A 144179-nucleotide genomic window follows, 5' to 3' on the forward strand; every position below is an offset into this window, starting at 1 on the left:
TTCGGTTCGTTTTGCTTGGTCCTTCCCAAATGAGTCCTTTGGTTGGCTGGCTGGGGAGTAGCGTGGTTCACGGATATATGAAAAAGACAAAAGTGTTCAATTTCGTTTGCATCAACCGGAATTTTGAAGTACTATGACCCAAAAAGCTAGCCTGAAAATTTTAGCTTATTTGGTTATGGTTTAGTTGCTCCAGTTTTGATATGAAGTTATAATGGAATTTCAATAAATTTAATTGATTTATTTTTCACTTTTTAACTCTTCTTCTAGAAAGTTTTCCTCAACCCGATAAATCTTTATCATGTAAGAGTTTTCTTATAGGTTTTGATTCGGGGAACAACTTTGTAGAACATCGCAAAGCGCTAGGAAATGATCCCGAAAAGATACAGATTAATTTTTTTAGCATATTTTGAAATGTTGCCGAAAAAAGTAAACTCTAAAAAACATCCTGTATCTTTCCAGGATCAATTCTTAGCACTTTGCGATGTTCTACAAAGTTGTTCCCCGGATCAAAACCTATAAGAAACCTATGAATAGGAAAATTTGATAAGGTTTTGGGAAATTTTCTATAAGAACATGTAAAAAGTTACAATTCTCCATATTAAATTGAATCAAGTTCCATACTAACTTCAGATCAAAACTGGAGAACTAAACCTTAACCAAATGAGCTCAAATTTTCAGGCTAGCTTCTGGGGTCATAGAACTTTGAAATTCCGGTTGATGCAAACGAATTAGAACACTTTTGTCTTTTTCATATATCCATGAACCACCCTACTGGGGAGTTTGCAAAAATGGGACTTTTTGCTGCTCTGGAAAGGCACACATACACACTGCAAATACAAGCTGTTTGAAATGCACAAATAAAATAACGACCAAATACACACACACACGCCATGCCAACCAGGGTTGTGAACGTGAATGAGTTTGCCGGTGTGTGGGTGATGTTTGTTTTGCGATAATTTCTCTGTTTGACTTTTACAGCCAGTTATAGCCCGGATTTGTTTGAGATTCATTTTTTTTGTTCTTTTTTTTTGTTGATACGATTTTTTTGTACTTTGCTTGCATTCGGTTAAATGTCATAATCGTAGGACTGGGAATTGAAATTGATCCGAATGTTGGAGGAAAAGTTAAAACAGGCTCGGAACTAAATTGATACTCATTCTCAATATTTGATTAATTTATTTTCTTATTTGGTATTAAAATAGTTTTAAAGTATTATTTTTAAGTCATTGAAAAATACACCAGAAACACTTGATACCAAACTCGTTTACATCCCTCAGCTTTCAACCACTTCCCCCTAACTCACCCTGTTACCATTGACGCTTCCGTTCGAGGTTAAGGTGACGACAGTTCCAGGAGGCTGTGAAGGCAAACGACACGACGCGACCCCACGGCAGTTGTAAAACAAGGTAACGCAGAGCTTGAGTGATTTTTTGTTGCCCCGTCGTAATCGGGACCATCCAGGACTCACACTCTCTTCCCGGTCCCGGCCGCCATTATCGTAAATAAAAGATTACGCTGTAAAATGGGTGTCACCTTGCCAGGGCGGAACGTCCCGGGGTTGTTTTCCCCGGAATTGCCCCGGATGATCCCGTCAAGATTGTCGCTCGAAGTCGTTTCGTTTGTGGTTGGTGGAATATAAAAATAAAACACAACATAAAGTGGCGAGCAAGTTCGGAATTGGTGTGCGTTTCCTGGATGCGTTGGATGCAGCGGGAAAAAAGTCTTAAGGTCAGACTAAAACAAGATATGGAAGGCCTTTTCGACGTCATGGGATCTAAAACCTGTTTGAATGTTGCTGATTATTAATCTAAATAAGGTAAAATTGTTTAAAACCAGAAATTATACAAAAAATATAATTAAAACTCAAACTTTTGGACTCGACCTTCACCGATTTGTTACAAACTTGGAGGGAATGTCATATATCGTTTGTGAACAGTAGAGCGTCCAATTTCCCGGGATCACAAAATTCCCGGGAAACGGGAAATTTTCAACCAATTTCCCGGGATATCCCGGGAATTCCCGGGAAATTTAATTTTTTTTTAAATTGTTCTAATCTTGGTTCTGAATAATATTTTGCACCAAAATTGTCCTATTCGCTTTAATGGTTAAAATAAGTGAAAAGATCAACTGATAGCTTGACTCCAGAGCAACTCTCATTTTTATTTTTTGTATTTTTTTATTTGACTTAAACTTTGTGGGGGCCTTCCCTATGACCAAATAAGCTATTTTGCGTCATTGGTTCATCCATACAAGTCTCCATACAATTTTGGCTGCTGTCCATACAAAAATGGTATGTAAATATTCAAACAGCTGTAACATTTGAATGAATTTTCTGATCAATTTGGTGTCTTCGGCAAAGTTGTAGGTATTGTTAAGGACCTTTGAGAAAAAAATATAACTAAATTTCCCAAAATAAATGGGCGTAATATTCAATATTTGGCCCTTTTAAAATGTTAGTCTTGATTCAAAAAATTTCAAAATATTTTTTTCGAAAAGATCGGAAAATTTTACGAATGTTTCATTTATTAACATTGATAATCGGACCATTATTTGCTGAGATATCGTCATTAGAAAATAGTGGGTTATTCTGGTAAGATTAAGAAAACTTCAATTTTCGTGTTTCTTTTTCATAAAGCGGCTCTATATCAGCAACCCGAGGTCCAATCTTCAATGTCTCTTAGACAATTTTATAGCAAATTTCCTGAAATTTTCAAAAAAAAATATTTTTAGAAATGGTCACTTATGATCACAATTTTTAAAAATTGGAAAACTGCAAATATTTCGCTAAAATCAAGCTTTCGGTGGCTATATCTTGAAAACGAAGCCCTTTATAAAAAAATCTGTACAGTGCTTTTCGATAGCAAATTCAATTTCGCAAAACATATCAAAAAAATGGGAAATTGAGTTTTAGTGAAAATAAAGTTGATAAAAAAATCTGCAAATTTTTTTTCCGTGTCCTCATTTTTTTCTCAAAAGTCCTCAAACTTTGCCGAAGACACCAGAAAATCATAAAATTCACTCAAAAGTTACAGCTGTTTGAATATTTACATACCATTTTTGTATGGACAGCAGCCAAAATTGTATGGAGACTTGTATGGATGAACCAATAACACAAAATAGTTTATTTGGTCATAGGAAAGGCCCCCACAAAGTTTGAGCCAAATAAAAAAATACAAATAAAATCCATTTCCGGTTTTGGTAGAGAATTGTTCTCCATGGAAAAATTCATTCAAATACAAGAAAATGTATATTTGGTCTAATTTTATAAGCTCAAATCGTACAATAAATCAAAAAATGATCTCTGGTATTTTTTGTTGAAAAGTATTTTTTCATCAAAGTGTTTGGACAGTAAGCAAAATGAGTCCATTCTCAACATTCTTTAAAAAAAAAAAAATAAAACTTGCCTCTGTGACCAGTTTGAGAGAGTATGGTTTGACACATTGAGTAAAAACGAATAAAATCATTCAGAAATTATTTTTTTCATGGCAAATAACTTTTCTAAACCCGATTATACTGGTTTCAGCTCTTGAACAAAATTGTTAAACTTTTTAGTTTTTCCTTTAAAATCTAACTTCTTGCGTTTGTTTTACTTCAAACAACTCAATGTATTGACATATAATTTTTTTTTTCGTAAAAGTGTATTAACATATTTGGAGCAAGTTTTTAAACTTTGATTGCACCTCTTAACCTCAAGACTAACATTTCAAATGGGCGTAATATTGAATGTTTTTCAGCTGCCAAATTTGTATGGAAAATTATATGGACAAACTAATGATGCAAATTGGCTTCTTTGGGCATACCGAAGGCACCAAAAAAGTTTCAGCCGGATTAAAAACTACAAAAAAAATCGAATGACCGAAAACTCAGAGAATTGCTCTTCAGAAATTAATATTATATGAAATTAATCTTGATATTAAATTGACATTTATAAAAAAATGGATCCAAAAAATTAAGAAAATTTATACTTTCGCTTGAATTTCGGGAATTCCCGGGAAATTTACAAATTTCCCGGGAAACGGAAAATATTTTTTTACGGGAAATCCCGGGAATTCCCGGGAATTTTTTTTCCCGGGACGGGAAATAAGACGCTCTAGTGAACAGCTATCCGTAGTTTGGTGTAGTATGGATCATCCACCAGTTGGTTTGGTTTCTAAAAATCTGTTTTACGCAAAAAAAAATCGCAAATATTAGAGAAAAAAAAACTTTTGTCTGGTTGTATTTCAATTGAAATTGTCCCTTAAATTTGTAAAAAAAATATTAACCAGCGAATTTTTTCAGATATTATTTTTCAGTGGAGGATAAGCAAATTTATATGGAAGCTGGAAAACACGAACAAGACTAACCTTTTTTTCGAAAGATCTCATCAAGACAAGAAATAAAAGATCTTCTGATTCAATTCCCTTAACCCCGGGGTTCAAAAGTTACATACAGACAGATGAAGTTTGAGAATTTTGGGTAAAAAATCATCACAGAATCATATTTTTGATATTTCTTATATTTATAATAAAATCATTATTTTGTCCGGCCCTCGCCTGCTTTTCAAATTTTTCAATGACTAAGTTGAATCGCTTAGTTTTCAAAATATAATTTTAATACCAAACTGACACATTATTGAACAAATATTGATTCATATCATTCAAATTGTATGTGATGGTTTAGCTAGCAAAGTTTCAAACCTTTGGGCTAAACATTCCATACTACGCCCTTTCAAAATGTTAATCTTGGTTTAAAAATTTTGAAAATATTGTTTCATATTTTAACATTGTAACCGTTAGTAGCTGAGCTATCGACATTAGAAAACGGTGGGTTGTTTGGGTGAGACTTAGAAAACATCAATTTTCTGGTTTTTAAACATTTGCATGGCAATATCTCAGCAACTGAGGGTCGTATTAAGGTGAAGCCGTTGATCATTTTCGAAGAAAATTGATCATCACTATAAAATATTCTGTATTAAATTCAATTTAACGAATTTCAGCACCAAAAGGAATCAGCATGTGCCCATTGTTGCCTTCTTGAAGCCACTGAAAGAATTTTTGATCTAAATCGATTGTGCTTCAAAATTTATATGATTTTGTGGCACAGTCATTGACGTCCTAGTTGGCAATCATTGATTAATGACAATTTCCATAACTTTACAAGTAATGGGATATTCGTTACCAAAAGGAATCAGCATGTGTAGGGCACTATTCTAAATAACTTGTTGACGGAATTTAGTCAAAATATTGAAAGCGACGCAAAATTTATATCTTTGAACAAAAAATCATGACAATGATGGAAGTCTTCACGTTAACAAAGTTCAAAAAAGCAAAATATGGAGAATTTTCTCAGCTTTTCAAAAATATTTTTTTCAATGGTGGGTAAACACGTGCACTAATTTTACAAATTGAAAAACATCGACTATTTTCAAAAAAGTTACTAGAAAATGGCTTTAGCTTGGTGCACTTTATCAAAATTTCACTAAAGTACTTTTTGATTGCAAATTCGATTTTACATCGAAAAATGAAGTTTAAAATTTTCTGCGATCAAAATTTCGATTTTTTGAAAAAATCAGTATTGATTAAAAATTTCATAACTCCGTCAATGATTTTTTGCACAACCTTGAAATTTCTGAAAAGTTGGCATTTGATATCCTCTAAAACATATCAAAAAATGAAAAAAAAAATAAAAATAGTGTTTTTTTTTTTCAAGTTTTAGTGACAAAAAAATAAATAAAAAATCTCCATTTTTTTTTACCTTGTATCTTTTTTTTTAGTGTAGTCCATATCCATACCTACAATTTGGCCGAAGACACTAAATCGATCAAAAAATTTCTAAAAAAATACATATTTTTGAATTTTCATACATCATTTTTGTATGGACAGCTGCCAAATTTGTATGAAAAATTATATGGTCAAACTAATGGAGCAAAATGGCTTCTTTGGGCATACCAAAGGCTCCAGAAAAGTTTCAGCTGGGTTACAAAATACAAAACAAAATCGAATGACCGAAATCTGAGAGAACTGCTCAGCTACCAATGCTCCACGGTAAAGTGGAAAAAATTGCTCGACAATCCAAACAACAGGGAATTGAACTCGGTTGTGAGCTTCATGTTTTTAAATTTATTTCAAAATTCAATGAGTCCAGAATTTTCTCATTGGGAGCAGATGGGAATCGAAACCAGGACCATTCGCTTTCAAAGCAAACATCGTAATTAGGCCACGAATGCTCCTTAAAAATCGCTCACCGGGATCTATTGGAATAAACCCCTGGCCAATTGGCATAAGAGGCGAGTTATAACACGTTTTATAGAAAAAAAATTTAAGCAGCTGTCAATTAGTACATTTTGACAGTTTTTCAGTTAGGTTTTTCCGTAAAACACATTTTAACTCATCGAGGTATAAGGTCTGTTTAATAAAAACAATTAAATAATTTATTCAAATTGTGAATATCTGCAAACCGAAAAAAATAGTTTCAAGTACCAAAAATACGGTAATTTTTCCTAACTCAAATGAAACAACTTCCAGAACACATTTCAAAAGCTTTTCCAGTTAATTGAATAGCAATGGCTCAACTTCCAAAGCAGTTTAAATACCACTTTCACTTTCTCAAAACATCGATTCCATCAAGAATCGAAATCCATCCTGTCGCCTCCTCAAAACCCAAAGTTCCCAACTCGCTGCGAAACTTTCCCACTATTTACAGTTAATACCGTTCAAGATTGAGCAACTTTCGGAGTTCATTGATATTGGAACCTACCCTGCCATCTTCAACGAACGTGTATTTCAACATATGTCAGCCATTTCTGAGGAAGCGCTGGGAAATCGTCGTCGTCATCGAACGAAATTAGAGTCCACCACATTTAGGGTAGGTAGCACTGCTGCTCTCGTATCCCATTAGGCAAACTGTCTCCCTCACTCTACTGCGAGCCAAAGCCAGCAATCATCCCTTATAATCACGTCCCGCAGAACCATTTCGATCCCACTCACATGGTGAGGTTTGTTTGTGAGACCAATGTGGAGGAGGTTTTGGAAGAGGCTAAAATTTTAAAATTTGATCTTATTTGAAAATAAACTTAAATCCGTTTTGAACAACAAATTATAAGTCTTTATTTAATTTTGAATTCAGAAAGTAAAATCTAAATTTTCAAAACGTTCTTCAAAATCACCTCTTTCAAAACTTCCTCCGAGATATATGCTGCGGACCGGGGACTCGCACACTTAATGTACGGGCAATTCCGTACTGCGACAGAAAACCCTCAATTTTCCGGCGAAAAACATCCCCGGGAAGCCTCCGTGCCGTGTCGGCGTCCTTGTCCGTCGCATTTTGCCATTGAAACGGAAATAAAATCTAAATTTAATCCATTAAAGAAAACCATACCATTATGCCGAAGTGAGCTCCCAGTTCCTCAACCCTGCTTCTCGACTTTTCAGTCGCGTTTCGCGTGTGGGTCGGAAAAGTGAGTGGCACTTAGTCTGTCCAACCCCCACCACCACCCACACACGTGCGGCTCTGGAAAATGTCGCGGTTTTTCCTGCCAAATTGCGACACGATGCGGATTCGCACTTTGTGGGAGTCGGGGACAACAAAAAAAACGAGCGAAAAAACATTACAGACTAGGCTTTACATCAAGTGTTAGATTACATGTGGTTTTACAAGTGTTGTGAAGTGGGGCAAGACTCGTTTTCCAGCGAATTGTGGTGCTGAAAGCTTCGGATTTACACACTTCTGCGTTTGGTTCGTGGGGAGTGAGAGGATTTCTTTGAGCAGGGGATAGAATGTCAACATTATCTTGATTCAATATTGCAAATTAAATCGAACAAATAAAAGAAAAAAATATATCAGCTTGTTTGTTTTAGAAATTTATCCAAACAAAACGGTGTTACAATCTTTGGTGTCAAACTTTCAATTTTCTTTAATCGCATACATCGATGCCTCTGAGCTCTCTTGTACTAAGCGTGCTGGTTTTCCTATCTAATTAGCAAAAGAGGGCACAGAGGCATCAATATAGGTAGGTAAGATGTTCACTTGAAGTTTTCCACTAAAAACGTAGAATAACTGCCTATATTGTGAGTTTTAAGCTGTGGTTGACATAAAAAAATGATTCAATGACACCCTCTAACTCGTTCCTCAGTCAAGATTGAGCATCTGTTTTAATTTTGACCCAAATCTGTTAAGGTTTTAGAGATGCTGTAGCACGGCCAAGTTGATGAAAAAAAAAATCATGCAAAAACGTCTCTTTTAATAGCTTATAACATTTCAAGATCAACTCGGATCACTTTGCACTCTCTGACAAAATTGTAGAGCGTTTAATTTCACAGCGTCAAACCACCTTCCGGGGAAAAAATCTTGAATTTTACCTTTCTCCATTTTTTTAAAACCATTTGGCGCAAAATTGGCACATATGCTTTATTGTATTTTCTTCTAATTTGCCAGAAATAATTTCAAAATTAAATCAAGATATTAATTAATGTTGCGTAAATAATCCCGAAAAACCATTAATAAAATAGTTCAGCTTCGAGCTCTTTGGACCCGAGACCTTCTAATCAACAAATAATATTTTCATTTGATTTATAAGTGGGTTATTCTCCGCAAACTCACACAAAACCGGAAAATGTTGCCCCGACCCCCTTTCGATTTGCGTGAAATTGTGTCCTTAATGATAGCTTTTGTCCATGATCCCAGATTCATTTTTCTATATCTCATGACGGTGGTTCTGCACGACCCCTACCATTGTTGAACATTCGAAAAAAAGACGTGTGTTTCAACAATTTGCAGCCTGAAACAGTGATAAGGTGGAAATGTGGTGTCAAAGGAACTTTTATGTAAAATTGGACGCCCGATTTGATGGCGAACTCGACTTGCAAAAAAAAAAACAACGCATTTTTCATTAAAAAATTCAACCATTTTTCGTCAAATAGACTGTGAAATTTTTCAGGACATGTCATTTTATGTTTTTTTTTGTATTTTTCGAATCTGCATTAATCCAGTAGGGTAATTTTTCGATTGGAACAGTGTTTTTAATTTTGAAATATCGTGTTTTTTGTAACTTTTTTGAGAGTGTAACAATGCTGTATAAAGTTGTAGAACAGTCAACTACACAATTTTCGATATATAAACATAAGGGGTTTGCGTGTAACCATCACAAGTTATCGCGATCTTACGAAAAAAAAACTAACTTAATCCTCCTATGTGGTTGGAGCCTTCCTCACAACAATGGCTGTACACAAGTTTCATCTATTTTTTAGATCCCTCTTTCAAAAAGTACATCTATATCACTTAAGTGGCCATATCTCGAGACAGGGTAGTCAGATCTTCAATGTTTTGGGCTCGTAGGAAAGTTTTTTTGATAACCTAACCAACGATGGGTCGGATGATGGATCCGGACATAGTTTACATACATTTAAGTGAGATCCGGCTTCAAAAAAGTACATCAATATCACTTAAGTGGCCATATCTCGAGACAGGGTTGCCAGATCTTCAATGTTTTAGACTCATTGGAAAGGTCTTTTGATAATCTAACCAACAATGGGTCGGATGATGGACCCGGACATAGTTTACATACATTTAAGTGAGATCCAAATATATGTGAAAACACATTTTTATACATAACTTTTGAACTACTTATCGAAACTTCAATCTGTATAAAACTCGATCTATGGGACCCTAAACCGAATGCAACAAGTTCGGGTCAAATCGGTTCAGCCAGTGCCGAGAAACATGAGCTAGTTTGTTGGTCACATACACACACACATACACACACACATATACACACACATACACACACACATACACACAGACATTTGTTCAGTTTTCGATTCTGAGTCGATATGTATACATGAAGGTGGGTCTACGACGTTTTTATACGAAGTTCATTTTTAGAGCAGGATTATAGCCTTACCTCAGTGAGGAAGGCAAAAAGTATTGAAAAAGTAGTTTTTGCAATTCCGTCGTGAAACAACTTACTTTTCCTGCCATTCTTGAACGACGACTTAGCCTACTTTACTGTACCAAAAATAACAGAATTGACTAGCAACACTTTTCAAAATAAATGCTGAAAAGTTCTACTTTTCAGCACTGAAATGGGTGCTGATAAGTAGAACTTTTCAGCACTTGTTTCGAAAAGCAACACTTTTTAACATTTTTTTTAGATTTAAACGATATATTGACAAAATACTTGAAAATTTTACTTAAAATTTCACTCAATGGGTGTTTTTCGGAATTGCAAAAAATGTTGTATGGAACTCGTTGCAAAACTTGATTTTTTCAGCACTCTTTGTATTTATCCAACTCGGTGAACCTCGTTGGATAAACTACTGTTATGCAACAAGTTGCAAAAAGAAGATTTTTTCAGCACGAGTCGTACGTTTAACCAACGAGGTTTACCTTTTGAATGTATTTTTTGTCAGACATCAAGTGAATTCGCCGTTCAAAACAAAATATATTGAAAATGTTACTTTTTGAAACTAGAGTAGAAAAGTTAACTTTTTATTACTAATTTCAGTGCTGAAAAGTAGAGTTTTTCAGCACTGGTATTGAAAGGTGTTAATTTTCCATTCTGTTACACCCAAAATTCAGAGTCGAGATAATCGTTCTCTCAAAATTTATTGAGGGCTCAGTGCCAAAATCGATAGAATAATGGTACCAACTCACACCATCATAACAAATGAGTTCATTCGTTAGTTGAATCAATAAATCTCCAACAAGTGTCATACATCGACTTCTGACTTCTCCATGGTCACCTAGCTGTGGTGGCCGAGGCAGCTAAGTCATTGGATTGGTTTGTCAAAGGTCTCTGGTTCGATTCCCGTTGTCGACACTTTTGGTTTTTTGTTTGACGGATGAACTTTTTTTGCAAATGAACCTCGAGAGAATAGTTCTATCGCCCATCTCGAGCTGTGTTCTCTGCGTCTGTGAATGGTACCACTATTCTCTCGACTCGAGACCATCATTCTCTCGGACTAGCGCTGCCAGTTTTGGGTGTATTATTGGTAGGGATAAGTCTAAGTTTTTTTTAATTTAACCTTATGTTTTTATATCAAAACTTTTGTAATTGCCTGCTCTACAACTATGTAGAACGTTGTTACACTCTAAAGTTAGTAAAAACACGACATTTTGAAATGACAAAAAAAAGGTTTTAAACGAAAAAAAATATTTAAAAAAATCACATAAAATTACGTTTCCCAAAATTAAAAAAAATGGCAACCCACAACCTTTGGTTTTTGCTTGAAAAATCAGGGGACTAAACAACATTTTTAAGCAAATGTTTCAACTTTGGTGGAGTTGAGGGGCAACTTTTTTTAAATTTTATTTTTATTGCAGGTTGTGCACTCGTTCCTAACTCCATCAAATTGGCTGATTTCCACTATTTAAACAACTTATGCTGTAAAACTTTACATAGAAACTTGCTTGCTAAAAATTATTTTTATGGGCTGTAATTGAACGTCAAAGTGCTGATAAAGCTACATAAGAAGCACGATTGAGTAAGGTGCTTTGCCCCTATTTAGAATTATTTACAATCGATTGCATTTTTTTCAGAGAAAAACATATTTTTAGGAATAACGATTTGACCTCAGGTTTTCTGGGAAACTTTGAAGAGAGGGCTTTTGTGAATTTCAAATATCTTAGTTCTTTAAAGGTATTCTAAAGATCTGGGAATTGCGCCAAGAAAAATCCTTGAATCCACAGAAAACAAACCAATAGCTTTTAAAACTTTGCAATCAAATCGTTTGTACCGAAAACTTTTTCCAACAAGACATTCTTAAGACCTGTAAGAGAGTAATTTTCCACAGGAAAACAAAAATACATTCATCATCATCCGCTGGCCGTGTCTATTGAGCAAACATCGCCCGCTAGTTATGTTACTTACCTTTGGACTTTTCGACAAGAAGAAAGGAAATAGGTGGAACTTTCTTTCAAAGTTTCTTCGCCCATCGCAAACGCACGCACGCTTTTCCACGAAGCATTTTGTCGTAGAAAAATAAAACACACATATTTATGTTGAAAAACTTTTACGCGTGTGTGTGACTTTATTTGCTTTTTTTCCAGTGTGTTTGTGTGTACATTTGTTACTGTGTTGTGTAGGTGTGTTCTTTTTTACCATTTTTATTTTACTTTCGTCTTTTTAACATTTCTTTTATTTTGCTATCTCACTGCCTTGGCTCTGATACGAATCAATATTTACAATCTGTGTTTATTTTGTACATCAAGCTTATTTTCTCTTTTTTTAACTTTAATGAAACTTTTCCTCCTAACTTTGCCTCGCACACACTCGTCCGTCAAAACTTTCTCGCCTGTGAGTTCGTGTCACTTTTCTGCGCCGCCCATCCACAACGCCAGGAAAGTGGGACTTCCTTTTGCTTTTCACTTTGATTCTCTTCTAGGAATTTCCCACGAACAAACTTCATGCCGGCCGAAGGTGGCAAGACGGAACATTCCTTCGAAATCGCAACTTTCTGTGCGCCGCCACCCTCATCTTAAGGATACTCCTCACACACACACACACACATGTTTGCGTGCCAACTTTGCAAACTCATTTGCACGAGTTTTTCCCGGAGAAAAATTTCCACTGGCCAGCCCTCTCCACCTCTCTTAGCTGTGATTATGCAAATAATTAGCCAAAAAGGGGAAAAATCACGTATTTCACGGGAATTCACGTACTTTCTCAAAATTAACACTCATCCTTCTTTTGGCAATATGTTTTGCGTGGCAGGGCCAAACTTTGGCATTGAATTAGTTTCGTTTTGCCGAGAATATGTTGATAATGTTTGAAGATTTTACGAAGGAATGTTCTGTCTAACTGTTCTCTGCATTGCTAATTTTTGAACGTTAAATCACTTGCACATAAGTGGCCCTTTTTAAATCTTTTAACTAGATCGTGCCCAACTGGAAACGTTGATTGTGGCCGCAGTTCAATCGATGGATCAGGAGCTGAAGAGTGATGAAAGCTGAAAAAAAAACAAAGAAAAAAATAGTTTAGTGCATTTTCGATAAAAGATAACTTTTTATACAGTTCAGACTCGACTATCCGAAGTTCGATTATACGATAGTTTATTAAGAACTTCGGATAATTTGATTTTTTAGTATATCACGTTCTGCGACCCCATGAAATAAAAAAATGATTTCTTGATTGTTGTTACAGAAAAAGAGCATTTTTACAAATTTTATCACCACCATTTTAGCCGCAATCTTGATTTTAATTCCAAAGCTAAACGACCCGGAACAAGAAAAAAAAATATTTTTTTTTGTGATTCGTTTATCGGGAGATCATTTTTTCCGAGCACTCCATTATTTGTCTGGAGTCTGGAATTTACTTTATTTCATGATTTTTTAACGTTGTGTGTTTAACATGTTACATACATTAGAACAATCTTAAAATTTCATATGACAGAAAAAAAATCCACTAAAAAGATGATTTCCAATTCTTGAAGTTTAACAAAGATGTTTCATGATTAAAGTGGTAATAAGAAAATTGAAGCTTGCTATATTGTCATAGTGGTTGGATGACAATTAAAAAGAAATTAATTTTCTTGTTTCTTTTTCTTTTTTTTTTGTATTTTAGCAACCAGAGGTGCAGATCTTTAACGTCCTTTAGGCAATTTAATTGGAAATTTTCTAAACTTTTCGAAAAAAATGGTTCAGAAATGGACAATCATGGACACTTAAAAAACGAAAAACGGTTCAGTTAAAATTAAATTGTTGGTGGCTGTATCTTGAAAACAATACACTTTATCAAACATATCTGTATTATTATTTTCGATTGTAGTTCGACGTCGTCGTGCTATCTTGTCGCACCCGCCATTTCGGCGTTCCGAGAAAAACGCGTTTTAATGTTTGACCTTGAATATTCAAAAACGAGAGCACGCAATGTAAACAACAACAAACACGTTTTGTTTGGCTCACCATTCTGTGCATTGTCCCAAAGTTTGGTTGAAGTTGGTTGCTGGAGTCCCGAGTTATAATTACAAATGTTTACGGTAGTCCAGCTTGTACGTGCAACAAACGCATCCTGACTTTCCTGGCCTGAAATCCCTTTGGCCTTTTGTCGCACTTACATCAATTTTCATGGAGTGACAAGATAGCACGACAAGATTGAAACTACTTTCATGTATAAAGTGACAAAAATGCACTGAGTTTTTTCGGTTTTTGTTGAATATCTCAGGATTGAAATCGAATTTTGGGGATCTGTGAAGGTCAAAAGGTGAGGCATTGTGAGATGCACAAAATGGCGTTCTTAACTCAATTTGGCCCAAAATGCACGTACGACAAGTTAGCACGATGGCGACGAGTTGGTGCCTTCCTCACTCCTTACTAAAAGATTCTCATAGATCTTTGCAATTTAAAACCTGTTAGAAAGGTTTTTCGAAAGCAACGATAGGTCGAATGATTGGTACCGACACGAGAGATCCGCCTTCAAAAAAGTACATAAATATCACCTAAGTGATCATATCTTGAGACACGGTTGCCAGATCTTCAATGTTTTGTACTCAATGGAAAGGTCTTTCATTTAACTTTCCAATGATGGGTTGGATGATCGATCCAAAGATAGTTTACTTACAAATAAGTGGGATCCGACTTCCAAAAAGTACCTAAGTATTACTTAAATGGTCATAACTTGAGACAGGGTTTCCAGATCTTGAATATTTTGAACTCATTGGAAAGGTCTTATGATTATCTATCCAACGATACATAACATGGCGATATTTGGTACGATCTCAGGTAATTTATCTAACATTCGGATATATGTAAAAACATATTTTTATACATAAATTTTGAACTACTTATCGAAACTTAAATTTTGTTGAAACTCGATCCACTAAACTAAACTAAACTGAGTCAAATGCGACCAGTCAAGCCAGTGCTGAGGAAACTGAGTGATAATTTTGACAGACAGACATTTGTTCAGTTTAAGATTCTGAGTCGATACACAGCAAATTCTGATGCTCGTTTTTAGTTGATATTTACCAAAAACTGCACTACTGAAATGTTCAGTAAGTTTTTCTCTGAACATCAGTTAAAATTTGTATGGAACTGTCAAAATTTGCTGAAATTTTTCAATTACTGAAAATTTCAGTAGTGCATATTTCAGTAAATTTAACTAAATTCAGTAATGAGAAATTGGTGTGTAGGTATTAGGATGTAACAAAAATGACTTTTTGGCGGGCATTCATAACTGGGCGAAAATAAGTTTTTTCATACTTCTCTATGGCTGAAAAGTTGCGGGTTTCGGTTCCCTGTAACATATTAGAATAATAGAAAAATTGATTACTGGATATAAATTTTGGAGAAAAAAAAGTTGATTTAAAAATCAGTAATATTTTTTTCCGTACATTAAATAATTTTATCTGAATAGCCCTCATCAACTTCAATTTTGCCTACAATTTTTTTTCCCAGATAACGAAAATTGGTCTTTTAAACGAATGTTATAGCCAAAATACGACGCCATTGTAAAACATCCTCGGAGCATCTGAAAATACACATTCTATAATATATTTGCTGATAATATCTTGCAGGTTTTTTTAAATGTTAAACTCATTTTATCTTTATTTGAAAATGTGCATTATAATCGGTTTTTATCCATATCTTTTGATAAAATTGACCAAAATACATTCAAAAATAAATATATTTTTTGTTTTGCCAAGCTCTACAATTGTCAAGAAGAACTCAAAAATGTACAATGTGATCTAATGGCTTTAAAATAAGGAACATTATTTAACTGTATTATTCTAGGAAGTATTAAAAAATCCATAATTCGTACATACAAAACTTTTTAAATTAAGGAAACCGTCCATACAAAAAGGCTTTTAAAATATTAAAAACTGTATCTTACGAACGAATTTCCTGTCTTGGACGAAGTTGTAGGTATTGCTTAAGCCTTTTCAGGAAAAAAAACTCCGTTTTTTATTCGACTTTTCGCACAAAATCAAACAAAACAATGTAATTGGGCCAATGCTAGTACGTTACCATGGATTTTTACATTAAGATTGCGCAGGATATATTAACATTGTTTTGCTTGAATATTGAATTGCGCAACATAACTATTATTGAAAAATCTCATTTTAGGATATTGGTAATTTCACGAATAATTCTGCTCTCCAATTAATCTCCTCAAGAATTTATCGTAGCTGTGCAATGCTCATACGTTGGCTACGGTTATTAAAAATTGTTGATTTAATTGTTTACGTTATTCACTGCGACTGTCATGCGCTCAAATATTTCCAAAAATGCTATGAACTGTGACACATATTGGTTAAAATGCATTTGACAGTGTTGCCATTTTTATTTAAAAATCATTGATTATTAGAAAAAAGCATTTAAAAGGTATTTTAATTGATTATTTAAGATATTAAATCAAAATAGCTTTCAAAAAGTTCTCAAAATTAGGTTTTTGTTAAAAAGCCACGTTTTTTTTACCTATAAAAGTCATGACTGACCTTGACCTGACCATCTCTGAACATATTTTTTCGAACAGAAAATGTCCTACCAGGAGTGTAGCCAGAATTTTGGTTCGGGGGAGGGGGGTGGGGGGGCAGGAAGAAGGAATTTTCTTCTTCTTTTCTTCTTCTTCCCTCTCTCCCATATGTCTTCCAAAAATTTCGAGGGGGTGGGGGGGCTTCAGCCCGAAGCCCACCCCCCTGGCTACGGGCCTGTGTCCTACAAATTTACCAACTGCCTTCTAGAAAAAGATGAGAGCTGTTACGAAGAGCTCTTCGAGCCGATGTAAGACTGCTCTCAGCTTAATGATTTTTACATTTGGGATGTTTCTGCGAACATTGCAAAACAGGCGTAAACTGGGGTACCTTTTATAGCCCGGGGTTACTTTGGTAGGATTTTCAAATGCCCGTCAAATTAATATCTGAACATTTTTGAAAATTTTGAATATAAAAGCATTAAACTTATTATCGAACATATATGCAAAAATGTGACTGTTCCATTGGATGTATCCACTAGAGTGTAACAAAAATGACTTTTTGGCGGGCATTCAAGGGTTTGTTCCGGTGGGCATACTAAGCCCAAATCCAAAATATGAGCTTGATTGGACGTAACAGGAGCTGGCGCTCCGCCCTTCAATTTTAAATGGGATTTAACCCGTAAAAATAGAGTTTTTCAAAAATGTCACATTTTGAGGCATTTCGGCCACTGAAGCGTTTTTTTTTTCAACATCATTGGCGTGTAGGCCAGATCCTTGCGCATCTTTCGGTATATATAACATTGACATTTGGAGCACCCTGCAGCTCGGTACAGGCCTTCAAAGTTTGACATTTTTTCAAAAAATCGGTCCCGGCAAAAAAGATATGCGTCGCGCCTCGCGACGCCCTAGACGCCATTTGATTTTGCCGGGGCCGATTTTTCGAAAAAATGCCAAACTTTGAAGGTCTGTACCGAGCTCCAGGGTGCTCCAAATTTCAATGTTATACATACCAAAAGATGCGCAAGGATCTGGCCTACACGCCAACGATGTTGAAAATAAACGCTTCAGTGGCCAAAATGCCTCAAAATGTGACATTTTTGAAAAAATCTATTTTTACGGGTTAAATCCCATTTAAAATTGAAGGGCGGAGCGCCAGCTCCTGTTACGTCCAATCAAGCTCATATTTTGGATTTGGGCTTAGTATGCCCACCGGAACAAACCCTTGAATGCCCACCAAAAAGTCATTTTTGTTACATCCTAGTATCCAAATTACACAGTGTTTAGAATGGCAAAATTAAGTAGAATAAATTGATAACTCCTTTATTTGACGTCCTAGCCAAATGGTGTCTTCGGAAGAGTTGTTGTACTTAATAAGGGCTATCTTTTGAAGTTATTGACATACAGGGTGACGACCTTCTAGGGTGTCAACCAAAAACTAACTTTCTTGGATGACGTTGTAGGGCTTTGGTGTCTTGGGCAAAGTTGTAGAGGAAAAAAATCATGAAAGTTTGTCCAAGGCACCAAATTTGTAGCTCTCAATCTACTCGAAATATACGCAATTTTTGCAAAAATGGTCCAAAAAAGCACTTTTGTGGTGATAACTCAAAATGTTAGCATTTTAGCGGCCTACTATGTTCTGAAGAGTTGTTTATGACATAAAATTACACATCTTTGCCGAAGACAGCAAAATGTTTTGAGCCTTTATTGAAGAGTTATAACCATTTTTATGTGATTTTGAGCCTATTTTCAAGTTGCTATGTTTTCAAAATGGCGCATTTTGGCGCAAAACCGAACAATGCACCTGAAAGTACACACTTTCAACTACATTTCCTGAAAATATCTCCGTGTCTATCCGTGTCTATTTTTAGATATCTTGATTTGAATTTGACGGTTTTTAATCAATTTATTTATAAATGTTAATCGAAATCATATTGAATACGAGTTGAATATCGGTGAATTGAAGGGTAAATTGATCAATTTTTATGGAAAATACTTTGTCTATAAAAAAAATACGACAACCTTTCTAAACTGACCAAATATAAAAGGAAATATATAATTTTTAATACGAACAATTATTTAAAATTTTAATTTACAATTGTTAAATACCAGGGCAAAAAGTAAGTTTGATCCACGAGAACAAAAATTACGAAATTCCATACATTTTTGGCAGGTTGCTCAAACGAAACCATAACAACGTTTTTACCTAGGTATTTAAAAACGTAGGTTTTATAGAAAACCTGGATGTATGGGTTTCAAAAGATCGGAAATTTTATGCCCTTTCCGATGCCACATAGGTTGACTTGTGAATTGTGGACCAGTTCGGATGCCGGAGGATTTTCCGACGCCGTAATTCCGGGTTGGTACGAAATTCCAACGAAAAATCTATTCTATCGTTACAAATACCCCCAAAACGGTGTTATACCCACTCCAAAATGTTTATTTAGCAATTCTATGATAATATATTGACATTTAGTTAAAATGAAAGTTTGCAAAATTAAGTTTAGATATGTTTTATATAGAATTTCTAGAGTTATAGAAACTAATTAGTAATTAAGTTAACTTTATATTCAATCCAAATTATTTTTTTAATCAGTCAAGGATGCCTATCTGGAGTTGGGAGACTGGATTTATGGTGATTTGTTAACGAATAACTTTATTTATGTTAATTTTTCGAAAGGTGTACAAACTTTTTTTGCACCTTTTTTATTTTTGTAATAGTATTTGTTATATAACTTTTTATAGAAATCATCTTTTCATGAGCTTTTTGTAGCAAAATGTTTGGCATGAGTTTCTGAACAAAACGTAGTACTAGGTTCCTGTCAAACTTTAAATTTTTTACATGTTTCATCACAAAATGTGCATAGTGCCCAAGGGGTGTAAATTCTTTTTTTACATACTGTATATTTTGGCAAGGATACAACCAAATTTCTCATTTTTTTTTTTGTTGAAAGATGAAAATGTGTATTCTAATATCTTATTTATTTATTATTCCTCATCTCATCTTGAAATTAGATTAAAAAAAAAAAAGTTTAAATGTGTCATACCAACCTCCGAAATTTTTTTTTAATTTTTTTGGATGTATCAATTCAGGCGTTACGTTGTAGCAAGTTGGTGTCTTTTAGATATTTGTAGCGCAATATTCTTGCAATTTTCCATGGATTGCATCAACTCTTTCCGATCCCACTGCCTAGCGTGTATTTTTCCTCCGATTTTACGATCCAAAACGGGGAAGGGGGGGAAGAGGAGGTAGAGACTTTTTTTTTTGTTGCTCCCCCACTCTCCCAGCTTCCTTTTTCGTCATTGGGAGCCACCGTCGTTGGCATCAGCTGATCAATTTCCAAACTGATTGATGCCCGAGATGTCGATAATGAAAGACAAAATTTACGAGCTTTTTGATGTTGGATGGGGGGAAGCTTTTCCGCAGCTTTCAGCTTAATGGGAAGGGGAAGAAAGAGGTGGGAGGTTCAGGGTGATTTCCGGGGTAAATCTGACGGATGGAAAGTGAATAAAGGAGGAAAAATCGTCGGAAAGCGGGGAAAGGGGGAGGGGGAGTCGGTTTGAGTTTGATTTATGTTAGTTTGTGATTTGCTTGCCATTTGATGCTGCTGCTGCTCTGTGTGGAAGATAGCCGGGGATAAAATTTGTCGTGCATCACGATGACGTTGGGCGTCGAGCGATAAGATTTGCGATCGAAATCGTTAAATTGGATCGGCTTTTTCCCTCCAGTAGTCAGTGTGGATGGATTAGGTTTTATTGAAGAAATTTTATAGTTCACAAGAAAATTATTTTTTACGAGTGAGAGGATTGTGATTGATTGAAATTTGCGATGGCAAAGCAGTTGAAATTAAAAAGTGATGCTTTGGATTGACAGCTCATTTATAAGCGCAATATTAAAAAAACAAATTTGTGAAAATTTAATATAATGTTTTACATAATTGAAACACATTCAGTTGTTTAGTTCATTTTTGCTCTTCAAATACATTCTATTAAGAAATTTAATGTTTAACCCATTACAAAGTTAAAGTGCCCCTTTTCAAATCCTTAATCGTTCAGTCAGTCTAAAGTAATGTGTTCATTTCGTTCACCCTCGTACCAATAATCATCATGAAGGTAATCCCATTTCATCACACTTAAGCCCAATTGTCCTAACCTCTACCATCCAAAGCATAACCGTAGCATAGAATATCTTAGTATTTCCCCCGTTATTTTTTCCCCTTCCCTGCGTTAACAAACAAGTACAGCAAAAAAAATGTGTCTGCACAAAAAAAAAAAACATTTCTCCCTCTTCGGCGTTAAAAATCACTCTAAAAACATTCAATTTCATTAAATTCCCCTCTCCGGTGCTGGTCGTCGTGAAAGCTTTCTCCTCGTTTCCCCCAGCTTTTCCTTAAAAATATTTCCCCGCGCAATTTTCCAAACAGCACCGCGTTAAAGCAGAAATAATGAACCATCCGCAAGGTCCAAAGATAAAATCATCCTTTTTATAGGACCCAGCGGGGTGACCATTTCGAGGTTAAGGGACGGTGGAGGGAAGCGGAGGGGGGGAATGGATACCGTCATAAGCGGGAGAGCGCATCATTGAGGTTTATTTAAAATTTATAATATCGATGCGGATTTTTTTTTCTCTGCTCTTTTTTCACTCTTCATTTCCAGCGTCTGGTAGTAGAATGTGCGCTGGGTAAAAGGGGGGCTTCTTGGAGTTTGCTTTTGTTATTATGGAAATCGATTTGTTTTGAGAAATTGTAGGAATTTTCTCAAAAACTCATTTCTCACTTTTTAACTCCACTTTTCTGATCGACGAAAATGAGACATGGTGAAACACAATGACGAAATTGCTATCAAACCCTCGAAATATAGATAAAGCTGCTAGTTTTTTTTTTTTTTTTTTTTTTTTGTTGACGGAGTGAAGTACAAACCCTTCAATTTTTGAACATTCGAAAAAAGACGCGTTTTTCAACTAAATTGGTGATGGTTTGGAAATTTGATGTCAAAGAGACTTTTATGGGGGAGGGGGGTGAGTGAGGCAAAAAATAAAAAAGTTAAAAAATTAAAATTAAATTAAAAATTAAAAGTTCAAAATATTTTTAAGCGAGCCCAGCCCAAAACATGCTCAAAATGCCCAAATATGGTCTCAGTTGATTAGATTCCAATTTCCAGACATATTTTTTGCCCCTGATTTTTAGAACCAATTTTGAAGGTAGAGGGGAAGGGGAGGGTGGGGCCGATATAAAATTTGAAAAATATTTGCAACGGCCTTACTCGGCTGTAAAAAAGAGACGCATGGCATTTTTTAGGAAATTTTATGTTCTTTGCGAATCTGCCATAAACCAGAAGGGTATTTTTTTTCATTTAAAACAATATTTTTCTACAATTTCGTGGTTTTTGTGACTTTGCAGGATTATTTTTAGAGTTTAGATCATTTAAGATCACCCTAGTTGCCATCAAAAACGGGTTCAACCATGTTTGCTCATCAACCAAACAAAACTGCACTTGTCGTTCGTGCATTTTGGGCCAAATTGAGACAAGAACGCCATTTTGTGCAGCTCACAACGCCTCACCTTTTCACCTTCGCAGATCCCCAAAATCAGGTTTCAATCCTGAGATAATCAATAAAAAACGAAACAATTCCATGCATTTTTGTCACTTTTCATATGAAAGAAGTTTCAATCTTGTCGTGCTATATTAACACAGCCTGAAAATTGATGTAAGTGCGACATGTAGCCAAAAGGATTTCAGGTCAGAACGCGTTTGACACAAGCTCGACTAGCGTAAACATTTTCAATTATGGCTCGAGAATCCGGCAACCTAATTCAACCAAACTTAGGGGCAATGCACAGAATGGTCAGCCAAACAAACTGTGTTCGTTATTGTTTACATTGCGTCTTCTCGTTTTTGTTTATTCATAGTGAAACATTAAAACGCGTTTTTCTCGGAACGTCAAAAAGCAACGTACAACATGATAGCATGACGGCGTCGATTCGAGCTTATTTGGAGCATTTTTGATTCTCGTTTATGCGACAGTCATGTAAATTTTCTCATCGAGAAAATGGTACAAAATCTCATAAAATGACAATTTTGAAATCAATGTAACTTGGGTTAAATAAAAACCTTTTGAGATGTTTTAGAAATTTTCAGCTTTCAGATGCACCGCGGAGCTTTTTTTTTCTTACCCTGTAACTGAGCAATTCTCTACCAAAACCGGAAATGGATTTTATTTGTATTTTTTTATTTGGCTCAAACTTTGTGGGGGCCTTCCCTATGACCAAATATGCTATTTTGTGTCATTGGTTCACCCATACAAGTCTCCATACAATTTTGACAGCTGTCCATACAAAAATGGTATGTAAATATTCAAACAGCTGTAACTTTTGAGTGAATTTTCTGATCAATTTGGTGTCTTCGGCAAAGTTGTAGGTATTGATGAGGACTATTGAGAAAAAAATTAGTACACGGAAAAAAAATTGAGGATTTTTTTATCAACTTTTTTTTCACTAAAACTCAATTTCCCAAAATACGTATTTTTTGATTTTCGAGATTTTTTGATATGTTTTAGGAGACAAAATTCCGCAACTTTTGAGCCATAGAGAAACATGGTCAAAAAATCTGCCGCCGAGTTATGAATTTTTGAAAAAATAGTGATTTTTGGAAAAAAATGAAGTTTCATGCAAAAACAAGTTTGACATTACTTTTTAATGCAAAATTGAATTTGCAATCGAAAAGTACTTTACAGATTTTTTGATGATGGGCTCCGTTTTCAAGATATAGCCACCGAAAGTTTGATTTTAGCGAAATATTTGCAGTTTTTCAATTTTAAAAAATAGTGACCATGAGTGACCATTTCTTAAAATATTTTTTTTGAAAAGTTCAGAAAATTTGCTATAAAATTGTCTAAGAGACATTGAAGATTGGACCTCTGGTTGCTGAAATACAGCGGCTTAAAGAAAAAGAAACACGAAAATTGAAGTTTTCTAAGTCTCACCCAATCAGCCCACCATTTTCTAATGACGATATCTCAGCAATTAATGGTCCGATTTTCAATGTTAATACAGTTGACTCTCTGGTAGTCAATATCCAAGGGACCGTCGAGGAAGAGAATCATCAGTTTACAGAACGATGCAAAATGAAGACTCGATTGAAAATATTTTTTTCTTGATACCCAGCTATGTGAGAGAATCATGGCAACGTCCATCAAACAAAAACAAACTAATGTCAAACACCCTTCAAAGCTTCGTTTCGCCAAGAAAAATGTCTATGCAAGCCATGAGAAAGCGAAATTATTGACAACCGGAAGAGATTTTCAAAGCAAACAGAATCCAATGGACCGTCGAGGAAGAGATCCTTCAAGCAAGGGAAAATATCGAGGAATGAAGATAATTGAAGTATGCAGATTGAAGGGACTGAAGAATTCATCGATGGATGGAGAATTATTGATATCGAGAAGATCGACAGCCAGAGAGTCGACTGTACATGAAACATTCGTAAAATTTTTCGACCGTTTCGAAATTTTTGGCTTTGGCTCAAAAGTTGCGGAATTTTGTCCCCTAAAACATATCAAAAAATCTCGAAAATCAAAAAATACGTATTTTGGAAAATTGAGTTTTAGTGAAAAAAAAGTTGATAAAAAAAATCCTCAAATTTTTTTTCCGTGTACCTATTTTTTTCTCAATAGTCCTCAACAATACCTACAACTTTGCCAAAGACACCAAATTGATCAGAAAATTCACTCAAAAGTTACAGCTGTTTGAATATTTACATACCATTTTTGTATGGACAGCTGTCAAAATTGTATGGAGACTTGTATGGGTGAACCAAGGACGCAAAATAGCTTATTTGGTCATAGGGAAGGCCCCCCCAAAGTTTGAGCCAAATCAAAAAAGAGCAATTCTCTACGAAATCGGTCTTTTTTCTTCAATTTTAATTTTTGTATTTTTTAATCCGGCTGAAACTTTTTTGGTGCCTTCGGTATGCCCAAAGAAGCCATTTTGCATCATTAGTTTGTCCATATAATTTTCCATACAAATTCGGCAGCTGTCCATACAAAAATGATGTATGAAAATTCAAAAATCTGTATCTTTTGAAGGAATTTTTTGATCGATTTGGTGTCTTCGGCAAAGTTGTAGGTATGGATACGGACTACACTGGAAAAAATAATACACGGTAAAAAAAAATTTGGTGATTTTTTTATTTAACTTTTTATCACTAAAACTTGATTTACAAAAAAAAACTATTTTTAATTTTTTTTATTTTTTGATATGTTTTAGAAGACATAAAATGCCAACTTTTCAGAAATTTCCAGGTTGTGCAAAAAATCACTGACCGAGTTATGAATTTTTTAATCAATACTGATTTTTTCAAAAAATCGAAATTTCGGTCGTAAAAATTTTTCAACTTCATTTTTCGATGTAAAATCAAATTTGCAATCAAAAAGTACTTTACTAAAATTTTGATAAAGTGCACCGTTTTCAAGTTATAGCCATATTTAAGTGACTTTTTTGAAAATAGTCGCAGTTTTTCATTTTTTTTAAATTAGTGCACATGTTTGCCCAGTTTTGAAAAAAATATTTTTGAAAAGCTGAGAAAATTCTCTATATTTTGCTTATTCGGACTATGTTGATACGACCTTTAGTTGCTGAGATATTGCAATGCAAAGGTTTAAAAACAGGAAAATTGATGTTTTCTAAGTTTCACCCAAACAACCCACCATTTTCTATCGTCAATATCTCAGCAACTAATGGTCCGATTTTCAATGTTAATATATGAAACAATTGTAAAATTTTCCGATCTTTTCGAAAAAAATATTTTTGGAATTTTCAAATCAAGACAAACATTTTAAAAGGGCGTAATATTGAATGATTGGCCTTTGTGAAATGTTAGTCTTGATTTGAAAATTCCAAAAATATTTTTTTCGAAGAGATCGGAAAATTTCACAAATGTTTCATATATTAACATTGAAAATCGGACCATTAGTTGCTGAGATATTGACGATAGAAAATGGTGGGTTGTTTGGGTGAAACTTAGAAAACATCAATTTTCCTGTTTTTAAACCTTTGCATTGCAATATCTCAGCAACTAAAGGTCGTATCAACAAAGTCCAAATAAGCAAAATATAGAGAATTTTCTCAGCTTTTCAAAAATATTTTTTTCAAAACTGGGCAAACATGTGCACTAATTAAAAAAAATGAAAAACTGCGACTATTTTCAAAAAAGTCACTTAAATATGGCTATAACTTGAAAACGGTGCACTTTATCAAAATTTCAGTAAAGTACTTTTTGATTGCAAATTTGATTTTACATCGAAAAATGAAGTTGAAAAATTTTTACGACCAAAATTTCGATTTTTTGAAAAAATCAGTATTGATTAAAAAATTCATAACTCGGTCAGTGATTTTTTGCACAACCTGGAAATTTCTGAAAAGTTGGCATTTTATGCCTTCTAAAACATATCAAAAAATAAAAAAAATTAAAAATAGTGTTTTTTTGTAAATCAAGTTTTAGTGATAAAAAGTTAAATAAAAAAATCACCAAATTTTTTTTACCGTGTATTATTTTTTTCCAGTGTAGTCCGTATCCATACCTACAACTTTGCCGAAGACACCAAATCGATCAAAAAATTCCTTCAAAAGATACAGATTTTTGAATTTTCATACATCATTTTTGTATGGACAGCTGCCGAATTTGTATGAAAAATTATATGGACAAACTAATGATGCAAAATGGCTTCTTTGGGCATACCGAAGGCACCAAAAAAGTTTCAGTCGGATTAAAAAATACAAAAAAAATCGAATGACCGAAATCCTAGAGAACTGCTCAAAATACAAAAAATAAAAATGGTCGAAATCGGCCGATTTTGTAGAGAGTTGCTCAACTGTAACTTCGTACCAAAATGATCTAGCGACTTCGTTTGCGATTCAAAAGACGTGTTTTTGATGCTTGAAATATGTCTCAAAGACAAACAAATTTGCCAAAACTGAAAAAATTGCTTGCAAAAAAAAAAACTTTTGGTTAGCATTTAACTGATTAAACTTTTCTTTACAATGACATTTTTTAACACTCTTTTGATGGGCCACCCTAGTGATTTTCATATAAAATCCTGTAGAGTAAACAGATCAAAAGATAGAAATTTGGCGTTTTCCGCAAAGTTGTTTGAAATGCCTAGTACTGCAATACTGCCGAAGAAAGTATACCTCTGTCTGATCTAGGAGCGAAGATAGTTTTTGATAATATTAGAAATTGTTAGAACACCCTACTTTCATATTGTACAAAAGATGTTGAATTTAATTCTTAACAAATGCTTCCTTGATACCGAAGCTCGAAAATGCAAAATGCATTGCTGAATCGGAAATGGGTTATTCTCTACCAACTCACACGAAATCGGGAAAAGTTGCCCCGATCCCTCTTCGATTTGCGTGAAACTTTGTCCTAAGGGGTAACTTTTGTCCCTGATCACGAATCCGAGGTCCATTTTTTGATACCTCGTGACGGAGGGGCGGTACGACCCCTTTCATTTTTAGACATGCGAAAAAAGAGGTGTTTTTAACAAATTTGCAGCCTCAAACGGTGAAAAAATAGAAATTTGGTGTCAAAGGGACTTTTATGTAAAATTAGACGCCCGATTTGATGGCGTACTCTGAATTCCGGAAAAAACGTACATGATGAACGACAACCAACATTTTCAAAAAAAAAAAAATCGTAAAATCGCGATAACTCTTGATGTTTATAAGCAAACCCCTTATGTTTATATATCAAAATTTCTGTTATTGTCTGCTCTACAACTTTGTAGAACATTGTTACACTCTAAAAAATAACCCTGTAAAGTTAGAAAAAAAACACGAAATTTAAATGAAAATTTTTGTTCTAAATGAAAAAATAACCCTTCTGGGTCAATGTAGATTCGAAAAGTGCATTAAATTTCCCATAAAATGACATGTTCCAAATTTTTGTACAGTCGAGTAACGGAAAATGGCATAGTTTTCAAAAGTTTTTTAGTGTTTTTTTCGATAAAAAAAAAAGTTTTTTCGGAATTCTGAGTACGCCATCAAATCGGGCGTCTAATTTTACATAAAAGTCCCTTTGACACCAACTTTCTATCTCACCACAGTTTCAGGCTGCAAATTATTGAAAAACACTTCTTTTTTCGCATGTTCAAAAATGGAAGGGGAGGGGCCGCCCCTCCGTCACGAGATATAAAAAAACGGACCTCAAATTCGTGATCAAGGACCAAAGTTATCCCTTAGGACAAAGTTTCACGCAAATCGAAGAGGGGTCGGGGCAACTGCTGTGTGAGTTGGCGGAGATTTACTTATTCACTTCAAAAACAGTAATGTTGAATTATCATATTTTTAAAATATGTTAGGGTATATAGTTTCCAGTTAAGTCTGCAGTATTTTTTTCCTGATAGGTGCGCTGGAAGTGGGGACGCGAAGTCGTGATTATGCAGGTTATTTTTTTTGTGTGCTTTTGTGTCGCTGTTCGTTAGGGGTGAGTGATTGTGATCGAATAATAGCATGACTTACTGAATTATTTGTGTCTTGAGCGTAATTTTCGTTGAGTAATTGGTGTTTTTTGGTGATTTTTTTTTCTGTGATTTTTTTTTGAGATCTTAATTAATTGTTTTGTGATTTTCAAAGCCCTTCCTATATCATCGATGATCGGAAGGCACGGCGTCGGGTAAATTGTGTATAATTGTTTGAATAAGGTTCAATTTTTTATGGTGAAAAAGCCTTATATATATAATGATCGAAAGACGCACTGACATTTTGGATTAATTAATAGTGGAGTGAAATAATTGTGTGTGAGTGATTTTGAGTGCTAACCAGAAAGACCTCCCCATAGCACCGTTGCTCGGAAGGCTCGCCGACGGGTCTGTTATGAAAGTCCTCCCCATAGCGTCGTAGCTCGGGAGGCATCGAAAAACCAATACCTTATCCTACTAACCCAAAAAAATAATAATCACGTGATGCTTGAAGGAGTTGCTGTGGATTCAACGGTCTCAAGCGGTATCAACAAGTATATAGCGAAAAACTATGTGCTTGATGAGTCTGCAACTTCAACTATCGGACTAACATTCCTCCCTTTTGTTGAACTGCAGGCTTCTTGGGAGGGCGCCGGTATTGACTAATAAAGTCGGGGTCTTCAGGGGTTAAACAGTGAACGGATGGTTGGCTCCCACTGATCATTTTTGATTCATTGTTTAACTTCAGCTGATCTGTCAATAACGGAGTAGCAGCTCATTGGCAGTCAACCATGCTCATGCTCATGCTCATGCTCAAGTCTGCAGTATTTTTTTCATATTATTGTATCAATGTTTATTTTCACCAACTCCTTCACTCACCGATTGCCCACATTAGCTCTCCTCCACATTCTTTCTCTTGCATAAGATGAGATAATGCAGGTCAAACAACAACAATGCCCTCAGCGCAATTCCTCCCCCCCTTTCTGTGAATCCACGCTCTACGGAAATCCATTCCGAATGGGTCAAAGAGCGTGCCCAACTCGGCCCGCCGTTGAACCTTTTTATGTTTATATGATGCTTTATATGTTGTTTCATTTTATCGGCGAATAAATAAACCCAAAATTGAATATGAGTACCGCGCGCCAGTCGGTTCTGGCTATGGGGTCACGTGATCCCCGTCGGATCCGGTGGATTTGGGATCGCAACAGAAATAAATCAGGGCCCTGCGGCAGCGGCGGCGGTTCGGTGCAAATCTGATCCGATGTAACATATTACTTAAAATTTGGATCGAAAAAAGAGGGGTAATCTTCTCAGTATTGATGAGGGATATAAGATTAAAGGAGGGAAATTCTCTGAGAAATATGTCTTTTTTTAATTTTATTTTTTTGATTTTTTTTTTTATCCAGCTGAAACTATTTTGGTGCCTTCGGTATGCCCAAAGAAGCCATTTTGCATCATTAGTATTTCCATATAATTTTCCATACAAATTTGACAGCTGTCCATACAAAATTGATGTATGAAAATTCACAAATCTGTATCATTTGAAGGAATTTTTTGATCGATTTTGTGTCTTCGGCAAAGTTGTAGGTATGGATACGGACTACACTGAAAAAAATTATACACGGTATAATAGTAGTTTATGCAACAAGTTGCAAAAAGAGGATTTTTTCAGCACGAGTCGTACATTTATCCAACGAGGTTCACCGAGTTGGATAAATACGAAGAGTGCTGAAAAAATCAAGTTTTGCAACGAGTTCCATACAACATTTTTTGCAATTCCAAAATACACACACTGAGTGAAATTTTATGTCAAATTTTCATGTATTTTGTCAATAAATCGTTTAAATCAAAAAGATGTTGAAAAGTGTTACTTTTCGAAACAAGTGCTGAAAAGTTCAACTTTTCAGCACCCATTTGAGTGCTGAAAAGTAGAACTTTTCAGCATTTATTTTGAAAAGTGTTGCTATTCGATTCTGTTATTTTTGGTACAGAAAAGTAGGCTATTTCGTCGTTCATGAATGACAGGAAAAGTAAGTAGTTTCACGACGAAATTGCAAAAATGATTTTAGTGAATTTTTATTATTTTTTTGCCACTTAAACTTGATTTGCAAAAAACACAATTTTTTATTTTTTTTATATGTTTTAGAGGATGCCAACTTTTCAGAACTTCATTTCTCGATGTAAAATCGAATTTGCAATCAAAAAGTACTTTATTGAAATTTTGATAAAGTGTATCGTATTCAAGTTAAATCAATTTTTAGGTGACTTTTTTGAAAATAGTCGCAGATTTAATTTGTTTAAATTAGTGCACATGTTTGCCCACCTTTGAAAAAAATATTTTTGAAGAGCTGAGAAAATTCTCTATACTTTGCTTTTTTGAACTTTGTTGATACGACCCTAAGTTGTTGAGATATTTCCATGCAAAGGTTAAAAAACAGGAAAATTGATATTTTCTAAGTCTCACCCAAACAACCCACCATTTTCTAATGTCGATATCTCAGCAACTAATGGACCGATTTTCAATGTTAAAATATGAAACATTCGTGAAATATTCCGATTTTTACAAAAACAATGTTTTCATTTCTGTTAAATCAAGACTTATATTTCGAAAGGGCGTAATATTGAATGTTTTGCCCTTTCGAAATGTGAAATACTTGATTGATCTTTTAAAAATACAACTATTTGAAAAAAGACAAACTTTAATCAAACAGTTAAAAAATAAAAATTAATCAAACCGCAGGCTTCAGAATCCCTGCTCCAGAAAACGTTCAGCAAGATCATTCAAAGTGGGATGTATAATAATAAAAGCGAGAAAATCTTCGCTTAAAACTGGTCGGATTAGATACCAGCGGAGGCAAAGCCTGGAATCGACCGAAAGACCAAAGTCAAAGGTGCTGACCATGAGGGTAAGACAGGCAGGTCTTACAGATTGACGGTGGGGGAGGGAAGCTTTGCGGGAGAGGCTTCCAAATATACTGGCGAAATAAAATTAGACGTGAGGAGCTTTTCCAGTCGTTTTGGCAGCAAAGAGGACCGCTTTTGCTGATGATTTTCGTTTTTTTTTTTTCTTTCGCTCTCTTTCACTTTTATGACTAAATTTTATCGCTCGAGAGCAGTCAACGAGGGAGCGAAAAAAAAGAAGCTGCCTGCTCGTCACAGATATTTTTTTGCTGTTGTGAGGGAAATGTGTGACTCAGGGGTCAGAGTGAAGAAAAAATGGGGAAGGGGAGGAAAATATGGCAAAATGAAATTTGATACCAGCAGTAAATCAAATCATTGCAGCCTTTATTTATTATTGATACGACGCGATCTTTCTGCTTGGGATGCAGATGTTGTTGTTGTTGTTGTTTTTTCAGTCAAAGCTTAATGCCTGCAACAATAATAATATGCTTTATTGTTTTTATGCTTCCCGCGGGAGGATTGAGAGAGCTGAGCATGCGAACATAAAAAGATATAAACAATAAATAAACAGTGAAAGTAAAAAGCACGGCATTTGTTGCCAGCAAGACACTGAAACTGACTCAGAAATGGCCGGGAACCAGCTGCTGCTCAGATTTCGAGAATCTGTGCTAAACAAATTTGCTTTATGGTGCAAAAAAAATGAGAATAAAACTTGGTTTGAAATGATTTCTTTAAGTTTTAATTTGAATTCCGCACTCTAGAGTTGTTTCAAACAGGCTCAATTATTCTTACTTATTCCGCACGAGTTTTGCCACCACGCAGTGTTGTTGTCATCTCGATGAAAATGTTCAGAAGTTCTTGTGGTGAAAACAGGTCACTACTGCCTCCATCCGTTGATGCTGGTTGGTTTACCCTTGGTTGCTGACTGAAGGCAGGAGGTGCAATGGCTGCAGATTTGGAATCACTCGAACAGATCCCGCTCCTGGCGACGCCAAAGCAGGAAAATCCACGTCCGTGAAAGTTGGTGGTGTTTTGCGACGATTTAATTGGTGCCTCGTCGTCGCTTGCTGCCGATTTTTTACAAACTCAGCTCGTTTTGGGCAGCTACGATTCTTGGCCGAATGGTCGCCACCGCAATTGAAGCATTTGGCTTCGATGTTCTCGTTGATTGTGTTGCAAGCTTGAGTTTTGCGCTCACCTCCACAGGTTGCACAACGACTCTTGATGAAACTCTTCCTTCCACCATGTCCAAACTGCAAACAGTTCGAACACTGTGTCACGTCACGGTGCACTGGACGATAACGTTCCCAAGTCACGATGATGTTGAAAATTGCCCGAACTGCCTTCAGCTCAGACGGCGTTGTCGATCCTTTCTCGAGATGAACCAGATACAGTTGATCACGATACTTGATGTCCTTGTTGTGTCTCGTCATCTTGAAGACTTCGATCACGTTCCACTTAAGAGTTTTGAGTAGTTTTCAATAGTGTGTTCAATCTTTGTGTTGTTCAAGAAATCCTGAACGTAGGTAGTTGTAATCCTTTCTGGTAGAGGATATTCAGGATAAATATATATTTCAAACATAGGGTAAATCATGTATTACCGCGTTCACAAAAAAGGATAAAATGCGTTGTAGGAATTCATCCCAGAACACCAATTTAGTGTGGTTTTTGGTGCAAAATGCTGCACACATACACACACACAAGAAGACGTGTCACGTTCTATGTGTGAGCTCTGAGCAGCACTACAGTATACCACACTATCATACCGCAGCCCAGAAACAAGAAGAAAGAAGTGTCGCATAAAATTGTGCAAAATATTGCATGGCACAAATTGCAGAACCAACAATAGCAACAACAGTACAATGTAGAAGTGTTGTTTAGCAGCGATTTTATTTCTCTCTTTCTCATGAGAAAATGAGACAAAAGTGCGGCAAAACAACAAGTTAACCTAGTTCGAGAGCAAATTACGGCAATTGCTGATTACGGAACTAAACTATGATTATGTTTGTAGTTATTGAAGTGGAATAGTTTTAACTCACCCAAAAGCCGCCAACTGGTTCCCCCGGCGCTGCTGCTGACCCCACCACTCCGGCTGATGATCCACAGCCAGTGCGGGCTCTGGACGGTCACGATGGCGGTACTTTCGCGACCCGCCGACCGCAGCCCGTCGATCGTGGCGATACACTTGATGTGCAGCGTCGCGTGGTCCACCTCCTTCGGGAAGAGTCGCTGCAGGGGCAGATGCATCTCGAGCGTGCGCGACTTGAGCGTGTACCCGTCCAGCTCCAGCGAGGTTTCCTGCAGCTGCTGCAGGTACTCCACGGGGACCTGGCAGAAGTTGAAGATGAACTTTACACATTCAAGAAGACTCTGCCCAACCCCACTCACCGCCTTCTCGTTGATGAAGAAGTACAGCCGCGGCGACAGGCTGGCCACGTCCGAGGTGCAGTTCGCCTCCAGCACGTCCCCCGGGCTGTAGGTGACCATGTGGCCACTGATGATGGGGTCGTGCTGCGGGAGCGCCTCCACGGTCATGTTTTTGCTCCCGTTGGCCAGCGCAAACTGGGGCGCATCGCCCGAAACCTCACACCGGTACTGGCCACTCGAGTGCCGGCTCAGGTTCGTCAGCCAGATCTGGCACAGGAACTGATTGCAGAGACTTTCGGGCGTCACCACCTGGACGCCCTCCACCGGGAAGTCCTTGAAGCGGGGGTTCAGCATCGGGGCGAACCTTGGGAGGGAGTAAAATTTGGCAATTTCTAAACTAAACAACACGAACGTCAAATTCTAACCGGTAAAACTCCTCGTTTCCCTTGTACCACTTGACCGAGTTGAGCTGGTTCTCGCCCAGGTCGTACGAGCAGGACATTGTCACCGGATGGCGGTAGTCGACGATATCCGGTACGTTGATTTCCGTCAGCTGCAGTGCTACCACCTGGTGGCATTCTGAAATGGAAAGCGGAGACGAAAAACACGAAATTATTAGGCAAGTTTGATAAGTAAAATGTAGATTTAACTTCACTTCTTTAAGAGAAGTTTTATTTTATATATATTTTTTAAATATCATTGACACATTCTCCGGCAATGTGCACCAGAAATTTTGTAAAGCATGTATGAACTATTTGAATATTTATCCTCGATTCTTAACAACTTGAAGCTTCAAAAATCATCGTTTTCATTAATTGATCATTGTTTCAAGTTTGTTAAGTTATGTGTCAATTCGTGAAAAAATCAGCATTTTAAAACATTTTTCTTAAAACTCCTGGTTTTCCGAGAAATATAATCCAATAATTAGTCTTTTGATTGCATTTTGTAGGTTTTAGGTTTTTATCTTATGTTATGTATTTTTTCGAACTAGTACAATTTGAAAAATGTAGGTATTTTTATGATTTTTTTTTACAAATAAAATTGCTTTAATTGACTGCTTATTTTTCGGGGCCATCCATAAACCTAGAAACCCTTTGTTTCACTTTGTCAAACAAACTTTTGTCACTTTATTGTTGGACGAACCCTTAGGGACCATCCATAAACCACGTGGACACTTTAGAGGGGGGGGGGGTATGGCGATTGTCCACGATCCATACAAAAAAGTTTTTTTTTGTATGGACAATTGTCTACGAGGGGGGGGGGGGGGGAAATTTCCAAAAAAGTGTCCACGTGGTTTGTGGATGGTCCCTTACCTAAATAAGTTATATGCAGCGTTCGTTATTAAAAATTTTAGGTTACGCAGCTTTAATATTCTCTAAAATTTAATTTAAGCAGCACAAAAGTCAGCAAAAAAGTTAAACCAAAATAACCCATCTACAAACGATATGAGCACTTTATTTTTCTCTCCTGAAAATATGAAACTGCTCACCTCCCTTCTAAAACGTCCACGTGTTTTGTAACTTGCCTCGAAAACCTTTGAAATATTAAAGAAGCGTTCTTTCATTACGTAACAAAACATTTATATTTCAGACTCCCTCTATCCCTTTGTAATACACAACCGATATTTTTTTTTTGTGTAAATCCTCAAACAGTATTTTACCCTCTGCCCCTCCCCCTTTTTTACGTACGTAATACATGAACGCCCCATTACATGGATAGAAGGAGGATTGGGGGGGGAGGGGGGGGGGTGTGCTAAATTAATGAAATTTTTAAAATTTGCCTGATTTGTATCAAACAATCGAAATTTGTTTTACATCAATTGAGTTTTTTTTGAAAATAATTAAATTTTCTCAAAATACCGTATTTTTTGAAGAACTAAAATTTTCATAAATTGCAATATGGGCATCAAACAAAGCGATTTTCACTTTATTAGATTTTTTTTAATACTAAAATTTTCACCAAATTCTGTATATTTCCGAAAATACTCAAATTTCCAAAGTAAGCAATATGCCCAAGTAACCGCGGGACACTAAAACCTAACATTAAATCCACTCTATATCAAAATATAAAGTAAGCTATTTACAGTCACATTACTCTATATCCCCTTGTAAAGTGAAATTAAAGCCAAAAGTGGCGACTGCAACGGTGCATTGGAAAGTACCTTAAAAAAATGACAAAAATAAACAAAAGTTTCTTAACGCCATCTGTCGGCTATTTTGGTGGTGAATATTTTCTAACATAGATGGCGCTGAATTAAGCTTGCTGAAATGTATTTTTTTTTTGGTTTTTTGCTCGAAGCTCCTGGTACTGCTGCCTGCGACGAATGATGTTTATGTGAAATTTTCGATTGTGATGCCGTGCGCGTGCTGACTACTCTGTGGATGAAGTTGCTTTTTGGAGAGGATTATTGTCGATGTTGTCTTTGTGATTTTTGTCTTTTCACAGATATTGAATTTCAAATAAACATTTTCTGCGACAATTTTTTATTTTCCATTTTTTAATCACTTCACTACACTACACTAAACATTTTATGTATTTATGATGATCATCAGCTTTTCTCCTTCTCCATCACAAGAAAAGATTCGAAGCGAATATTGCAGAAAGGAATCTTCGTTGAGCAAATTCCATTTATTGCTGAAGGTACGGTAGTATTCTGCAAATGGCAATAAATTTATAGCAATATATATTTCAAAGCAACATATTTTGATCTTACCAGGTTTTTTCATGATTTCCAACAAAAAAAATCACTCAAAGTATTTCCACTCCTTTTTGTTTACGCATTTTGCGAAGCACTAATAATAGTAGATTTAAAGTTACTTTAGAGTAACGTGAAATGTCAAAGCTTCAAAATGTTTGCGGCAGCTTATTTAGAGTTAGAACATTAAAGAAGCATTTCAAATGGTAATTTAGAGGCTCAAAACATGGAAAGGTTTATTTAGTGTTGATTTACAGTTCCAAGTTAGTGCTTGTGGTTACTTGGGTGTGTATCAAACAAGCGAAATTTGTTACATATTTTTGAATTATTAGAGCTTTTTTTAAATATTTTTTTCAAAACACCGTTTTTTTCGAAAGTATTAAAATTTTCATGATATTGCATGACCCATATTGTAAGGGTATCAAACGAAACGAAATTTGATGAGCATTTTAAGTTTATTAGAGTTTTTTTATGAAACAATAAAATTTTCACAAAATACCCTGTTTTAGGAACATACTGAAATTTTAAAAATTTGCAAAAAAACGCGGACTTTTTAATGCATTATCACTTTATTTTTTTTAAATCATTAAAATATTAACAAAATATTGTATGTTTTTAAAATACTCGAATTTCTATAATTTGCAATATGAACGGGTAAAATTTCATATGAAGCATAATTTTTTATGATTGTTTGAAGCAGGCCCGTAGCCAGGGGGGGGGCTACCGGGCTGCAGCCCCCCCCCGAAATTTTTCCCATATTTTTTTTATTATGGACTATCGAAAAAAAAATCTCAAATCGATGATTGTGAGTTCTCTTTCATTCTCCCAGAAGTAGATTGTTAGATAGAGAATCTAGAATACATTGATCAAACTATGTAATTTTTGCGTCCATTGTCGGACAAACACTTTGTGGAATATAGATCCAATATTTAACAATTGAGCTGCATATTTGAACATCGTTTTATTCAGTGACATTTTATTCGCCTCGTTTACGTTTGCAATTTATTTTGGAGTTAAATTTATCCTGCACTGAGACGTTTGGCTATCTTTCAAAGAAGAAAGAAGGAAAAGTGTCTAAAAGAGCGCCACCCTCGATTGCCCACAGACCTTGCAAAAATTCGACTTCGAATATAATCGAATCACGAACAAAAGTGTGTTATTTTTGATTTTCGAGCATCAGTACGGCATCAGACAGAAAAAAATGCATCTAAACTTTTCTAAAGTGATTTTAAGAAAGCGGTCATAATGGCGGTGATGAAATATTGAATTTGACTGAAATGAGGTTGCAGAAGCCGAATTTGATTTTAACATCAAGTAATTTTTTTTCATGATGCGATTATCTAATACCGATAATCGAAATATTAGATTATCGAGACTTCTTTTGGGGACCTTCAGTATATTTCCAAAAGCTTAGATTTCTACATTTTTCAAAATATACCTTATTTTGCAAAAATATTCAGATTTTGTAATGAAAATCTTAAGCATTTTTTGATATGAAGAACTTTTTGGTAAATTTGGACTATAATCAGAAATACCATCCCATTTTTCTTTTTTTAAGTTTTTTTTTTTTAAATTTTGGTGAGTAATATATCTGAGGCCTTGGAGAAAAATTCTCGAGAGATGCCTGTGTATTTTTTTCTTGATAAAGTTTTTCTGCAACAACTCGTCCAAAAAGCGTTCTTTTGGTCACATTTTTTAGTTTCCACCGTGCCACCATCCAATTTTTATTCAAAATTTCTAAAATACTTCTACTAAGTGAAGCCTTCAAAGGCAGAAATCCTGTAATTCTTAATTGACTAAAAATTCCCAAAATATTTTATCTAGCATTTTTGAATATTTATTGTTTTTTTTTTAATTCTTGAATTTATTCTAAATCTTAATTATTCGCTCTACTTGCCTTGGCGTTCTCAAATGCGAGATTCCTACTAGACACTAGTTGTCCGAAGATTTGATTGTTGAGGCAATTGCAAACCTCTATTTACACCTTAGCTTCCATCCACCCCGAAATTCGAACCTTTGGATTGTTAGTCCAACTGCCTACCAGCGACTCCACCGAGACAGGATCCAAGGAGACGACTCCTACACCTAGACTGAGCTATCGACCTAACCTCTAGGTTAGACCGGGGCCAACATTTACTTCCCTGTCCGACGGAAGGCGTGATCAGACAAATCTCGTCTCAAAATTTGCCACCGGGATCTTCTGGGATCAAACCCAGGCCGACTGGGTGAGAGGCAATCACGCTTACCCCTACACCACGGTCCCGGCTTAAGTTGTTTGGTTCGATTAATGTCTCCCGGTAGAACCTTCTCCAGGGCACTGGCTACTCCGGGTGTGGCCAATCCGGTCGAAATGGCCATTTTCATTACCAACCACGCTTACCCCTACACCACGGGTCCCGGGAATTTATTATGGAGTTTATATTTGGAGCGTGTTTTAAGTGATTTTTGAATTTTCAAATTATTTAATTTCTGATTAATATTTTATTTTTATACTTTTCTGTTTTCAAACTATTGATTTTTTGAATTTTTGAATTTCTGGCATCTTTAGATTTAGAATTTCAGAGTCTTAATTTTAAAATAATAAAAAAATCTAAATATACATTTTTAAAAATTTCATATTTCTGCTTCCCCTGCAACTCGTCCGAAAAATCGAAGGACAAATCAAATATTTGTTTCAAATAACTTCACACCATTATGTAGAAAACAAATTGAAGTGCATTTTCTTGCGTCAATAATACGGCATGTTTTGCCTCGTTTGAAAATAGGGTAGAGAACCCAAAAACCGCCCACTTTATAATGGAAATCTTAGCAATTTGACAAGAATTTAAAGACAATTTATGGGTTTCGGTTCTATTTGTTGTAGAACGTTGATACACTATTTGATTTTAAGTTTCCAAAAGGTTTTTATCATTTACAAGTTCATTTTTGTTGAAATTTTGCGTTTTAATAAAGTGCTCTGCAGTGCCTATTTTCGCCTCCCTAAATCCAATTATCGCCCACCCTTGGAACCAGTTTTCGCCCACGACAAAAATCAAGAAATCCATTGAAATTATGGCACAAAGCTAAGCAAATATGGTCTCCTATTGATACACAACATGTTCCAGAAGCTCAATTTCATTGATGTGCACAATTTTGTCGTATTATAAATTGAGCTTCAAAAAACCCTAGGAGTTTTTTTTTTACAGATATCCTACTTATTTTGAGCTTTTCTGTCTTTTCTAACTAAAACCAAAACATTTTCTCACTCGTTAAAAAAGTATGACTAAATCAAAATTCCCTATAGAACTTATGTGTCCCTATTCACTCAAGACAAGGGCACACAGTTACAGTTAGATCCATGTTGTTGTTGATTTTATTAGGGGAACTTTAACCCTATGGGTCATTCGCTCCCGAATTGACTCAATAGAAAACTTCGAGTACCTCTTAAATGAAAATATTAAAGCACATGTGGTATTTTGAAGGATATTGTGCAAAAACTTTTTCCTCCTTTGCTCAAATTGTTCTCCTATGTACCAGTAAACTCTTACCACGTTTGAACTAGGTGTCCCATATCTGAGTTTAGGTTAATTTTTGAACTGATGTTTTTACCAAAACACCCTAATTAATGAAATAAAATAAAATGATTAATTAACCTTTAAAAATAATCTGGAATGATCCAAATATATTTTCTAGCATATATCGCTGCGAATAGATAATATAAGCTTTTATGGTAAACGAAAACTGGTTCTAGATAAAATCTGAAAACACAATACTAGATTTCGCCCTGGGCGAAAATTGGATCTCATGTTTTTTTTCATGACCCCAGAAATCGCCCACTTTATTTTATAGAAATAACCTTTGCTATACTTTTAAAAAAGGTAAATCACTATATTTTCATGAAATTCAGACTCGCAGTGAAGCAATGAATTATTCAGATACATTATTTTCGGACAAAATGAGTTGTTTTCCCTCATTAACATTATTACCCGCTGTAGTCGAAATTTACAAAAATATGGCGGCTGCAATAAGGCTTTTTTTGAAATGCTTATAAAAACTTAATAAACAATAGAAATTCACTAGAAATGTTTCAATTAGAGCTAGAAATGAATGAATATGTAAACCTGAATAATAAATTAAACCAAACAATGGTAAAAGTTAGCTAAATACAGATTAAATCCAGTAGGTGGGCGAAAACTGAAGCAGGGCGAAAACTGGGTCCTCACCCTACTTTTATTTTTTCTAAAATTGCGATGTACAGTACAAAAAAAAGTATTCGTCACTAGCCGGATATTTTGAAAACTGAGGATGCAAAACAACTGGTACAAAATGCATTTTAATACACAATATATTTTTTATTTGCTTTTTCCGCCCCCTCGACCTTGGTCGAGGCAACAACGTCCTAATATAAAATTTAAAAATTTCATAATTTTAATAATTTATATTTCATTTTCTTTATTTCAAAGTGTTTTTACTTTGTATTTTGGAATATTTGAATTTAAAAATTCTTAAATTACTGAATTTTGAAATGCTCAATTTTTTGGTTTTTTGAATCCTTTAAATTTTCAAATTTTTATTTTTTTAAATTTTGAGTTTTTTTATTGCTTTTGGTTTTAGAATTGCCCAATTTTCGAAATTTTAAAATCCTAAATATTTGAAATGGACTTATATTTTTATTGTTGAATTCTAAAAATAATAATTGGTTGAGTCTTTAAACAAAAAATTAATGATTATTGTAATGGCTTTCCCTAATTCCTTTCCCTTTTAACTTCACTCTCAGCAAAAAACAAACTCTATCCTTTAAATGTTCGACTCTGCGTTTTTATGCAATTATAGATTTTTAATTTTTTTTATCAAATACAAAATTTTTCAAACGTTTCTAATTTACAGTCGCATTCCAATAAACAAACTCAAATTATTTGATTTTTTTTCATCAAAAAATATTGCAAAAAAGTAGCGCGCAAAGAAACGAACCACTTTTTGATTCTGTTCCCTTTCAGCTGCTTACCGCATGACAAAAATATTTTCGTGTCCCTTCCGTTGCTTGAGCGTTTTTTATATGGAATGTTACGTTCCTTCCGAGCTCCGTACTAGCATGATAGGGCAAAACTGTTTTTTAAATTTTCTTTTGAATGTTTAATATGGTTCTAGTAGCAAAATGCCAGACGTAGATTAGATTTACAGGAAAAATCTCATTGTTTTATACATTCTTATGTAAAGTTTCCTTGACTGTTCATTGAACCAGATTTCGCAAAAAAAAATTCTGAATCTTAAAATTTGTAAAATTTCGTTTCCTGAGTCACGATATTGCTTAAATATACAAACCAATATAATTTTACATCATTTTTATTAGTTTAATCACAGAAATGAAAATATAGATTTTTTTATTTTGCTAAAAAAAATAAGAGAGCATTAGCCGTTCCTAGAACCAACACAGCCAAATTTACCAACAGTTTAGTAAAACATTCATATTTTTTTTACTATTTTCAAGTATAATCATATCTTCTATCAAAGCTCATTTCAGATTAAAATACAGTTCGGATAGCAATAAAAGTAATAAGCAAATTGAAGATTTCAATGTGTGAAAAATTTATATTTTTCCCCGCACAATTTTAAATTTCAACATGCTGTGTCTCTGGAACGAATAGATAAATCTTTAACGGTTGTTCGTGGTTAAAAACAAATTTTCATTTGAGAAACTTGATAAATTGTTTGTAAACTATTTTCAATACATTGGATAGTGTTTATTCTAGCGTTTTTAATGAAATAGTGTTCTATAAAGATTAGTGTAAATTTAGAATGTTTGGTCTTAAAATCGGAAAAGACGTATTTTTTTGAAAATTAAAGGTTTTTTATGCATTCATATATTATTACATATTTTGACTCTAGAATACCTATAATAATGTTTAGAAGCATTTTGTAATACTCTTTGCTGAATTTTTTCAATTTGAAATTGAACTGTTTGGTCATATTAAAGGAAAAATTGAAGTATAATTATTCGAAGATACAATTTTGATAGCACTCAACAATATATTATTGGGATTGAAATGCTATAAAAAAGTACTAAATAAGGATCTGATTTATATTTTTTAACAATTTGCAAAATTTTGTTAATGATCAAAATTCTGGACCAATTTCTCAAAGTCATGAGTTTGAAAATGGTGTTTTACCGGAAACTCAAACGTTAAACGTTAATCGTTTTTTATGTTTGATTTAATCGGGAAAAATCTAACTTTAATTTTAGCTTGCCTAAATAAATACATTTTAAATATTTTTTCAGTAAATATAGTGGCGTTTATATTTTTTAACATTTCTTAATATCTCTTTACACATTAAAATTCAATAAAAAAAAACCTAATTCAATACAAATAGTAATTAATCGTCTGTTTTAGTTGGGAGAGGTTGCATAAGCATTAAAAAAAATAAGCAATAGCCTCAATAGCCTTAAAACAATTTAAATAAAATAGTATTAATGGGTTTTAAAGATAATTCCAAGCAAAGTTATGGTATGAGTTTTAATTTGTTTAAAAATCGTGTTACATTTTTTTCAATTCATAGTTTTAATTTATAAAACTATAGTAGAAATTAGCCATTAAAAGATACACACAGCTAAACATAAAAATCTAGACGGTTTTGAATTATATAGGAAAAATTTACCAATTTGTTCATCAGTTTTTCATCCAGAAAAACGAAATTACATAAGCTTGATAAACTAACATTTTCATCGGGCATTTTTTGTTATAAAAAAATTGATTCAGGGAATATTTTAAATGAACGTCATTTTGCTAGCGGACAGTTTTTCATGAAATTCGATTACATTTCAACAATCCAAGCAAACGTAAGAAAATCATTTTCTTTTCAAGTCCTTTTATATTAAGAGCGAGTTTTTCACCGATGTGAAACAGGTCGTATCGAGGTGCTCCGATTTGGATGAAACTTTCAGGGTTTGTTTGTCTATACATGAGATGAACTCATGCCAAATATGAGCCCACTACGACAAAGGGAAGTGGGGTAAAACGGGCATTGAAGTTTGAGGTCTAAAAAACATGAAAAATCTTAAAATTGCTCGCATTTCCGTAAAACTTCATCAATTCCAACTCCGGTAGATGCATTCGAAAGGTCTTTTGAAGCCCTTCAAAATGTGCTATAGACATCCAGGATTGGTTTGACTTTTTCTCATAGCTTTTGCAAATTACTGTTAAAAATTAATTTTTTTAAAACCCTAATTTCTCTTTCCAACAGCCTCCAACACCCATACTCCCATAGGTCAAAAGATAGGCAATTTCATGGACTATAAGCCTACGGTATTAACTTTTTGGCCAATCGCAGTTTTTCTCATAGTTTTACGATTTTTCTAGAACAAACATTTTACAACGTTAGCTTTTGCCCTGTAGGCTTCCGTAGCGGCACTTTTTGATCTCAATTTTGTCATATTCGGAATCCTCAGAAAATTTTACATTAGATTGAGGTGTTGGTATTTTGAATTTGATTGGAAAAAATGCCATTTCGAATTCATTAAAATATTATTTAGAATTTTGTCGGATTAGGGGTAAAACAAGTTTTCGCCTACTTGATACAGCATTTGACGTGTTGATCATAGGGTAAATAAGATCTATTTCTTTTTTCAAGAATGTTTTATTTAATTATTTTTTAAATCAAAATAACAACTCCAATACTTCTAACTTACGTGAAATTGTCCGAGGATTCCGAATATGACAAAATTGAGACCAAAAAAGTGCCGCTATGGAAGCCTACAGGGAAAAAACTAACATTGTAAAATGTTTGTTCTAGAAAAATCGAAAAACTATGAGAAAAACTGCGATTGGCCAAAAAGTTAATACCGTAGGCTCATAGTGCATTAAATTACCTATCTTTTGACCTATGGGAGTATGGGTGTTGGAGGCTGTTGCCAAAAGTTATTAAGGTTTTAAAAAAATCAATTTTTAACAGTAATTTGCAAAAGCTATGAGAAAAAGTCAAACCAATCCTGGATGTCTATAGCACATTTTGAAGGGCTTCAAAAGAACTTTCGAATGCATCTACCGGAGTTGGAATTGATGAAGTTTTACGGAAATGCAAGCAATTTTAAGATTTTTCATGTTTTTTAGACCTCAAACTTCAATGCCCGTTTTACCCCACTTCCCTTTGTCGTAGAGGGCTCATATTTGGCATGAGTTCATCTCATGTATAGACAAACAAACCCTGAAAGTTTCATCCAAATCGGAGCACCTCGATACGACCTCTAGAACAAACCGAGCAGAATCTACAAATACTGCCTCTTAACATGCTTTAGGAAAAAAATGGATTTTGGATGAGGCAGTTTTTTCAGTTTAATATTTTTTATCATAAGATGGAACTCTTTAAAATCTTTTTTGCATACATTCTTTTACAGTTTTATAATTCGTCTCAATAATTATACCGTTAACCAGGTGAATTTAAACGAGTGGTATTTCTGATTTGCTGATTTCCATATCTTTTGAATTTTTGAACCCAAGCCCCCCCCGAACAAAAATCCTGGCTACGGCCCTGGTTTGAAGCATGAAAACGTCCGTTTCTTTAAATACCCATATTGCATATTTTAACATTTTTAATATCTTCGAAAAACTACGATATTTTGTTAAAATTGTAGCATTATTAATTTTTTTTTGATAGGGTGAAAAAGCATTCAAAAATATACTTCGTTTAGTACTTATTTTGCAAATTTTTAAAATTTTGGTATTTTTGAAAAAATACGATTTTTGTGGGGCGAATAGGAACTACAGTCTGAATAGGGAGAGCAGTTTTTAGAGTAATTAAAAGCTTTAAATTTGAAATCGAAGTAGGAATAAGTGATTGAAAGCAACAATGTAACATCATGGATGATGTAACATTCGAAATTTATTTTTTTCTGTGTACTTGAGAATAGTTTAATCAGTTTTAGTTATTTTCGATGCAAATTGTTTAGAAAACAAATATTTACAGATTTGGGTTTAATTCTATCACAGAATGATAATTTATCAAATCAAATCTAAGAAACACTTTGCATTTGACATTTATAACCGTAGCATTTACTGATTTTAATCTCTCTTGCTCTCCTGTCATAACAATTAATTGCATTCATTTCCGCTCTAAAAGCTCACTTATTCTCCATCCAACTCGCACACACACACACATGTCACACATCCCACACAGAAGAAAATTGCTTTTAATGTAACCAGATAAGTGCATCAAATAATTAAACCTGTCCCGGTTGCACCTGCCACTCCAGATTCGCAACAAGGTACAAAAAAAAAAATAAAAAAAAATAAATCCACGCATCTTTTCAATGAGAAAAACCATCATATCGCTTCCTCACACAAACACACCCACACACACACACTCACACATTTTTAATGAAACTGATTGCTTACCCATAATGGACCTTATCCTGCCACATCCAACGATATCTCTTTTGTGTAACGCATGCGTGTGTCTGTGTGTGAGTGCATTTTTTTTCGCGAGCAGCCTTTCAACTCGATCAGATCAAATACACACACACAGACAGACCAGGGGGAAAAAGTTCACTTAAATTTACTGACAAGTGCACGCGAGATAGAGTGAAAAGGGAAGAAAAAACGAACGAGATGAAAAGGGTTCGTGCGACGCCATTTTTGTTTTATTTTTTGCATCGTCCAATTTCTCGTTCCACACAAATACGACAGATACGAAACGGCCCACATTGTAGGGTGGATGAAAAAAAAAATAGTTCAAAACTGTTAAAACGCTTGCTCGATTGATGCGCCAAGAGGAGAAAATGATTTTTTTCCCCTGGATGATTTATCTTTCCACTTTGATAGTCGTGATATTAGGCTGATTCAAAATTATAAACTTATTAAAAAAATATAAGAAAATTTAACAATATTCACGATAGTTTCAGTGTGTGAGCAGCGAATGCAACACAAAAGAGAGAAGCAAAATCGCGTTATCGCAAGAAATTCTTTCTTTGAGCTTTCGAAGATGCATGCTCACGATAATGTTCACTCTTCTCGCGAGCGATTGCTCGCCGTGAACATTGTTGCGATGATCGCGTTGAGTCACACTAAAGGGCGCAACCGTTTCCCCACGACTCGTTCGGTTCGATTGAACTCTTTGCTGGCTTCACTTCATTGGACGCCACTGTTATTGATGAAGATGAATCCTTTATGATACGCAATCAGCATCATGTGAGTAGGCAATCGGGTGCGCCACTCCATCCGCCACGACTACAACGACCATCATCAGACGAGCACAGACGAGCAAACAAACAAAAGGCTAATGTCGGGGTCCATTCAATTCGAGAGGGAGATAGCTGACAAAAAAAAATCCATCCGAATTGGGTTCGCGCCGTTCGCGCTCATCTGTGATGTCTGCTGCGTCTGATTGTGTGAGTGTGTGTGTGTGTGTGTGTGTGTTTTTCAACAAAATTAAACTTCGTGAATAAGGTAACAGCTGCTTGCCGAATGTTGGTTGGGTTTCAAAAACCAAAAAGGAGATAAACATGGAATCGATACACAGTTTATTTCAGAGGTAGAATAAAAAATACTTTTCAATGTTATAAATATAATATCAGTGTGCGGGCGGAGAAGAACATCAAATTTTAAATTTTTGGAAGAAGAAGTTGAATGAACACGTGACGCAAATGTATTATTTGGCATTGCAGTGAAATTTACCAAAACAAAAACAACTATTTCAGTTGCAACAATGTTCAAAGCAAACAAATGGGATCATTTTAAAACATTCCGTCAACAGTGGCGATATTGGGTCTGGGGAGTGATATTGGACCATTCAAATTAAAAAAAAGTATGACTCAATCTCACATCCTAGACTGCAGTCCATATCGATAAATTTAGTGGATACTTGATCTTTAGAAAATTTTAAAAGTTTTGGAGTTTTGGCATCGAGCAAAATCCAGCTCAAATCATGATTTGTTGATACTTTTGTACCCGACCCTCTCCGATTTCAACGAAACTTTTTAGACATTTTGTCCTAGGCCTATATAAGCCATTTTTGTGTATATGGGGCCAGTTGCACTCGATAATGACATTTGAGAAGGGCGTAATTGCTTTAAATATTTTTGTATTTCGTAATTTAAATATTGCTGTATCTCGAAGCCGTTGCATCGTATCAAAAAGTGATCAAAGACAAACTTGTAGGAAATTGGACGAGCTTTCTGATAAAAATACACTGAAAGAAAAATACACGCCACTTCTAGAAGTTTTTCAAATTTTAAGTTTAAAAGTTAAGTTTTAAGATGAGTCACAATGTTAAAAAAAAGTCTCACAAACAATGCAGGATGGTATGTCTCTCCCAAAAAATACAAAAATCATTCACTGAAACTGTTTTTTTGAAAAGTGGTCTAAACGTCAAAATTTTCAAAAACCGATAGAGGGGATCGATTCTCCAGACAAATTTACAAGAAAGTCTTCATATTGACCACTGTCCTGTGTCTTGTAAAGATACAGCGGTTTTAAAAAAATGTTGGAAAAATAGTTTTTTTGTGGTTTTTGGAAATAAGACAGACTTCATTTTTCAGTCTCTATTAGCATTTCTATTAGATGCATGGGCAAACAGATGTAAGCCTAATTACATTGGGCATAATTGAATAAGCTTACGTAAAAGGCAAACCTAGAGAAATTGGACGAGCTTTCCAGTAAACATATTTTCGAGACTGAAAATTCAAAGCTGTCATATAGAAATTGGAAAAACCACCAAAAAACCCTATTTTTTAACATTTTTATTTTTAAAACCTCTGGATCTTCAAAAGGATTCGGCATAGGACAGTGGTCAATATGAAGACTTTTATGTAAAATTGTCCGGGGAATCGATGCCCACTATCAGTTTATGAAAATGTTGACGTTGAGACCACTTTAAAAAAAAGTCTTAGTTATGATTTTTGTATTTTATTTTTTTTAACATCTTAGGCCAGGGGTGACCAACGTATGGCCCGCGGGACAAACGTGGCCCGCGAGGTGACTTTTTGTGGCCCGCGGACCCATTTTGAATCATTTTGAAAAATTGCCCTTTGACCATTTGTTCAGTGATTTTATTTTTTTAAACTTTTTATATTTTCTAATCCCAATTATATGACACAACTATTTTGCTCAAAATTTTTTGTAATTGAAACAATATCACCAGTTTCAATGTGCGTGAAAATTGTAAATTTCGTCAAATTGAAATGCTTAAGCTCTGGGTTGTAGTTGCAATTTTCATGTATTTTTTGCCCTCCCAAAAAAAAATCAAACCATCCACATTAACGACCCCCGGGTCTTTTGTGGTCTCTATTGCAAGTATCTGCTCGAACCTTGGAGTCCGAAGGCTTGAATGGGGAGGGCACCCAAACCTCTTTTTACTCCAAGGAACCTTCCACCCCAGTGTTTGAACTGACGACCTTACACGGAGAGACTGTGCCCAGAAATTTTAACAATTAAAATTGTTGATTTTACTTTCGTAAATTTCACAAAAACGTACTTGTTACGGCCAATTTTCAGTTGAATCAACCAAAATTCAGTAATAATTTAATAACCTGTTTGTTGAAAATGCTAAAGGCAAAAAGCTAACAGATTTCCCGAACTCGAATGAACGTGCTCGACTGTTAGCTTTGGTTTTAGAAAAATCAAGATTTTTTTTTGGTTAAATGTAAATATCAATTGGTTGATTATTTAAAAGATGAACTTGGGTTTGTTTACGTTTGTCATTTGAAGTCAGGATTCGAACAAGAGCGGTCGATTTGTTGAGTTTGTGTTGTTGATTGTGAAGTGAGAGAATGTGAAAGGTGAAAATCACACTATTTGGCTAATGTTGAAGTGCAAATCGAAGTGAACACTGTTGCAACTGTGGAGGTGCAATTGGTGAGTAAGTTTGTTGATGATTTCTTTGCAGGTGATAAACTATGAAGAACAAGACGAGGACATTCGCAATGAGGACCTCTGATGCGAGGGGACTTCATGACAATGTTTTAAGGAAAGGGAAGGGCAGTGAAAGGAAGAGGCGGGCGAACTCTTGCACGACAATACTTGCACGGGCAAATTTAACAAAAGGTTGGTTAATCTAAGTAAGTATGGATTTATTTTTACATAACAATTTATCTGTTGTGATTTTAATTAGAAAACTGAATAATCAAAAACCTTCGTGCTTACGATGGATACAATTTTAATGAACCATTTTTTTCAGAATCATCAACCATAAAATATATGGAAATGAGTACACATAATATCAAAATAAAAATGAGATGATGGGAAATGTCTAAAAAATAAAATTTATAAAAGATATACAAAAGAAGATAGAAATATTTTAAAAATGCTGTTAATAGAAGACTGCTAAATAAACTGGTAAGTAAAACTCAAAATATTGTTTTCAGGAAACGGAGCATTATTGATATTTCTTCTTTCCTCATTATAATTACATTTATTTACGATCCTTTTTTCAGTTTATAGACAAAATTAAGGATTTTGTATCAAATTACTAATAAATTTTATATGTCTATTTGCAGCAAATGGTTCGTTTTGGTGTAAATTCTGTGTGAAAAATAACTAAACCTGAGACCGTTGTAGATGATGATGACTTATCGGATGATTGCACAGTGATGGTAAGTGAATGCAACACTTAATTTTATACAACATAATAACAATAGCTAATTATTGCCTACATGCACGAATGTTTTTCTGTATTTAAGTAAGACATTAGTTAAAATTATAGCTAGAAATTCAGCCCGGCCTGTATCGTTAGATAATTAAAGAAAATATATATCGACACTTAAATAAATTATGTTTAATTAAGAAATGTTTTGTTATAATTCACTAATAATTTGCAGCATGCAAAAATATTTCAGTTAATAAAACGAAAAAAATTGTTGAAAAATAGTTGAAAAGTATGGCCCAGCCTGTTTTTTACAGAATATTCCACAATATTTCAGCTTAAAACAAAAAAAAAAATTAGTTAATTTTCTGAAAAAAATATTCTAGCAGTCGACTGCTAGAATTTTTTTCGGCCATTTAACCAACGAAAATGGCAATTCCAACTATTTTTTTAGTTAATTTTAGTTACTGGTGGTCAGCAATTTTGGGTTAACAAAATCAACAATCGATTGTTGAAAAAAAGCTGTGTAAAAAATTAACCCATACTTTTAGTTAAATTAACCAAGATTTTCTTAGATTTGCCCTGGCCGGTCTCTCCGTGTAGGATTGCGAGTCCAACCGCCGCCAGCGATTCCACCGGAGTAGGCTTGGTTTGGTGTGTTGTTTGTACTTATGGCATGGAGACAACTCCTACACCTGGAATGACTTAACGGCCTAACAACCAAGGCCGGGACCGACATTTTTACTTCCTCATCCGATGGAAGGTTGCAGCAGATGGGAATCGAACCCAGAATCATCCGCTTACAAAGCGGACAGCGTAACCATTCGGCCACGCACTGCCCTCCCCTCGCAGTTAAATAATTTTTATCAAATTTCATGTCAGTTTTTTTCAAAATATTAAACAACACAAAAAACATTCAACCAAAACCATTCTTTCCAAATACCTAAAAATATAAAATCAACAGAAATATTGAGAACTTTCATTATCCGATTTCTATCATTTTAAATGACGAATACTTTCAAAAGAAATTTCATAAAAAATTCACGAATGTTTCATGCAGGGCTTGCGAAATTTCGACTTTGCTTGTGATAGCTGACAGAGCCAGGCCTGCAAAAAGTTTCTAACCCAGCGTAAACATAAAGCAAACCAAAATGTCAGTTCACTGCTAGCATGTGACTGTAAACCAAATGTGTCTGTTCAACCACTGCCGCCTGACTCGTGCCGGTCGGCTGCTGGAGGATGAGAGACGTGAAAAAGTGAGCTACACTCACTCAATTCGTGTCATTAGACTGACTCGTAAAATCCTCTTTAAACACTATTTTGACTATTTTTAAACAACTGAATGGTTCTAGGCTGTGCAAAACACTTAAAACAACCATAACTTATATTCAAAAGTTCATTTCCACGGATAAATACAAAATTTTTGTGTAAAAACTTGTTTCTTTATGTGTGTGCGTGCAACGTCGAATGAGCGTTGGTCGACTACTGCCTCGCATAGAGGAGAAAAGCAACTCGCGACAAAATTTTGAGGCTAGGAATTTTGACAGGTATGATTTTCATAAAGTATTCGCCTCCTTTTCTCTCCCACTGAAAACTGCGGACAATGTAGCTGTCAAACTAGGCCAAACTGTTAAAGTCACTCATGAAATGAACTTTGAGTGATTTGTGTTCATTTCTGACGTCACGATTTTCTCCTCTATAGTCTTCACCACGACAACCTGATTTTTACATTCTGCTTTCGTTCGTTTCACACACAAAGGAATGAGTGCTACGCAAAGTCACTCACACAATCATTGACTTCCCTCCAGGAGAAAAATCGCTAAGAGAGCAGTCGTTTGACATTCTACCGAGATTCCGATCATCTCTCCAATGATAGCAATCATATGATTTCTGTCACCACGCAGCATACACTAGGAAGAGAGAGACAAAAACTACAGAAAGAGATAGAGCACGTTGCCTCTAGAGAACCTTCAAAGAGAAATGACATGGCACTCAAACACAACAAAAATAACTCTCTCGTCTCTTTCCCGCTCATGTGCATCTGAACGAAGGAACTTAATTTTGACAAGTAATTCAAGCGCTGCACTGAGTGACGACGCTTCTCTCTCAGGTTCTCTAGTTGTCTCTTTCGGGCGGCTGCTTGAGTGGTGCTCATTTTTCGTTCGTTTCGTCTTCGTGTTTACGTTCATCGACCATCACCAAGCAATGACGATCATGATAGGCGTTGTGTGTCAGCGATCAAATATCGTTTTAGGAAATGATCGCTGACAGAAAGTTCTATCGATAGATCCCTTTTCAAGCACTGGTTTCATGAGTTAACATTGAAAATCGGACCATTAGTTGCTGAGATTATGCCGATATTAAAAAATTGTGGGTTGATTGAGTGAGGTTTAAAAAAAAATGTTTACTTCTCTTTAAGCCTCTGTATCTCAGCAACTAGAAGTCCAATCTTCAATGTTTCTTAGACAATTTTAAAGCAAATTTTCAGTTGAACAAAAAATATGTTTAGAAATGATCACTCATGGTCACTATCAGTGTTGCAAAAGAGTGATAGAAAAGCTATCAATAGATTATCTCTGCACCAAAAATATCCAAGAGTATAGCGGCCGTCACTATAGCTTGTGAGATCTCTTCTTGTGTCTCGTGATTCCCAGCGATGCCATTCTCTCTCTATCACTCCTTCCCTTTTCCTCGACTATGCGCTCTCACCGCTGAGTCTCTCAATCTCTCCGAAAACTGCAATGAGAGAACACGAGATGGCGATTAGGAGCCGACCACGCATGACGCCCCTTCAAACTGCATTTGACACATTCCGCCGTGACGTTGCAACGCTTTGACTTTTCTTTTTTCAGTATTTCGACTGTAACTCAAAAATTACATTGAAAAGGTACATATGTTATTACAGATTCGGAAAGTACATTAAATTTCCTATAAGAAACAATGTTGAAACATTATTTTAAGAGAATATTCTATTTTTGAGAGGGGGATATGTAGCGTGACGTTGCAACGCGTGACTTTTTCTCAATCCTGACCCAATTCATGTTTCGCTATTAACTCTGCTCTGTTAAACGGCAAATTTGGAGTTCTTCTTCCATTTTTAGTGTAAAATTGGCCAACAAATCGAATGCAATCATTAGTTTTTCGGAAAAATTAAACCTCGATTTTTGAAGACCGCTTACATTTCGTGACGTTGCAACGCTCTGTTTTTGAAAACAGGGTTTTTCGTTGCGTTGCAACGTCACGAAATTATAGTTTCAAAATAAATCATAGTTTTTGTTAGACTGAACAACTGTAGGTTAAGATTTGATTATAAGACATTAAAAGACAGTACAAGGACATGTGAATTGATTGGCCCGCCCATGTTAGACCCCCCTCCCTCCCCCTATTCTGCTGTAGTTGCAGTACGATTTACGAAGTTTTCCAATCGTATGTTCATGGCCCCTAAGGGGTGATCTGCAAACAACGTAACTTATTTTGTTGACTTTTGTGCTTTTTAAATTAAATTTGAGGAAATAATATAACTGTTTAACTGCGCAACATATTTTTTTTTTGAACAACTAAACGTTGCATACAACTTATTTAAGTAAGGGTTCGTCCAACAATAGAGTGACAAAAGTTTGTGAAAAAAAACAATCGAATCACGTGATTTTTATTGTTTAATGAATTTCACTGTAATTTGACTCACATAAGGGTGTGGGATAAAAAAATCGTTGCGTTGTATTAGAATGAACCCTCACGTAAATCACTTTATCATAAAGGGGCCATCCAGTAACCACGTGATAACTTTTTTGAAAGTTTTAGAATTTTTCCCCCTTGTGAAAATCTGAAATTTTGATTTGTTCAACAAGTTTCACAAAATACTTTTTTTTCGAGTTGCATACAAACTTAAATGACGGAATTCGTGAATGACCCATGTACAATTCTTCTGTGAATATGCTCGGAAACATTATATAAAAAATATATAATATTTAGTACCCTTTTATCTTCAACAACCAACTACGCATACACCTTTTTGCCATGTGACAAATATGATTTAAAATTTCGTGACGTTGCAACGCAAACTTAAACCTGTTGTAACTTTGGATCTAGACAACCAATTAAGTCGCTCTAGGTTGCATTTGAAAGCTCTTTCCAAGTACAAAGAGCATCCGAAATATCAAAATGATTGAATGTTTAGTTTTTTGTTGACATAAACAAATGTCCCTTTTTTGTGACGTTGCAACGCAATAAAATGGTAAACTTACACTAGTTTGAAAAAATACTTAACTTAAGATAAACTGCAAACCCATGACATTTCCGTTTAGTACAACTAAAAACCTACAAAATGCAATCAAAAGAATAATTTTTGGATTTTATTTCGCTGAAAACTAGGAGTTTTTAGAAAAATGTTTTAAAATGATGAATTTATCACGAATTGATGCATAACCTAACCAACTTGTACAAAATGATATTCAAATGATCAATTAATGAAAACCATGATTTTTGAAGCTTCAAGTAGTCTAGAATCGAGGAAAAATGTCCAAATAGCTCATACACGCTTTTCAAAATTTCATCCTAAGGTGTACATTGCCGGAGAATGTGTCATTTGCAAAATTGGTTTTGTGGCGGCTTTTGTGGTTAAACGCTGTTGCGGTAGGATGTTCGTGGAAGCGAGAATGAGAGAGAAAAGGAAAATGTCAATCGCGAGTGGGTAAACACGAAAACGTGTTCGGCTATGTTCGGCGCTGAGAGTTTCAATGAAGAGAGAAGAGCAGTTGTATTTGAGGCATGAATATTCAGGCGAGATAATTGTAGTTGCTGAGAGCTGATATTTTGATATTTTAACAACCCTGGTCACTATTTTAAAAAATCGAAAAACTGCAAATATTTCGTTAAACTCAAACTTTCGGTGGCTATATTTTGAAAACGGAGCCCTTCATCAAAATAACTGTATGACACTTTTCGATTGCAAATTTAATTCTACATAAAAAATGGGTCAAATTTCTTTTAGTATGAAATTTCGATTTTTTCATAACTCAGCTGCAGTTTTTTTACCAAACTTCTTTATGGCTCAAACGTTGCGGGTTTTTGTCCCTTAAAACATTTTAAAAAATCTAGAAAAAAAGGGGGAGAAATTGAGTTTTTGTGAAAAAATGTTAATTCAAAAATCGGCATTCTTTTCCGTGTATCTATTTTTTTCTTAATAGTCCTCAACAATACCTAAAACATTGCCGAAGATACCAAATTGTTCAGAAAATTCACTCAAAAGCTATGAATATATAAGTATCATTTTTGTATGGACAGCTGCCAAAATTGTATTGAGACTTGTATGGGTGAACCAATGACACAAAATACCTTTTTGGTCATAAGGCACCAACAAAAAAAATGCCGGGTCACACGTTAGCATATCGATGTACAAAATTCGACACACGTTCGGTGATGACTCCGTTATCGCAGACACAACTGCCGGCTCGCTTTTGACGCGCAAAATGATTCATTAGCAACAGGCATTCCGGGCCGAAAATTGTCACGTTCGTGAGCTGTCGAAGCCGAAAGACGGCTTCATCAAATGTATCGAACACAGATCCTTTGCCACCTTTTTTTTTCTTCAATCGTTTCATTCACTTTTGAGCGATGAAGAATTTTGCGCCGATTTTTTTTGGCACCGCTCAAAGGTGTCTTTTCACACACACGTGAACACATATTAGAATTTCAACACGAGAGCACGCTCCTGGATAGAAGCTCTTGCTCCACAACTTGGTATTCCTGACATCTGTGTATCGCGAAATGTCTGTATCGAGTTGATTGATATGTGCCCGGAATGGGAAACAGGAGAATGATAGCTGGCGGATTGAATGGTTGAAGGTGTGATGAAAGAGGGTTTTTTTCCTTCTGTTGATATTCGTAAATTTTAAGGTGGGACATGTAGGATCGAAAGTTGGTAAAAAAGGATAAATGTTTCGATTGGCAGCAGCAAGAATGTCATACTTGATGTTGTTGAGGGATTTAATAATAACGGAAATTAAAACAGCTATCAACTTCTTTGCAATTTGGTAACAATTTAACACTAGAAAACCTAGCCATCACACTACTATCGATTGAGCTACCGTAACAGCACTAAAAAAAAAAAACGTCCAATTTTCCCGTAAGTGTAAAGTGTTCAAAAGCATTACTAAATTTGTGATAGCCAAACTTCCATCCACCTTCTCCCTGCGATTCTTGATCCCAAGGAGAAGCAAAAAACTCTTTCACCCTCTCACGAAAATGGATGGCCCCGGCGAGTGAACCCTCGGAGCCCGTTTGATTCGTTTCCACGTTTTTTGCAGCCTCAAAAGTATCAATCTATTTTAATTTGCTGCTGCTTCTTCTTCATTTGGGAAGCCCAAGGTTAAGAGGGGGAAGCCCCTCCCCCATCGATCCCTTTTTGAGGAAGGAGGAAAGGAAGGGAGTTTGAAAAAAAGGGAAATTGATGGAAAGGTCGATTTGACGAGGAGGTCTTGTTGTGAACAACATGAATTTGGGAAAAAATAAGTGAAAAGATGAATGAAAATGATGAAAAGTATTTTTCAAACATTAATGAAATTTTGTTTTCTTATACTCAAATTACAAACAATATAAAACAATGAAAATTCTCAACAGTCTACAAAGACCATATCCCGAACAGACGGTAATAACTAAATTCATGCCATTTCAATAACAAATACTGTTAAAATAACAGAAAGTGTTATGGAATAATCTTGAAAAATCCATTTTTGCATAAGAGTTCAATAACAGTTTATGTTATCATAACAAAAATTGTTATTGGTCTGATATTGATTGACAGCAAAAACAACTTTGGAATAACATTTTTTGTTATGGAAGAATAATTCCAAACGTTATTGGGATGATCGGATTAGTTGTTAAAATAACAAAAAATAATAACAAAGATTTGTTCGAAAAATAACGTAAAATGTTATTAGTCTGTTATTACAATAACAATCCAATAACAAAAAAATCATAACGGCTAATAACAAATCTTGTTATAAATAACATAAAATGTTATTGGCCTAGTATTTTCAAATAACAAAGAATGTTATTCCCAAGTTATTTCCGTCTGCTCGGGATGCCATCTTTTCGTGAAATCCCAACACAGCAAAATATAAGAAACTTGGTAGAAGATTTAAAATTTCCTCTTATATGGTTTAATCATACCTGAATCATAGATTCAAAAATAAAATTACACATTATGATAATTAAAAAAAAGTGTAATTTTTAATCATTTTGCTTGACAAATAAAAAAAAAGCTAGCATTACATTCCCACATTTATGGATATCACGTTTAACCCTCTATTGCCCTTTTTTTTCATTTTAGTCGTCTTCAGGACGATATTTTTAGTTTTTTTGTTGTTTTCCGAAAAACATATCTTGTTTTATTATTTATTTGTTTTTAATCTTGAATTCAAGTCTATTAATTTGTATTGAACATGGCAAATGGTTTTGTCTGATAGTAAACATTCTACAATCTTCAATCTTTGTTGTTTGCATTTAAGTATTTTTGAAAAGCAAAACTTAAAAATCAAATATTTCCTTGTCCCTGCGGGTTACACCCATGAAAAGTATCGGACCAACCATTTGTCCCGCCCGTGTGGATCAATCGGACAATCAATAATAGTTTAATGAGTAAGAGAAAATAGAAGATAGAAGATAGAAGATAGAAGATAGAAGATAGAAGATAGAAGATAGAAGATAGAAGATAGAAGATAGAAGATAGAAGATAGAAGATAGAAGATAGAAGATAGAAGATAGAAGATAGAAGATAGAAGATAGAAGATAGAAGATAGAAGATAGAAGATGAAGCCATTTTTATTAACGGGTGATTCTCTGAGACATGTAACAACAATTATATGCTGTTTTATTTTAATTTAGATAAAACTTTGTAAGTTTTTTAATCTGCAAAGTTGTAGGTATTGCGAAAAATTATAAGAAAATGTCACTCTAAAACATGTTACATGTTCTTGATCAGACTCTCCACTAAAAAAAAATGTTTTTTTTTCTCAGAATATGTCATTTTGTCAAATCTTAAATATCATCTAGATATAAAAGTTATACGATAATATCATGTTTGACACTGAAAATTATATTTGCTGCGTTATCATATCTTAAAAATTAGACGCGATTTTTGGGTGGTGTAGATGTGCTTTTCTTTCATATACTGTATCTCAGCAACAAATAGTGCAATTTTCAATTCAAGCAATTCATATGAAATTTTTGGATCCTTTTAAAAAAAAAAAACAGAGATGGTCAAACTTGATTACGATTTCTACAGGTATAAAAACTCCATTATTGTTGGCAGAAAAGTACTTCTCAATTGAAAATTCGATTTTACACTGAAAAGTAAAATTAAAAAAAATCATTTCAAAAAAATGGCAACACTGCTAAACGAATTTTGACCAACTTTTGCCTTAGCTCGAAAGTTTTCATTTTTGTCATCTAAACCATATCCAAAAATGAGGTTTTTTTTTTGTTGAATTAGCGCAATTAATGTTTTTGTGTTATTTTTTTTGTTGTTTTAGAATGTAACTTTTGTTTAACTGAATTATTCTGTACAATATCTACAACTTTGCCCCTTTCCTTTCATTTTTCTCCCACTGTGCAACTTTTTGAAGCTTTTACCACTTCCTTCTCCCTACAAGCTACCACTCCGCAGTAACACGGATCGGAAAAGTTTCCTTTATAAATTGCATTATTTTATCTGTGGCTTTACCAATGGGCCCTCACACTACAACGTGTGTATCGTGCCGTTTTCTCGAAAGAGCAAATTTGCTAGACCGTACCACCCAGGCTCTGAGTTTGGGGAAGCCACGTGTCCGGCAGTAAACTATGTTGTCCTGGGACTTGTTTTTGGGTGGGGGAAAAGCTTTCGACTATCGTGGAAGGGGGGAAGTGCTGATTAATGAAAATAACCGCAGGATGTTTCCACTTTCCACTTCCAACAAGAGCGCAAAAGGGAAAAACTGAGCCTGAGTGAGTGGTTTGAAACCATTCGAAAATTAGAATAATCAAAACAAGCAGTTTTTCCGGGTGGTAAAAAGCTCCGGCGGGCGAAGGGACCCTCGGCGCAGAGTGCTTTTATGTTAGAAAGGGGTTTTTGAAGAAAAACCTTCTGCTGTTGGGTGAATTTGAATGAGCGACATTTATAAGGCTTAGTGGAAATTTGTCCGCTCGGAAACACGACGGTCGATCCACTGTTGGCTTGCCTGTAACGTTGTTTGCCACATTTTTGACTGGGATTGAGCCTTCTTGTAGTTGTTTGAAGGAAAAGTGATCGTTTTGTTGGGCAATTTGGTTCGTTCGAAACATTTTGTAAACATTGCGCACTTTTGGTTGAACACATGTCAATTAAAAATAATTTTTAGGTGGCTAAGGGAAAAGATCTCTATATTACCACAGATTGACGAGGAAGTAAATGTTGGTGAGATCAGTTCAGGTGTAGGAGTCGTCTCCCTGGGTCTCCCTGGAGTCGCTGGTAGGCAGTTTGACTCACAATCCAAAAGTCATCAGTTCGAACCCCGGGGTGGATGGAAGTTAAGGTGTAAAAAGAGGTTTGCAATTGCCTCAACAATGTCAACCCTTCGGACACCTCGTTTCGAGTAGGAATCTCACAATCGCTGTAGACCGAATAATTTGGTTTGGTTTTGATTCTGATTTTATAAGGACTTTTCAGTGTGTTCGATCAGCGAAGTCGTTGATCGGGAGACGAATAGACGGTGTGGGTCGTGAAGGTTGTCGTGGTGCTAAATTAAATGTTCTAAGTAGGTATTGACATTACTCGTTCCCATTGCATCAGAGCTCCGGTTGGCTCGTTGAAGCGTATCCCACAGCATTGAAACACCAATACCTTATCCTAATACCAGAAAAGAAGTAATAAAGCAGCTCGGGACAAGTGTGCACTGCATTGGTTTTGGTATTAATTGTGAAGCACTGCCTCGAACAGAGGACGCCACATGGCAATCATCCACCACGTGGCACATGGCTCTCTCTCTCTCTCTCTCTCTCTCTCTCTCTCTCTCTCTCTCTCTCTCTCTCTCTCTCTCTGTCTCTCTCAATCTCTCTCTGTCTCTCTCTCTCTCTCTCTCTCTCATCGGTCCCGGCAAAAAAGATATGCGACGCCGTAGTCGCCATTTTATTTTGCCGGGGCCCAATTCACAAAAAAAAACAAACTTTGTAGTCCTGCATCACCCTTACAGGTACCACCAAAAGAAGCATAAGGTTCTGATCAACACGCCAACAGTGTTGAACAGAACCGGTTAAGTGCCCAAAACGCCTCAGCAAGATACATTTCTGGAAAAATATTTTTTTACGGTCACATCTCATTTTAAATTGAAGGGCGGAGCGCCTACTCCGGTTCCGTCCAATAAAGCTCATATTTTGGTGTTAAGTTTAGTATGCCCACCGTGAAAACCCTTGAATGCTCGCAAAAAAGTCATTTTTTTTTCATCCTAATGCATATACTGCCCGAACAAATTTATTGTACAAGATTAAGGATTCCATGAATTACGTTATAATATTTACTTTTTGTCATACATACATAATTCATTAAAACCACTACAGAAACTAAATTTCACAATTTTTAATTTCTTACACAACAAATATGTAACATATTCCAAAGAATGGAATGACTCACACAAATTTTCCATTAACTACAGTAAATTATACACCCAAAACTGGCAGCGCTAGTCTGAGAGAATGATGGTCTCGAGTCGAGAGAATAGTGGTACCATTCACGGACGCAGAGAACACAGCTCGAGATGGGCGATAGAACTATTCTCTCGAGGTTCATTTGCAAAAAAAGTTCATCCGTCAAACAAAAAACCAAAAGTGTCGACAACGGGAATCGAACCAGAGACCTTTGCCAATCAATCCAATGACTTAGCTGCCTCGGCCACCACAACTTGGTGACCATGGAGAAGTCAGAAGTCGATGTATGACACTTGTTGGAGATTTATTGATTCAACTAACGAATGAACTCATTTGTTATGATGGTGTGAGTTGGTACCATTATTCTATCGATTTTGGCACTGAGCCCTCAATTAATTTTGAGAGAACGATTATCTCGACTCTGAAATTTGGGTGTATTTTCTAATGTCGATATCTCAGCAATGGTTCGATTTTCAATGTTAAAACATGAAACATTCGTAAAACTTTCCAATTTTTGCGAAAATGTTTGAATCAAGACTAACATTCAATATGACGCCTTTTTGAAATGTTAGTCTTGATAAAAAAATCTTGAGCCAAATAAGATCCATTTTCGGTTTTGGTAGAGGGTAATTCTCCGCCAACTCACACAGCAGTTGCCCCGACCCCTCTTCGATTTGCGTGAAACTTTGTTCTTAAGGGTAACCTTTGTCCCTGATCACGAATCTGAGGTCCGTTTTTTGATATCTCTTGACGGAGGGGCGGTACGGCCCCTTCCATTTTTGACGTGCGAAAAAGAGGTGTTTTTCAATAAATTGCAGCCTGAAACGGTGATGAGAAAGAAATTTGGTGTCAAAGGGACTTTTATGTAAAATTCGTCGTCCGATTTGATGGCGTACTCAGAATTCCGAAAAAACGTATTTTTCATCGAAAAAAAACATTTAAAAAGTTTTAAAAATTCTCCCATTTTCCATTACTCGACTGTAAAAATTTTTGGAACATGTTATTTTATGGGAAATTTAATGTACTTTTTGAATCTACCCAGAAGGGTCATTTTTTCATTTAGAACAATTTTTTTTTAACACTCCTCCGTCCAAGCCTCCGAAACCGTTGCTTCGCTAATTTCAACTCGCTCGCATTTGGCCCCATTTCAACCAATCTTGATCGTTCTTGCAGCATTAGAACCGGTAGGATTTCAAGATTCATCTGAAACAAGAACGAACTTGATCCGACTAACCTGCTAGTCACACCGACTAAATTCGTCGAAGCAACTCTTTTTAGGCGCTCGGTTTAGGGAACACGTCATGGCCAAATCAACAAGAAAGCATTAAAATTTGAATTCAACCATTCAAATTTAACTAATTTGGGGTCGCTGAATACGAATATGACACTCAGAATATCCCAAAATATTCAGAAATCCAGAAATCCAAAATGGCGGCCAATATGGCGCCTGTACAATAGCGGGAACAAATATTTGAGGGTGTAGTAGCCGTTCAACTACTCAAATCTAACTAATTTAGGGTCGCTGACCATGAATATGACACTGAGAAAATCCCAAAGTATTCAGTAATCCAGAAATCCAAGATGGCGGGCAATATGGCGCCTGTAGAATATTGGGAATATTTATTTGAGGGTGTAACAGCCTTTCAATCACTCAAATCTAACTAATTTGGGGTCGCTGGCCACGAATATGAAACTTAGGATACTGCAAAGTATTCCAAGATCATGAATTCCAAGATGGCGGCCAATATGGCGCCTGTAGAATATTGGGAATATTTATTTGAGGTTGTAAAAGCCATGCAACCACTCAAATCCAACTAATTTGGGGTATGAATATGAGGAATATGACATTTGGTATATTCCAAAGTATTCAGAAATCCAATATGGCGGCCTATATGGCGCCTGTAGTATATTGGGAATATTTATTTGAGGTTGTAATAGTGATTCATCCACTCAAATCTAACTAATTTGGGGTCACTGAACACGAATATGACACTTAGAATATTCCAAAAATTCAGAAATCCAAGATGGTGGCCAATATAGCGCATGTAGAACTTTAGGAATATTTATTTGAGGTTGTAAAAGCCATTCAACCACTCAAATCCAACCAATATGCCGGGACCGTGGTGTAGGGGTAAGCGTGGTTGCCTCTCACCCAGTCGGCCTGGGTTCGATCCCAGACGGTCCCGGTGGCATTTTTCGAGACGAGATTTGTCTGATCACGCCTTTCGTCGGACGGGAAGTAAATGTTGGCCCCGGACTAACCTAAAAAGGTTAGGTCGTTAGCTCAGTCCAGGTGTAGGAGTAGTCTCCCTGGGTCCTGTCTCGGTGGAGTCGCTGGTAGGCAGTTGGACTAACAATCCAAAGGTCGTCAGTTCGAATCCCGGGTGGATGGAAGCTAAGGTGTAAAAAGAGGTTTGCAATTGCCTCAACAATCAAGCCTTCGAACACCTAGTTTCGAGTAGAAATCTCGCAATCGAGAACGTCAAGGCAATGCTGTAGACCGAATAGTTTGATTTGATTTGATTGATCCAACCAATTTGGGGTATGAATATGAGGAATATTCCAATATTCCAAAGTATTCAGAAATTCAGAAATCAATGACGCCTGTAGAATATTGGGAATATTTATTTGAGGGTGTAATAGTGATTCAACCACTCAAATCTATCTAATTTGAGGTCGCTGAACACGAATATGACACTAAGAATATTCCAAAGTATTCAGAAATCCCGAAATCCAAAATGGCGGCTAATATGGCGCCTGTAGAATTTTGGGAATATTTTTTGAGGTTGTAATAGTGATTCAACCACTCAAATCTAACTAATTTGAGGTCGTTGAACACAAATATGACACTTAGAATATTCCAAAAATTCAGAAATCCAGAAATCCAAGATGGCAGCCAATATGGCGCCTGTAGAATTTTGGGAATATTTATTTGAGGTTGTAATAGTGATTCAGCCACTCAAATCTAACTGATTTGAAGTCGATGAACACGAATATGACACTCAGAATATTCCAAAGTATTCAGAAATCCAGAAATCCAAGATGGCAGCCAATATGGCGCCAGTAGAATTTTGGGAATATTTATTTGAGGTTGTAATAGTGATTCAGCCACTCAAATCTAACTGATTTGAAGTCGATGAACACGAATATGACACTCAGTATATTCCAAAATATTCAGAAATCCAGAAATCCAAGATGGCGGCCAATATGTCACCTGTAGAATTTTGGGAATATTTATTTGAGGTTGTAATAGTGATTCAGCCACTCAAATCTTACTTATTTGGGGTCGCTGAACACGAATATGACACTTGGTATATTCCAAAGCATTCTGAAATTCAGAAATCCAAGATGGCGGCCAATAGCCTGTAGTATATTGGGAATATAGATTTGAGGTTGTTATAGTAATTCAACAACTTAAATCTAAATAATTTGAAGTCACTGAACACGAATATGACACTTAGAATATCCCAAAGTATTCAGAAATCCAGAAATCTAAAATGGCTGCCAAAATGGCGCCTGTAGTATGTTGGGTATAATTTTTATTTTTTTTTCTTGATTTCTGAATACTTTGGAATATTCTTAGTGTCATATTCGTGTTCAGCGACACCAAATTAGTTACATTTGAGTGGTTGAATCACTATTACAACCTCAAATAAATATTCCCAATATACTACAGGCGCCGTATTGGCCGCCATCTTGGATTTCTGAATTTCTGAACACTTTGGAATATACCAAGTGTTAAATTCGTGTTCAACGACCTCAAATTAGTTATATTTGAGTGGTTGAATCACTATTACAACCTCAAATAAATATTCCCATATACTACAGGCGCCATATTGGCCGCCATCTTGGATTTCTGAATTTCAGAATACTTTGGAATATACCAAGTGTCATATTCATGTTCAGCGACTCCAAATAAGTAAGATTTGAGTGGTTGAATGGCTTTTACAACCTCAAATAAATTTTCCCAATATTCTACAGGCGCCATATTGGCCGCCATCTTGGATTTCTGGATTTCTGAATACTTTGGAATATACCAAGTGTCATATTCATGTTCAGCGACCCCAAATAAGTAAGATTTGAGTGGTTGAATGGCTTTTACAACCTCAAATAAATTTTCCCAATATTCTACATGCGCCATATTGGCCGCCATCTTGGATTTCTGGATTTCTGAATACTTTGGAATAAACAAAGTGTCATACACAGCAAAAAATCCGATGGTAAAATCACATGCAAAAGCATGCACATCACCTTCGTCAAAAAAGACACTTAATATTACACACAACATGTAAAATTTTTGTAAACACAAAAAAAAGTGGCAACCGACGGGATTCAAACCCAGCACCAACAGTAAGGATTGGCGCCTTAGCCCGCTCGGCCATCAGACCGATGAAAAATGGAAAGGATAAACGTATATATGAGCTTGACATTTCGGTCAAGTAGGTTTCCCATACTGATGGGCTACACATTTCAGGGTGTAATATTACACAGAATTTCATAAAATAATGCAACATTTATTTTACACCCAGGCCTTTTACACGCAGCTGGATTACTACTTTCTTTGCTGTGTATTCGTGTTCAGCGACCCCAAATTAGTTGGATTTGAGTGGTTGAATGGCTATTACACCCTCAAATAAATATTCCCAATATTTTAAAGTCGCCATATTGAAATTCTTGACATCAGAATACTTTGGGATATTCTTAGTGTCATATTCGTGTTCAGCGACCTCAAATTAGTTAGATTTGAGTGGTTGAATCACTATTACAACCTCAAATAAATATTCCCAATATACTACAGGCGCCATATAGGCCGCCATCTTGGATTTCTGAATTTTTGAACACTTTGGTATATACCAAGTGTCATATTCCTCATATTCATACCCCAAATTAGTTGGATTTGAGTGGTTGAATCACTACAACCTCAAATAAATATTCCCAAAATTCTACAGGCGACATATTGGCCGCCATCTTGGATTTCTGGAGTTCTGAATACTTTGGAATATTCTGAGTGTCATATTCGTGTTCATCGACTTCAAATCAGTTAGATTTGAGTGGTTGAATGGCTATAACACTCTAAAATAAACATTCCCAATATTTTACAGGCGCCATATTGAAATTCTTGACCTCGGAATACTTTGGGATATTCTTAGTGTCATATTCGTGTTCAGCGACACCAAATTAGTTACATTTGAGTGGTTGAATCACTATTACAACCTCAAATAAATATTCCCAATATACTACAGGCGCCATATAGGCCGCCACCTTAGATTTCTGGATTTTTGAATACTTTGGAATATTCTAAGTGTCATATTCGTGTTCAGCGACCTCAAATTATTGGATTTGAGTGGTTGAATCACTATTACAACCTCAAATAAATATTCCCAATATGCTACATGCGCCATATTGGCCGCCATCTTGGATTTCTGGATTTCTGAATACTTTGGAATAAACAAAGTGTCATATTCGTGTTCAGCGACCCCAAATTAGTTGGATTTGAGTGGTTGAATGGCTATTACACCCTCAAATAAATATTCCCAATATTCTACAGGCGCCATATTGGCCGCCATCTTGGATTTCTGGATTTCTGAATACTTTGGAATATACCAAGTGTCATATTCATGTTCAGCGACCCCAAATAAGTAAGATTTGAGTGGTTGAATGGCTATTACAACCTCAAATAAATTTTCCCAATATTCTACAGGCGCCATATTGGCCGCCATCTTGGATTTCTGGATTTCTGAATACTTTGGAATATACCAAGTGTCATATTCATGTTCAGCGACCCCAAATAAGTAAGATTTGAGTGGTTGAATGGCTTTTACAACCTCAAATAAATTTTCCCAATATTCTACATGCGCCATATTGGCCGCCATCTTGGATTTCTGGATTTCTGAATACTTTGGAATAAACAAAGTGTCATATTCGTGTTCAGCGACCCCAAATTAGTTGGATTTGAGTGGTTGAATGGCTATTACACCCTCAAATAAATATTCCCAATATTTTAAAGTCGCCATATTGAAATTCTTGACATCAGAATACTTTGGGATATTCTTAGTGTCATATTCGTGTTCAGAAGCCTGTCCCATTTTGAGGTCATGTCGAGGAATTTCAGGTGCTCACTTCTTAAATGATAGATTATGATGTTAGGAACAATGTTTTCTTAGACAAGAAAAAATAATAAAATACTTTCTCGCACCCCCTAGTCGATTTACTGAAAAAAGTCACTTTTTTGAACAAATTTTCTAAAATCGCTTGGAATCAATACAAAAACTGTTTCGATAAGGTGTGTATTATCTTCAAACGATAGGTTTTTGTCCATAGATTAAGATGCACTATCAATATTGGACCAAAATTTAAGTTTTTGGACTCTCCCAGGCGGATTTGTGTCGAAAAAATCGCATTTTTTCGAAACTTTTTTCAGAAATGTTCATTTAATTTAGGGTAGCCTATTTTTCCCAGTGAAACTAATAGATGCAGCTTGTAGGAAATTTCATGGCAAACATTTTTCCCTCTGAGAAAATGCAATTTCGACACTCCAGAGCCGAGATATTTGAGTTTTAGTGAGGAAAAAAGTGCCAATTTTCAAAATTTCTCAGAATTCAGAAGCAAGGCCTACTAATTACACGATATAGCAAGCATATGTCTCAAAGGTCAGGGTATGCTTTTTTATAGTAATTTTGGCCGCTGAATCCGAATCTGAAATCAAATTTCGTGTAAACAGTAATGTTTTGGAGCTACACCCTTTTGGAATGTTATTTGCGTGTTTAAGAGGCAGTTTTTGTAAATATTGCTCGGTTTGTTCTAGAGGTCGTATCGAGGTGCTCCGATTTGGATGAAACTTTCAGCGTTTGTTTGTCTATACATGAGATAAACTCATGCCAAATATGAGCCCTCTACGACAAAGGGAAGTGGGGTAAAACGGGCATTGAAGTTTGAGGTCCAAAAAATATATAAAATCTTAAAATTGCTCGCATTTCCGTAAAACTTCATCAATTCCAACTCTCTTAAATGCATTCGAAAGGTCTTTTGAAGCACTTCAAAATGAGCCATAGACATCCAGGATTTGTTTAACTTTTTTTCATAGCTTTTGCAATTTACTGTTAAAAATGTTTTTTTTTAAACCTCAATATCTTTTTGCCACAGCCTCCAACACCCATACTCCCAGAGGTCAAAAGATTGGTAGTTTCATAGACTATAAGCCTACGGAAATAACTTTTTGGCCAATGCAGTTTTTCTCATAGTTTTTCGATTTTTCTATAACAAACATTTTACAACGTTAGTTATTGTCCTGCATCCATAGCGGCACTTTTTAGTCTCACTTTAGTCATATTCGAAATCCTCGGAAAATTCAAACTTCAATGCCAATCCTGGATGTCTATGGCTCATTTTGAAGTGCTTCAAAAGACTTACTAAAATGCGAGCAATTTTTAGATTTTATATATTTTTTGGACCTCAAACTTCAATGCCCGTTTTACCCCACTTCCCTTTGTCGTAGAGGGCTCATATTTGGCATGAGTTCATGTCATGTATAGACAAACAAACGCTGAAAGTTTCATCCAAATCGGAGCACCTCGATACGACCTCTAGAACAAACCGAGCAATATTTACAAAAACTGCCTCTTAAACACGCAAATAACATTCCAAAAGGGTGTAGCTCCAAAACATTACTGTTTACACGAAATTTGATTTCAGATTCGGATTCAGCGGCCAAAATTACTATAAAAAAGCATACCCTGACCTTTGAGACATATGCTTGCTATATCGTGTAATTAGTAGGCCTTGCTTCTGAATTCTGAGAAATTTTGAAAATTGGCACTTTTTTCCTCACTAAAACTCAAATATCTCGGCTCTGGAGTGTCGAAATTGCATTTTCTCAGAGGGAAAAATGTTCGCCATGAAATTTCCTACAAGCTGCATCTATTAGTTTCACTGGGAAAAATAGGCTACCCTAAATTAAATGAACATTTCTGAAAAAAGTTTCGAAAAAATGCGATTTTTTCGACACAAATCCGCCTGGGAGAGTCCAAAAACTTAAATTTTGGTCCAATATTGATAGTGCATCTTAATCTATGGACAAAAACCTATCGTTTGAAGATAATACACACCTTATCGAAACAGTTTTTGTATTGATTCCAAGCGATTTTAGAAAATTTGTTCAAAAAAGTGACTTTTTTCAGTAAATCGACTAGGGGGTGCGAGAAAGTATTTTATTATTTTTTCTTGTCTAAGAAAACATTGTTCCAAACATCATAATCTATCATTTAAGAAGAAAGCACCTGAAATTCCTCGACATGACCTCAAAATGGGACAGGCTAGTGTTCAGCGACCTCAAATTAGTTAGATTTGAGTGGTTGAATCACTATTACAACCTCAAATAAATATTCCCAATATACTACAGGCGCCATATTGGCCGCCATCTTGGATTTCTGAATTTCTGAATACTTTGGAATATATCAAAGGTCATATTCATGTTCAGCGACCCCAAATAAGTAAGATTTGAGTGGTTGAATGGCTTTTACAACCTCAAATAAATTTTCCCAATATTCTACATGCGCCATATTGGCCGCCATCTTGGATTTCTGGATTTCTGAATACTTTGGAATAAACAAAGTGTCATATTCGTGTTCAGCGACCCCAAATTAGTTGGATTTGAGTGGTTGAATGGCTATTACACCCTCAAATAAATATTCCCAATATTTTAAAGTCGCCATATTGAAATTCTTGACATCAGAATACTTTGGGATATTCTTAGTGTCATATTCGTGTTCAGCGACTTCAAATTAGTTAGATTTGAGTGGTTGAATCACTATTACAACCTCAAATAAATATTCCCAATATACTACAGGCGCCATATAGGCCGCCATCTTGGATTTCTGAATTTTTGAACACTTTGGAATATACCAAGTGTCATATTCCTCATATTCATACGCCAAATTAGTTGGATTTGAGTGGTTGAATCACTACAACCTCAAATAAATATTCCCAAAATTCTACAGGCGACATATTAGCCACCATCTTGGATTTCTGGATTTCTGAATACTTTGGAATATTCTGAGTGTCATATTCGTGTTCATCGACTTCAAATCAGTTAGATTTGAGTGGTTGAATGGCTATAACACTCTAAAATAAACATTCCCAATATTTTACAGGCGCCATATTGAAATTCTTGACCTCGGAATACTTTGGGATATTCTTAGTGTCATATTCGTGTTCAGCGACACCAAATTAGTTACATTTGAGTGGTTGAATCACTATTACAACCTCAAATAAATATTCCCAATATACTACAGGCGCCATATAGGCCGCCACCTTAGATTTCTGGATTTTTGAATACTTTGGAATATTCTAAGTGTCATATTCGTGTTCAGCGACCTCAAATTATTGGATTTGAGTGGTTGAATCACTATTACAACCTCAAATAAATATTCCCAATATGCTACAGGCGCCGTATTGGCCGCCATCTTGGATTTCTGAATTTCGGAACACTTTGGAATATACCAAGTGTCATATTCCTCATATTCATACCCCAAATTAGTTGGATTTGAGTGGTTGAATCACTACAACCTCAAATAAATATTCCCAAAATTCTACAGGCGACATATTGGCCACCATCTTGGATTTCTGGATTTCTGAATACTTTGGAATATTCTGAGTGTCATATTCGTGTTCATCGAATTCAAATCAGTTAGATTTGAGTGGTTGAATGGCTATAACACTCTAAAATAAACATTCCCAATATTTTACAGGCGCCATATTGAAATTCTTGACATCAGAATACTTTGGGATATTCTTAGTGTCATATTCGTGTTCAGCGACCTCAAATTAGTTAGATTTGAGTGGTTGAATCATTATTACAACCTCAAATAAATATTCCCAATATACTACAGGCGCCATATAGGCCGCCACCTTAGATTTCTGGATTTTTGAATACTTTGGAATATTCTAAGTGTCATATTCGTGTTCAGCGACCTCAAATTATTGGATTTGAGTGGTTGAATCACTATTACAACCTCAAATAAATATTCCCAATATGCTACAGGCGCCGTATTGGCCGCCATCTTGGATTTCTGAATTTCTGAACACTTTGGAATATACCAAGTGTCATATTCCTCATATTCATACCCCAAATTAGTTGGATTTGAGTGGTTGAATCACTATTACAACCTCAAATAAATATTCCCAATATACTACAGGCGCCATATTGGCCGCCATCTTGGATTTCTGGATTTCTGAATACTTTGGAATAAACAAAGTGTCATATTCGTGTTCAGCGACCCCAAATTAGTTGGATTTGAGTGGTTGAATGGCTATTACACCCTCAAATAAATATTCCCAATATTTTAAAGTCGCCATATTGGCCGCCATATTGAAATTCTTGACATCAGAATACTTTGGGATATTCTTAGTGTCATATTCGTGTTCAGCGACCTCAAATTAGTTAGATTTGAGTGGTTGAATCACTATTACAACCTCAAATAAATATTCCCAATATACTACAGGCGCCATATAGGCCGCCATCTTGGATTTCTGAATTTCTGAACACTTTGGAATATACCAAGTGTCATATTCCTCATATTCATACCCCAAATTAGTTGGATTTGAGTGGTTGAATCACTACAACCTCAAATAAATATTCCCAAAATTCTACAGGCGACATATTGGCCACCATCTTGGATTTCTGGATTTCTGAATACTTTGGGATATTCTGAGTGTCATATTCGTGTTCATCGACTTCAAATCAGTTAGATTTGAGTGGTTGAATGGCTATAACACTCTAATATAAACATTCCCAATATTTTACAGGCGCCATATTGAAATTCTTGACCTCGGAATACTTTGGGATATTCTTAGTGTCATATAAGTGTTCAGCGACCTCAAATTAGTTAGATTTGAGTGGTTGAAACACTATTACACCCTCAAATATATGTTCCCAATATACTACAGGCGCCATATTGGCCGCCATCTTGGATTTCTGGATTTCTGAATACTTTGGGATTTTCTTAGTGTCATATTCTTGTTCAGCGACCTCAAATTAGTTAGATTTGAGTGGTTGAAACACTATTACACCCTCAAATATATGTTCCCAATATACTACATGCGCCATATTGGTCGCCATCCTGGATTTCTGGATTTCTTAATACTTTGGGATTTTCTCAGTGTCATATTCGTGTTCAGCGACACCAAGTTAGTTACATTTGAGTGGTTGAATCACTATTACAACCTCAAAAAATATTCCCAATATACTACAGGCACATATTGGCCGCCATCTTGGATTTCTGGATTTCTGAATACTTTGGGATTTTCTAAGTGTTAGATTTCTAAGTATTCTTGTTCAGCGACCTCAAATCAGTTAGATTTGAGTGGTTGAATCACTATTAAACCTCAAAAAAATATTCCCAATATACTACAGGCGCCATATTGGCCGCCATTTTGGATTTCTGGATTTCTGAATACTTTGGGATATTCTTAGTGTCGTATTCGTGTTCAGCGACCCCAAATTAGTTACATTTGAGTGGTTGAATCACTATTACAACCTCAAAAAATATTCCCAATATACTACAGGCGCCATATTTGCCGCCATCTTGGATTTCTGGATTTCTGAATACCGTAAACTGGGGTCAATCGGGACACATGGGGCGAATTGGGACAGCAGTTTTAACCATGTTGGAGCACAATATTGTGATTTTTCTGGTTGGTTTCGGTTAGAACAGACTCAGACCAACAAAATGTGTACATCCATTTCCATATTTAAAAGCATTAAGTGCTCTAAAAACTGCTGTCCCTATTCTGACTGTAGTCCCGATTCGCCCCAGATTACGGTACTTTGGAATATTCTTAGTGTCATATTCGTGTTCAGCGACCCCAAATTAGTTAAATTTGAATGGTTGAATCACTATTACAACCTCAAAAAATATTCTCAATATACTACAGGCGCCATATTCGCCGCCATCTTGGATTTCTGGATTTCTGAATACTTTGGGATTTTCTAAGTGTCATATTCTTGTTCAGCGACCTCAAATTAGTTAGATTTGAGTGGTTGAAACACTATTACACCCTCAAATATATGTTCCCAATATACTACAGGCGCCATATTGGCCGCCATCTTGGATTTCTGAATTTCTGAATATTATGAAATATTCTAAGTGTCATATTCGTGTTCAGCGACCCCAAATTAGTTAAATTTGAATGGTTGAATTCAAATTTTAATGCTTTCTTGTTGATTTGGCCATGACGTGTTCCCTAAAACGAGCGCCTAAAAAGAGTTGCTTCGACGAATTTAGTCGGTGTTACTAGCAGGTAAGTCGGATCAGGTTCGTTCTTGTTTTAGATGAATCTTGAAATCCTACCGGTTCTAATGCTGCAAGAACGATCAAGATTGGTTGAAATGGGGCCAAATGCGAGCGAGTTGAAATTAGCGAAGCAACGGTTTCGGAGGCTTGGTCGTCTGTGTAAGTGAAATATGCCTTGGACGGAGGAGTGTTAAAGTATAACAATGTTTTACAAAGTTTGAAAATTTTGATATAGGGGAACTATACCCTTTCTCAGCCTATTTCTATTATCGGCCTATCAGCACTTTGATCATGAATTACAGCTTTTTAAAAGTATTTTTGACTGTTCAAGAGTAATAAGTAGCTCAAACAAAAGTGAGCAAGCAACTATCCATTGTTGATACATCTGAAAATGTTGATTTAATAGCAGAAAACGGCAAAAGTGATGAGAATTGGTCGAACGGCTTAGAGTGATTAAAATTGGCATATTTCCCCTATAGACTAGGATGTAACAAAAATGACTTTTTGGCGGGCATTCAGGAGTTTGTTCCGGTGGGCATACTGAGCCTAAATCCCAAATATGAGCTTGATTGGACGTAACAGGAGCTGGCGCTCCGCCCTTCAATTTTAAATGGGATTTAACCCGTAAAAAAAGATTTTTTCAAAAATGTCACTTTTTGAGGCATTTTGGCCACCAATGCGTTTACCAAAAACATCACTGGCGTACAGGCCAGATCCTTGCACATCTTTTGGTATATATAACATTGAAGTTTGGAGCATCCTGGTGCTCGGTACAGACCTTCGAAGTTTGGCATATTTTCGAAAAATCGGTCCCAGCAAAATCAAATGGCGTCACGGGCGTCGCGAGGTGCGACGCATATCTTTTTTGCCGGGGCCGATTTTTCGAAAAAATGCCAAACTTCGAAGGTCTGTACCGAGCTCCAGGATGCTCCAAACTTCAATGTTATATATACCAAAAGATGCGCAAGGATCTGGCCTACACGCCAGTGATGTTTTTGGTAAACGCATTGGTGGCCAAAATGCCTCAAAAAGTGACATTTTTGAAAAAATCTTTTTTACGGGTTAAATCCCATTTAAAATTGAAGGGCAGAGCGCCAGCTCCTGTTACGTCCAATCAAGCTCATATTTGGGATTTAGGCTCAGTATGCCCACCGGAACAAACCCCTGAATGCCCGCCATAAAGTCATTTTTGTTACACTCTAATATAGACATAAGGGGTTTGCTTATAAACATCACGAGTTATCGCGATTTTACGAAAAAAAGTTTTGAAAAAGTTGGTCGTCATCGATCATGGCCGTTCATGGTCACCCGCGACAGACACGGACGACGAAACTAAGAGAAACGCAAAAAGTAACTTTTTCAAAACTTTTTTTTCGTAAAATCGCAATAACTCGTGATGTTTATAAGCAAACCCCTTATGTCTGTATATCAAAATATTTGTAATTGTCTGCTCTACAACTTAACTCTAAAAAATAACCCTGCTAAGTTCGAAAAAACACGAAATTTTAAAATGAATTTTTTTGTTCTAAATGAAAAAATGACCCTTCTGGGTCAATGTAGATTCGAAAAGTTCATTAAATTTCCCATAAAATGACATGTTCCAAAATTTTTACAGTCGAGTAACGGAAAATGGGAGAATTTTTAAAACGTTTTTAGTGTTTTTTTCGATGAAAAATACGATTTTTAGGAATTCTGAGTACGCCATCAAATCGGGCGTCTAATTTTACATAAAAGTCCCTTTGACACCAAATTTCTATCTCATCACCGTTTCAGGCTGCAAATTATTGAAAAACACCTCATTTTTCGCATGTTCTAAAAAGGGAGGAGTTGTACCGCCCCTCCGTCACGAGATATCAAAAAACGGACCTCGGATTCGTGATCAGGGACAAAAGTTACCCCTTAGGACAAAGTTTCACGCAAATCGAAGAGGGGTCGGGGTAACTTTTCCCGATTTCGTGTGAGTTGGTAGAGAATTACCCTAGAGAATTTCACATTTGAAAATATGAAAAATATTTACAAAATCAAACATACAAATCATTAAGATACTTTAAAAGAATTAAAAAACTCACAGGAGTGTTAAAGCAGCATTGGCATGAATATAAATACTAGGGTGTGTACGGATTTTGAAAAGCTCTCAGATCAAGTTGTGGTGTGGTTCCCCTTGTAGGGCATACCCAAAGGGACTCTCACACCAAATTTCAGCTCATTTGGATGAAAACTGGCTTGTCTCAAGCGGGTTCAAGTTTACATGGAAATTACTATGGGAAATTTTGAATTTTCCTTCATTCGCTCCTACAGGCCTGGGGAAAACATGTAGAAACTTCTAGGATGGCCAGAAATGAGCGGAATCGTCTGGAGAACAATTTTCCCTAAGAGACCAGGTCAATTCGTTCAACCCCCTTCGAGCTCAACCGCAATACATCCGGGGTTTTCGGAACCAACGGTTTTCCCCAGAAAAGCATCAAATTTTCCTTAGCATGCTATGAATGGTTGATGAACACCACGGCGTGCATGTCAAACAGCTACCACGTGGACTAGCATCGCCTATGAAAAAATACTTTTTATTGCTTTTTGAACCAACGAATTATCATTTATGGTGATCAGGATACTATTTATCTGTATTCTGAACCTCCAAATAAGAAAAAAATCTGTTATGGTGCAAATTTTACAATCACGTGGTAGCTGTTTGACATGTGGCGTCCCGGTGTTTATCAAGCATTCATAGCATGCTAAGGAAAAATTGATGCTTTTCTGAGGAAAACCGTTGATTCCGAAAACCCCGGATGTATTGCCGTTGAGCTCGATGGGGGTTGAACGAATCGACCTGGTCTCTTAGGGAAAGTTGTTCTCCAGACGATTCCGCTCATTTCTGGCCATCCTAGAAGTTTCTACATGTTTTCCCCAGGCCTGTAGGAGCGAATGAAGGAAAATTCAAAATTTCCCATAGTAATTTCCATGTACACTTGAACCCGCTTGAGACAAGCCAGTTTTCAACCAAATGAGCTGAAATTTGGTGTAGGAGTCCCTTTGGGTATGCCCTACAAGGAGAACCACACCAGAACTTGATCTGAGAACTTTTAGAAATCCGTACCCACCCTAATAAATACGACTATTTGAAATATTTTGACTGGCATTTCGCATAATATAAAAGACCCATTTGAATATACAGAGTAACCCTAACACAGTCCGGAATATCTTCTTCCAAACTGGAGCATATTTTTCCCCTTCTAACAATTAAGAAATAGACTAGCCTGGATCGTTTTCGTTTCTATCAAAAGTTATACAAATTTTAGCGAACATGGGGTCAAGATGAAAATTCTAATTTTATGCACGTTACTAAAGTAAAAATGACTTGAAAACTGAAATCCACAGATTTTTGCTTCAGAACTTGTCTCAGAAGATTTAAATGAGCTGCCAGCTCAAAAGAACATTATTTTTTTTATTTTTAAAAAATTTGTTCAATTCTTATCAAAATGCCAATAACTTCATTAAGATTTTGTCATGAAGATTCTTCCGTCGATTTCGTCTGGTCCGTGAAATCTAAATCGAAACCCTTTTCCTTGTGTGGCCATATAGCCAATTCACTCACAATGGTCAGTCAGGCTTCGGATACGACAGCCGGCGACATCGTTCACGGCCGGATGAATTCGTTGACTTGGTTGGGGTTTCGCTGTCGTCCTCCTCCTTCGGTGAGCCTTGTGCAATTGCTGAGCACAACTTCGTCCAGAGAAATTTCAACTTTTCAATGGCGGACGCTTAAGGGGACAAATTTTGAATTTTGACTGCAATATCAGTGACTCAAAGTGGTCAAGCTGAGTTACCAAATGATTTTGTTTTTCTTTTTGTTCAAGGAATTCTTAGAATTTTTTACCTTTTAAGTGCTACCTCTCGCGCATAAAGACCAAACACGACATGTCTACGATCTGCTAGTCGCGGCATTGATTAGTCCTCGCATGATTCAGAACATCAACCTCGGTTCAACAGTCATCCTGTGTCCACCGTCCGGGGTAATTTCCGAATTACCTAAAACAGCATCACCTCTTCGGAAGGTAAATAGAAAGGCTCCTTCTTCTACCTCGGTCAGTCCAATTGCGTCTGGCGTACTGGTCAACCATTGACCTGCTCTTCTCCGTTAAAGAGGGGAGAGCATTCCGAAGAAGATCAACAGAAGCTATACGACGGTGCTTGCTTGCTCCTGTGATGGACCGTCAATATTTGCGTTTCTGCCAGGAAGCTAGTGCGGGGTTTGCGTTGAGGTGTACTTTCCAGGAAGCAAAAGTGAGCAAGACGACTCTGGTAGATTGGCTCGGAATCCTGTTTACCAACATTGTAGCTGTTGCAAAATTAAAGGTGATTGTGTTTGGATTGAGAGGTTGCATCAGAGCTGGCAACACTTTCCAGCTAGTTTCATCGGAGGTCGAAGGTTCGTGATTGCATACATGGCATGGGCACTATTTCTACAAGGTGTTTTATAACTTATCGAAAGAGTTTCAAACATTGGTTAAACAGGAGCCCGTTCGTTCTGGCGACCGAACGAACCGGAGAAAACAAGAGAACTTTGAAAATAAGAGATTTGCTCTCTTGCTTGCTGTCTTGACCTTTTAACAAGTTATTGAAATGATTATGCTTTTTCCTCTAACCGTATGGTCAAAGAAAAATAATCTTCATAGGGGAAAATTCCCCTAAGCTGAACTTGAAATACTTTCCAGAGCGAAGCAACAATTGCCTCCAAATTTTATGCTTTCAAGTTTAAAGGAAAATCCACCCAACTTCCTTTCAGGAAAAATCTCAAAAGCTACAATTATCCTTGCCGGCTATAATTCACACAATAACCACCTAATTTTATTCTTCCGCACATTCCACCAACCAGAGGAAAGCACTGCTTCAGGTACTATCACACGGTACAGTCGTTATCCTGTTTTCAGCTCTGGTACTACTACTAAAAAGGAACTCGTCTGTGCTGGTACTGGGAAGGACTTGGGGCGAGAAAAAAAAACCAGCATTATGTACCCACTAAAATTCAAAGGAATTCGCACTGACGACGAAAGCGAGCGAAAACGCCTCCGTTGGAAGGGCAAAAAACTGCTTTCATTCATAGTCACTCGCGAAATTTGGGCAAATGGATCTGCTTTCGACCTATTTGTTTTGTCATTAAAAAATGCTGTTTTTTCAGGGTCGAAACGTCAATTTAAAACTCCATCAAATTTATCTAAATTTGATTGTAGACCCAAAATAAGAAACTCTAACCTCAAAATTTGCCACGGAAGATGGAATGGATGTCCATTACAAAACCCACTACCCCCCGTTTCACGTGGCACTCCCAATCCACGTGTCCACGAGGGCCAGTTTTTCTCCCCCGTTCAGGTTCAACGTGAGCGTGAGTCCCGGCGGTGGTGGCTTAATTATGCACAACATCGTTTCGTTTCCTAAAAGGAAAGGAGGGTGGGGAGGGGGGGGAGGGCGGGGGTGGAGCCGGGAGGGTGGTAATTTGAGATATTCCCTGCCCTGCTCCGTAAAGACACCCGCGACAGGACGAATGGAATTTTTATCCACCACGGTGTAGTGTCACGTGAAATGAGAATTACACCGGATTCAGGAGAAGATCGTGGATTCGAGTAACGTTTATTAGTTTGTTTTTATCTTGGGCTGGATTTCAGCGGCTGCAGGATGCATTGGCTGGGAGGGAGGTGATAAAGACGGTCATGAATTGTAGTTGTTGATGGTGGTAAAATTAGCAGGAAGTTGTTACAGTGAAGTTTAAATGCAAATCCAAACTTTTTTTGAATACGTCCTATAAAAATATGAAACACAATAGCTTATAGGAACCCTCTAAAAAAAAAAAAACAAAACTCTAGAATGGAAAATTTATTAGTAGAGTTTACATTGTTGTACGCAAATTAAGTAGGAAGAAGAACTGTGCTGATTTACTGTGATGTGGGTGCATTCCGGTCATTCTTAAGGAAATGTCCAGCAAGTTTTCTCGGAAGCCCCCACTAGTGTGCATCAGAAATTGAGATTTTTTTTGAAGAAAAAATTGTGGAAAAGATCGCCCCAATAAATGGCTTATATGCATGGCTCTTATGAATTTGTGTGATCATATCAACATTATTATTATTAACAAAATCAACAAAAATTATTAACAATAGTGGAACCTTTTAATATCACAACTCAATAATGAATATAAATATATAAAAATTGTATTTGTTCCAATTCCGGGAAACTCGAAAAAATATACAGCAATTCCATTTGAAAAGAGCCTTAATCGAAAAAAAAGTTCTCCGATCGGAATTAAAAAATTTCTTAGGGATCCATTAGGGTGACCTATGCCGTGTTAGGGTGATCCAAAAATGGCAATCTTCGTCGATTTTTGCAAAACAATTTTTTTTCAAAAAATCATATCTACGTGTAATTGAATGACGCAACTTTTTGTACCCAAACATGTATAGGTCATCACTGAAATTTTGAAGTTGGGTAATTCTCTACCAACTCACACGAAATCGGGAAAAGTTGCCCCGACCCCTCTTCGATTTGCGTGAAACTTTGTCCTAAGGGGTAACTTTTGTCCCTGATCACAAAACCGAGGTCCGTTTTTTGATATCTCATGACGGAGGGGCGGTACGACCCCTTCCATTTTTGAACATGCGAAAAAAGAAGTGTTTTTCAACAATTTGCAGCCTGAAACGGTGATGAGATAGAAATTTGGTGTCAAAGGGACTTTTGTGTAAAATTAGATGCCCGATTTGATGGCGTACTCAGAATTCCGAATAAACGTATTTTTCATCGAAAAAAACACTAAAAAAGTTTTAAAAATTCTCCCATTTTCCGTTACTCGACTGTAAAAAATTTTGGAACATGTCGTTTTATGGGAAATTTAATGTACTTTTCGAATCTACATTGTCCCAGAAGGGTCATTTCTTCATTTAGAACAAAATTTTTCATTTTAAAATTTCGTGTTTTTTCTAACTTTGCAGGGTTATTTTTTAGAGTGTAACAATGTTCTACAAAGTGGTAGAGCAGACAATTACAAACATTTTGATATATAGACATAAGGGGTTTGCTTATAAACATCACGAATTATCGCGATTTTACGAAAATAAGTTTTGAAAAAGTTACTTTTTGCGTTTCTCTTTGTTTCGTCGTCCGTGTCTGTCGCGGGTGACCATGAACGGCCATGATCGATGACGACCAACTTTTTCAAAACTTTTTTTTCGTAAAATCGCGATAACTCGTGATGTTTATAAGCAAACCCCTTATGTCTATATATCAAAATTGTTGTAATTGTCTGCTCTACAACTTTGTACAACATTGTTACACTCTATAAAATAACCCTGCAAAGTTAGAAAAAACACGAAATTTTAAAATGAAAAATTTTGTTCTAAATGAAAAAATGACCCTTCTGGGACAATGTAGATTCGAAAAGTACATTAAATTTCCCATAAAACGACATGTTCCAAAATTTTTTACAGTCAAGTAACGGAAAATGGGAGAATTTTTAAAACTTTTTTAGTGTTTTTTTCGATGAAAAATACGTTTATTCGGAATTCTGGGTACGCCATTAAATCGGGCATCTAATTTTACACAAAAGTCCCTTTGACACAAAATTTCTATCTCATCACCGTTTCAGGCTGCAAATTGTTGAAAAACACTTCTTTTTTCGCATGTTCAAAAATGGAAGGGGTCGTACCGCCCCTCCGTCACGAGATATCAAAAAACGGACCTCGGTTTTGTGATCAGGGACAAAAGTTACCCCTTAGGACAAAGTTTCACGCAAATCGAAGAGGGGTCGGGGCAACTGCTGTGTGAGTTGGCGGAGAATTACCCAGTTATCGCAGTTTTAGTGGAAACAAGTTTATTTTCTCGTGTGTGCCAACAAAATGATGAGGAATGGTCTCGCAAAATCACAGCGTGTTTTCTGGGCAACCTTAAGGAGAAAAAATAGTCATCACTTCTTTCAAAAGTGTCTTATAGGAAATTTTCTCAGCTTTCCAATGCTTCTAAGAGCGAAATGTTTCATCGGGAAATTTCTGAGATATCTCTTTTTGAAGTTTTTTGGTTTTAAATTCCTTTATTATTTATTGGAAACTTTTAAATAACAGTCCAAGAAACTTGTCAAATGATGTGTTCCATGTGTATTTTACTGACCAAAATGTGCAAAATAAGACAAGAAACAACTTTGTAGAAGGTTGCAAACCGCTAAACATTTTGAAAATTTAGTTTTAACCGAATTTTTGAATATGTGGGATAATAAAATAATAAAACCGTATTGAAATATTATTTTTACAAGAACAAATAGATTATTACATAATTGTTGTATACAAATAACACCGGTCTGCTCTGATTCAGCTTGGAATTAGCTGATACAACCGAAATTTTTACAGGTTTGAGATTGATAGGGTATTACAAGATTTTTATGAATAAATATCATATTTCCTTAATCAAACACTAACTAGTTGCATGGATACAAAACATGTTTTATACTCGAAATTATACTGCAAATTACTGTTACTAGCTTTAGGAGAAATACTTTTCATTAGTATGAAATGATTGTTTCAGTTTTTTTTTTGTATTAAATGATCAAGGAATTAGCAATATTTTAGAAGTTTATAAGACTCTCATCTTCAATCTCATCTTAAAAAAATATATATGTCTTGATTTTTGTTCAAATAGTTTAGAAAGAAAGTTTCTGTTAGATTTTTTTTGTTAAAATGCTATTTAATTTTTGTTCAAAAAAAAATAAATGTTTGTGACGGTGTTTTCAGAATTCTGAATTGGAAGACTTCAGTTTTATTGCTACTTTTAAGTGCATTTTCTACAGAAAACATTTTAAAAAATTTTATCTTTATTTTATACTCATGAAAATATGACTTTTGAAGCTTGCTACAGTAATATGTAGTACATTTTCGATTTCAAATCATATTTGTATTTATGTTATTGGTTAATGTTTGCTTAAGAAAATATCAAATTTATTCATTAAAATTCAATAATACCATTAACAATCACAAACCTGCCAAAGTTTCGGTTGAACAAGCTAACTCAGAGCAGACAGGAGATATTTGTACACAAAAAATATATAATTATCAAATAATTCTTGTAAACTGTTTTATGATTTTAATTTATGAATAAATCCCATATATTCAAAAACTTAGACAAAACATAATTTTCAAAATGTTTAGCGGTTTGCAACCTTCTACAAAGTTGTTTCTTGTCTTACTCATCAAAATGTGCAAGAGTAAATGACTCATGAAACACATCATTTGGTAAGTTTCCTGAACTATTAGTAAAAAGTTTCAAATAAATAATAAAGGAATTTAAAACCAAAAAACTTCAAAAAGAGATATCTCAGAAATTTCCCGATGAAACATTTCGCTTTTAGAAGCATTGGAAAGATGAGAAAATTTCCTATAAGACACATTTGAAAGTGGCGATGATGATTTTTTCCTGATAAGGTTGTTCTAGAAAACACGCCGTGAAAATAGAATTTATGATCAAAAGTGCATTAAATTTGAACTTTTTGGCCAGTAAGTGACATACATTTGCGTGCTTACTCGAGGCGGTGCTGTTGCTGGTAAGTTTATAGCCTAAATAGTATTTTTGGAGCTTTCATTAAGCATCAAACTCTCCATATGACGAAGATAGGTGTTTGATTGGAAAGGGTATATTTCCCCTACGTGATCTAAGGAGAAAAATAGAACATTTTCTTCCCATGCAGCTAAAAGCAGTACTGAAGTTTCGGGTGACTTTATCCTCTTGTGGCTTGGTGTGAAAAGTGACCAAAGCATTTGCTCTGTGCGGTACTCTTTTTCAAAGTAGAAAAAACACGTGTATGTGCATGAATAAACAACAATCACCATTTGTCATGTTGCTTTGTTGCAGGGTGTTTTTCCCTTGAAATTCTCCAAGGTCTGACCAGTCGACTGACTTTCATCGAGATGCCGGGTCCGGCAACAGCCTTAGCTGCGAAGCGTCGTGAGCACATGTGAAGGTGTTCAGGACGACTAAATCTAGTGTTTATTTGAGAGCTGACTCTTGGGGAGAAGAAGCCAGTCTGGTACGGGGTTTTGTGCATATTTGCCAGAGCTGGTGGCACTTGCTTTGATCCATGGAGTAATAACGACGGAAAAGAGTGCCCGAGCAGACGGAAATAACGTGGGAATAACATTTTTTGATATTTGAAAATACTAGGCCAATAACATTTTATGTTATTTATAACAAGTTTTGTTATTCGCTGTTATGATTTTTTTGTTATTGGACTGTTATTGTAATAACAGACCAATCACATTTTGAGTTATTTTTCGAACAAATTTTTGTTATTATTTTTTGTTATTTTAACAACTAATCCGATCATCCCAATAACAGTTGGAGTTATTCTTCCATAACAAAAAATGTTATTCCAAAGTTGTTTTGGCTTTCAACCAATATCAGACTAATAACAAATTTTGTTATGATAACAAAATCTGTTATTAAACCGTTATTCAAAAATTGATCTTTCATGAAGATTCCATAACACTTTTTGTTATTTTAACAATATTTGTTATTGAAATGGCATGAATTTTGTTATTACCGTCTGCCCGGGTGAGAGTGAGTGCTGATCAATTTGACTTTTTGATATTTTTTTTACTCTTTATCTCTTGAGCAATTCTCTACCAAAACCGGAAATGGATTTTATATGTATTTTTTTTTTATTTGGCTCAAACTTTGTGGGGGCCTTCCCTATGACCAAATAAGCTATTTTGCGTCATTGGTTCACCCATACAAGTCTCCATACAATTTTGGCAGCTGTTCATACAAAAATTGTATGTAAATATTCAAACAACTGTAACTTTTGAGTGAATTTTCTGATCAATTTGGTGTCTTTGACAAAGTTGTAGGTATTGTTGAGGACTTTTGAGAAAAAATAGGTACACGGAAAACAAAATTGCATATTTTTTAATCAACTTTTTTTTGACTAAAACTCAATTTTCCAAAATACTTGTTTTTTTATTTTCGAGATTTTTTTATATGTTTTAGGGGACAAAAATCCGCAATTTTTGAGCCATAGAGAAACATGGTCAAAAAATCTGCCGCCGAGTTAGGAATTGTTGAAAAAATCGTGATTTTTGGAAAAAAATCGAAGTTTCATGCAAAAACAAATTTTACATTATTTTTTAATGCATAATTGAATTTGCAATCGAGAGTACAAATACTTTTGGAAACGGTCACTCATGTTCACTATTTTTCAAAATCGAAAAACTGCAAATATTTCGCTTAACGAGGCACATCAGCCGGAAACCCGTCCTCGAAATTTTTTTTTTCTAAAACTGGTATATCTCGAAAACTACAAAACATATCGATATGATTTTTGATTTAGCCCCTAGAGTTTTAATTTCTGAACAATTTGCAACTAAGCAAAACTATTTTTACAATACCATTGTTTCAATGTTGGGTCCGAGAGTTCAATGTTTCATGCTGTTTTTGCACTCTACTTATTGTTTTTTGATCGTGTAACCCCAACAGGGCAAAAACCACATTGTCAGTCCAAAAAAGGAAGTTGGTACGTGCTTCTCAAGACAATTATCTATTCATTGAATATAAATTTGTTTTGATATGAGTTTTCGTTTTTTTATAGTAAATATTCTACAAAAAAATATTTTTATCCAGCCCAAATCATGCAACAAGCACGCGACAGGCAATTTTGTTGCATACAACAGAAGTGGCAACAGCGCGCCATTCTAGCCTGCTGCTCAGCACTCGGCCAGCACGCGGCACACAGCGAGAACAAAGGAATTATTACAAAAAAAGTGTACTAAACCAATAATGGTTGTAAGGTATTTCAATCAACCATCTTCAAATCACTCTACAGAACAATCCAACCACCTCAAAACGTTGCACGACATTTCTTCGTGATGTCGCATGCAACATTTTTTGAAGAAGAAGAGAACAACTTCCCCGGCTGATGTGGGCCCTTAAATCAAACTTTCGAAGGCTATATCTTGAAAACGGAGCCCTTTATCAAAAAATCTGTAAAGTACTTTTCGATTGCAAATTCAATTATGTATTTAAAAATAATGTCAAACTTGTTTTTGCATGTAACTTCGATTTTTTCCAAAAATCATTATTTTTTCAAAAATTCCAGATTTTTTTGACCAGGTTTATCTATGGCTCAAAAGTTGCGGATTTTTGTCACCTAAAACATATCAAAAAATCTTGAAAATCAAAAAATACGTATTTTGGGAAATTGAGTTTTAGTGAAAAAAAGTTGATTAAAAAATTTGCAAATTTGTTTTCCGTGTACCTATTTTTTTCAAAAGTCCTCAACAATACCTACAACTTTTCCGAAGACACTAAATTGATTTGAAAATTCACTCAAAAGTTACAGTTGTTTGAATATTTACATACCATTTTGCATGGGCAGCAGCCAAAATTGTATGGAGACTTGTATTGGTGAACCAATGACGCAAAAATAGCTTATTTGGTCATAGGGAAGGCCCTCGCAAAGTTTAAGTCAAATAAAAAATTACAAAATAATTGTCGAAATCGGCCGATTATAGAGAGCTGCTCTCTTTTATTCTTCTTACATTTTTCGCAAATCGATTAGCTTCCTTTAAATTTACCGTGTTAAAATTAAACAATTTATTTTTGTATCTCTGATCTGTTGAACCTCAAGTATCTCAAGTAAATCGACATCGTCGTGCTATCTTGTCGCACCCGCCATTTTGACGTTCCGAGAAAAACGCGTTTTAATGTTTGACCTTGAATATTCAAAAACGAGAGCACGCAATGTAAACAATAACATACACGTTTTGTTTGGCTCACCATTCTGTGCATTGTCCCAAAGTTTGGTTGAAGTTGGTTGCTGGAGTCCCGAGTTATAATTACAAATGTTTACGGTAGTCTAGCTTGTACGTGCGACAAACGCATCCTGACTTTCCTGGCCTGAAATCCCTTTGGCCTTTTGTCGCACTTACATCAATTTTCATGGAGTGACAAGATAGCACGACAAGATTGAAACTACTTTCATATGTAAAGTGACAAAAATGCACGGAGTTTTTTCGGTTTTTGTTGAATATCTAAGGATTGAAATCGAATTTTGGGGATCTGTGAAGGTCAAAAGGTGAGGCATTGTGAGCTGCACAAAATGGCGTTCTTAACTCAATTTGACCCAAAATACACGTACGACAAGTTAGCACGATGGCGACGAAATGTTGACTTCCACCAGGTAGTTGATGTTTGAGGTGGCCTCAAAGACTTTCCCGAAGAGGTCAACACTTAAAGGCGAAGACGTTTACCACCGTCATCCCAAAGTCAACTTTCCTGCCTGATCAACGCTTCACTACTTTGTTATGATTTTATGCACTTTAGACGCTTTTCCGGAAGAGAACTGCGTTCGTTGACACTAGCAAGGCTGTTTACTTGTTTGAAGTGGGTTGCTGGTGGTGGCCCACTTGAACTCCCGGGAGGCGTGAGGACGACGACGTTTCAAGTGCTCAGTCGAAGAAGCCGTGCTTGGAGAGTTTGTTGATTGTTTTCGGTAGTTTGTGGTTGGACTTGCTTGCTTGCTTGTGGTCCACAAGTCATGAGTGTTGACGCTGGAGTTGCTTGCTTCGAGTTGGTTGGGTTTTGATGATGAGACGAATTTGTCTTGTTCGATTAATTTAAGGTTTGTGCGATGCATCGTTTTTGATATTTTCAGCTTCCAAGTGCCTTAAAACATTTTTATAAGATTTTTACAAAGCGCGATAATTAAGAATGGCCTTTTTTCTTAGATTTCCGCAAAAACCACATTTTCAAATCCTTTTACCCTAATTTTCTTCAAAAAATGCCCTCTCTTTCCCCAGACAAATCAGCATTCACAGTTTCAAATTGAATCAATTTTAAAAGTAAACAGATCTCGCATTTTCCGGAAAAGCACCTCCGGCGAAGAAACTCATTGCCGACGACCATCATCTTCTAAAACAACCACAGAAACGACAACAACAACAAAAACACCGCTCAACCTGGGAGTTTATCGTGGACCCACACTCCAAACTCGTTCCCCGTGGTGGGGCCACTTCCGTCCGTTTGTTTTTGTTTGGCGGTCGTCGAAAAACCGTCCAAGTGGGGACTGAAAGGTGAGGTGGGGAGGACGATAATAATGATGATTATGGGCAACTCTACTTTTATGGGCAACAATTTCTTCATCTTGGCTTTTGTCTTCTTTGTCTCTTTGTGAGACAATTTTCTGGTGGTTATGGGTGAGAAAAGGGGGCCTGCCAGGGAGATGGGGTGAAAAGGGACTAAAATGACTACCGACACCGCGCTTCGTCCGTCTCGGAAGAGTGTCTGAAATAATTATCCGGAGTGTTCATCGCGCTCGGCGGTGACGACTGACGGCTGCCGGTGGCAAGATTATTGTGGACAGTGGGGAGATTGTGGGGATTTTTGGACAAAATTGTGTGCGATAGAAAGTGATATTTCATAAGCCTAGTTTTGTAATTAAGTTAGTGAAAATTATGAACCATTTTTCTACAAAATGAAATAAATTCAAAATATCCGAATTTTTTTTATCACAAATTTCAAATTTGAATTTGAAAAGTACACATTTTATGTGATAAGCATCGTTTGTTTTTTCTTGCCATTTGAAGAGTACTATAAGTTAGAAAGAAGTTGATGTTTGTTTATTATTTTTTTATGCTGTTTTTCAATTTTGTGCAACACATTTAATAATTATAGTATAATTTTTAGTATTTTTGTCCCTTAACAATTCTAACCACACCCACTGTCCTCACACTCGGAAGGTTGACGAGATTGCGCCCCCACCATTCCCTTCCTCAACCGTTCCATAGTTCGTCTTGCGTCCATCATAAGCCGTTCTTTCAATGTTAACCTTCTACAGCGTATAGGAAAAAAAACTGAAATTTCGTCAATAATTAAATCATGCAACTTGAATTTAAACAAATATGAGGAAACCAAACTAAAATCAAAATTATTACAGGAAAACATGAAAAACACAACTAAAACTAATAAAAAGCAATTATCCACAGAACAATCCACCTAAAAAAATATTATTTTTTTATATGAATGAAACTTTGTGTGTGTGTTTTTTTTTTTTTTTCGTTGACGAATCAAGAATTTTGCATCATTGGTTCGTCTATATAACTTTTCACACAGTTTTGGCAGCTGTTCACACAAAAGGCCAGTAAAATATTCAAACATCTGTATCTTGTGAAAACCCGTTCTCGTGATCAACTAGTATCTTGGGCAAAGAAAAAGATAGGTACCGTAAACCGAGGTGACTTTGATAACCGAGTAGGTTGAAGTTTTTTTTCAGAATGAAGGATGCAAACGAAATTATATGAAAGAGAAATGTTCAAAGAACCTCAAGATGCTGTTTTAAAAGAAAATAAAATTTCGAATTATTCAAATAGTAACTTAATTGTAATAATTATAAAAACATTGATAAATCGGATTTTTCTCTCAAAGTGCCATGATTATTGCAATGAAAATGAGTCCAAATCGGACAACAAACTTCGTTCTCGGATGCTTTGAACAATTTTACACTAAGAACAGTTAACATAAATTCGCTTCGCGCATTGGTTGTTTTGAAAAAGTTATGTAGAATTTGTGTGTTACACGTGTTAAGTGTTATTTCAATAATAATCTAAATATCTTTAAATTTATAGCCATTTTCAGTTGAATTTTTATTGGTGGCAAGGAAAGTTTATATTTTTATGAAAAAATCAATTTATGAAGAGTTTTGAGTTAATTTGAAATTTTATAAATTACTTTTTCTACAATTTATAACAAATAATTTGAAATCATTCAATTATAATCACTAAATCTGGAATCACAAAAAGTTTTTTTATGTTGATATTTTTTATATCAAGCACATTACTTACGAAAAAAATGATTTATTTTTATAGAAAAAACAAAAATATTCACGAAAATGACCTTACCAATTTTTGAAGCCTTTTTAGGTAATATTGAAAAAAAACTTTTTGCAATAAACAAAAAAAAACATTTTATAAAGGAAAGCACTATGCAACAAATATTTTCGAAAAGCTGAGAAAGTTGTTAGTATTACTGCTCTTTTATATAAAACATCGTTTTTTTTTTGTAGGTAATCTATCTTTAACAAAATATTTAAATGCATAAATTCTATCTAATTTTAAAATGGATATCAAACAAAAACAATTATTTCATGTTTTTTCACTTAGCTATATACAAAAAAGGCAAATTTTTTATAAAATTTTGAATTATACACGAAAATACTCAAATACTCACAATTCGCCAATGAAGCTATGTTTTGCGTATATTTTCACTAAATTTTGTGTAATTTATGTCAACTTTACTGCCCACCATTGAAAAAACGGCTATTATCCACTTTTGGCAAAAACGAGATATTAGCACCAGGTGATAGAGGATGTTCCAACGCATCTTCTGAAACTTGAATTTCACTAAAATAGTGTTTAGATTTGGCTGCCGATGCGAAAAACTAAACGGCTAATATGCCACTCTTATTGGAAATTGTCATGACGAAGATTTGGTGACAAACACTAAAACGCTTTTTCTCGGAATACTTGATTTGGCATAACAGCCGAATGTTCAATTATGGGCAGTTTAGTTAGTTATCACAAAATGTTATAGTTTCAAAATATTAAATTTTTCATTAAAATTTGAGTTTTTTCGAAAAAAACGATATTTTGAGAAAATTTTAGAAGTTCAATAGAATGGCTTTTTATTACTAGATTCAACTAAGCCTGTATTGCAAATTGTAAAAATCAAAGTATTTTTGAAAAAAATCAGTTTATTTGTGAAAAGTTGAGAATTTTACAAACAAATAAGTGAAATGTCAAAATCGTTTTATTTCACTTGATACCCATATTGCAAATTATGAAAATTTTAGTTTTTTTTCAAAAACTTTGAAACTTACTTTGTTTTGATAATTATATATTGTTAATGAATGCATTTAAAATTTAACATGATTTGTCTGGATAAGTCAATTTCAGAAAGATTTTAAAATGTGCTATCGTCCGTGACCGAGCCACGTAGCCCAGTGGTAACGCTTCCGCCTCGTAAGCGGTAGATCGGGGTTCAAATCCCAGCTCGGACCAACACAACTGGTGATCTTTTCTCTTCTGGAATCGATTGCTTAGTAAAGGGAAGGTAGTGTATCGTCACAAACTGGACCTTGTCATGACACCTTAGGGAGGCGACCTATGGAATGTTAACATTAACCATAACATGTTAACATTTAGTTGAGAATGAAACTGCCACTGAATCCGCTTTGTAAATGCCGGCCCCGAGACTCTTCAAGGGTGTTCCCCTCAGGAACTGGGAAAGATTTACTTTACTATCGTCCGTCATCGTCGTTATGATTACCCGGTAAAAACATTGAATTTTTTTTTTGGTATTTGAAAATATTAGGGCAATTACATTTCCAGAGTTTTTTTTATAAAAGGACCTATAAGCTATTGTTTTTCATATGTTTATAGGACCTATTAAAAAAAAAAAATAGATTTTATGTTTTATGTCATGTTGTATAATTCGCCGTTATGAATTTATTCAGTATCAGACCAATAACAAATTTTGTTATGATAATATAAACTGTTATAAAAATCTTATGCAAAAATAGATTCTTTAGGAAGATTCTATTATATTCTGTTATTTTAACAGTATTTGTCATTGAAATAGTATGAATTTTGTTATTACTGTCTGCCCGGGTATCGCAGATTGAATTATTGAACTTTCGATAACAAAAGAATTATCGTTATCGTTATCGAACCTCGATAATGTTATCTTCAACAATCTTGGCGAAAATCGGCTCTTCTACCACTTACAATTACACCTCTTATCTCTAAGAAAAAAGTAGTTTATGCAACAAGTTGCAAAAAGAGGACTTTTTCAGCACGAGTCGTACATTTATCCAACGAGGTTCACCGAGTTGGATGAATACGACGAGTGCTGAAAAAATCAAGTATTGCAACGAGTTCCATACAACATTTTTTGCAATTCCGAAAAACACCCATTGAGTGAAATTTTAAGTAAAATTTTCATGTATTTTGTCCATAAATCGTTTAAATCAAAAAAATGTTGAAAAGTTTTACTTTTCAAAACAAGTGCTGAAAAGTTCAACTTTTCAGCACTCATTTCAGTGCTGAAAAGTAGAATTTTTCATCATTTATTTTGAAAAGTGATGCTATTTGATTCTGTTATTTTTGGTACAGAAAAGTAGGCTATTTCGTCGTTCAAGAATGAAAGTAAGTAGTTTCACGACGGAATTGCAAAAATATATTTATAAAAGTCGAGTTGGTCCTAACCAGATCCCGGTACCGAAAAGGACCTAAAACACAACAATTTTATGTAAAAAAAACCTTGGCCATTGAGAAAAACTCAATTTTTAAGTCATGACTAATTTTTAACTAATTTGATATTTTTTTAAATCAAGCAAAAATAAAAACTTTATTACAGGAAAACATATGAAACGCAACAACAATTTATTTAAATTGTATTTTATTATTACTCAAGATATGCTCATAGGCTACCGGAACGAAAAAAAAAATAGGTGGAAATAAAAATATCAACATAAATATTACAAAAATAAATAAGGCGCATTGAGCAAGGCAATTTTTTAAATCGCATTTGGTCAGTAGAGGGTTAAGCTGTATCGGCATCCAAGTGTTTTATACCTTGGAAGTTTTTCGCGAAACAGTGCCATCATTCTTCAATTATTATTGTCGCATGTGTCGGTGACGGTGACGGATCGGTGTCACGGCGTGGTGAATCTGTACCAGGGATAATTTGTAATGAAGTCTGTGGGAACATAATATGCTAATTTTCCGGATGCAAACAACATAATTTGTTAAGTCGAAATTTTGTGCACTGAGAAGAGGGGTTCGGTTATAGCATATAAATACTTATCAAAACATGTTTTGACTGACAATTTTAACAAATTGTGTTATTGCTTTTCACCAAACACAGTTTGCAAAACTTAGAAGAGTGCTTGAGTTGTTCTATTCTACAAACTGTGTTCTTTTTCAGAAAAATCACATCATTTTCATCAGAGTAAGAGGGGAAAACGATAACTTTTTCCCGGGGCATCACCGGGGGCAGACAGGTGACAAAACGATGATAGTGATAAATCTCTTTATTTCCGTGCGGCAAAAAGGTACTCAGAGTTGAAGTTACTGAGCGGGGCAGGCACACGGCAGTAAAAAAGATAATGCGTCCGTAGAAGGTGGCAGGTGAGGGGGATTTTCCCGGGATGAGAGGATGTGGGAGATAAATATCAATTACAGGTTGGTTGTGATGGTTTGTCTGCCGTGTCTGACAGTGTGTGTGTGCGTGCTCGCAACAGCAAAAGTGTTGAGAGATGAGCACAGATAAAGCTCTTTTAATGTTTGTTTCGTTCGGTAGTAGATGAATGAGCCTTGCCTGTGTGTTTGTGTTTGTGTGACTTGAGGGACGATCTAATTTCTGCGGTTTTGATGTGTTTAATCTAGTGTCTCCGGAAAATATACCACACTTGTGTCCTTTTCTGTGTTTGTGCGGTTGTGTGTACGTGACATCCTCCCCCTGGGGGAATGCTCTCGAATGAGGAAGACAAATTGAAATAATAATTCTTTATTTAATGCAGCCTCCTCTAGATATATTTGTGTGAGACAAAATTTGTTGATGCTGTGGGATAGCTTGTGGCGATCCCTGCCCGCCCCCAAATCCACTAATGGAGATCATTTTTTATCATCTCGGACAAACTAATGCAATTACCTAGATTTTATGGGATTACATTAATCATGGAGAGTGTTGTTTCAATCTCTCCGGGACGAGATATGGTCTGCTCGGAAATAGACAGAAATTCAACTGTCATTGAGCGTGTTGCATTGCAATATTAATTAATTATTTTAGTGCAGAGATTGCTAAATTGAAACATCAGGTATCAGTTTTGATATAAGATAGGCAAAGATATACCAGATTTCAAAAAAAAGAGTGACTCGATTTCGGGATTTAAGTAGCCGTGAGAATAATGGTACCATTAACGGACTCAACCAACACAGCTCGAAGTGGTCAATAGAATTATGCCCTCGAGCTCATCAGAAAAAAAATAACCCATCAAAAAAACTCAAAAGCTTCAACTACTATAATCGAGCCAGGAATCTTTAACAGACCATCTCAATGACTTAAGTGCCTCGGCTACCACAGATTTTGGTCAGAAGTCGATGCATTCACTTGTTTTGTTTTGATGGCGTGAAGGAAAATCAGTTTGCCAACTGTGATGAAAATTATTCCGCAGCACTCTACTGAGGTGCAAAGTGCGCAAAGTTGACAGTTCTCAGTCCTGCAAAGCAGTGTGATGAAAAAATCTAGGCCTTGAACGATTGACACAAAACTCAAGTAATTGCTGCAAGGCGCAATACCTTTCAAATTATAAACCCCGCCTGCTATGATGATTGTTTCAATGTGTTAAACATAAAAATGACAACAAATTTTGAAAAAAAAAAACAAATCATGGACATTATTTTATAAAATTCATTAAAAAACTAAGCCGGCGGTGTCCATCACGTGAAAGTAAATTAGGGGGAGAGGGGGTAATATGCACCCCAGGGGTAAAATTCATTCCCTGCTTTTCTCGGTTTTGGGAAGAGTTTTCCGGAAAAAATCATAGAAATTAGAAGCTAACATTGCAAAACTATGCTGGAAAAAATGGAGCATCGTAGTATAAAAAAAGCTTAAGTTATTTGCAAAACTTTAAAATGATGTGTTTTCATCTAATTTTCATTCAACTTTCAATATGATTTTTGGACAATACAAAAGGCATTTATTGTTATTGTAAGTGTTGATTTATATGGTTTTTTCCATAATCTTTATTATTCATAAGATGGATGAGTCCAAAAACATAAAACATGTATTTTTAATTAAATTTTCTGCAAAAAGCGTGAGCGGGGCAAAATGCACCGCTGTGATGCTCCTTTGTAAAAACAGCGGTGTCATCTAGTGGTGAATAGTGAAAACTGCTTGATGTATTTAGCCCCAAAGTTGGGATGCATATTGCCCCGCATAGTTATCTAAATGAATCAAAAATGTTTTTTAGAAATTTGATATTTTCGATCAATTTTGAGGTTATTTAAAGACTTTTTCACATGGATGACGAAAAATATTTGTTGCTTTGGAACATCGAACAAAATTATTCCATAGAAATGCTGATATAGTTAAGAAATCAAGAAATTTTGGAGAAAGTCACTTTTGTTTTACGAAATTATGCATGTCTCTGCCTTTATTGAACCAAAACTGATATTTGCTTGGAACATGTTCAGAAAACTGTACTCTACGACGTGATTGATTCGTAAATGTTTAATTCCTTAGATTTCATCTTTGCAGGTGTTTCGAGTTTCGTGAAATCGTGCGGATTATTTCAATAAAATTTTATAAATTTATTCAGTACCGTTTTTTAATGCGGCAATTTACGTTAATTTATTAACTATTTTTTCTCGAAATTTAAAAAAAAAACAAGCTTAAATTTTTTAAATTTATTTTCTTTCTAATTTTGAAATTTTTTTTCTAAGCTAACTTAATCCACCTATGGGGTTGGAGCCTTGCTCACTCTCAAAATTCATCTTTCTTAAGATCCACAACAAAAAAGTAGAGTAATTCTCTGAGTTTTCGGTCATTCGATTTTTTTGTGTTTTTTAATCCGGCTGAAACTTTTTTGGTGCCTTCGGTATGCCCAAAGAAGCCATTTTGCATCATTAGTTTGTCCATATAATTTTCCATACAAATTTGGCAGCTGTCCATACAAAAATGATATGTGATAATTCAAAAATCTGTATCTTTTGAAGGAATTTTTTGATCGATTTGGTGTCTTCGACAAAGTTGTAGGTATGGATATGGACTACACTGAAAAAAAAAATGATACACGGTAAAAAATTTTTTGGTGATTTTTTATTTAACTTTTTGTCACTAAAACTTGATTTGCAAAAAAACACTATTTTTTATTTTTTTTTTTTTATTTGTTTTAGAGGTTATAAAATGCCAACTTTTCAGAAATTTCCAGAATGGGCAAAAATCTTTGACCGAGTTATAATTTTTTGAATCAATACTGATTTTTTCAAAAAATCGAAATATCGGTCGCAAAAATTTTTAAACTTCATTTTTCGATGTAAAATCGAATTTGCAATCAAAAAGTACTCCAGTGAATTTTTGATAATGTGCACCGTTTTCAAGTTATAGCCATTTTTAGGTAACTTTTTAGAAAATAGTCGCAGTTTTTCATTTTTTAAAATTAGTGCCCATGTTTGCCCATCTTTGAAAAAAATATTTTTGAAAAGCTGAGAAAATTCTCTATATTTTGCTTTATTGAACTTTGTTGATGCGACCCATAGTTGCTGAGATATTGCTATGCAAAGGCTAAAAAACAGGAAAATTGATGTTTTCTAAGTCTCACCAAAACAACCCACCATTTTCTAATGTCGATATCTCAGCAACTATAGGTCCGATTAACAATGTTAAAATATGAAACATTCGTGAAATTTTCCGATCTTTTCGAAAAAAATATTTTCAAAAATTTAAAATCAAGACTAAAATTTTAAACGGGCCAAACATTCAATATTACGCCCATTTGAAATGTTAGTCTTGATTTTAAATTTTTGAAAACATTTTTTTCGAAAAGATTGGAAAATTTCACGAATGTTTCATGTTTTAACATTGTAAATCGGACCTATAGTTGCTGAGATATCGACATCAGAAAATGTTGGGTTGTTTGGGTGAGACTTAGAAAACATCAATTTTCCTGTTTTTTAGCCTTTGTATAGCAATATCTCAGCAACTATGGGTCGCATCAACAAAGTTCAATAAAGCAAAATATAGAGAATTTTCTCAGCTTTTCAAAAATATTTTTTTCATTGGTGGGCAAACATGGGCACTAATTTTAAAAAATGAAAAACTGCGACTATTTTCAAAAAAGTTACCTAAAAATGGATATAACTTGAAAACGGTGCACATTATCAAAAATTCACTAGAGTACTTTTTGATTGCAAATTCGATTTTACATCGAAAAATGAAGTTTAAAAATTTTTGCGACCGATATTTCGATTTTTTGAAAAAATCAGTATTGATTCAAAAAATTATAACTCGGTCAAAAATTTTTGCCCATTCTGGAAATTTCTGAAAAGTTGGCATTTTATAACCTCTAAAACATATCAAAAAATAAAAAAAAATTAAAAATAGTGTTTTTTTGCAAATCAAGTTTTAGTGACAAAAAGTTAAATAAAAAATCACCAAAATTTTTTTTACCGTGTATCATTTTTTTTTCAGTGTAGTCCATATCCATACCTACAACTTTGTCGAAGACACCAACTCGATCAAAAAATTCCTTCAAAAGATACAGATTTTTGAATTTTCACATATCATTTTTGTATGAACAGCTGCCAAATTTGTATGGAAAATTATATGGACAAACTAATGATGCAAAATGGCTTCTTTGGGCATACCGAAGGCACCAAAAAAGTTTCAGCCGGATTAAAAAATACAAAAATTAAAATTAAAGAAAAAAGACCGATTCCGTAGAGAACTGCTCAGTACACAAATATCACTTAAGAGGTCAAAACTCGAGACAGGGTTGCCAGATATTCAATGTTTTGGTTTCGTTGGAAAGATCTTACATTTACCTAACCAACGGTGGGTCGGATGATGGATCCGAACATAGTTTAAATATATTTAAGTGAGATCCGGCTTCAAAAAAGTACGTAAATATTACTTTAGTAGGCATAATTAAAGACAGGGTAGGCACACACAGTGACACAAGCGAGAAAACCTCAAACGTTTAATGAATATCGCCAAAATCAACATTTCAGTTTCGCTTACTTTTTCACAGCGCTTTCAATACAAAACTGCCCCCACATTTCGGCAACGTGCTCTTTTGCAAATTAATTGGTCACTCATTTGAAAAATAATCCCGAAACATTGAAATAATTAGCAAGCGCCATCAAAAAAAACAAACGCGACAAGTTTTTGACGTTTGACTTTTGATGACCCATTCCAATCGAAGGCTGAAGAAACCCGAGCGAGAAGCGAAGGCAAATAAAGAATAAAGGATTGTCACCAACACCACCAGCAGCACCTGTTGGAGTGAGCCAGTAATGCCAGGAAGTTTTATTTATAAATGCTACTTTTCGTGAGCTTAAAATTTAATCAATTTTGGCAGCACCAGGCAGACCCAAAAGAGCACTGGAAGTAAAAAAAAACTAAGCTGAAAATAGGAAAATGGGCTTGGCCCAACGCAATCGTTTGATTAGAATACATTTTGGAAATATATTTTTTTAAATGATTGTAAAAGGAATAGAATAACTTTAAGTAAAAGTGAAAATAAACAGAAATGTTCACAAAAAGTTGCTCTACTCGTTGGTGCACTTGGTATTAGTAAATTTCAAGGAACACTACAGATTATCCGGCATCATTCAAACACGACCGTTTATTAGGTTTAAAATGGGTTTATTTCCCCTATACTCTGCAGGTTCAGAAAATAGCGATTTTTTCACATGTTTTAGAGAGTTTATTTTTTTTTAGTTTCTGGTCATGTTCTTCAAATAACTCAAAAAGAACAATCATAATCAAAATTGAAATTAAAAATTCTTTGAACATTTGTAAAAAAAATGCTTCCTGACTCAACTTTACGATTTCTATCGAAAGCTTTTATTACTTTCCAACTCTTCAACCCAATAATTACTCATTAATACAAATTCTTCCACTCATATTAATATCAGCACTCTCAAAATGAAAATCCAATCAGGTTTACTCGGTAATTTGTTTGTTTACACACGCACACACACTCACGCACACATCGAAAAATTATTAACTCTTTTCATTGTTATTTCGCTGAAAGCCCACATCGCTTCAATTTCTGTCGAAAATAGGTACCCCCCGATGGCGACCGATTTTCCACCCAAACTTTGCTCTTGTTCTTCCCTTGGTGCTGCTATTTTCTCCTCACACAAACAAACAATCAAAATCGACAGCGAATTTCATCAACGCTTTTTTCTCTGTTCTGTTTCTCGAAATTCACGGTTTTTATTTGTTGTAATGGAATCTCCCAAGACTCGGAAAAGTGCTCGAGGGGTGGGGGAAAGGCTTTTCGCGGGAATCCCCCCCCAACGGTATTATTGTTATTACTGTCGCGCGCTGCTCGTCGCAGCTTGTGTTTTTGTTTTGTTCTGCCTTTATTGTTGTGTGTGTGTGTGTGCGTTGGTTTGTCGTTTGTTTATTTGTTTGCTTTTCGTCTGTTATGATTTAGTTGCTGCTTTTGTCTTTTCTTCACAAAAAAGGCCAATCTTGAAGGGGGTTGCTGTATTATTGAGTTTTCCTCCCCCCCCCCTCCTCCATGGAGGATTAGAAGTGTCGGATTTTCCCCGGAAAAACACACACACACAACTGTGTGTGTGTCTGTTCACAAAGCGACCCTGACGTGTACGTGATAAACTGCCTTCCATTTGAGTGGCATGAAATAGGGTGGGAAGGGGAGGGGAGACTTTCCCAGCCAAAGGGAAATTGTGGGAAAATAAGTGCCAGCAAGAGAGTACCACTCCCCGGGAAAAGCCAAAATCGTTGAACATGAGTGGCATGTGTGTGGGCGAGCAAGTACGTGTACGTTTGAAACAATTTGGAGAGTCGGTACTTGTAACGAGACGACGAAAGTGGAAAAGCCTTTACCCTCGTGCACTGCTCCAACTCGGATTCCGACAAGGATCATTTCACTCTGATCTGAAGGATAAGAGGTTGGGAATGGTGAGGGGCGAAATAAATCGTGGGAGGCTGGAGGGAAAACATGACGGGAAAATTTCAGGAGAAAACGAAGCTTTTGTGAAAATTATGTTAAATTTTTCATTGAAACTTTTTTTCTTCATTTTTTAATATTTAAACTACATGGTATTAACTTTTAAAGAATTAAACTTTTAAGAAATTCAGTTAGTTTTTTTCAGTTCTTCGAATTTTAATAAATGTTTTTTTTCACAAATTTAATAAAAGATTAAATTAAATTTTGGAGAAATTTGCATTTCTCATAACTTAATTAATATTGGAGTTTATGTCAACTATGATTTGCACTGTAGTTCTTTTTTATGTAATTGGATGTTCTAACAATGGATTTGACAAGTGCAGGAAAAATAAAAAAACCTTCGATTTGGAAATGAATAATTATAAAAAGCAAAATAAATAATACAAAAAAGAAGCTTTTTACAGAAAAATATTTAACTTAGGAAAAAACCCATTTTAATCACACTAAGCCGTTCGACCAATTCTCATCACTTTTGCCGTTTTCCGCTATTAAATCAACATTTTCAGATGTATCAACAATGGAGAGTTGCTTGCTCACTTTAATTTGAGCTATCTATTACTTTGGAACAGTCAAACACACTTCATGAAAGCTGTAATTCATGATCAAAGTGCTGATAGGCCGATAATAGAAATAGGCTGAGAAAGGGTATAGTTCCCCTACTTAACCTGTTGGTGAAAAAACCTTTTTGGCGAAAATTGACAGATAAATTGATGTTGAAAACTATTTATTTTTATAACGTGCAAATTACAAAGCAATCACAATCAGAACAAATGAACACCATACTGATCTTGAAATAGAAATGCTCTAAGTAGTTTTTAATTTATTTCGAAATGAGTTGCAGGGAATTTTTCTTTATTTTTACTGTTAATAATAGTAATTTTGATCATTTCAACCATTTTTTTTTCGAGCTCCCAAGTTTGGGAAAAAAAGATTGAAGAGTCAAACTGGAAATAAAATAAGCATGGCCAGCTTAAAGTTTAAACTGTAAAGAATTTCGTTTTGCGAAAATCTCGCTCGACAAATATTATCTAATTCAGGGGTAACCAAAGTATGGCCCGCGGGCCAAACGTGGCCCGCGAGGTGTCTTTTTGTGGCTCGCGGACCCAGTTTGAATGATCATGTTATTTTGCCTGTAAAGTGAGTATTTTTTTCAAAATGAAGATTAATATGAAATGTTTTTTTCCCGAATATAAAAATAAAGTTTATCCATATTTTTATCCCCATTTTACGACACACATATTTTGTTCAAAAATCCTCCTGATTGAAACGATTGCACACATTTCAATGTGAGTGAAACTAGTAAATATCTTCAAAATTTTCATCAAACATTTTTGAAAATGTTTATGAAACGTTAAAATTTGTCTTAGGTTGAAAACTGTAACAAACATTAAGTATATAATTATGATAACTTTAAAGTCATAATGACCCTTTCAATGAACTGAGCCCCAAACTCAATATGCACTAAGAAACCTTCCAACTCGGGATTCAAATTCATGACAGTTGGATAACGAATCTGATTGACTACCATTCAAGCAGACAAAATTTTGAAATCGGAGGAATAAGGCTGTTGCAAATATTTTACAAAGCTTTTGTCACTCCAATCCTCCTCGACAAATAGGGGCGAACAATATTTAAAAAAAAAGCTTCAAAATTTCAATGAAAATTTTAATGCAATCAGCTTAAACCAATTTAAAAGGCATTCCTCTGTGATGAGAATTATTTTGAGCGTGTTTGGGTTTATTCAAAACTAATTTGTGTTGTTGAATTTTTGATGAACCGTAGTAGTGCCGCAATATGAGTTTTTACGCAGATTTTTTTGTCTTATCTTTTTTTTTTAAATTATGTGTTTAAATCAACTGTATTGGGTCTATAATTTTTTCCAACATTTTTAAAATTTAAATTCAGTTTTCAGTTTTCCGTTTTGAGTTTCAAGTTTTGAGTTTTGAGTTTTGAGTTTTGAGTTTTAAGTTTTGAGTTTTGAGTTTTGAGTTTTGAGTTTTGAGTTTTGAGTTTTGAGTTTTGAGTTTTGAGTTTTGAGTTTTGAGTTTTGAGTTTTGAGTTTTGAGTTTTGAGTTTTGAGTTTTGAGTTTTGAGTTTTGAGTTTTGAGTTTTGAGTTTTGAGTTTTGAGTTTTGAGTTTTGAGTTTTGAGTTTCGAGTATAGAGTTTCGAGTTTTGAGTTTCGATTTTTTAGTTTTGATTTTTGAGTTTTGAGTTTTGAGTTTTGAGTTTTGAGTTTTGAGTTTTGAGTTTTGAGTTTCGAGTATAGAGTTTCGAGTATTGAGTTTTGAGTTTTGAGTTTTGAGTTTTGAGTTTTGAGTTTTGAGTTTTGATTTTTCAGTTTTCTGTATTAGTTTAAATTCAATTCAATTCGGTTTTATCATAATCCATTTTAGAACAATTTTTGCTTTAAATAAAGGTAGTTACCAAGAGCAAGAAAAAATAAAAAAAATTACCAAAAAAATGCAAAGGAAAGCGGAAAGAAAGAGAAAAAGTTTATAATTATATCACAGTATTTTATCCTTTGTAAATGTGCCTGATCATCAGCTCCCCAAGGGCCAGGAATTGCTCCGCCTTGTTACGGCAGGTCCGAAACCGCGTCATCATCTCCCCCGCGAGTGCAAAGAACTCCGGCAGGGTGAAAAGATCTTCCCCGGTGACTTTTTGTTGGGCCGCATTGCCGCTACCGGCAGCGACCACGCTGACAAATGATCTCCCCCAGCCAGGAGGGAACACTGAATTGTCCGCGGTAACCGTACGCTGCCCCAGCTGCCGGCACGGTTACGCTCGTACTTCGCTGAGGAGGGTGGGACGATGCTGCTTTCTTTTTCCTCTTTTGCTGCTCCTCGAGGTAGTTTTTCCGTGCACTGCATCCACGGTAGTTGCTGGTATGGTTGCCTCCATAGATGGCGCACTTGATGCGCGCCTTGGTTTGCTCTGCCTTGCCCCCCACGTCCACTTTGCACGGCAGTGCACACGCCTCAGAGATTTCACGCAGCGGGGCTGTAGGTTGTAGTTCCGCGATCCGTGGCCGAATTTCTGACAACGGTGGCAATGTGCCGCATGCTCTTGAATTTTGACGGTGCCGCGGTCGAAGTACAGCAGGTACAGGGTTCTGGCTTTATTCCGGCGTCCGAAAGGTGTTTCTACAGGTCGGAAACCGGAAACCAGTGCAAGACGACCTTAACAGGGGGCTTCTCTGTTATTGAATGTGTAGAAGTTGAAGTTGCTACGCTTCAGTTCCTCAAACACCAGGTTGAAATCCTTTTTGTTCAGTGTAATCACTAGCACCGACGACTTACCGATTTTCAGACAATATCCAAGGCCTTCCAACAACCCGTCAACATTGTTCTCCAACGTGTCCAAAACAAAAATTAGAGGTGGTCTTCGTTCCGTTGGAGAATTGATCTTTTTTGACGTCGACACTTTTTTCTGTGCACGTCCATCGTCGTCGTCGTCGTCGGTAGTGCTACCGTCGGTATTGTTGTTGTTTTCTTCGTCGTCGCTCACCATCTGGAACTCGTTCCTGATGGGGATGTTGGCGGATGTTGATGTACCACTGGTTGTACCTGAACGGGTTCGCACTGGTGTTCTCGGAACATATCCGGGATGTAGATACTTTTTGCCGATTCCTTCTGCGCTCATGCTTCCCGGCGTGTCGACGCGGCGTTGGTTTGTTTACCTTTTTGCACACGGCCAGTAGACGAACTTGGTGGATTTGTCGAGGCCACACTCGAAATGCTACGGCCACGGCCGGCCCTTGGCTTGGTGGAGGAGCAAACTCGCGGGTAATCACTGTTAATTACGGCGAAAAATTTTGAAAAACGATAGAGCACTGAGCACTTGACAGCTGCTGCGTAAACGGAGGTGACACTTTCAGTGTTAGGTTTTTGGTTTTACTGTTCACTTTACAGGTTTGAATTATCAGTTTTCAATGTATTGTTTTGTTTGTTTGTTCGTTTTTTTTTTTTGAAAGTCTAAGTATAGATTGGTTAGCTTACAGCAATCTGCTTCCTTTATTACTTTAGACCAAGTTTAAAGTGATTGTTTGTCACGTATTTTCTTCACGTTTTTTTTCCCACATCTATATCCCTTCCTTAGACACGCATTATCATAACTAGAACTAACCTTCGTAGAACCATCATCACCAGAATCGTAATGCTCAGCTCGTCCTTGGAAAACCCGGAGAGCAAACCAGTGAATAGGGAAAAATAGAATAACACACACACACACACACACACACACACACACACACACACACACACACACACACACACACACACACACACACACACACACACACACACACACACACACACACACACACACACACACACACACACACACACACACACACACACACACACACACACAAAACATACCCTGCTCGTTGGAAAAAAATACAATCCCGCATTCGATAAGTGGGGTAAGATTATGGGGTGTCATTGAAAAAAAAATTGGATGGTTTTGCTCCATTTTGTCCGGGGGGCGGGTGGCAAAATCTTCACCGAAAAGGGTTGAATCACGCCGTCAGAATGACGAGGAATTTCGGTTGATGTTGAGTTTGAGCCGTTTTGGCGGCTGTTGGCCGTTCCTCCTGGGAATGATTGTTTAATTTCGAAATGGAGCGGAATTATGTATGAGAATTTTTGCACGAGTTGTTGTTGTTGGGCTTGATATGGGTTTACAAGGGGGTTGTTTCACGCAAGATTTAAGCGCAAACCAGCGGTGACGAGCCGGCGAACCTGTGTGTGGTTACGAGCTGTTTAGAGACGGCAGAGAGTGCCCGCGTTTTGATTGAGTTGGAAAGGGGTTGTTTGAGGAGTTTTTTTTAGTTCTGAGTCATATTTTGACTTTAGTGGAAATCAAGCTGTTATGATAGGACAGACAATTGCTATCTGTTTATTGAAAAATGATAATTTTTTCTAACTGTAACTGGCAGCAACATCTTGAACACATTTTTATTTTTTTGCAAACATGTTTTTTTTATACTGTTATGCAGGTGGGAATAAGAAAACGGAGATCATTTCAAGAACAAGTCCTTTTAAAATTTTCAATTTTGTCCGAAAGTCATGACCATCGGTAATGAGAAGAAAAAATAATAACATCCCCAACACTTAGTCTTCAAAAGGTTATTGAACAAATCTTATGAGAGACAATAACAACTCAAAGTATGCATTATGCAAAATCATTGAATCATTGTTCGCGTTATTAATGTGCTATTCTAATTTTTATTTGTTGATTTTATAAACCGGCACTGTGTGGACATTAAATTTCAATTGAGTGGTCGATTTCACTGCACTATACCACTTCACTACTCAAATTTTGCTTTTTAGTTTCATTTAGTTTCAAAAGCTTGTTGAGTCCCATCAATCAACTCTGAGACGAGAATGACAACTACCCCTTACAGTACTACTACTACTTCTATAGAATGCAGGCTTGCCACATGTACAGATATTTTTGACACAGACCAAACACTCAAACTAATTATTTTTACAGTAAAAATACATTTGAGTAGTTTTTTTTAAACTGCACTAAAAAGATGAACATTTTTTGCATCTTTTTGCTTGTTTGGCATTTGATAAAAATGTTTTTCTTTAAAGTTATACTTGATTGAGTGTTTGGTCTGTGCCAAAAATATCTGTACGTGTGGCAAGCCTGGTAGACACCTCATCTTGTTTCGCATCTCAGTTCGCATTATGAATGTCAAAACATCAACTTTCATTTAAAGTTTGTTTGAACGCTGTAGTTAATGCCAAAACAATTATATAAAATAAAATTAAATTCTTCTAATAAGTAATTTTTCAATCACCGATTATACCGTAAAACAAAGTAATAATAAAATAAGTTTATCAAAAATGTGAAACATTTCACTGAAATATTTCATAGGCGTCCGATGCACCGGGAAGGCAACTTCAAGAAAAAATAATAATAACAGTTTCTGATAAAATAACAAGATTTGGCATTGAAGAGATATTATATTGAAAATGTTTAATAACACGCTATTAAGAAGAAATGTTATACATTACAAAAACTCTCCTAATAACAAGGATTGTTATACGTATGGTATTTTGACTTAGAAATAAAATTACCATAAATCGCACAAATGGAAAAGTTTCTAAGTGCCCATAACACAATCTTTTTTTTCTTTTGTTAAATATGTTTAGATTTTTAAGATAATTTTGACCAATTTCCTTAAGCTAAAATTATTTAAAAAGTTGAAATTTTGATACTTATTTTTTTAAATTATTTGATATACCCTCTAAGGGACTTTGCTAAAATTGGCTAGAACTATGGGATAATTTTGACCAATTTCGTCGGGGTCATTATTTTGATCATGAAATGGGGTCATTAAGCTAAAATTATTCTGAAAAGTTGAAATTTTGAAAGTTGATTTTTTTGATTATTTGATATACCCCCTAAGGGACTGTGCTAAAATTGGCTAGAACTATGGGATAATTTTGAACAATTTCGTTGGGATCATTATTTTAAGCTGAAATTATTCTGAAAAGTTGAAATTTTGAAAGTTGATTTTTTTAATTATTTGATATACCTCCAAAAGGACTTTGTTAAAAATGGTTAGAACTATGGGGTAATTTTGACCAATTTCGTCAGAGTCATTATTTTGGCTATGAAATGGGGTCCTTAAGCTGAAATTATTCTGAAAAGTTGAAATTTTGAAAGTTGATTTTTTTAATTATTTGATATACCCCCTAAAGGACTTTGTTAAAAATGGTTAGAACTATGGGATAATTTTGACCAATTTGGTCAGGGTCATTATTTTGGCCATGAAATGGTGTCCTTAAGCTGAAATTATTCTAAAAAGTTGAAATTTTGAAATTTGATTTTTTTAATTATTTGATATACCCCCTAAGGGACTTTGCTAAAATTGGCTAGAACTATGAAATAATCGGAGTCGGAATCTGTGAAGTCGGGTATTTTTGAGAGCTGAAGTCGTCGTTGACGTCATATCTTGCATCCAGAGTCGGAGTTGTCTTCAAAGTATGGATTCAAAGTCGCTTGGAGGTACCGGACTCTGCAGCCCTGACTAGTACATAGGAGTTATGGCAACTGCAGGTTTATTTGCAAATTACAAATAAACTAAAACAATAACTTTTTTTGTTATGGAGACATACCAGTTCAATAAATTTTTTTGTTATTATGCTGCTCCACCTTTCCGCACATAATAACAAATCTTGTTATTCCTTCATGATTCCTTCTGTGTTATTGGTTTGTTACAGCAATAACAACATAATAACAGTTTAAGTTATTCTTCGAACAAATCTTTGTTATTGATTTTTGTTATATTAACAACTAATCCGATCATCCCAATAACATATTTCGATCTTCTCACAATATCAAAAACTGACCTTCCCAAGTTATTTCCGTCTGCTTGGGTATAGATCTGGATCCTGCTGGTTTAACGTGGAGTCGCTGTATAAAGTGTTAAAAAATGTTACAACATGATTCTTCATCATTCTGTTCACATTGCATAACTTTTAAGCCTTGTTAAGAATTGCGTTCACAGTTGATTACATGTCAATTTCTATTAAAATATGGAGTTTTTTTGAAAAAATTGCCGTCAGATTTTTTGATACAACTTTTAAGGAGGGTAAAACAAACTTTGAAAAAATATATTTGAAACGACCTTTGAATTTAAAAACGTTTTTGCTTGAAAATTCTAATGCTCCAATAATATTAAAAAATGTTTAACTTTTCTCCAACTTTCCAACAATTTAAAAAAAAAAATCATCTCCCTACCTTACTCCGGTTAGAATGGATATACATAATCATAAAATTATATTTGCAAATGCTTATATTAACCGTGAGAAAAGACACATATTTGAAAATTATCACAATAGTTCATTACCTTGTTTTAAATTTTAAAAAGTTTTAAAAGTTTGACCAATAATTTAAAACAAACGTTAAAGTTGTTAAGAGACAGTTTTTAAGAAGCAGCTTTATTGGTTAATTCAGAGCTTCCAGTATCGATGTAAAATATTTATTCATTGGAAGATTTCTAAAGGCTTTAGATTTGTTGAGGACTTTTGAGAAAAAAATAGGCATACCGAAAAAAAATTGCAGATTTTTTAATCAACTTTTTTTTTCACTAAAACTCAATTTCCCAAAATACGTATTTTTTTGATTTTCGAGATTTTTTTATATGTTTTAGGGGTCAAAATCCGCAACTTTTGAGCCATAGAGAAACATGGTCAAAAAATCTGCCACCGAGTTATGAATTTTTTAAGTCGTTTTTGAAGTTTTCTAAATCTCACCAAAACAACCCACCATTTTCTAATGACGATATCTCAGCAACTAATGGTCCGATTTCCAATGTTAATGCATGAAACATTCGTAAAATTTTCCGATATTTTCGAAAAAAAATATTTTGAATTTTTTTAAATCAAGACTAGCATTTTAAATGGGCATAGTATTCAATGTTTGGCCCTTTCAAAATGTTAGTCTTGATTTAAAAAAAAACTCAAATATTTTTTTCAAAAAGATTGGAAAATTTCACAAATGTTTCATGTATTAAAATTGAAAATCGGACCTGCTGAGATATCGTCTTTAGAAAATGGTGAGATTTAGAAAACTTCAATTTTCGTGTTTCTTTTTCTTAGAGCGGCTCTATCTCAGCAACCCGAGGTCCAATCTTCAATGTCTCTTAGACAATTTTATAGAAATTTTTCTGAACTTTATTTTTTTTTCAAAATGGTCACTCATGGTCTTTTTTTTAAAAAATCGAAAAATCGAACTTTCGATGCCTATATCTTGAAAACGGAGCCCTTTATCAAAAAATCTGTACAGAACTTTTCGATTGCAAATTCAATTTTGCATTAAAAAAGAATTTAAAATTTGTTTTTGCATGAAACTTCAATTTTTTCCAAAAATCACTATTTTTTCAAAAATTCGGTGGCAGATTTTTTGACCATGTTTCTCTATGGCTCAAAAGTTGCGGATTTTTGTCCCCTAAAACATATCAAAATATCTCGAAAATCAAAATATACGTATTTTGGGAAATTGAGTTTTAGTAAATAAAAAATGATTAAAATATCTGCAATTTTTTTCCGTGTACCTATTTTTTCTCAATAGTCCTCAACAATACTTACAACTTTGCGAAGACACCAAATTGATCAGAAAATTCACTCAAAAGTTACAGCTGTTTGAATATTTACATACCATTTTTGTATGGACAGCAGCCAAAATTGTATGGAAACTTGTATGGATGAACCAATGACGCAAAATAGCTTATTTTGTCATATGGAAGGCCCCCACAAAGTTTAGGTCAAATAAAAAAACACAAAAAATAAAAATGGTCGAAACCGGCCGATTTCGTAGAGAGTTGCTCAACTGTGGGTAGGTACTATCGAAATATTTTTTTATTCATCCCCTAAGGGAGCGTTCTTTTATTACGTAACGCGAAAAATCAGACTTTTAGACCCCCTCCCCCCCCCCTCGTAACAAAATTTCCATACAAATTTAAAAAAAAATGTATGGAGCGTAACACGGCCTCCGACCCCCCCTCCCCCCCTAATGCGTTACGTAATAAAAGAACGCTCCCTAAAGTACTGTCCACAGAGTAATTTGCAACAAAGTTTGACTATTTTTACAATCACATCACATGTTGCAAGATTGGGTTCGAAAGTCTGAAAATATTGGAATAAGAAGACAACAACTTCCTTCGTTGCTTAAATAAAACAATTTTCATCTATTTTATTCTTCTCTCTGTTGTAATTTTTTCTTACTATTTGTTGTTTTGAATAGCGTTAGTTCTATAAAATTAGAAACTTTCAAAAAACAAGCGTCCACCAGAAAGCAACACATAATTTCAAGGAATCGATATTGGACTTCTAACATGTAACCATTTCCAGAAAATCCCATGTTTCCAAAAATTGTAAATATCCCCCCCCCCCCCTTGCTTACCTTCCACCAGCAGCGCCACTACCATGCCGAGTAAAATCCAAAGGTCGAACCACCGAATCACCGACGCCGGCAGCATTTTTCGCCTTATTTTCCTGTGTGTTTGATATTCTCGCTCCCAACGAGAGCTAACTCACACCACTTATCTCCAGCAGCTTTAAAACACAGCCGATAACGCACACACACACCCGCACAAACACGCGTGCTTGACCTTAAGCGAGCTGGTCTCGTTCGCAGCTGGCCAGATTGAGCCAAGGAATTTCCTCAACCCACCACATTCTCACCCAACTTTGAGCCTTTTCTTCTTCTAAGGATGATGCAAAAAAAAAAGTGTTTGTGTGTGTGTTCGCACGCGTGTGTCCGTGACAGCTGTTACTCACAGCTGAGCATCGTTGGCTTGCTTTCTTTTTTACGTTACTTGTCTTAGCGGTGAAGAAATTGGTTTTGTCGTGACGCACACACGGACAGTGACACACACAAACACACACTCGAACCGAGGGATGCGAACAGACACACCGACAAGATTCGTCTTCTTGGGGCGTGGTGCTCCGGTCTTGTCCGGTTTGGTTAGCGTTCTGTCATGTTCCGCGAGGACCCCCTTCAAGAAATCGGCAAAAACGATAAAAACGATGAAAATTTGCCTCAAAAAAAAATCCCGTTAATATTTCGTCGATATCGCGCGATTGGGTTTTGACGTTTCACTGCGCGCCGCAACGAGTTGGCCGCGCGAGGAAGATTCGGTCGCAACTGAGGGGTCTTGGCCGCAGCATCCAGCGCCGGTGGACCAGCGCCACGAAGGACCGCTTTTTCCCGAAGAGAAAACACTCACCCGAGAGAGCGAGAAAATCATCATCACAATCAGTGATGATGAGCGGAGAAGGCGATGATGCTTTCTCCCGCAGCTGTCAAAGTTCGGAGAAAGCGTTACGCGTTACGTTTTATTCGATCTTCGTGGAGAGAGAAATTTCACGCTCTCCTCGGCAAGATTCTACCTCGAAAGAGAGTCCAAAAATCGTTCTAAACCAGCATCAGAAGTGAAAAATCAGCTTCCGATGCATTGATGATCGGTGCATTGTGCAACTTCGTGTTTGTGTAACGCTTCGTAACGCTTAGAGGTGGGCGTTACCCGCAAAAAAAAACAAAACTTGACAGACAGTAGTTTATCTCGGACTGGGTTGATACACTGTTGTCGCTGCCGACGGATGATGACTTTTTTGTGCTTGAAATTATCGATTGCCACACTGTGTGGGTGGGTGGGTGTTTCAATGTTAGGACGGGTGTTGTGGGTGGAATTGGGTATTTTTGGAATGAATAACATTGGGTGCAGCGCAGCCACAGTAATGCAAATTGAAGCTGGTTTGTGTGCTTTCTGGGAAATGTGTGTGTGTCATTGAAGTGAGCGGGTGAATTGATGCTTTCGTGGGATAGAAATTCCAAAGAGTTTAAGTTCTTGGAGTGACATTGAATGTTTGAATACACGCAGAAAAATCTGATTGTGAACTTGGCAAAATGTTGGGTGCAGCTGCTAAACACGATTGTCGTCTCAAAGCCGGCAAACATGTTTGCCAAATTCAACCTAACATGTTTGTGGTTTCAACAAACATGTTTGTCATTGTTACGGCCTGACATGTTTGTAAATACAATAAACATTTGGGATGATTTAACAAACGTGATTATTGATTCAAGGATCATTTCTGTGAAAATAAAAAAACCGGGGTAGGCTTTTCTTCTTTTTCTTTGTTTTCTTTATATAAACAATAGCTTCTTTTGATTACATTTTCCACATTTTCAACTCATATAAATGCATCACAGGGAGTTCCGGTCACACTTATTTGACAGGCATTTTCGCTGGACACCAGATAGAAACATCAGCTGCTGGAGACATGGAGAAAGTTACCTTAAACTGAAACTTCTGAAAAATCAAATTCCTCAACAAGCTTCCCATGCGCCAGTGCCAACGCACACCGCGGGTTTGGTTTTCTAGCTTCGGTACGTGCCTGAACCCATTTGTGTATTGGTATCTTGGTACATCGTACCAGCGCACCACGACACTCTCGGCTCGCCCCATCGCACTATGGGGTATTTCCATATAAGCGAGCGGCCAAAAATATTTTTTTGCTTTTTTTGTGACTTTTTTGTGTTGTTTGTATTTAGAATAATGAAAACAAATGAATTTTGATATTTTCCCAAAAAAAAAGTTTAATTTTCGATTTTTTCATATATTTGAGGCCACATGCATTAAAGTGGTGAATTTTAATATTCTTGCTCTGTCTATTTGATGCCCGGAATGGCGGTTTATGCTATGTTAATGTTTCTGATTACCGTTCAATCTCCCTCCCCTTCTTCTTGAGTTAAAATCCACCTCTCTTTGAAGAACCAACCCCCCCCCCCACTCCCCCTCCAATTAAAATTTGATTTTTGCGGTGTTTTAGAATTTTAGACGGTTTATTTTATGGAACATTGTATGGATTCTCGTCCACGTTTTTTGTTGATCCACTTGCAAAATTCACGTTTTCCACGATAAATTCTTCTAAATCAAAATCACTATGTAACCGATTATCGTTAGATTACTTAAAATATGCACTTCTTCTATGGGCTTTTGTATACCTCGTTTTGAAGCTACAGAACAACATGCGTAGTGATGGTTCTGCAATGTTCTAATTCTTACAAATATACTCGAAAGCAGTTCTCACGTTTTCAGAATAGTGCTTCGTTATATCGTACAGGGACACTATGGTATTATTATCCATACTTTCAAAAGAACACAACAACGAACTGATATGAATATTCGACGAATCGTTTCTGTAAAATACTTAGAATAGGAATTTCTAATTTTATTAAACGTATTTAGGGTACCAACAAAGTCATGAATATCAAATCAATTTCAAAACATACATAGCAGGTACGTCATTTCTGCCTCCGCAGGTAAATAATGTGATTTTAACCAAGCGTATACGCGAAATCATTAATTTTCTTGCATGAATCAAAATGTTCAAAATGGCATAACTCAAAAAGTGCACATAAGTGCACTTTGAAATTTGGAGACAAGTTAGGACATGGTTCAAATTTTAAGCTGCAAAATTCAGATTCAGATCGCACAAATGCACACAAAAAAAGTACTCCATTAACAATGTTGAAAAAAACTAAATTTTGAATAAAAATCCATCTTTTTTGATTTTTATAATTTTTTTTAGCCTGTAAAAGTGTGTTTTGTAAAATGTTATTGAAAAGTTGAATCAATTACCTTTCTGAATATATATAATGATGCAGGAAAAAATACATAAACAGCTACACAGTACAAATATGAAAAATAATCATTTTTTTGTCAAAAAACATGTTTTTTCTTACCATTTTCGCCTTTGAAGGTCTGCAATTCAGTGAATTTTGAACCTACAACATTCAAACTCCGGATTTTTCTTAGTTAGAATGTTTATTTTCGAAAAAAAAATACCAAAAAAATAATTAGAGTGTGTCGGTTTTTCGATTTATGGCCGCCTGAAACCCCATAGTGCATCGGTTTTGTGTCTGGCACTCACCCATGGCATGAACCCAGCGTGCCGTGGTACGTGTCGTGGTATTGAACCCGTTTTGTACCGCCAGTGCGTACCACGGCACGTACCTCGGCTCGTAACGAGTGAAGCACCTTGGCTCATATACCGGGTTCATGCCATGGGTGAGTGCCAGACACAAAACCGACGCGGCGAACCGAGAGTGCCGTGGTGCGCTGGTACGATGAACCAAAATACCATCGGTTCGTGTGAGTCGGGTACGGGTGTAAACCGAACAAAGCAAACCCGAGGTACAAGCGAACCGCGTGTACCGCACGGTGCAGGGAAGCTTGCTCCTCAAGAAAATAAAACGACTTAGCTTTTACCTGATTATACCTGGAAAAAAATCCACCAGCCTAGTTATATGGAACGAACAATTACTGGAAAAGGAAAATATTAGGTTTGATTCTAAATCGAATAACTAATTAACTAGATACTTACCTATTCTGTAAAAATCCTTAGAATTCCACCTTTTTCACTTCGGCCATCTTGATGTTGAGGTTGGAGTAAAAACATACACTGTTAATTTTCCTTACACGTTTAAACGAGTTTAGTTTCAAACAACAAACTTGTTTGTCAAACCGACAAAATGTTAGTAGAACCGAGAAACGGTGATTATTAAAATATTAAAATGTGTTTGTGGTGCTTATAAACCGTGATAGTTGTTTGTAATAAACTGTTTTGTTAATTCAAACTGACACAATTTTTGTGCGTGTACTATTGGGGTAGAATCAGTTTTAAAACATTACTTTATCCATCTAGGTGGTTGTTGCCTTCCTCACATTTATTTTTTTTGTATGTTAAAATAAAATTGTCCAACCTTCAAATGTTCTCGAAACATCACTTCAGATACTCATCACTATCGATTGGTTTGTCAGATCTTCTTTTTTTTTTTGACTTGTTGGGAAAGGTTTCATCAAAACCTTTCCCGATCAGACGGTAATAACTAAATTCATGCCATTTCAATAACAAATACTGTTAAAATAACAGAAAGTGTTATGGAATATTCTTGCAAAATCCATTTTTGCATAAGAGTTCAATAACAGTTTATGTTATCATAACAAAAGTTGTTATTGGTCTGATATTGTGTGAGAGCCAAAACCACTTTGAAATAACATTTTTTGTTATGGAAGAATAACTCCAATTGTTATTAGGATGATCGGATTAGTTGTTAAAATAACAAAAAATAATAACAAAGATTTGTTCGAAAAATAACTTAAAATGTTATTAATCTGTTATTACAATAACAATTCAATAACAAAAAAATCATAACGGCGAATAACAAATCTTGTTATAAATAACATAAAATGTTATTGGCCTAGTATTTTCCAATATCAAAAAATGTTATTCCGGCGTTATTTCCGTCTGCTCGGGTTCAAAAATGTTAAACAAGACGGGGTTTCTTACAAAAAACCACTCTTGTTACAATCTTCCGGAGCCAAAAAGGTTTTTAGCATAACTTTTGAAGTACTTAACGAAATTTGCTGAATTTTGAAATTGGAACCCGAGCAGACGGTAATAACTTGGGAATAACATTTTCAGATATTTGAAAATACTAGGCCAATAACATTTTATGTTATTTATAACAAGATTTGTTATTCGTCGTTATGATGTTTTTATTATTGGATTGTTATTGTAATAACAGACTAATCACATTTTTAGTTATTTTTCGAACAAATCTTTGTTATTATTTTTTGTTATTTTAACAACTAATCCGATCATCCCAATAACAGTTGGAGGTATTCTTCCATAACAAAAAATGTTATTACAAAGTTGTTTTGGCTGTCTACCAATGTCAGACCAAAAACAAATTTTGTTAGGATAACATAAACTGTTATTAAACCCTTATGCAAAAATGGATTTTTCAAGAAGAATCTATAACATTTTTTGTTATTTTAACAGTATTTGTTATTGAAATGGCATGAATTTTGTTATTACCGTCTGCCCGGGAATACACACACTCACTCAGACTCATCCGGGAACCGTGGAGTAGGGGTAAGCGTGGTTGCCTCTCACCCAGTCGGCTTGTGTTCGATCCCAGACGGTCCCGGGGCATTTTTTGAGACGAGATTTGTCTGATCACGCCTTCCGTCGGACGGGAAAGTAAATGTTGGCTCCGAATAATTTGATTTTTGATTTGATACACACTCAGACATTTGCTCAGAACTTGATTCTGAGTCGATAGGTATACGTAAAGGGAAGTCTAGGAAGTAAAATTAAGAGGATCATTTTTTGAGTGATTTAATAGCTTCCTTTGGATTTAATCTCAGACGTGAACAACTTAAAACATGCGAAAAAGGTAGAATTTCATTGAGACTTAATAATGTCACTAAGATGCAAAAATCGTTAGACATACCATTATTTTTGGAGAATTTACAGTAGTTTTCAAACTTGTTATAACCCAGAAAGGTCATTTTTTCATTTGTCCAAGGGTTGTGAGATACTAGATGAAGCCGGACAAGTCATTTTTATTTCATAGAAAAATTCAGAGTGGACTTTCCTGTGTCCAAACAAAGCATTTGGCTTCATTAGTTTGCCCATAAAAGTTGTCGAGGGACATAAACATCAAAAACTATGTCATCACTAAAAGTTAAATTCCCAATACCTTGTTTACATCTTCATTTTTTTTAATTTTTATTTGTGTCAAAGGGACTTTTATGCAAAATTGTACGCCCGATTTGATGGCGTACTCGGAATTCCAAAAAAAAAACGTATTTTTCAAAACTTTTTTTTTCGTAAAATCGCGATAACTCGTGATTGTTACACGCAAACCACTTATGTTTATATAGGGGAGAGTGGGGAGACTTGATCCACTTTTTTTGTATCGCACATAACTCTGTCAATTTCTCACAAAACTATGATCTTTTTGCATGAATTGAAAGCTTAAAAACATTCAACTATGTTTGGCTGATAAGGGTATTTCATCAGATAAACTCTTAGAAAAATGCCAAGCGTTTTAAAAAAATATTTTAAACCGGCATTTTTAAAATGTTGGGGGTAATTTGCTCCCCCTTTCAACATTTTGAAGAAATCTTAAGCAAATTGTTTCTTATTAATCCAAACTTTTAATTTTCTATAAGATACAGCAATTTCACATTAAACCTGTACGTTTGTGTTAAAAAAAACCAGCCTGATGGCAAGATTGTCAAATTGTATGTATGGGCCGCGATACTCACATTGGTTGGACCGTGGACCCCGCTATTTGGTCGCTTTACCCCTCTGACGCTAAATATAGGGTAAAAGAGCCAGCAAATGTGCAATTGAAAAAAAGTTTTTTTTTGTGAAAAAATATTTCAAATTGTGTTTTTGATGAATAATTTTGAATATGTTTTGTCGAAAAATCAACAACTAGAAAAACTAAAATATTATCCAGCCTTTTGAGGACGAAATCAATCGTTCACATTTTTTAATTTTAACTTTATTAACATATTTTAGTGTTAAATGAGGTTAAATGTAAATATTCCAAGAAGATAATGTACAGCTTGTGACGATAAACTACCTTTCCTTTACTCAGAAATCGTATCCAGAAGGAAAACGATCACCAGCTATGTTGGTCCGCACCGGGTTCTGAACTCCCATTTGTGAGGCGGAAGCTCGATCTTAACAAAAAAAAAAATAACTAGACAATAAATAACAATTTCAAATTACAAACCTAAATATTAAATAAACTTATTTTCAAATTTACTTATAAATGGCCTGTATACCCTATTTTGTACAACCAGTTTATGGAGCATTCACCCTATATGGACTGTCAAAAGTGAGGTTCACTTTTTGACAAGCTTGCCACCAGTCTGAAAAAAACTTAAAATTTTCTTTTTTAGACCAAAATTGAGCACATTTACAAAAGCTGGTCATTTTTGTTTACAAAACTTTTGAAAAATGGTTCAAACTTCAGTTAGTTATGTACAACTAGACTGAAGGAAACTATGTACGAAAACCCAGCCAAATTATTTAACCTTGAGGCTGATTCCAGTGACTGTAAAAATGTATGGGTGTGAGGGTTTTGGAGTTGATATGTTTTTCAAACAATTCATTAATAAAAAATATTTTTTTGAATAATTTTTGAGTGTTTTCTATACTTATCAAAACAAAGAAAAAAGATCTCTTGGAAGTTTTTTGCAGCACTTCTTCGAAAAATGTGTGTAACTCAATCTAAACATTTTTTATTTTTTTTCTTTGGCTTCTATAATGAGTTTTAGTCAATTTCGCACAACTTTCTAGAACAAAGCTAATTGTTTTACACACATGCTGACGAGATACAGGCTTGGGATCAAGTCTCTCCGGGGATCAAGTCTCCCCACTCTCCCCTATCGAAATTTATGTAATTGTCTACTCTACAATTTGGTAGAACATTATCAAACTCTAATAAATAACTCTGCTAAGTTAGTAAAAACATGATTATGTTTAGAAAAAATACATTTTGCTCTAAATGAAAAAAAAAAAACCCATCTAGGTTAATTTAGATTTGAAAAGAACAATCAATTTCCCTTAAAATGACATGTTTCGGAAAATGGCAGAGTTTTCATAACTTTTTTAGTGTTTTTTTTTCGAGATTCTGAGTACGCTTTCAAATCGGGCGTACAATTTCACATTAAAGTCTCTTTGACACCAAATTTCTATCTCACCACCGTTTCAGGCTGCAAACACACGTTGTTTTTCGCATGTTCAAAAATGGAAGGGGTCGTACGGCCCCTCCGTCACGAGATATCAAAAACGGAGCTCGGATTCGCGATCAAGGACAAAAGTCACCCCTTAGGACATAGTTTAACGCAAATCCAAGAGAGGTCGGGGCTGTGTGAGTTGGCGGGGAATTTCCTTTAAACTGGAAAAAATGATACACGGTAGAATAATTTGATGATTTTTAATTTCACTTTTTGACTCTTAAACTCAATTTGCAAAAAAACACTTTTTTTATTTTTTTTTATTGTTTGATATGCTTTAGGGGACATCACCTGTCAACTTTTCAGAAATTTTTAGAATGGGCAACAATTTTTGAATCAATGTTTACTTTTTATTTTGATGTAAAATCGAATTTGCAATCAGAATGAACTTCAGTAAAATTTTAATTAAGTGCACCGATTTCAAATTATAGCCATTTTCAGGTTACTTTTTTGAAAAAAGTCGCAGTTCTTCATTTTTTTAAATTAGTGCCCGTGTTTGCCCACTTTTGAAAAGTTGAGGAAATTCTCTATATTTTGCTTTTTTGGACTTTGTTGATACGACCCAGTAAACAGTCGATACCTCTGCAACCAATGTTAAAATATGAAACATTCGTGAAATTTTTCGTTCTTTTTGTCATTTTTTTTTAAATCAAGAATAACATTTCAAAAGGACGTGATATTGAATGAATGGCCCTTTTGAAATGTTAGTCTTGATTTTAAAATAAAATAAAATATTGTTGTATATTGTCGAAAAATTTCACAAATGTTTGATTTTTTTTAACATTGTAAATCGGACCATTCGTTGCTGAGATATAGACATTTTAAAATGGTGTGTGGTGACACTTAGAAAACATCAATTTGCCTGTTATAAAATCTTTGCATGGCAATATCTCAGCAACTAAAGGTCGTATCAACAAAGTCCAAAAAAGCAAAATATAGAGAATTAGCACGAATTTAAAAAAATATAACTGTTACTATTTTTTTTAAAGTTACATAGAAATGGCTATAACTTGAAAACAGTACACTTTATCAAAGTTTCACTAAAGTACTTTTTGTACTTCCATTCCCCGAAGCATTGAAACCGCAATGCTTTCGAAAGGCCCTCGCAAGGCAAATTTGCACTGGCTACATCAATTAGCTGAAAAATTCCACCAAAATCGAAGCTTGCTCTCGGAACGGTCCCGAGCAAACCAATAATTTGGGCAATTTCACGCTGAAATTAGAATCACTGCTGCTTGCCCGGAAGCTGGGAGCACAACTTCACCCGAGACCGTCGGATAATGATTTGCTCGAACGGCTTTTCCCACGATGACAAAAAAACACAAACACACGAAGAAGAACAGCCAGAAGTGGGTTGAAAGTTGTTGGAAAAATTATAATTAAACATTGTTCTAGAGCGAAAATTAATCGGAAGGATTATCAACCAACCTTGGTAGAGGGGGAGATATTTTTTTTAGAACGCATCTCAAGTTCATCTTTTTGCGGTTTTAAATTAATTTCCTCATTGTTTGCGTAGATAGGGTGCTTGTGTGTGGTTAATTACGCCAACACATGGGGAATGATAAGGGCAAGATTTCCACGAAAGGAATTCAAACAAACTTCCAAGCTTCTAACCTAAAGAGAATTCTGTTGAAAATAATAATAAAAATGGTGCAAATGCAACAGGATAATTAAATTTAAACATGGAAAATCGTAAAAAAGATATTCAAATTGAACAAATTGAACAAATTGAACAAAATGAACAAATTGAACAAATTGAACAAATTGAACAAATTGAACAAATTGAACAAGTTGAACAAATTGAACAAATTGAACAAATAAAACAAATTTAACAAACATGAAAATAACTAAGGAATTCATGCAAGTCTTAAACTCAACCTTCCTCAACCAATAAAGTATGCTGATAATCAATTCCCTACGCCACAGGAGAGGGAGAGTGTCATAACCGAAAATCAATTTCAGCCGTTCATCGGTTCCGTTTCGGCTTTATGTCACCGTCAGATATTTCTTTTTTTTCTGCCTTCACTCTGACAACCGGGTATCACCGTCATTCCAGGAAGAGACCACCCAACAACAACTAATCTGGGCGCTCGCAGGGCTCCGTTTGTCGTTTTTTTTTTTTGAATGAAATAAAAAATGAAAATCTGCCAACCAGCTGGAAAGTCAGCGGGTGACACCTTTGCAGCAGGATGCCAGACCAGATCCCCCAGACGGATCCACAATGGAGCCATTAAAAATTCAATAAATATCACATTTCAGGCCACCGATTGGGAGGGGGGGCAAAAGATGGAGAATTTCGCGTGCAGTTGGAGGCATCAAAGGATATCTTTGATGAGAATATTTGAGATATTTGGAGAATAAATCTCAATAAAATGTTTAAACTTTCTCTTCTAGAATTAATGTTTATTTTAGTGAACACTTATTACTTACTAGAAAACTTTAAAAAGTGAAGCAATTTCCACAAAATGTTCAATTTAGATGGATTTATTCAAATCTCAGCTTCAACCAGAAACCTCACCTGATCCAGTAAACCCCCAAAGCCAGCAATGTCCTTTTCATCGACCCCAGTTTCGTTTCGTGCGTTTGACACATCGAGAAATGGCTGGGTGGGGCTGGGGTGGAGGGGTATGGTTGGGGAATGGCACGAGTCTGCAAGTGACGAGGGTGCATCCTCAATACGTTTTGTATGCCCCCACCGCTATCCCGATCTTCTTGTTTCGATTCGAGGAGTACTTTCTGTTGAGTCGTCCGGAAGCAACCTCCGGATGAAACGATCAGGATTGGATAGTTCCAGCAATAGTCGTCTGGAACACTTAAAAAAGCTAGAAAAAAATGTTACTTTGTATTTTGAATTTAAAACCCTAAAAAACTGTTTTTTTTTTCTCTGTGCAAAACGTTCCTTCTTCCTGTTTCAGATATTTTGTGTCTTCTTTTGAACCAATACACCGAACTTAAATAGAGAAAATCGGTTACATCGGTGATGATTTGCTTTCTGCAAACTATTGGATTGTGTACACCATAAGTGTGTGTGTGTGTACCTGTGTGTGCGTAGTACACGGAAAAAAAAGTGTTCCGGAAATCATGCAAATCGTACCATGAAATCGTGAATATCGCGATTTTTGCTCTACGAATTTTTGAACTATGCATAATGGGCACGAATTATCCAGGAATCGTGAATAAATATGCATGACTTTCCATGACCGATTTCACTCGTAAACGTGAATAATGTTCATGATTTCATGAAATAGATGCATGCAGTCGTGAAAAATATTCACGATTTCATGATTAAAAATTCATGATTACGGTCAAAAAAATATACCTCGTGAATAAAAAATCATGATTTCATGCATAAAATTCATGAAATCATGAATTTTTATGCATGAATTCGTACACAAAATTCATGAGTTCTGGAATATTTTTTATGATTATTTTTGGCAGGCGTAAATAAAATTCGTGATATCATGTATAAACTTCATGAAATCATGCATAAATTTCATGAATTCGTGATTTTTTTTTTATGAAATCATGAATTTAATTCACGTTTACGAGTGCATTCGGGCATGTCTAATCATGCATATTTATTCACGGATCCTGGTTTATTCGTGCCCAATATGCATAGTTCAAAAAATCGTAAAGTAAAAATCGTAATATTCACGATTTCATGGTACGATTTTCACAATTTCCGGATTACTTTTTCTGTACATTTACCATATCGTGCCACTGGGGGCACATATCGGAATTGACAAGGGAGCCTGTTTTAATAAAAAAACGGAGGACATTTTATGTGATGCCAATGTACTTTGGCCCCACCTGGCCACTTTGGAACCGGTCACCGGTTACCGGTGGTCACTGGGGACATTTCGGAATGTGCAAGGAACCCTGTCTTGTGACATATCAAAATTCATGAAATTCAAATCTTTGGCCATTTTATGTGATGCCAATGAAATCTGGCCCCACCTGGCCACTTTGGAACCGGTCACCGATTACCGGTGGTCACTGGGGACATTTCGGAATGTTCAGGGAACCCTGTCATGTGACATATCAAAATTCATGAAATTCAAATCTTTGGCCATTTTATGTGATGCCAATGAAATCTGGCCCCACCTGGCCACTTTGGAACCGGTCACCGATTACAGGTGGTCACTGGGGACATTTCGGAATGTGCAAGGAACCCTGTCTTGTGACATATCAAAGTTCATGAAATTTAAAACTGTGGCCATTTTATGTGATGCCAATGTAATCTGGCCCCACCTGGCCACTTTGGAACCGGTCACCGATTACCGGTGGTCACTGGGGACATTTCGGAATGTGCAAGGAACCCTGTCATGTGACATATCAAAATTCATGAAATTCAAATCTTTGGCCATTTTATGTGATGCCAATGAAATCTGGCCCCACCTGGCCACTTTGGAACCGGTCACCGGTTACCGGTGGTCACTGGGGACAAGGAACCCTGTCATGTGACATATCAAAATTCATGAAATTTAAAACTGTAGCCATTGTATGTGATGCCAATGTACTCTGGCTCCATGTGGCCACCTTGGAACCGATTACCGGTCACTGCGGAAGAATTCTGAATTTACAAAGGTCCCAGGTATGTGATGTTCAAAAATGCTTTAAATAAATTAAAAATACAATCATAAATTTAGTAAAACCAACATTCAAAAACTTGACATGAGCATTTCGGAAACGTTAATTGGGTACCGATCGTTACTATACAAAAATACAACGAAAACTTATATTAAATACAAAAAGACCTAAGGGATTTCTTGTACAGTCCAGACTCGATTGTCTGATGTACTAATAATAGAATAATCGATAATTCGTATAACAAAGCCATAATTTTTTTGTCTCATTAATAACTTCAATTACAATAAAGTGATTAATTACAATAGAAGGATTTATTTTTGTAAATGCAGATGATCAAACACTTTAATTTGACGCAAATAGAGTCATAGAGAGTTGAATTGAAAATTAAAAAAAAACACCGAAATTCTTAAAATACTCAACAAATTAAAAATCTTAAAAAACTTCAAAAACTCAAACTAATTAAAATACGCAAAATAAATTAAATACTTCACAAACTCAAAATATTTGAAATACGCAAAATACATAAAATAAATAAAATGCTCATAAAACTTAAAATACTTGAAATACCCAAAATACTTTTTTTGTATACTTTATTATAGAGTATTAAACTCTTTACTTAAAGTAATTAGAAAACTAAGAATACTTAAAATACTTCAAATACTTCAAATACTTAAAATACTTAAAATACTTCAAATACTTCAAATACTTAAAAAAAATAAAATACTTAAAATACTTCAAACACCTAAAATACTTAAAATACTCCAAATACTTCAAATACTTAAAATAATTAAAACACTTAAAATACTTCAAACACCTAAAATACTTGAAATACTAAAAAAACTTAAAATACTTAAAATCCTTAAAATACTTAAAATACTTAAAATACTTAAAATACTTGAAAAACTTGAAATACTTAAAATACTTTAAATACTTTAAATACTTTAAATACTTTAAATACTTTAAATACTTTAAATACTTTAAATACTTAAAATACTTAAAATACTTAAAATACTTGAAATACTTAAAATACTTAAAATACTTCAAAAACTTCAAATACTTCAAATACTTCAAATACTTAAAATACTTCAAATACTTAGAATACTTAAAATACATCAAATACTTCAAATACTTAAAATACTTCAAAAACATAAAACAAATTAAAATACTTAAAATACTTAAAATACTTCAAATAATTAAAATACTTAAAATACTTAAAATACTTAAAATACATAAAATACTTAAAATACTTAAAATAATTAAAATACTTAAAATACTTAAAATACATAAAATACTTTAAATACCTAAAATACTTAAAATACTTAAAATACTTAAAATACTTAAAATACTTAAAATACTTAAAATACTTAATATACTTAAAATACTTAAAATACTTAAAATACTTAAAATACTTAAAATACTTAAAATACTTAAAATACATAAAATACTTAAAATACATAAAATACTTAAAATACTTAAAATACATTAAATACTTAAAATACTTAAAATACTTAAAATACTTAAAATACTTAAAATACTTAAAATACTTAAAATACTTAAAATACTTAAAATACTTAAAATACTTAAAATACTTAAAATACTTAAAATACTTCAAATACTTCAAATACTTCAAATACTTCAAATACTTCAAATACTTCAAATACTTCAAATACTTCAAATACTTCAAATACTTCAAATACTTCAAATACTTCAAATACTTCAAATACTTCAAATACTTCAAATACTTCAAATACTTCAAATACTTCAAATACTTCAAATACTTAAAATACTTAAAATAATTAAAATACTTAAAATACTTCAAACACCTAAAATACTTAAAATACTTAAAATGCTTCAAATACTTCAAATACTTAAAATAATTAAAATACTTAAAATACTTCAAACACCTAAAATACTTGAAATACTTAAAATACTTAAAATACTTAAAATAATTGAAATACTTTAAATACTTGAAATACTTAAAATACTTTAAATACTTTAAATACTATAAATACTTAAAATACTTAAAATACTTAAAATACTTAAAATACTTAAAATACTTAAAATACTTAAAATACTTAAAATACTTAAAATACTTAAAATACTTAAAATACTTAAAATACTTAAAATACTTAAAATACTTCAAAAACTTCAAATACTTCAAATACTTCAAATACTTAAAATACCTCAAACACTTAGAATACTTAAAATACTTCAAATACTTCAATTACTTAAAATACTTCAAATAATTAAAATACTTAAAATACTTAAAATACTTAAAATACTTAAAATAATTAAAATACTTAAAATACTTAAAATACTTAAAATACTTAAAATACTTAAAATACTTAAAATACTTAAAATACTTAAAATACTTTAAATACTTAAAATACTTAAAATACTTAGAATACTTAAAATAAAATACTTAAAATACTTAAAATACTTAAAATACTTAAAATACTTAAAATACTTAAAATACTTAAAATACTTAAAATACTTAAAATACTTAAAATACTTAAAATACTTAAAATACTTTAAATACTTTAAATACTTTAAATACTTTAAATACTTTAAATACTTTAAATACTTTAAATACTTTAAAAACTTTAAATACTTTAAATACTTTAAATACTTTAAATACTTTAAATACTTTAAATACTTTAAATACTTTAAATACTTTAAATACTTTAAATACTTTAAATACTTTAAATACTTTAAATTCTTTAAATACTTTAAATACTTTAAATACTTTAAAAACTTTAAATACTTTAAATTCTTAAATACTTTAAATACTTTAAATACTTTAAATACTTTAAATACTTTAAATACTTTAAATACTTTAAATACTTTAAATACTTTAAATACTTTCAATACTTTCAATACTTTCAATACTTTAAATACTTTAAATACTTTAAATAATTTATATACTTTAAATACTTTAAATAATTTAAATACTTTAAATACTTAAAATACTTAAAATTCTTAAAATACTTAAAATACTTAAAATACTTAAAATACTTAAAATACTTAAAATACTTTAAATACTTTAAATACTTGAAATACTTGAAATACTTAAAATACTTAAAATACCTAAAATACTTAAAATACTTAAAATACTGAAAATACTTAATATTATTAAAATTCTTTAAATACTTTAAATATGTTAAAAAGTTAAAAATACTTAAAATATTTCAAGTTCTTGAAATATTATAATACCTATAAAAAATTAATTGCTTAAAATTATTTAAAAACTTAACAAATTTTAAACACTTCAATTATTTCAAATACTTGAAATACTTGAAAACTTTAAAAACATTTAATATTTAAATACCTGAACAAATGAATATACATAAAAAAAATATTTCAAATACTAAAAATATTTTTAATACTTACAATATTAAAATACCTGGAAAAAATTAAAGCTTAAAATTATTTTAACACTCAACAAACTCTTAACACTTGAAATATTTAAAATACTTGAAATACCTAAATACTTTTAAAAGTCACAATATTAACATACCTGTTAAAATAAAAATTCCTAAATTCATTAGCATACTTTACATACCTAAAAATAATAATATTTCAAAAAACTTAAAAGTCTTTACAAAATTAAAGTACCTAAGAAAATTGAAATGCTGAAAATTATTAAAATACGTCATTAACTTCAAATACTTTAAATATGTTAAATACTTTAAAATAATATGCTTACAATATTAAAATCATTAAAATTATTAACATACTTTACCTATGTCCCCATTTCTAGCTCAAAACAAAGCACCGAAATGTCACTCAGCGCATCCACGAGAACCGATAAAAAACGGGATTTTTTCGTTTCCAAAACCAAAACAAACCTCACTGTCTGTCACACGCGTAGAATGCTCCGGCAATTGAGAAAAAACCGAGATCCCTACGAGTCCACGACCAAGAAACTGTCACACGCGGAGATAAAACACGGGAACTGTCTTATGGACCATGTTCCCCTTGATTCGACAATCGAAACAAACTGGGAACTGTTCTGTCTCTTACCTTGTTACTCCTCCTGCCGCTCGGCCCTCCTCCTGCCGCCTGGTCCTCCTCCCGCGCTCGTTCCTCCTCCTGCCACTCGGTCCTACTCTTGCTGCTCGGTCCTCCTCCTGCCGCCTGGTCCTCCTCCCGCGCTCGGTTCTCCTACTGCCACTCGGTCCTCCTCCTGCAGCTCGGTCCTCTTCCTGCTAGCCCTTGGCTCCGTTGCCATTTCCGGCCGCAGATCTTTTCCCGGTTCCGGTGGACAGCACCTCCAAATCCCGGGTCCGCAAATCACGGTCACTTTTACCGGCAAACACAACAGGACGCGACAAGTCACAACGCGATTGACTTCGTGGCAAATAAACACGCGGCTGAACTGGCAAGCGAAAAACAAACTTGACAGTTCGAACGAAACTGTTCTTGATTGATCAAGATCACTCGTCATAAACATGGATAAAAATTCATAAACCCATGAATGTTATGCACGAATTCATGCATTTTATTCATGAAAACATGTAAACTTTCATGAAATCATGAAAAACACGATTCATAAATTCGCGAATAAAATTTTACGACGTAAAATTTACGCATGCATAAATAATCGTAAAATCATGAATATTTTTCATGAATTCATGAAGTTTAGTCATGACTTCATGAAAATCAGTCATGAAATCATGAATAGTGATATGCATGATTTCATGAAGGAAAATTCATGAATATTCGTAAAAATATTTTTGCCATGAATTAAATTCATAAATTCGTGCATTTTTATGCACGATTTCATGAATAAAATTCATGAAATCATGAAAGGTATCACGAAATCATGCACACAATTATTCACGAATTCATGAATTGAAATTCACGATTTCTCGCACACTTTTTTTTCCGTGTAAATAAGTTTTTGTTTCCTGATTTTCACAGGAAGCGACCATTAAGCTCACACAATCACACACACACAGGCCGCACAGGATACATTCATTTTGTTGTGATTTGGACCAGAAGTAATTTGCCAAAGGGGGAGAGTGCCATATCGGGTGCGTTTGTGTTTCGATCCTACACGGAAAAAAAAGGTTTCCGAAAATCATGCAAATCGTACCATGAAATCGTGAATATCGCGATTTTTGCTTTACGAATTTTTGAACTATGCATAATGGGCACGAATTATCCAGGAATCGTGAATAAATATGCATGACTTTCCATGACCGATTTCACTCGTAAACGTGAATAATATTCATGATTTCATGAAATGGATGCATGAAGTCGTGAAAAATATTCACGATTTTATGAATAAAAATTCATGATTACGATCAAAAAAATATACCTCGTGAATTAAAATTCATGATTTCATGCATAAAATTCATGAAATCATGAATTTTTATGCATGACTTCGTGCACAAAATTCATGAAATCTCGAATTATTTTTACGATTTGTAAATGAAGGCGTAAAAATATTCGCGATTTCATGCTCACAATTCATGAAAATATGTAAATAAATCATGAAATCGTGAATTTTATTCATGAATTCGTGCACAAAATTCATGAGTTCTGGAATATTTTTTATGATTTATTTTTGAAGGCGTAAAAAAAATCGTGAAATCATGTATAAACTTCATGAAATCATGCATAAATTTCATGAGTTCGTGATTTTTTTTATGAAATCATGAATTTAATTCACGTTTACGAGTGTACTCGGGCATGTCTAATCATGCATATTTATTCACGGCTCCTGGCTTATTCGTGCCCAATATGCATAGTTCAAAAATTCGTAAAGTAAAACTCGTAATATTCACGATTTCATGGTACGATTTTCACAATTTCCGGATTACTTTTTCTGTACATTTACCATATCGTGCCACTGGGGGCACATAACGGAATTGACAAGGAATCCTGTTTTGTGAAAAAAAACGGAGCACATTTTATGTGATTCCAATGTACTATGGCCCCACCTGGCCACTATGGAACCGGTCACTGGTTACCGGTGGTCACTGGGGACATTTCGGAATGTGCAAGGAACCCTGTCATGTGACATATCAAAATTCATGAAATTCAAATCTTTGGCCATTTTATGTGATGCCAATGTAATCTGGCCCCACCTGGCCACTTCGGAACCGGTCACCGGTTACCGGTGGTCACTGGGGACATTTCGGAATGTGCAAGGAACCCTGTCATGTGACATATCAAAATTCATGAAATTCAAATCTTTGGCCATTTTATGTGATGCCAATGAAATCTGACCCCACCTGGCCACTTTGGAACCGGTCACCGGTTGCCGGTGGTCACTGGGGACATTTCGGAATGTGCAAGGAACCCTGTCTTGTGACATATCAAAATTCATTAAATTTAAAACTGTGGCCATTGTATGTGATGCCAATGCACTCTGGCCCCACTTGGCCACTATGGAACCGGTCACCGGTTACCGGTGGTCACTGGGGACATTTCGGAATGTGCAAGGAACCCTGCCTTGTGACATATCAAAATTCATGAAATTCAAATCTTTGGCCATTTTATGTGATGCCAATGTAATGTGGCCCCACCTGGCCACTTTGGAACCGGTCACTGGTTACCGGTGGTCACTGGGGACATTTCGGAATGTGCAAGGAACCCTGTCTTGTGATATATCAAAATTCATGAAATTTAAAACTGTGGACATTTAATGTGATGCCAATGTAATCTGGCCCCACCTGGCCACTTTGGAACCGGTCACTGGTTACCGGTGGTCACTGGGGACATTTCGGAATGTGCAAGGAACCCTGTCATGTGACATATCAAAATTCATGAAATTCAAATCTTTGGCCATTTTATGTGATGCCAATGTAATCTGGCCCCACCTGGCCTTTTTGGAACCGGTCACCGGTTACCGGTGGTCACTGGGGACATTTCGGAATGTGCAAGGAACTCTGTCATGTGACATATCAAAATTCATGAAATTCAAATCTTTGGCCATTTTATGTGATGCCAATGAAATCTGGCCCCACCTGGCCACTTATGAACCGGTCACCGGTTACCTGTGGTCACTGGGGACATTTCGGAATGTGCAAGGAACCCTGTCATGTGACATATCAAAATTCATGAAATTTAAAACTGTAGCCATTGTATGTGATGCCAATGTACTCTGGCTCCATCTGGCCACCTTGGAACCGATTACCGGTCACTGCGGAAGAATTCTGAATTTTCAAAGGTCCCAGTTATGTGATGTTCAAAAATGCTTTAAATAAATTAAAAATACAATCATAAATTTAGTAAAACCAACATTCAAAAACTTGACATGAGCATTTCGGAAACGTTAATTGGGTACCGATCGTTACTATACAAAAATACAACGAAAACTTAAATTAAATACAATAAGACCTAAGGGATTTCTTGTACAGTCCAGACTCGATTGTCTGATGAACTAATAATAGAATAATCGATAATTCGTATAATAAAGCCATAATTTTTTTGTCCTATTAATAACTCCAATTACAATAAATGGATTAATTACAATAAAAGGATTTATTTTTGTAAATGCAGATGATCAAACACTTTAATTTGACGCAAATAGAGTCATAGAGAGTTGAATTGAAAATTTAAAAAAACACCGAAATTCTTAAAATACTCAACAAAATAAAAATCTTTAAAAACTTCAAAAACTCAAACTATTTAAAATACGCAAAATAAATTAAATACTTCACAAACTCAAAATAATTGAAATACGCAAAATACATAAAATAAATAAAACTCAAAATACTTGAAATACCTAAAATACTTTTTTTGTATACTTTATTATAGAGTTTTAAACTCTTTACTTAAAGTGATTAAAAATCTTAGAATACTTAAAATACTTCAAATACTTCAAATACTTCAAATACTTCAACAACTTTAAATACTTTAAATACTTTAAATACTTTAAATACTTTAAATACTTTAAATACTTTAAATACTTTAAATACTTTAAATACTTTAAATACTTTAAATACTTTAAATACTTTAAATACTTTAAATACTTTAAATACTTTAAATACTTTAAATACTTTAAATAATTTAAATACTTTAAATACTTTAAATACTTTAAATACTTTAAATACTTTAAATACTTTAAATACTTAAAATACTTTAAATACTTTAAATACTTTGAATACTTTGAATACTTTGAATACTTTAATACTTTAAACACTTAAAATTCTTTAAACACTTGAAATTCTTTAAATACTTTAAATACTTTAAATACTTTAAATACTTTAAATACTTTAAATATTTTAAATACTTTAAATACTTTAAATACTTTAAATACTTTAAATACTTTGAATACTTTAAATACTTTAAATACTTTAAATACTTTAAATACTTTAAATACTTTAAATACTTTAAAAACATTAAATACTTTAAATATTTTAAATACTTTAAATACTTTAAATACTTCAAATACTTTAAATACTTTAAATACTTTAAATACTTTAAATACTTTAAATACTTTAAATACTTTAAATACTTTAAATACTTTAAATACTTTAAATACTTTAAATACTTTAAATACTTTAAATACTTTAAATACTTTAAATGCTTTAAATACTTTAAATACTTTAAATACTTTAAATACTTTAAATACTTTAAATACTTGAAATACTTAAAATACTTAAAAAACATAAAATACTTAAAATACTTTAAATACATTAAATACTTAAAATACTTTAAATACTTTAAATACTTTAAATACTTTGAATACTTCAAATACTTTAAATACTTTAAATACTTTAATTACTTTAAATACTTTAAATACTTTAAATACTTTAAATACTTTAAATACTTTAAATACTTTAAATACTTTAAATACTTTAAATACTTTAAATACTTTAAATACTTTAAATACTTTAAATACTTTAAATACTTTAAATACTTTAAATACTTTAAATACTTTAAATACTTTAAATACTTTAAATACTTTAAATACTTTAAATACTTTAAATACTTTAAATACTTTAAATACTTTAAATACTTTAAATACTTTAAATACTTTAAATACTTTAAATACTTTAAAATACTTTAAATACTTTAAATACTTTAAATACTTTAAATACTTTAAATACTTTAAATACTTTAAATACTTTAAATACTTTAAATACTTTAAATACTTTAAATACTTTAAATACTTTAAATACTTTAAATACTTTAAATACTTTAAATACTTTAAATACTTTAAATACTTTAAATACTTTAAATACTTTAAATACTTTAAATACTTTAAATACTTTAAATACTTTAAATACTTTAAATACTTTAAATACTTTAAATACTTTAAATACTTTAAATACTTTAAATACTTTAAATACTTTAAATACTTTAAATACTTTAAATACTTTAAATACTTTAAATACTTTAAATACTTTTAATACTTTAAATACTTTAAATACTTTAAATACTTTAAATACTTTAACGGTACACATCAACCAGAGCTTTTGCACTCAGATTTTTGTTACAGACATTTTAGTATCTTCAAAAATGCGGGTACTATCGAAATATTTTTCTATTCATCCCCTAAAGTACTGTCCACAAAGCAATTTACAACAAAGTTTGATTAATTTTACAATCCCGTTATTGCAAGATTGGGTTCGTAAGTTTGACAACTTTGGAATAAGAAGACAACAACTTCCTTCGTTGCTGTGCACCCTTAAATACTTTAAATACTTTAAATACTTTAAATACTTTAAATACTTTAAATACTTTAAATACTTTAAATACTTTAAATACTTCAAATACTTTAAATACTTTAAATACTTTAAATACTTTAAATACTTTAAATACTTTAAATACTTTAAATACTTTAAATACTTTAAATACTTTAAATACTTTAAATACTTTAAATACTTAAAATACTTTAATTACTTCAAATACTTTAAATACTTTAAATACTTTAAATACTTTAAATACTTTAAATACTTTAAATACTTTAAATACTTTAAATACTTTAAATACTTTAAATACTTTAAATACTTTAAATACTTTAAATACTTTAAATACTTTAAATACTTTAAATACTTTAAATACCTTAAATATTTTAAATACTTTAAATACTTTAAATACTTTAAATACCTTAAATATTTTAAATACTTTGAATACTTTAAATACTTTAAATACTTTAAATACTTTGAATACTTTGAATACTTTAAATACTTTAAATACTTGAAATTCTCTAAATACTTTCAATGCTTTAAATAATTTAAATACTTTAAGTACTTTAAATACTTTAAATACTTTAAATACTTTAAATACTTTAAATACTTTAAATACTTTAAATACTTTAAATACTTTAAATACTTTAAATACTTTAAATACTTTAAATACTTCAAATACTTTAAATACTTTAAATACTTTAAATACTTTAAATACTTTAAATACTTTAAATACTTTAAATACTTTAAATACTTTAAATACTTTAAATACTTTAAATACTTTAAATACTTTAAATACTTTAAATACTTTAAATACTTAAAAAAACTTTCAATCATTATAATACTTAAAATACTGAATAAACTTAAAATACTTAATATACTTAAAATACTCAAAATACTTGAAATACTTAAAATACTTTAGATACTTAAAATACTTTAAGCACTTTTAATGTATAAAATACTTTAAATACTTCAAATACTTTAAATACTTTGAATACTTTAAATACTTTAAATACTTTAAATACTTTAAATACATTAAATACTTTAAATACTTTAAATACTTTAAATACTTTAAATATTTTAAATACTTAAAAAAACTTTCAATCATTATAATACTTAAAATACTGAAAAAAACTTAAAATACTTAATATACTTAAAATACTCAAAATACTTGAAATACTTAAAATACTTTAGATACTTAAAATACTTTAAGCACTTTTAATGTATAAAATACTTTAAATACTTCAAATACTTTAAATACTTTGAATACTTTAAATACTTTAAATACTTGAAATACTTAAAATACTTAAAATACTTAAAATACTTTAAATACTTAAAATACTTAAAATACTTAAAATACTTAAAATACTTTAAATACTTTAAATACTTTAAATACTTAAAAAACTTAAAATACTTAAAATACTTAAAATACTTAAAATACTTAAAATACTTAAAATACTTAAAATACTTAAAATACTTAAAATACTTAAAATACTTAAAATACTTAAAATACTTAAAATACTTAAAATACTTAAAATACTTAAAATACTTACGAAAACGAAACTATTGGCACTACGCCCCCCGGGGCATGGCCTTCCTCTAACGTGGGATTTCTGCTCCAGCGCCTCTGACGAGACAGGAGAAACCGGGACCGACGTTTTACTTCACCATCCGATAGAAGCTCAGTGGATAAGGCGGGAATCGAACCCGCGTCTCATAGCATCATCGGGATCGGCAGCCGAAGCCGCTACCCCTGCGCCACGAGACCCACAATACTTAAAATACTTAAAATACTTAAAATACTTAAAATACTTAAAATACTTAAAATACTTAAAATACTTAAAATACTTAAAATACTTAAAATACTTAAAATACTTAAAATACTTAAAATACTTAAAATACTTAAAATACTTTAAATACTTTAAATACTTAAAATAATTAAAATACTTAAAATACTTAAAATTATTAAAATTCTTTAAATACTTTAAATATGTTAAAAACTTAAAAATACTTAAAATATTTCAAGTTCTTGAAATATTAAAATACCTATAAAAAATTAATTGCTTAAAATTATTTAAAAGCTTAACAAACTTTAAACACTTCAATTATTTCAAATACTTGAAATACTTGAAAACTTTAAAAACATTTAATATTAAAATACCTGAACAAATGAATATACTTAAAAAATAAATATTTCAAATACTTAAAATATTTTTAATACTTACAATATTAAAATACCTGGAAAAAATTAAATGCTTAAAATTATTTCAACACTCAACAGACTCTAAACACTTGAAATATTTTAAATATTTGAAATACTTAGATACTTTTAAAAGTCACAATATTAACATACCTGTTAAAATCAAAATTCCTAAATTCATTAGCATACTTAACATACCTAAAAGTAATAATATTTCAAAAAACTTAAAAGTCTTTACAAAATTAAAGTACCTAAGAAAATTTAAATGCTGAAAATTATTAAAATACGTTATTAACTTCAAATACTTTAAATATGTTAAATACTTTAAAATAATATGCTTACAATATTAAAATCATTAAAATTATTAACATACTTTACCTATGTTCCCATTTCTAGCTCAAAACAAAGCACCGAAATGTCACTCAGCGCATCCACGAGAACCGATAAAAAAACGGGATTTTTTCGTTTCCAAAACCAAAACAAACTGTCTGTCACACGCGTAGAATGCTCCGGCAATTGACAGAAACCCGAGATCCCTACGAGTCCACGACCAAGAAACTGTCACACGCGGAGATAAAACACGGGAACTGTCTTATGGACCATGTTCCCCTTGATTCGACAATCGAAACAAACCGGGAACTGTTCTGTCTCTTACCTTGTTACTCCTCCTGCCGCTCGGCCCTCCTTCTGCCGCCTGGTCCTCCTCCCGCGCTCGTTCCTCCTCCTGCCACTCGGTCCTACTCTTGCTGCTCGGTCCTCCTCCTGCCATTCGGCCCTCCTCTTGCCGCTCGGTCCTCCTCCTGCAGCTCGGTCCTCTTCCTGCTAGCCCTTGGCTCCGTTGCCATTTCCAACGGAACGGCCGCAGATCTTTTCCCGGTTCCGGTGGACAGCACCTCCAAATCCCGGGTCCGCAAATCACGGTCACTTTTACCGGCAAACACAACAGGACGCGACAAGTCACAACGCGATTGACTTCGTGGCAAATAAACACGCGGCTGAACTGGCAAGCGAAAAACAAACTTGACAGTTCGAACGAAACTGTTCTTGATTGATCAAGATCACTCGTCATAAACATGGATACAAATTCATAAACCCATGAATGTTATGCACGAATTCATGCATTTTATTCATGAAAACATGTAAACTTTCATGAAATCATGAAAAACATGATTCATAAATTCGCGAATAAAATTTTACGACGTAAAATTTACGCATGCATAAATAATCGTAAAATCATGAATATTTTTCATGAATTCATGAAGTTTAGTCATGACTTCATGAAAATCAGTCATGAAATCATGAATAGTGATATGCATGATTTCATGAAGGAAAATTCATGAATATTCGTAAAAATATTTTAGCCATGAATAAAATTCATAAATTCGTGCATTTTTATGCACGATTTCATGAATAAAATTCATGAAATCATGAAAGGTATCACGAAATCATGCACAAAATTATTCACGAATTCATGAATCGAAATTCACGATTTCTCGCACACTTTTTTTCCGTGTAAACAGGGGTTTGCCTTCCGATTTGGTTTGTAAACTTGACATAATTGCTGATTCCTGGATGTTTGTGGTTTGTCTGATCCAGAAGATTACAATTTTTAGACAAGATAGGGTTGAAAGCAATAATTTGATGACATTTATTCCTACAATTATAATTTCTTCGAGAAGAATCAAAAATTCAAGTTGTTTTTTTTTGAAAATTCATGTAAAGTATTGACAAAAAAACCACACGGTTTCTGTAAGGTTAAAATATTATTATTATTTTTAAATTGTATTTCTAAGATATTTTTAAGAGCGAGTCCACGAGCAAAGCGTAGCCATCTGGCATTGACCTCATCAATCTGCCTGAAATTTTCAGGGGTTGTTTGAACATATAAAACAAGCATCTGACCAAAATATGAACACTCCAGGTCAAAGGAAAATGGGGCAAATTGGGACACAAAATTTGAAGGTTCAAAAACGTCAAAAATCTTAAAAAGGCTATAACTTAGGCATAATTCAATTTAATTTTAAAATTCAAAATGCATCTGAAAGGACTTGAAAAATGCAACAAAATGCAGGGTAGAGCATCCCAGTTGGTTAAATTTAAAGGAAGTTATTGGCATTTTAGTGAAAAAATAGCATAATTTTCAAATCCATATAAAAAAGTGTTCCATCCAGATATCAACTCGGTTCGACCTGCAGCTTGTAGGGGACATCTGGGACTACCATCTGAGACTGAGAACGCTTTGGAAAAGGCAGTTTAACTTATACACCTTTACTTTTAGTGAATTTTTTGGCTGTAAATTTTTGCTCGGGGGACCCCTTAGATCCCATGTTCTGGTGATAACTTTATCATATTCGTGTTCCTGAGACAATTTCACAATAGAAGCATGCACAAAATAGTAGTTTATGCCACAAGTTGCAAAAAGAAGATTTTTTCAGCACGAGTTGTTCATTTATCCAACGAGGTTTACCGAGTTGCAACGAGTTGCTTACAACATTTTTTGCAATTCCGAAAAACGCTTATTTAATGGAATTTTATGTCAAACATTCATGTGTTTAGTAAATTCATCATTCAAAACAAAACAATATTGAAAAATGTTACTTTTCGATACTAGTGCTGAAAAGTTCAACTTTTCAGCACTCATTTCAGTGCTAAAAAGTAGAACTTTTCAGCACTGTTATTGAAATGTATTAATTTTCCATTCTGTTATTTTTGGTAGGGAAAAGTAGGCCGTTTCGTTTCTCCAGAAGGGCAGGAAAAGTTGACAGTTTCACAGTGGAATTGCAAAAATGACTATTTTCATTCATTTTAACCCTTTAAAAATGAAAGTTTAAAAAAATCTTTGATTCACATTTATTGAAAATCAAGTTCGTTTCTAAGGATACTTGATGACACCAGAAAAAATGCAGCTTCTTATTTTTTTAACTTTATTTTTTCAAAGAATTAAAACTAATGAAAATAAACATTTTTGTGCATGCTTCTATTGTGAAATTGGGTCCTAAAATGGAGCTTAGATTGCTGATACTATTGTTTGCTTATTTTTCTGACTACAATGACCCTTTGTACGACCACAAAGAGTTTAAAATGGATTTTTAAATCAATTTTGAAAAATTAACCTCGTGGTCCTTCTTGACAGAAAAGCACCTACTTGACAGCTCGTTCCAAAGGAACCATAGTTGATCCATCGAAAAAATGTTGTCTTGCCATAAAATTTTTTTGCATTAAAATGAAAAAAAGTGATCAGAAATGGTTTTAAATCGTGTTTTTTACCGTTGTACATAAAAATTGACAAAGGGCTTTAGTACCCAATTGTCTCAGGAACACGAATATGATAAAATTATCACCAGAAAATGGGATCTAAGGGGTCCCCCGAGCAAAAATGTACAGCCAAAAAATTCACTAAAAGTAAAGGTGTCTATGTTAAACTGCCTTATCCAAAGCGTTCTCAGTCTCAGATGGTAGTCCCAGATGTCCCCTACAAGCTGCAGGTCGAACCGAGTTGATATCTGGAACACTTTTTTTCCATAAGTTTGAAAATTATGCTATTTTCACAAACATGTCAATAACTCCCTTTAGATTAAACCAATTGGGATGGTCTCCCTGCATTTTGTTGCATTTTTAAGCACTTTCAGATGCATTTTGATTTTTGAAATTAAATTGAATTTTGCCCAAGTTATAGTCTTTTAAAGATTTTTGACGTTTTAAAACCATCAAACTTTGTGTCCCGATTTGTCCCACTTCCCGTTGACCTAGAGTGCTCATATTTTGGCCAGAAGCTAGTAAAAACAACCCCTGAAAATTTCAGGCTGATTGGTGAGGACCAAACGACATCCATTACAAAGGGGTGTACCCTGTTCGTGGACTCGCTCTTAAATAACGATAAAAAAGGGGAAAATCATAAAAATCATAGTGACATGAAAACCATCGCATAATAATAAGCAGAATTTAATGCATTAATTCAGTTTGCATGTTGAGCACCATAGCTGCCATTTTAATTGTTTGATTGTTTAGTTTTAATATCTAATAATACAAAATAAAATAAATAATCAAACTAAAAACGGCAAGCTTCTAAAAAAATATGGTCAAAATATCATACAATTTCTTAAAAGCTTTATTTTTTAACATTGAAAATCAGACTGAGAGTTAGAAAAAAGAACAGAACGACAATTAGCGAGATATAGCCAGCTATTCAATTCAAAGCTGAGAATGGCATTGAAAATCTAACTTTCCCTTGTTGAGCAATGCGATTTCGGCCACCTTCCGTTTCCTCAAAGAAGTCATTTCGCATCATCAGTTTGTCCATATCATTTTCCGTGCAAGTTCGGCAACAATTTACATAAAAATGGTTGAAAATTGAAAAATCTTTTTCTTTTGTAGGAATGTTTTGATCAACTTCGGCAAAGTTGTAGTAGGTATGGAAAGACCACTCCGAGTAAAAAAGATTCGTTGAATTTTGATTTGCTATTCAATTTTTATTTGTTTCAAGATACATAAAATTTCACCTTTTCAGAAAGTTCCAGAAAGGTCAATAAATCTTTGACCATGATGTGATTTTTTTAACCATCATTGAGTTTTCAAAAAAAAAAAAAAATAACAAAATTTGATTTGATTTCATGTGATAACCGACAGGACCACAAGAATGACCTTTGTAGCAGTCACCTAGAATTACAGTGTCTCTGAATCGACTTGATTTTGAAATGTACATTCTAATTTGCAAACAAAAACACTTCAGTGAAATTTTGATAAAAGTTCAAATAAGTTTTTCATGGGTTTAAGAAACATTTTTTTTTTGTTTTTTTTTTAAATGTCTAGGAATTATTTTTATATTTATTAATTGGTTTATCAGTTCCCGAGTTATCAGCAATCAAAAAACGAGGCCTTATTAGACTAGAGTGAAAAATCTTATTTTTACTGAACCACTTTTTGACTGCAAATTGAAATTTACATTGTAAAATTAAGTTAAAAATGTTTGTTTCATACTTCTTTTTATCATATTTTTTTTCTTGCTTATTTTTTAGTTTTCTGAAAAAAAAACATTCTTTTCGCTCTAAACATGTAAAATAAACAATGGTTATCAATTTAAGCGAAATAAAGTAATTTGAAAATTCAATAAAAAAAAATCAGTGCATAATTTTGTTCCTACACAGTTTCCTGCAACTTTGTTTAAGACAACAAATCGATCAAAAAATTTATCCGAAAGACAGATTATGTTTTTTGGATTTTCACATACAACTTTTGTATGGACAGTTGCCAAAGTTGTATGGAAAATTGTATGGACAATCTGGGGAGGCAAAGTGACTACTTTGGCTAGACGGAAGGCACCCAGAGAGTTTAGGCCAAATAAAAAAAAATCAAAAGATTTGAAAAAGGCTGATTTCATAGAGAATTGAAATTGAATTGAAAAAGTCTCATTTCATAGAGAACTATTTAAATGCTATGCTAAGCTGTTTTCAGCTTCGAATTGATTTAGCCATTCAAAATTTATTTAGAAAAATGACACTTGCATTTTTTTGAAAAGAAATGATTTATTTAAATTGTAATATTCAATTATGAATAATTTTAGTGTTTTCCTTATCTCCTTAGGTTGCTTTATTTGATTTATTTTATAATAAATTTAAAAATAAAAATGTACTTTAATAATGTATGCCGCAGTTTTAACCATGTGAGAGCTCAATATTTTGATTTTTCTGGTTGGTTTTGGATAGAACAGACTCCGGCCAACAAAATGTGTACATCCATTTCCAAATTTAAAAGCTTTAAGTGCTCTAAAAACTTCTTTCCCTATTCAGACTGCAGTCCCAATTCACCCCAGATTACGGTATCTGAAAATTTTCACACCGTAAACTGGGGTGACATTGATAGTTCGAAGATTTTTTGCAAAATGAAAATGAAAGATGAAAAAATAGATCAAATATAATCATAATTCATAAATAAGTTCATAATCATAAGTACTTGAGAAGAAATTTTCATCAAATTTTGAAAAGTTTGAAATACACCCAAACGACGGTCTCATGATTGTGATGCAGGGCTGCATGAAAGTATATCAGATTCTGCATAAAATCTGTCCTCATTCATATTTTGCGATATAGAGGTATGACATTTTTGCCCGTTACCGACAATAATCGACAATACCGACTGCTGTTTGCTGGCATTGCGAAAACAAATCTTAACTGAACGAGGATTGAACCATCATCTTCTTGGTTGCTGATCCGACACGCTACAACCGCACCATGGACGCTTGTAGAGTTGCGAGGGACAGAGCACCAACGTATTCTTCTCTCTGGAGTGTTGCTCGGGGACGCGCCAACATTACATGTGTTGGTGAGAACTGCAGATCGGCTTGATGCAAAAATTGTTGTAAAATGTAACATTTTCAGCAGCAAATCCACTGTTGCAGATTTTGATATATGTTTTTCCTTTGAGTGTGGGAGAAGCATAAATGTTGCTCTCTCTCCCTCTTATGTTCTGTTTTCGTTTTGTATGAAACTGTGTTACGGACGCAGCTGAACAACTGGTAAAGAGCTCTTAGTAGAGATCTCCGCTAGTTTGTTTTGGTCGTACTGGTTCAAGGAATGAGCTAGCTATAGATATTTTTATTTTCGTTTATTTCGTTCTCTCTCTTTCATCCCTCAAAAATGTTGCCAGTAAAATGGGGGAAAATTCAGCAGTGTTGCTAGTAGTAGAATTAAAACTGCTGGCTCAATTGTTACAGAAATCAAATATCATTCTTTAAAATAAATGCAATCAGGGCCGTAGCCAGGATTTTTGTTCGGGGGGGGCTTGGGTTCAAAAATTCAAAAGATATGGAAATCAGCAAATCAGAAATACCACTCGTTTAAATTCACCTGGTTAACGGTATAATTATTGAGACGAATTATAAAACTGTAAAAGAATGTATGCAAAAAAGATTTTAAAGAGTTCCATCTTATGATAAAAAATATTAAATTGAAGAAACTGCCTCATCCAAAATCCATTTTTTTCATATAGCATGTTAATATAAAAGGACTTGAAAAGAAAATGATTTTCTTACGTTTACTTGGATTGTTGAAATGTAATCGAATTTCATGAAAAACTGTCCGCTAGCAAAATGACGTTCATTTAAAATATTCCCTGAATCAATTTTTTATAACAAAAAATGCCCGATAAAAATGTTAGTTTATCAAGCTTATGTAATTTCGTTTTTCAACAAATCTGGATGAAAAACTGATGAACAAATTGGAAAATGTTTACTATCTAATTCAAAACCTTCTAGATTTTTATGTTTAGCTGTGTGTATCTTTTGATGGCTAATTTCTACTATAGTTTTATAAATTAAAACTATGAATTGAAAAAAATGTAACACGATTTTTAAACAAATTAAAACTCAGAGCATAACTTTTCTTGAAATTATCTTTAAAAACCATTAACACTATTTTATTTAAATTGTTTTAAGGCTATTGAGGCTATTGCTTATTTTTTGATGCTAATGCAACCTCTCCCAACTAAAACAGACGATTAATTACTATTTGTATTGAATTAGGTTTTTTTTATTGAATTTTAATGTGTAAAGATATATTAAGAAATGTTAAAAATTATAAACGCCACAATATTTACTGAAAAAATATTTAAAATGTATTTATTTAGGCAAGCTAAAATCAAAGTTAGATTTGCCTGATTAAATCAAAGATAAAAAACAATTAACGTTTAACGTTTGAGTTTCCGGTAAAACACCATTTTCAAACTCATGACTTTGAGAAATTGGTCCAGAATTTTGATCATTAACAAAATTTTGCAAATTGTTAAAAAATATAAATCAGATCCTTATTTAGTATTTTTTATAGCATTTCAATCCCAATAATATATAGTTGAGTGCTATCAAAATTGTATCTTCGAATAATTATACTTCAATTTTTCCTTTAATATGACTGAACAAACAGTTCAATTTCAAATTGAAAAAATCCAGCAAAGAGTATCACAAAATGCTTCTTAACATTATTATAGGTATTCTAGAGTCAAAATATGTAATAATATATGAATGCATAAAAAACATTTAAGAGACAGTATTTGTAGATTCTGCTCGGTTTGTTCTAGAGGTCGTATCGAGGTGCTCCGATTTGGATGAAACTTTCAGGGTTTGTTTGTCTATACATGAGATGAACTCATGCCAAATATGAGCCCTCTACGACAAAGGGAAGTGGGGTAAAACGGACTTTGAAGTTTGAGGTCCAAAAAACATGAAAAATCTTAAAATTGCTCGCATTTCCGTAAAACTTCATCAATTCCAACTCTCTTAGATGCATTCGAATGGTCTTTTGAAGCCCTTCAAAATGTGCTATAGACATCCAGGATTGGTTTGACTTTTTCTCATAGCTTTTGCAAATTACTGTTAAAAATGGATTTTTTTAAAACCTTAATAACTTTTCCCAACAGCCACCAACTCCCATACTCCCATAGGTCAAAAGTTAGGGAATTTCATGGACTATAAGCCTACGGTATTAACTTTTTGGCCAATTGCAGTTTTTCTCATAGTTTTACGATTTTTCTAGGACAAACATTTTACAACGTTGGTTTTTGCCATGTAGGCCTCCATAGCGGCACTTTTTGGTCTCAATTTTGTCATATTCGGAATCCTCGGACAATTTCACGTAACTTAGAAGTATTGGAGTTGTAATATTGCTTTAAAAAATAATTAAATAAAACATTTTTGAAAAAAGAAATAGATCTTATTTACCCTATGCTCAATACGTCAAATGCTGTATCAAGTAGGCGAAAACTTGTTTTACCCTTAATCCGACAAAATGCTAAATAATATTTTAATTAATTCTAAATGGCATTTTTTACAAGCAAATTCAAAATTACAATACCTCAACCTAATGTAAAATTTTCTGAGGATTCCGAATATGTCAAAATTGAGACCAAAAAGTGCCGCTATGGAGGCCTACAGGGCAAAAACTAACGTTGTAAAATGTTTGTTCTAGAAAAACCGTAAAACTATGAGAAAAACTGCAATTGGCCAAAAAGTTAATAACGTAGGCTTATAGTCCATGAAATTCCCTAACTTTTGACCTATGGGAGTATGGGAGTTGGTGGCTGTTGGGAAAAGTTATTAAGGTTTTAAAAAAATCCATTTTTAACAGTAATTTGCAAAAGCTATGAGAAAAAGTCAAACCAATCCTGGATGTCTATAGCACATTTTGAAGGGCTTCAAAAGACCATTCGAATGCATCTAAGAGAGTTGGAATTGATGAAGTTTTACGGAAATGCGAGCAATTTTAAGATTTTTCATGTTTTTTGGACCTCAAACTTCAAAGTCCGTTTTACCTCACTTCCCTTTGTCGTAGAGGGCTCATATTTAGCATGAGTTCATCTCATGTATAGACAAACAAACCCTGAAAGTTTCATCCAAATCGGAGCACCTCGATACGACCTGTTTCACATCGGTGAAAAACTCGCTCTTAATTTTAAAAAAATACGTCTTTTCCGACTTTAAGACCAAACATTCTAAATTTACACTAATCTTTATAGAACACTATTTCATTGAAAACGCTAGAATAAACACTATCCAATGTATTGAAAATAGTTTACAAACAATTTATCAAGTTTCTCAAATGAAAATTTGTTTTTAACCATGAACAACCGTTAAAGATTTATCTATTCGTTCCTGAGACACAGCATGTTGAAATTTAAAATTGTGCGGTGAAAAATATAATTTTTTCACACAAATTTGCTTATTACTTTTATTGCTATCCGAACTGTATTTTAATCTGAAATGAGCTTTGATAGAAGATATGATTATACTTGAAAATAGTAAAAAAATATGAATGTTTTACTAAACTGTTGGTAAATTTGGCTGTGTTGGTTCTAGGAACGGCTAATGCTATTTTCATTTCTGTGATTAAACTAATAAAAATGATGTAAAATTATATTGGTTTGTATATTTAAGCAATATCGTGACTCAGGAAACGAAATTTTACAAATTTTAGGATTTAGAATTTTTTTTTTTACGAAATCTGGTTCAATGAACAGTCAAGGAAACTTTACATAAGAATGTTTAAAACAATGAGATTTTTCCTGTAAATCTAATCTACGTCTGGCATTTTGCTACTAGAACCATATTAAACATTCCCAAAATAATAAAAAAAAAAAACAGTTTTGCCCTATCATGCTAGTACGGAGCTCGGAAGGAACGTAACATTCCATATAAAAAACGCTCAAGCAACGGAAGGGACACGAAAATATTTTTGTCATGCGGTAAGCAGCTGAAAGGGAACAGAATCAAAAAGTGGTTCGTTTCTTTGCGCGCTACTTTTTTGCAATATTTTTTGATGAAAAAAACTCAAATAATTTGAGTTTGTTTATTGGAATGCGACTGTAAATTAGAAACATTTGAAAAATTTTGTATTTGATAAAAAAAAATTAAAAATCTATAAATGCAATTGCAAAAACGCAGAGTCGAACATTTAAAGGATAGAGTTTGTTTTTTGCTGAGAGTGAAGTTAAAAGGGAAAGGAATTAGGGAAAGCTATTACAATAATCATTAATTTTTTGTTTAAAGACTCAACCAATTATTAATTTTAGAATTCAATAATAAAAATATAAGTCCATTTCAAATATTTAGGATTTTAAAATTTCGAAAATTGGGTAATTCTAAAACCAAAAGCAATAAAAAAACTCAAAATTTAAAAAAATAAAAATTTGAAAATTTAAAGGATTCAAAAAACCAAAAAATTGAGCATTTCAAAATTCAGTAATTTAAGAATTTTTAAATTCAAATATTCCAAAATACAAAGTAAAAACACTTTGAAATAAAGAAAATGAATAATAAATTATTAAAATTATGAAATTTTTAAATTTTATATTAGGACGTTGTTGCCTCGACCAAGGTCGAGGGGGCGGAAAAAGCAAATAAAAAATATTGTGTATTAAAATGCATTTTGTACCAGTTGTTTTGCATCCTCAGTTTTCAAAATATCCGGCTAGTGACGAATACTTTTTTTTTTGTACTGTACATCGCAATTTTAGAAAAAATAAAAGTAGGGTGAGGACCCAGTTTTCGCCCTGCTTCAGTTTTCGCCCACCTACTGGATTTAATCTGTATTTAGCTAACTTTTACCATTGTTTGGTTTAATTTATTATTCAGGTTTACATATTCATTCATTTCTAGGTCTAATTGAAACATTTCTAGTGAATTTCTATTGTATATTGAGTTTTTATAAGCATTTCAAAAAAAGCCTTATTGCAGCCGCCATATTTTTAAAAATTTCTACTACAGCGGGTAATAATGTTAATGAGGGAAAACAACTCATTTTGTCCGAAAATAATGTATCTGAATAATTCATTGCTTCACTGCGAGTCTGAATTTCATGAAAATATAGTGATTTACCTATTTTAAAAGTTTACCAAAGGTTATTTCAATAAAATAAAGTGGGCGATATCTGGGGTCATGAAAAAACATGAGATCCAATTTTTGCCCAGGGCGAAATCTAGTATTGTGTTTTCAAATTTTATCTAGAACCAGTTTTCGTTTAACATAAAAACTTGTCCAATCGCAGCGAAATGTGCTTA

General features: G+C 34.3%; 1 protein-coding gene across 1 annotated transcript; it reads right to left on the minus strand.

Moving 5' to 3' along the window:
* Positions 1–11970: 11970 nt before the first annotated feature.
* LOC120424496 (uncharacterized) lies at positions 11971–108657 on the minus strand. The gene is made up of 5 exons (XM_039588682.2): positions 107996–108657; positions 33533–33686; positions 33129–33471; positions 32780–33068; positions 11971–12923 (listed from the first exon to the last, which is right to left on the minus strand). Exons 1-5 carry the CDS (start codon positions 108069–108071, stop codon positions 12847–12849), a joined length of 939 nt encoding a protein of 312 aa, XP_039444616.1. The 5' UTR covers positions 108072–108657; the 3' UTR covers positions 11971–12846.
* Between the last annotated feature and the right edge of the window lie 35522 nt (positions 108658–144179).

The sequence above is a fragment of the Culex pipiens genome, chromosome 1 (genome assembly GCF_016801865.2).
Source record: "Culex pipiens pallens isolate TS chromosome 1, TS_CPP_V2, whole genome shotgun sequence".
NCBI lineage: Eukaryota > Metazoa > Arthropoda > Insecta > Diptera > Culicidae > Culex > Culex pipiens.

What these genes read in the sequence shown, in the direction of transcription:
- LOC120424496 (XM_039588682.2), bottom strand. Translation starts at nt 108,071, where the DNA reads ATGCTGCCGGCGTCGGTGATTCGGTGGTTCGACCTTTGGATTTTACTC. An exon ending in TCTTCATCAACGAGAAGGCG is followed by an intron (nt 33,069 to 33,128) that starts GTGAGTGGGGTT and finishes AACTTCTGCCAG; the next exon opens with GTCCCCGTGGAGTACCTGCA. An exon ending in AACCAGTTGGCGGCTTTTGG is followed by an intron (nt 12,924 to 32,779) that starts GTGAGTTAAAAC and finishes TTTTTTTTTCAG; the next exon opens with CTTTCATCACTCTTCAGCTC.